The sequence below is a fragment of the Peromyscus eremicus genome, chromosome 19, assembly GCF_949786415.1.
Source record: "Peromyscus eremicus chromosome 19, PerEre_H2_v1, whole genome shotgun sequence".
Classification (NCBI taxonomy): Eukaryota; Metazoa; Chordata; class Mammalia; order Rodentia; family Cricetidae; genus Peromyscus; species Peromyscus eremicus.
In genome coordinates this window covers 40,661,404-40,773,978 of record NC_081435.1, presented here as the reverse complement: position 1 = coordinate 40,773,978, position 112,575 = coordinate 40,661,404, and the positions used below count along the sequence as shown (strand labels likewise).

The following is a 112,575-nucleotide window of genomic DNA, read 5'->3' as shown; positions in this document are numbered from 1 at the left end:
AAGTACTTAGAGATATTAGGGTAACTGTGGTACCATTCTATACTGGAATGCTCTTCATGCATGAAGCTTGAGAGTCAAAACAGCTTATAATTATGGGAAAGCACATCTCTATTGTTAGGGACAATCTAGTAACACAGTGGGAACTCAATAAACTCTGCACAGGTATACAGTATGTGTGTGTACAAGCAGGTGTGTGCATGTGTGTGTTTAAGACACACCAAGGTGTTAATTCCTATTACACATTATTGTAAGATTAAGGGATATATTATTATTAATGTTTCTTAGGGTTAGGGCTGAGGAAATAAATATGTTATACTGATAACTTGCCTCCTAGATAGCTGGGCTACATATGTGTCTTAGTTTGCTTTTAGTTACTTGAATAAAACTCTGACCAAGACTGATTTGGGAGAAAGGTGTTAGAGTCCATTACCAAGGGAAACCTGGGCATAAATCCACAGCAGGAACCTAGAGGCCGAAACTGAAGTAGAGACAGCAGAGGAATGTCACTTACCAGCTTGCACTGCCTCTTATATAACCCAAGCCCACAAGCCTAAAGATGGTACCGCCCACAGTGGGCAGGGCCCAGGGGGGTGGACCCATCAATCACCAATTAGGAAAAGCCTCACAGATGTGGCCACAGGTCAGTCTGGTGGAAGCAATGCTTCAGCTGAGGCTTCCTCTTCCCAGGTGTGTCAAGTTGACAAAACTTAACCAGCAGAGTTAGTAATCCCCAGGACTGTTCCGTCTTTGGGGGTCACTGCAAACTTCACACATAAAGATCACATTGGACCACGAGGTCCTTCATATTAATTTGTGATAGTACTGTAAAAATGAATAGCAACATCCTTCACAGATAGATATTTAAAAATAGTATTTCTAATTTGGATACATTTCTTCCAATCAAACACTCAGGCCTAAAGTGATATGAGAGCAGCTAAGATGTCGGTAACTCAATGTTGAGGCAAGAAAACCGCCTTATGTTTGGCTTTCGGCTGATTCACAGGTCTCCAGTTAACGTATTTCTCACCTTACACCAAGTGCATATGTTGGCCCTATTATGAGCGAAATGCTGTGTCTCAAGAAAGCGCACGATAAATAAGCACACACCTTTCCAAATGCACACAGATACTGAGTTCCATGGCTGGCTGGCTGGCCCAGGGGACAGAAGGACAGGAAATGTGAGGTTAGGGCACCAGGACACACCCCAAGAGCTTGCATTTCCAAGCTAAAATAGGACAAATTCTGTATCTGGACTCAACAGGCTACTCTCAGGGAACCAGGAACGACAGGCTGGAGTAGCTGTTAGCTGGGTGCTAAGGTCCCACCCTTTCCCTCTCTTTCTTCAGGGTGTGGTTACCAAGTTGCCTGGTGTGTGTGTGTGTGTGTGTGTGTGTGTGTGTGTGTGTGTGTGTGTGTGTGTGTGTTCTTGAAGCTGCTTCTGAACATGGCTAGAGGCGCCTGTGTTTTCCACCAAATTCTTGGGAATTGCTGTTTCTGCCTAAATTGAACTTCTTGGCACTTGAGATTATTTCATCTTGGCAATGCAGGCCTTCCTAGGTTACCCCCTCCCCCTCTTCTCCGCTCTCACTTGGCTTTTATAGGGGACTGAACTGCCTGTGTTTCTGGGAGGAGGGGAGGGGTAGCAAGCTCAGAGTCAGCTTGGACAGCAAGCAGCTCTTACAACACACAACCTTTTGATTATTTAAGTGTAAGCCAGGCAGAAACATATGGATTCTATTTCACATAAATCTGAGACAGTTCTGAAAAAAAAAGTTGTTTTTTTTTTTTTTTTTTAAAGCGAGGGAGAATGTGCTCGCATGATGTGTTCTGTTTGGGTGAACCCAAGACATCTGAGGAATACTTGGAGGCGGATGAATCCGAAATATTTACGCATCCCTATTTATATCACTGGGGGGAGAGGCTGTGATTTACAGAGACGGCTAAACTGCACACATGTGTTGAGTGGGCAACCAGCGAGCGAGCGCTTCAACATAAACCTGCTGCTTCTGCCCCAGCCCCAAATATTTGACCCAAGGTCTGCTCAACACTAGTGGAGAAAGCTGGGCTGCCTTGCTGTCACAGTCTGAACCGAAAGTCTAGCTAGTCACCACAGACAGTGTGATGCCTGCATATGCTTATGTCGATGTGGAGATGATGCCGGGGTCCACCCATACTCCAGATCTGACCCCTTGTGGCAAGGACCCTGCCACAAGGAATTCTGGCTCATCTCCCCCTCATAAACCACAGCTGGTGTGCCTTCCCAAGCCTTTTTCATTAAAAGAATAAATCACGATGATTTTTTTTATAGAGAATGAGAAATGCTTCCTTCTCCTTGCTGGTATTTTTTGACAATCTTCATGTGTCCTTACCGAGGAAAGCCTGGATTTTTACCCCGAAAGCTATTGATAGTTCTTTTACATTTGTTTAAATTTGGCTGTTTTCTGTGTGCAAGAACCCCCCCTCGCCCCCCCCCTCTCCCCACCCCCCACCTTCTCCATGGTTTAGAAAGATGTGAAGAGGATGTTTGTGAGATCTGGTGAAATAGTTCTGCTGGGTGCCTTGCTCTAGGCCACAAAGTTATGTTCTTCCTGTCCCCTATTCTCCTCCTCTTCCTCTTCCTCTCCCTCCTTCCCCTATCCTCCCCTTCCTCCCCTTCTTCCCCCTCCTCTTCCCTCCTTCCCTCTCACCCTCATCCTCCTCTTCCTTCTCCTCCCTCTTTCTCTTCTTCTGAGGTACACAGTCTTGCTATGCAGCCCCGAATGGCCTTGAATTCAGTTTGTAACCTAGGCTGGCCTCCAACTCTTGGCCATCCTCCAGTCTCAACCTCTCATCTGCTTCATTTTTATTTTCTAACTCATAAACAGCGAGTGCCAGCCACCTCACATCCATTATCTCAAATTCTGTAGCACTCACAAGATCTGTCTGCAGTATACTTCTTTGACAGATAAAGACACTGGGGCTCCAGGGCCATAAGGGACCTGTCACTGACTGCAAGGTTAATTCAAAGGAAATCTCTGGTGACATGCTTTTCTCCCATCTAATGATTTACCGTCCACTCTGCCTTTTGGAAGATCTTGCTGTCAGATTGCAAGTCTGACCTGAAAAGAAAAAAAAAGTTTTCAAAATAAATACACACACACACACACATACACACACACACACACACACACACACACACACACACACATCTTTTGTCACAAAATAGCCTCTGCATGGAGTTTTACAAATTACGTTGAATTTGAAAGGTTTAAATTAAAAGCATTACAAATAAATGTCCTATGATAGATTAGAAAGGGGAAAAGATCCACTTTAAACATTAAACTTCTGGGAGGAAAATAAAAGCATTTATCTGGTCGCATACAGCAGCCTGTGAGTTCCTGCTCTGGAGCAGAGCTTTGCGACTGTACTTCTGATACCACTTCACCTTTGTCGAGAATCCTCCTGACCATATTTTAGTGTTACAGATATCCTTCTCACCTGCTATGGACTGTGGTCCTTTCATGCACCACCAGCCGATGAAACAGCATTGCCTCGCACAAAGACTGTTCTTGCTGCTCCCTCGGGGAATGCATGCCAGATGACACACAGGCAAAGAGCAGACGGCAATGACCTTGCACTTAAGGTGGTGTGTGGAAAAGCGATCAAGAGACCACAGAAACTATGCTAGCCCTTTCAAAATTGCCCAGAAACAGTTCAGAACGTTTTCCTATACCTGTGTTCAAGAAAAAAAGTAGACTTACTTGAAGAGGAGAAATAAATGTACTGTATTTTCGATACTTTAATGCAGATATATAGAGAGGTGAACTCAAGCCAGAAAGGACATTTGAATAATATCTAGTCTATACATCCTGCTGTCGTTGGGCAAAAACAAAACAAAACACTATTGGTTTGGCTTTTTTAAATCAATGAGCCACCATATAAACAGGGGACTTTATGTTACTTGTTTACATAAGTGAGACCCAAGTTCAGACTCTAACAACAACAACAAAAACTGTCAAAGGATTCTCTTGCTTTATGTTTGACATAATAAAAACTTTGCCAAGGTGGATAGAAAGATTTCTCTTTTTTTTTGTTTAAGATTCAGCACTTTAATAAGTATATGGTTATTCTTTAAAAGTGTGCTTTTTTTTTTTAAGTATATGTGCTGCCAAAGGCCCTACTACAACCAGTTCTGTTCCATGGTCTGTGCTGTGGCCAGAAACCATGTGGATGCTCATGACCCACGCTCCCTTAGGCCATAAAGAGCAAATAAGCTACTTTGGCAGTGATATTGTTGACTGCAGATGCACAGTTGAAAAAGAGGGACGTGGAAGACTTCAGTGACAATCCCTACCTCCACAACCCCCTCCCCAAAAGTAGTAATGTAAGCAGGAGCCATAGAAAAGAACCCCTAAAAACTACGAAAGGATGCTGAAGTGCCACTCTCCACCATAGATGGCTTCCAGCAGGGGTGTAGGAGGGAAAGGACTTAGTTCTATTTGCGGGGGCAGGCCACTCTAAGTTCAACCATGATACAGTGAGTATATAGATATCACAAATTGAACTTGTTTTTTGTTCTTGTTGTTGTTGTGGGGAGGTCACAAGGAGGGGGTGCAAGGAAGGACTGAGAAGCGAATGTGAATAAAAATATTATGTTGAAGAAATTCTGCTTTTTATTGATTTAGTTATTTCACAGGTTCTCATATATGTTATTTATCACATATACCATATATGCACATATAACTTTGGTTGTATTAACCATGACCTTTTTCAGCCCTTTCCCATCACTGAACTCATCCCTTCTGTGTGTCTGCTCCTGAGTGTATGTCCAACTACATTTAATCAGAGTTGCTCACATGAACACGGTGGGATACTCACTTAAGCAAGGGAAACTGACCACTGGCTACATCACTCAGGAATGATTTCTCCTCTCCTAGCAATCATTAAGTGCTTAGACTTCTCCAGGGAAGGGTGCAGTCTCATGAGCCCTTCCCATCTGTGACTGAATGTTGATGGGCCCAGTTTTGTGCAGGTAACTGCTGGGAATTTTTGGGATGCAACAGCCATGTCATGTCTACAAGAAAGCGTTTCCTGGCACTCTACCCCAACCCCCAACTCTTACGCTGTCTGCCTCTTCTTCTGTGATTTCTCTGATTTTTGGAAAGGGTGAGATAGTTGTTCTGTTCAGGGCTGAGCCCTCAACAGTCTCTTAATTTTCAGCATTTCGACCAGTTGTCCACTTAAAGATGGAGAAAAAAAAATCAAGGTGGAATTGAGATGTAAGTTTCCTTCCTTCTGACTAGCTTTCATAGTGCCTAAAGGCATGATATAACTAAAATTGCCAGCCATGGCAGCAACTTCTCAGACCTGGGTTGAGAACAGCACTCGTGTGTGGGTATAATCACACACGTTTAGAAAGTATTTTGACACCATGTGCATTTAGCAAAGCAACAGTAGTGACTTCCCCTCTAGGGCCTATGGCTGCCATGGGCTTTTGAACAAGTTTCCCATAAACTACGTGAATTTCCTGCTATGGAAGGAACCTCAAATCCAGTAAGAATGTGTGTGGTTACTTCCATAACACCTATGTCACTACTGACTGCATCAAGGCACATCTTGCCTGTTGGTTGGTGTTGTAGCTCAAAGACTGATGCCTTTTCTCCTCCACCAGCCTGAATAACAGCTCTAGACACTATGGATGCTAGCCAGTAGGAAGGAAGCTTGCAGTTCCGCATCAGCTTGATTTTTCTATGACTTGCAACAAAAGTGTGTGATGTCTTCAGCAACAGGTTCCGTCTAGTTCTAGTGGATAACTAAGAGGAATGGCAATAACCTATACTGTTTTGGGAACCTCTGGGGTTCCCTGTCCCACAACTCAAAAGGAGGTAACCCATACCAAGGACTAGAAATTTCATTTAAAAACCATTTTTTTCACCTATGCAGGACACTCCCCTCCACCATCCAATTTTCCCATTCTACTTTTAAAAATATAGATCTTTATCAATTCTTTGAGAAATTTCCCACATGTATTTGATCATCTTTATCCCCACCCCCAACATCTCCAAAATCCACCCCTGTGGTCCATACCTATCTGATTTTATAGCCAAACTTTATTTTTGATATTTTCTTTGTTTCTCTTACACAATAGTAGATTTCCATATAGCTTTTTTACATATCCTTAGTTTTGGTTACCCCCCCCAACACACACACACCCTCTCTTCCCTCCCCCAACCAACTCATTCCCGTGTCCACTTAAAACTTCCTTTCACCTTATGTAGAAGAATTGGCTCTTTCTTTCTATTGGCAGGAGGATATTTCTTCAGCATTATACTTAGTATTCAGTGATAACTGTGTGCTTTGTCTATGTCGTGTTATAAAACCTACTGTTTCAAGGAACAACTCTTCCAGGTTTTCAGTGTTTGCTTTGAGTCTCGGCAGTCCTAGTTTTCCTGTCATCTTGACAATCATCTACTCAGCTCCCCCAGCTCTTTTCAGCTCCCTTAAATCACAACCAAACATAACGCTTTGTACAAATGGGTGCTTATATTTGCTCCCTCCGCCAAATGCACACTTTCTAGTACTGTTTTTAAGGGAATAATGACCAGCTGAAGATGACAGAAGAGAAAATGTTAAGGCCCAGTCAGTACTCAAATTTCCTGCTGATAGAAAATGGACTTTCTGAAATAATTTCGCCTGTCTTCAGACATTTGGCATGTCTGAAGCATCAGAGCAAGTAAACAATGAAGGTGCAAACAATGAGTTTATTGCCCAAAGATTTCACAGCTGGTTTAAATTGGTGTTCACGGCTGATGACAATGTAATATCTTGATTTTCATTGGTATATTGTGGACATTTAAGTTTCTTCTATTTTTTCTTTTCTAGTCAAGTATAGTAAGTAATAAAAAGAGGGGAAATGTGGAACAGGGGTTCAATCTGGAACTGACTGTGAACAATTGAGATAGCTCATTACCTGTGGACCAGTGGAACATTTCAGTTTCTTAATTGAAGACAGTGTTTTATTAAACATTTCCATCTTGTGTTCGTTTTCTCATCATTCTTAGAGAAAAGAATGTTTCATCTCTCTGATATTTTTTCTGACATTTATCCCCTCCTCTGTAGCACTTTCAATTTCTCTTACTCTGCAACCACCTCCTCTTCACCAGATTTGGGTGTCTTCTCTTGAAAAAAGTCTGCACTGGAGCTGCATCTCTGCTTTCAGTGGCATTGCTAGTGCTTTTAAGCATTGACTTGTAAGTGGTTTTGCTCATTCATCATCTATCATATAGTACATTAATGGCTTTAAGCTGAATCTGGGATTATAGCTTTTTAATGCTCATGCAACATAATTCTTGAATTTCAGAGATACTTGCTTTGGTGTATTACTTACTAAACATTTATTATTAACCGAAAAGTCTCTGTCATGAATGCACACTCCCAGTGTCTTCTTAAGAAAGATTGGTCTAAGCTTCTGTGTCTCTTCTTATATTTCTCTTCATTTTTATCCCCCTCTCTCTCCCATTGTATAGTTTTTATTCCTTTCTCATACTGAAACATTCTCTTAAAACCTCACGAGTGATCTCCAGTCAGTTCACTCATGAGTGTTCCCTATGTCTGCCCCACAGCAAGTTTGAGACTCTTCATATAATCACCCTTTTATCCATTAAAAAGTGTTCTCTTCCACTCCAGTGTATGGGGCTGGGATAAGTCAAAATTCCTCAGATTCAACTTAAGACTTGATAAATGTGATCCATCTGAGAAGTAAAGAATCCAAACTCTAGCTTGCAATCATAGTTCCTGGTGTCATCATTTAAGAGAGTTGAGGAGAAAGTGTCAGTGGGTTAGTAGGTCTTGTACCTGGCAGTATATGACTAGGATCTCCCTTTGTCTGCTGTGGATATCGCTCTGTATGCTTTGAATGTGTTGTTCTGATTGGTTAATAAATAAAATGCTGATTGGCCAGTAGCCAGGCAGGAAGTATAGGCGGGACAAGCAGAGAAGAGAATTCTGGGAACAGGAAGGCTGAGGTCAGGAGTCGCCAACCAGACACAGAGGAAGCAAGATTTGAAAGCAGAACTGAGAAATGGTACCAAGCCACATGGCCAAACATAAATAAGAATTATGGGTCAACTTAAATGTAAGAGATAGTCAATAGTTAGCCTGAGCTAATGGCCAAGCAGTTTTAATTAATATAAGCCTCTGTGTGTTTACCTGGGTCCAAGCTGCTGCAGGACTGGCAGGTGAGAGAGATTTGTCCTGACCATGGGCCAGGTGGGACACAGGAAACTTCAGCTACATTTGTCAGTGGTTTTCTGTCTCTCTCCACTTCCTAGTTTCCCAAATGTCTGTGATAAGATGCCAAAAACGTGTCAGTAATCACATGGGAAAGGTTTAGAAAAGGATAAGTGTGTCTGCCATATAGACACCATGTTGGACACTAACACGTTAAGTTAACTCATATGGAGGACCTGTGCTGTGTCCCTCTGAAGCCAGCTACATAATGCAGCCAGATGGGGCAGCATGTGGCTTAAAGGGATGAGGATGCTGGATAAAGCTAATGTTGTGTAAACACTCACCCTAGCTCTATTTGAGCCAAAATGAAATTTTATGGGAAAATCATCTTCAATCAGTTATGTTCAAGGGGTGGTGATTCCTCTGTGGCTGGGGACTTTAGGCAATGTCTAGACCTAGAGATATTTTGTATTGTTACATATCACACAGAGAGTGTTTCTCATAACTAGATAGTAGAGATGCTGACAAACATCTTTAAAAAAATGCACTTCTGTCCTGAACAAAAAGATTGATCTAGTCTAAAATGGCAATGGCGCCAATGTTGAGCTTTGTGCTCTGGACTGTCTGTGAAGTGGGATTTAAGCAAGCATGATTTGTTTCTACAATACGGTGAGTCAACAGGTTCTTTCCAAACACGGAGCATGTAGCTAGGGACTTCCGTTACATAGGAAGCAGCAGGCACAGAGGGTCCGCACAGATCGCTCTTGTTCTACCTCCTTCATGAGGATCCCTTTGACATATGCATGGTGGTCCTGGCAGGCTCATTTCCTGGCCAATAGTCTCTTTAACGTCGCCTGCCTCAAGCATATGAGCGAGAGACATTCAGCTGTAGGCAGGTGAGTGTATAACTGAGAGTAGAATCACTTTTCCCACACAGGGGTCAGTTAGAGAAAGTACAGGACAAGAAGTAGAAGCCAGTTGTTCCCATGGCAACTGTAAGGGGATTATTAGAGCAGGCAGCAGTGAAGGTAGGGGTTGGGTCAGCAACTTAGACTCTGAGATGTGAGGCCAAAGCCAGATTTCAGAAAAGAGGGATGATAAAAAGGTCAGCCGGGCCCGTTAAGGGTGACCATACTCAAGTCGGTCGTCATCTAGTTAAAGCAAAACAAAACAAGGATTCTTCCATGGTGATGACCCTAGCCAGGTGAGCTTCGTCTCCACCAGATTCTGTCTTAGCATATGGTCTTTTTATTACACCTGCCAGGCCTTAAATAACCCATCTCTCCTGTCTTCGACAGCTTCCACCCTACAGACTTTTCTTCTTCACCTACTGCTTCTTTTCATAACAGCCTCCCATCCAAAAATGTGGGATTTTTTTTTTTAACTTTATGGCTAGAGAGGTATGGCTGATGTCTTGTGTTGTTATCATTGATGTCCTTCTCCAACACCAGACTTCACTTAAAAGGTCTATTTCTATAATTACAGAGTTACTATTTTAGGAAATATTAGCTATTTTGCATTTTCTTCACCTTATTTTAGGAAAAAGACAACTACAATCTAGAGAGAGAAAATTAACCACCCAGTTGAAAACAGAACCAACAAAAACATGGTTTTTCGTTCCCTGTCTTGTTATTATTAATTTTCTGGAATGGATTGTCTATCTATATCTGTATACTCAGCTAGCCAGCCAGGCATACACACATTTACGTTGTAAGCTTTAAAATAAAAACTCTTAAGTATTCTTTCTCTTTTATTCACATTCACTAGCTCCTGCCCCAATCCCAGCAGCAACTTCTATTACAAGTTCTTATGTATCATTTTCAAAAAAATTATGAAATGATGGGCAAATATTCATGTGTAATTACTGTCCCATATCCTGCAGTAACCCGCCCAACCCCCCTCCCCCCCCCTATGATTACCGCAGCTTCTGTTGCTCAAGACCAGACAGGACAAAACACATGACACATTTGAGCTGTTGAAGGAACATTTGGTGACTCAGAGAGACACAAATTGTTCCATGTACCTTTCATCCTCCTTCCCAGGTACCTGTGCCAGAGCAAGTGGTGACATTCTGATTTAGCACTAGACTGAATGGGTACAATGAGAATCTTAAATTCAAACCCCAAAAGAGAAAAATAAAAAAAAGAAACCATATTGAATTGATGTTTCTCAATCAAACGTGCTTCCTGCTTTTCTGTAACTGTTAGTTTTCTTTAGTCCAATGAAGACTATCTGAAATATAAAAATAGGACTGCTTCCAAATCACCAATTAATCACCAAATCTTTACCTTTAAGATCAAACCTCACCAAATCTATGGACTCTCCAGGTAATGTCTCAGAGGAAAGGGTAGCCCAGGATTCTCATTGTTTCCGCTTTCCAGATTAGCCTGAGCCCAATCCAAGCTGTAGGTATGAAATGCACATTGGCTCACTGTGACTTTGCCATTTATAAGAACCAGTATTGAAATAAATCAGGGATACATTTCTCTTGGCTTTTAAAGAGGCCTTTAAATAGTGACTCTAGCCCTCCTAAGGTTTTGTCTGGGTTGCCTGTAAGTGGGTAATTTTCGCAAGTTTGCTTTGGCACCCCTGGCATGAGCTTTTATTGAAAGTCACAGTTGTTTTAGTGGGCACCACGGTTTGCCAGCGGATCTCGGCAGGGGCCTCCCAGCCAGTTCCATGAGAACTATGTGCACCCAAAACATGACTAGCAGTGAAGAGCGTCCTGTCCCCCGGTGTATGGTTCTCCTGCAAACGGTCACTCTATCCCGTGTTCAGCTTAGGAGCACAGGCTGTGTGTGTAAGCAGCGTTTCTGAGGTCAAACATGTTTCCATATTGAAAGGTCTTCTGATTTCTTTCCCCTGTAAATATGACAGTGTCTTTGGGTCTCCCATCTAGTCAGTAAGGCAACAGTTGGTATCCTGCCACGTTGGTAAGGCTACAATGAGGTAGGGTTACTGAGAACACGTATTTTCCAGAGAAGAAACAAAATGGAAGCCGAGTTTGATTTTCAAAATGTCCTCGAACAGCCCATAGGACTGATTACTAGGTGTATTCTAAGTAAATGTGCAGATGTGATTACGAGTCATCAGGTCATCTAAACGGATTGACTTGGGGTTTGGAAGCACATTGGCCCAAGAATAGGTACTATGCATTTCCTCCTTGCTTTATTATTTTTTCATCCCATTTACCATTCTGTTTTATTGCTTTATATGATTGGAAAACTTGTCACAATTTTACTTTATGAAACCCTCAAGACATAGTTTATTAATGGCTGACCTGTGAAACAGTGCAATTCTCATTTTCAAAGTTAGTCTAAACTCCTCTGAGACAGTTATTTCATATTTTAAAACAAACTTCTTAGTAAACATTTGCCATACATCCTTAGAACTAATGCATAGCAAAAGAAAAAAATGTACACAAGAATAAGTTTTATTAGCCATTCTGGTGGAGAAAAAAATTTCATACCAACGAGAACTAAAAAGAACCCTGTTATTTCACAATCCTCACCTTCTGTTGAATTCTGCCAGCATCAATGGTTTTCCTTTGAATTCCCCTGGGTCAGACGGCGCTCTTAAACCTCAAGATTATAAAAATGAGGAACCTTTCCAAAACCACAAGGGTAACGTCTCAACCTTCTCTTGAAAATATTGCTCCTGAAGCCAGGCTTCATTCCCCAGACACCATGAAAGCCACGGAGTCACAGCAGGCAAGATTCAAGTGCAGTGAGCGTGACGTGTGATACCACTCTGTCCATGGAAAAATACCACATCAGACTCTGGAAACAACTTACCCAACAGTCCCTCCATCTTGTGTACTTTCCCGTTTCCATTGAAGAGGCCAAGGAAGATTCCTTTGCCATTTCCTCTTGCACCCCAGGATAGGTCTGTCTCCAGTATCTAAAGTACACAGGAAAACAAATATTGTGGGCCTTTCAAAATTTACTGGGTAGAAGGACTACCTGGGGGTTTCATTAAGATGCAAAACAGGAATAGCCAACTGGGGTCAGACCCGGAACACTGCATTTTAGTAAGTTCACAGGTGAGAGTGGATTTTGAGATCTGTGAGATTACAGCTTGAGTAATGAAGTATTAAGACTCCTGGCAAGCTTGTTCCTTCTCAAACTGTAGAGAAGCTTGGAGGATAAACTGTTTCCTATTCTTCCCTCCAGCTTCTGGCTTTGGGATAGGATTGAAGGAAGATGTGAGCGTGGGGCTGTGTCAGTGTGTTAGACATGGTGGAAGCAGGTGTAATGGAACCATCAGAGAAGAGACGGTGTCTAGATCTTTGATGATGCCATTATGTCGCTGACGTCATAATCCTCAGACCTCCCATTTCTAGACTTCTTGTCTCGTTTTTTTAATGGGATCACTTTACTCTAATTCTTGTTTGAACAGAATATTAAATATTATTATTGTTTAAATCATCAATTGTCATATTATCAACAATCCTTATCTATTACAAGAGCTAAGTAAATCAGAACAAAACTAAGCTTGTCATTGATCAACCAGATAGCAAATGTTATGGACATCTTTCACTGGGCCTGAGGAATGGCAACTCCGCGTCTGTGGGCCTCCCAGGATCAGAAAACATTCATTCATATGTTTCTGGAAAAAAAATTTCTTAGGAACGTAGCAATTTGTTTTTTAACATTAGCATAAAAATGTAGAGAGAAGAATGGAAGGACATAAAAGATTTTGAAGAGTTTTTTTTTTTCTATTTTTTTATTCTCATTAAGCTATTCTGGAACATGAAAGAGTAAGTAATTTCCCATGAATGAACTTATAAAATTAGCAGACAAAATTTATTGACACCCAAAGGTATCTTTTGATATTTAATATTGAAGACATGGGTTACAGAATTGCAAATTCTGCGATACAAGTTAGCTAATACGCATTTTAAGTATAACATTGATTTATTCTAATACTGAGCAAATACTAGGGGATGCAATTTTATCAACAATACATTTAAAATCTTTTTTACCTTATCCTGAATATATTTTACCTGCAAAGAATGAATATATACTTCTGTGCAAATTGTTGGTAGTTTTAGTTAACATCTCAATTTTCTCAGTTTCGTGAGTTAGCTTACAACTTTATCATCTGCAAAATCAACTAACAGTAGCTTAAGTTAGAAATATAACTAAACTCAGTTAATAATCTGAGTGGAAATGGTTCAGGAAGGAGATGTAGTTTTATAACATTAGATACTTAAGCTTTACATCTTGCACCTTATTGCTCCACCTTCATATGGCTACCTCCTCAGGGTCGCCATAGCTACCCAAGCTCCTACCATTCTGTTATGAGCATCTCAAAAGAAAAAAACAATAGATGAAGAGAAAGGAAAAGGAAGAATGCATTGGGGACACATGAGCTCCGTCATACTCACTAGTCAGCTGCCTCTGGAAGATTCTGTAATCATGATTTTAAATAAAACTATTTTTTTTTTTAGCAACAACTGCAGGTGTTTAATTATCCCTGGGACATAATTCCTCCTCTTTCTATTGATGCTAAATTCCCAGTAGAATGTAGCTTTATAAAGAAATTCTACACCACACTGTAACTCTTTTCCCTTCTTCCAGCTCATTCCAGCTCTGATCTATTTGGTCCAGTACTTTCTTACATTCTGATCCACAAAATTCTGGTTAATCAAATGTTACTAATAATAACCCCAATAGTAATAATAAACCCTTCCAAACTTTTCCATAGTATTTTGTAGCGGAGTACCCAGCAAGCGCCTGACAAATGATCACTCCGAGAGACACATCTAGTGAAATGTTATTCTGAGACCATTCATTTTTCTGTGTGCAAGAAGCTTGAAGAGACATTTTATAGGTAAGTCATCTGAAGGGACAAAGAGTCTTCTGGATGTGTGGGTTTATTGCCCACACTGAAGCTCAGACAAAGTAACGATTATTGAGCAGAGGCCCATTTCCATCAGCCACTCTGACCTAGCCACCACAATCTCACACTTGAGCTCTGTGGAGTCGGGAGGACAATGAACAGAAAATGAATTCAAACAGAATGAAGGGGAGGGGGGTGTCTGTGAAATTACACAGCACTGCTATATGTGTGCTAAATTCTTTCATGGTGATCTAAACAGATATTCTTATTAAAGGTGACAGTATGATTTTGGTCTAGATACCATTGTCCTTGGTGTATGGTATTGCTATCTTGTCTCAGGAATAGCAAGTAGGATGGAGTGGACAACTCTAGGCTATATTACTAAAAGAGCATCTGCTTTGGTCATTATCATAGCAATAGTGATTTGGAGGAAAAAAAAGAAGATTTGTCTGCAAAAGACAGTGAGAGTTTCCCGAGAACTCTCGGGACTACTTTGGCAGAAGATGACGGTTTCTGGCTTGTCTACAAAGCAGATGGAATGCATCCAGATGAACGCTTATTTGCTATTGTCCGTTTTCCTCTGGCTGTGACTGTTAGAAGACTTTATTTTTATGTAGTCAGTAGTCCAGATGGTTCTGTATTTCCCCGTGGTTGTTGAATGAGTGTGGGTCAAAGAGAGTCCATCTCATTGCATTCTCTGATGCCGAGTGCGTCACACTTTCCTTCTCTCCTTGTCAAAAACAAGCCACAAGTTGAAGAAGGTGTAGAGTGAGCAGAAGTATGACTTCTCAGTGGAAGGAGAAGCAGGCTGTTTCCTGAGGGACAACAGCAACTACGAAACTTAATTAGCCAGCTTTAACTGTCACATGATCAGCCTGCAAATACTGGCTAACATGATGTCTAGAATCAAACAGAAATTAAATTTTCCACCTCATTTAATGCTGGCAACTACATTTGAGTACCGTCTTTTCTAACTAGAGCAGTTCCTCCTGGCCTCCTCAGGTACTGAATGTGCCTGCTAATATATGCCTAATAGCCAACAGCGTAAGGGAAATCATGGCCATGTTGGTTTACACAACAAAAATATAAAACATTTGATGTTCGGCAAAAATATTCCCTCAAAGGTATTTTGCATTTTCCTTTAGAATGACTATTTCTTGTCAGGAAAACACCTGAACATGATATTTTAAGCCATTCACCAGCTTTTTGTTAAGGCTATGTATTCTATAAGAACACGTATTTAATTTATATCTGCTTTTTGTTTTTTATATGCTTTTTATGTTAAAAATTTTCAGATAATATTTTTAACCATATTCTTTCTTTTCCCCCAACTCCTTTCAGATCTTTCCCACATCCCTATCCACCTGACTTCATGTTCTTTCTCCCTCTCTTCATGTTCTTTCTTTCTTAAAAAGAAACCGAAAGTGAAAATCAAAGCAAACAAATAAGACAAAAAATCACAAACACACTCCATTCTCCAACTTTTGTAGGCAATACCTCCTTTCTGCCTCATACTTCTGCTCCCCAGCTCTTCAAAGGCCTGACATCTATGTCTTAAGTCGTTGATTTCTAAATGGAAACCTTAATAGGAACCATTTCCATTTCAGAATTTATCATCCAAGCATCTCCAATGAGATCCATTCTTTAAGGACACAGCTTATGAACAACTGTAGAAAAATAATGTATAAAATGGTCAAGAATGAGAGATGTTTAGTATATTATCCTGCTGACTAGTAAAGTCACAGACTGCCAAGGGCTTTCTATACTCTAAGCCAAAAGAGCAACAATCGGAACTTTAGACTTTAAGAATTCTGGGAGATCTTTTTGCACAGATCTCTTGAGTGTTTTCCTTAAATTGTTGCGTATGCCCTGAAAAGTAATTATAAACATAAATATTTTCTTTTCAAATCCGTGACTATTAAAATAATTTAAATTGTATCATCTAATACTGGAAATATGTAGTTGAACCAGTCACTAATGTATTGCTGTCTGTTGAAGTGAACTGACTTTTGTTGGAAAGAAAGCTTAATATAATAAACTCAATCATTTAATAATGACTTACGGTTACTGATAAATATTAACGTACAGAAAAGATCCAAATTCCTTGTACATGATCTCCTCCCCAGCATAGTGTTCCTTTAATTCCTTGTACATGGATATGGTTCTTAGACAGGTGCTGTTTTTCTTCCCGAATCACCTTTCTCTGCCATGGCCTATGGTTTTGCTAATTCCTCCTTTTTTGGGCATTCATTAGATGTTAAATTCAGGACTTTACGAGTAGGAGGTTTCATCCCTTCGTGTTCTTTAATTTCTCCCAAATATTGATTGTTCTACAAGAAGTCGTTGTAAAGACAGGGATAGTGTCTCTTTTGGTGCTGTAGTCTGAATGTCTGTATCCTCATCCGATTCAGGTGTTGAAACCCTAAGCCAAGGAATAGAGGAGTGGGACACTTTGGGAAAGCAGAGTCCTCACACAATGTAGTCAGTGCCATTCCGAACAGGCCTAGGGCTGGAGAAAAAGCTCAGCAATTCAGAGCACTTCCTGCTCTTCTTGAGGACATGAGTTTGGATCCTAGTACCCATGTCCAGGAACTCATAACTGCTTGTAACTCCAGCTCCCAGGGGAACTGACATCCTTTTCTGCCCTCTGTGGGCACCTGCACACAAGCGCACCTACTGCACATGTACACAATAAACATACTTTCTGCTTTCCACCATGTGAAGATGTAGTGGGAAGACAGCACTCTAGAAGGGTCTTCCCTGAACTGAACCACGAATGCTGAGAACAGGAGACAGAAACTGCTCAGGCAGTTTAGAGACAGGGGCCTTGAGTTTTGCCCTTGGCTGGAGGCCAGAAATATCCTGAACTCTGTCCTGGCCAGAGGCAAGAAATACCAGAAGTGAGTTCTGGCTCCTGCTCTGGATTCTTATCTTTCTCCTTTTATGCCACCTGGATGAGCACAGATGCCTGCAAAGTGTTGTAGGAAAATATAACCAAAACAAAGAAGCTTCTGGACACTTCTGGGTGGGCTGACTGCACAGCCTGTAGCATGACCAGTCCAACACTTAGGTCTCCACCCATGAGTGCCTCAGATGGGGGTCCATCTATGGGTCCTCTTAGTTTATCTACAAGAACAGAGCAGCCTCTGGCATACCAGAGTTCCATTTGCTCACTGGGTCTTAAACTTATCTAAAAACCTATAAACTCCTTTCTAACCCTCCCCTTCCCCCAGAATTCATGAAAATACAACCTCAAATTCGTGAAATGAGAACCTGGAGCCACTGACTCGGTGGAAGTTTTGTGTAAGTGAGAGATGCTGGAGCCTAATTCTTTAACTAAGTCCACCCGAGATGAAACAGCCCCTGTCTTTCTCAAGAGGCCTACTGTAGTAGTTACTTTTCTGTTGCTGTGAGAAAACGTCATGACCAACGCAACTTAGAGGAGAAAGTTTACCTGGGCTTACAGTTCCAGAGGGATAAGAATGGGCTTACGGTTTCCAGGAGATGAATCTGTCATGGCAGGGAAGCATGGGTCGCAGGCAGCAGGCATGTCAGCTGGAAGAGGGCACCCAGACAGAGCTTATGTCCTTTGCCATTAGCACAAAGCAGAAAAAGGAATGAAAATTGCACAACACTTTGGAACCTCAAAGCCTTTCCTCAGTGAAGTCCCTCCTCCAACAAGGCAACACCCTTAGACGACTTCAAACAGCACCACGAACTGGGGACCAAGTGTTCAAACACGTGAGCCTATGAGTGACATTCTCATTCAAACCACCACTGAATCTCGTTCTTCCCAATCTCAAATTTGTCCTCTAGCTGGGAAAAATGGTAGTTACAAGAAAAGAAAGTTGTGAAAACTGTGTCACAATGTGTGAAAAAAAAATCTAATAAAAAGTCAGTTCTAAAGAAAGACCCTAACATGTGTGGATGTCATTACTATAACAGTGTGAAAACATACCCATGAAAAGAAAAGTATGATTTCATTAAAGTCATGGAGGGATGATTTTCATTGTATTTTTGTTCATATGGTTGTGCTACCCCCAAATTTAAGAATGTAATAGAAATAACTGACTTTTTGAGCTCACTACTAAGCATTCTGCATGACCAAATCAAAGCTTGCTGAAGCATTGCACAATAGAGAGTCAGCAAGATAGAGCTGTTAAGGACAGAAACCAATACAGACTGAGACTCCACTCAGTCTGAAGGATTAAAATGAAGTGAACTGCCAATCCAATAAAGAGTGTTCCTTTTGCAGAACTCTTTTTGCCCAAGAGAATTCAGATAGCAGCTTTGCCCCACAAGTGGAGGAAGACACATATGCAAGCTGAAATGTTGAGCCCAGCAAAGAATGCCTGTACATATCAACATGAAAATGAATACAAGAGTTCCATTTTCATGTAGACTATCGAAAGGACTGGGGCCAAACCCAGGAGAAATGTAAATGGAAAACAAGCAAACAGTTACACAAAGGAGTGTTTGAGAGAGGAAATATTGTGTCAGGCCTTGGCTCAAAGAAAACAGTCTTTTTGGTCAAGGGAAGTGTTCATAGCATCTATTAAATGCATTCACCACAAAAAAATAAAGCCCAGCTGTTGAAGATTAACGTTTCTAATAAACATTTGAAAGGAAGGAATGTAGAAGGTAAATATACATTGTGAAACAAAGCCTATGCTCTTAGGACAAGAAAAGTTCTGAGAGAATGGGAGCATGGGGGAACTTTCTCTCTGTACACCAGGAGACGGTGAGTAGTATGGGACCCTAATAACATAGGCGTATTCTGCTTGAGAGAAAAGCCTACCATCCCACAGATAAAAATGCCAGTTTCTGCTGAATAAAACTGACTGAAGAAAGTGTATATACCTACAATGGAGTACCCTGACACCAGTAATCACAGCTACTTTAAAAGCATGACTTAGATAAACTAAATTGTTTGACTGCTTTACAATTTGTCAGATGCTTCTACATAGAGCTGAGATTTGCTAATTTATAGCCAATACTGGCATCTAATGAATGTATAAGCATATGTTTAAAGAAATACATTTGAGAAATACAAGACTGGCAGACTTAGTTTGTATGGTAAGACTCATACACATGGACACAGAGTGTATTAGACATAAACAAGTAAGAACTCTTTTAGATGCCAGGGAAGGAAATCTGTATCTGTGATAAGCACATATTAACAGGTCAATCCAGTTGAGAATATGTTGCCTTTCAGCCAACACCATTTTTTTTTAGAAGCTATGCTATCCAGTATAGTAAGCTATTGCAATATAAAGGTAAAATAATTCAAATTAAATGTGATGCTTCATTTCAAGGGCTCCGTACTCACACATGATTAGCGGCTACAGTATTGTTCAGTGCTTTCTAAGCCATTGCTATTTTCGTGGTAAAGTCTATAGGACAGAACCGCTGTGAGGCAAGTTTGGGAGACAGAGACACTACAGGTATCTTTGATTTCAGGAGCAGCAGGACTTTAAAGTGGTAACATGACCTGAACATAGAGCCACAAGCCACAGCGTGAGGAGAAGCTGGTGTGAGGCAGGTTGGTACCAGAATGTTGAGAATGTTCTCAAACACAAACATCTCATACGCAGGAGAACTGTTTCACTCTATCCATCTCGTCTGCCACCCTGTCCGTCACACACAGCCTCGGTCTGGGACATCTAGGGTGAATATGTCAGTGTCACACTCAGTCGGTAGAAGGAAGAGTGGGGATTAGAATTTCAACAGAAGTTAGCTAGAAATAGCATCTGAGAGCCACTCTACCAGGCCCATCAACCCATCATACCCACAAAGACAAAGCACCATCAAGGTGTTTGAGACAGTTTTTATATAAAGCAATCAAAGGAGGCTTCGGTTAATCCTAACATTCTTTTAGTCTTCTAAGTGACACAGATTTCATGTATATGAAAAAGCAAAATTAACAAAAAGCCAACCGAATTCTATTCCATTGTTCTGATTACCTAAGAGAACAATATTTCTTCAGGCAGGAAGGAGGGTAAAGAGAGGACCCAGTGATACTTTCCCCTAATCATCCATCTCAGAAATGGCGTTAATTTAAGAGAGACCCAGTGATGGTTTTTATGAGGTGGGAATTTCGCGATTGCCACAGAGATAGATTGTGAAATGTCCCTTAGTAACACTTGGTCACTGCCAATTCTCTGCCACCACTGCAGCCATGTAAGCAGTAGAAGGGACCATCTGACAGTCTCAGCATTTTGAGTTAGACATTCCACTGAGAATAGGATAGAAGTGTATGTGTCAAACTTGTTGATACCGGAAAGGTCACTAAGCTGCTGGGTGGGGACGGAAATGACCTGCTTGTTCTTTATTTTTCAAAGACCAATAACATTTGCTATATTAAACAGGAATGTGATGTTTATTTGTGGATTTTAAAAAAAAAGGCTGGTCAACCTTGCAAATAATAAAAATTTCCGATGTTAATGGAATACCAAAATAGAGGTGGCATTTCCTCAGTGGGGCATAATGATTTCTTCAGAACAGATTTGCCGCATAAACTCTGAACACTCTCCTCCCTTGCAGTAACATCTGTGAACAAGTTTGCCACTTGGAAAAATGAAGAGCTAATAACTATGTCCAGTCATGGGTAGGCACAGGTGCTTCATCAACTCCACAAACACATCCCAGTTCCAATGAGTGGGATATTTCTAACTGACCCCTTGAGACTTCCAGTCACACTGTGTATTTGGCCTGGGAGAAGAGACTCGTTGGCAGAAGAGGCAGCATCACCCTCCACAGGGACTGACTTTACTGGCAGAATGCATTCCCTGAACATATTGACTCTCTAAACACAGAACGTTGGCCCACAGTTTATTAAAAGCAATTGTGTGCCTCCTCAGTCTAGCCAAACATTTGGTCGGTTACACAACTCTCCAGGACCGAGCTTCAGGCCTGCTCCTTTTAAAGCCGTTCCCTACTAGCCCAGTTCATAACAAACCTCTGATATCCCACAGTGATCCTTTTCTGGAATGTTCAATGGACACTTAATCATGCACCACCTTGTGGAAAAAAAAAAAAAAGTACGTTTGCCATTCAAAATGAGTATTTATTTAAGCTTCTTCTATCATTTACCTATAACTGTTTTTATACTTTTTGAGGGCAAATTAAGTACGTTAATTTTCAAAGCAGATTTGGAGCTTACTAGGAAAGGTTTATCATTTTAAGCAGGGCCATGGGGGAAGGGTAGGAAAAGGACAGCTGTACACACTTAAGGTTTCTCAAGAAAGTGCCATTTAAGTGTTTTAATAATAACTATATGCGCATGATTTAGATGGCTTCAAAGTTCCATTATTCAAAGGTTTTAAAAGATTAAGTAAAAATTGCCCGTGTGTGATTATCTTTACCTAGGGAAGTTTCTTCAGCGAACAAGACTGGAGGTTGGCTTATGAGGCGCATTGTGTAGACCTGCAGACTGAGAGGGCAAAACCACGGGTCAAAAAGGTCATTACGAAGTCAGAGCACCCATTTTGACCCTCACTTCCTTCATCAGATTGTGAGATTCTCCCAGAAAAGCAACTACAGTCCTTCGCAAGAGTTTTGGTCTCAGGCAGCCAGACTGTGGGGCAGGCAGGGGTGGGGGTGGGGTGAGGGGTGGACATTCTGTCCTTTTCCATATCTCCTTAAGTTTTCATGTTTCGGCTTTGTTTCTTTTCTTTTCTTTCTTTTTTTTTTTTTTTGGTGGGGGGGAGGGGCTCATTTTGTCTCTCTGAGACCTCAGTCCCTTAAGGATTGAAGATGACTGAAGTTCCTTTTTCTGAAAACCGGCTGACTAGGAGGGATGAAAGTCAAAACTTGCTTGATCTCAGGTACAGAGGAGAAAGTCTAGGTTTGGAGATGGAGGAATCAGTATTTGATAGATATCACTATGCCATGCATTATGACATTAAAAAGAAAAAAGAATATCCAGTGGACTGTTATACATAATCCTTAGATAAGAACCACAGAACAGAGTGACAATTCTTTAAACATGAGATGCCTGATAACCACAGGGCTAGCAAATCATTAAATCTTAAGATAGAATTTAGTATTGACTTAATTTGGGTATGTAGAACTTAGACAATTGAAGAGACATTCCCCAAATTCTCAAGTGTATATACTCTGTATTTCATTTTAATGCTGGCTCAGATTCCTCTGTGTGATATTGTCAAATGTCAATCATGATCTATCCAGTTTTATAGAATGGCTGAAGGACCAAATTGTTTCTTGCTTCCTTAAGAATAGTTTGTATGAAACAAGCTTTACTATATTTTTTATTAATGTTAAACTTTTAAAAATTGTATATAAAGTACTATGAAGACTACTAAGAAAGAAAAGACATCAATAGTGTTACCCAGATGTGAACCCTATGAAGGGCAATACCAGCCCAGCAGGCACGAGTGCCTACTGCTGCAATACTGTTATGGAGCAACCAACTGCTTCCAAATGGACTGGAGGTGTGCTCCAAGGGAGGGATTTCAAGCCTGGCACTATATACATGGTCAAAAATTCAAGGCAAGGGAGGCCATAAGTCTTAGCGGGGAACTTAGCGCTGTTGTTTAGCTAAATTGGCATTGCATTAAATTGCCTTCTAAACACCTACATTTGCACCCATAGACAAATGCTACTGTTGGCCTAATTAGAAAGGGTCTCTTTTCTATGAGCAGGGGGTGGATGCAGAGGCTGTTGGCTGTTGAAGGTGCTGAAAAAGGGGGACTCTTGAGTGCTCAGTCCTAAAGAACGTAGTTATACTACTTCCTTGAGGACTGAGGAATATTGCAGAAGGGGTGGGAAGGATTTGAAGATCTGAATGGTGGGGATAAGGGCTGTGAAACGTTATCTTCTCTGCTCACTAAAAACCTTGCAGTCACGGATTTACAGTAGCTCTGACTGCATGTTCTGGGCCTGTGTAGGACTGAACATAAAAACAGCCAGTCATGGACTAGGGTAGGAGCTCATGGGGTCCTAGCCCACAGTGCTGAATTAGCTACCAAAGGATTTTGAATAAGGAGGAGGGAGGAGTCATTATCTTGAGATGTGTACCCATTGAACAAACCCACCAGGCTCCACTAGAAAACCCATAACCACTGTCCTCAGAGAGACTTGACTTAACTCGGTTACAAAACAAAACAAGATATCAGCATGGGAAGAAGGTAATAATGTGAGTTTGAGGGAGATAAGACAGGTAGGGGATGAAAAAACACAAATGCAACACACACACACACACACATACACACACACGTATGTGGGAAGTTATCAAAGAATACTTATAATAAAAAATAAGCATAACTTCTAGCCTCTTATAAAATACATTTGGTAGTAAAGGACCACTTGAGTATAATTCTAGTAGTACGAAGGAAGAGAATAAGTCAGAATTTTATTTTTTTAATTTGAGGGATCAGTAGATGTGTGAGATGTGCAGGCAGAACATATCTAGGCATCAGAAATGTCAGAGAATTGGCACAGCAGCTGAAGGAAGCCTTATTAGTTAAGAACCAATGGAGTTCTTCACTACATTCCACCTTTTGTATCATCCAACTAAAAATCCAATCTTCTCCCCATCTGTTTGGAGGCCAGTTATTTTATAATAGTGATGACATTCTGGTCATTAGACACATTGTATCTGGGTTCCCCCAATACATCATATTTCAGACCTTTCTATATTAGATACATCAGCTAAAATGTATCCAATGTTTCATAAATCAGTGGCTGTTGAAGTCTACGTTTGCAAACAAACTCGTTTTCAAATAACACCTTGCACAGATGCCCTGGAAGTCTAGAAGAGGTGAATATAATCTACACATAGCTACCCAAAAGCTAAGCCTAGATCTTTGGGGTTATTTGGCCTGTCCAGTAGGCAGGAAGTTGTAGGAATTAGTTGTTCTCAGTTGTTAATAGTGACTCCTTATGCCATAATCTCAGCCCTTGGAAATGACAGCAGAAAGATCAAGAGTCAAGGTCATCTTTGACCACAAAGTGACTTTGAAGTCATACTAAGATACATGAGACCCTATCCCCCAAAACACTACCTCCTCTCCCCAAAACCAGCCCAGTGTAGAGATGCCTGCCTACAATCCCAGCACTCAGGAGGCAGAGGCAGGAGGATTGCTACAAGTTTGAGGCCAGTCTGGTCTACACTGGTGCAAGATAGCCTGGTCTATAGAGTGAGAGTGCCTCAAAAATAAGTAAATAATATAAAAACTAACTGTTCTCAATGTTGCTAAAAGGCAATTCAGATGTCTTCAGTATATATATAACAAGAGGGATTTTTTTTCCCTCCATCTTTGAAAGTGGGCAGTGCGGGTATTTTAGTAAGTAAGATGCTATTGAACATGTTTGTGTATGCAATGAAAACCACCACCATAATGAAGACTGTAAACATGCCCATCATCTCTACAAGCTTCCTTAAACTTTGCTATCCTTCCCCTTCAACCTGACCCACCAAGCTAGGTCAACCTCCATGACCCCTCACACTATAGTTTAATTTTCTAGAATTTCACAAAATTAGAACCACACAGTATTTATTTTTTTTTTGTGGCTTCTTTCACTTGGAAAAAAATAGTTTTGTTTCACCCAGATTGTTGTGTTCACAGATTGCTACTTTCCTGCTGAGTGGTGGATGCTTTGAGATGTGTTACTATACTCCCACATTGATGGGCACTTGGGTTGTTTGCAGCTTCTGGCTACCACTAATAAAGTTGCTCTGAGTATTTGCATCTTACTCTTCAAGTGGATGTAACTTTCATCTTCTGTGAATGTCTAGGAAGGATGGTTGGACCATCTGGCAAGTGTCTGCTTGTCTTTGTAAGAAATCACCAAATTGCTTTTCAAAGCAGTTGTATTATTTTATATTGTCGACAGCAGTACATGAGAGTTAGGAATCGTCTCTGCCTTTGCCAGGGACTGATATGAGTGAGTCTGGAACTCTGGTTATTCTAGTACATTGCAGTTTTCCACTGTGATTTGACTAATGATGACTAATTTTAAACGTCAGTTCAGTTGCACATCTGTTACTCTTAATAGATCCTCGGTGAGCAGATGGCTGACATCTTTTTCCCACTTCAGTAGTTTACATGCTGTTGAATCCTGAGTGTCTTTTCAAAGTTTCAGTACAGCTACTATGGTGTAGATAACTTTCAGGGGCTTTTTAAAGCCATTTTTGCTTTGTCTTCATTCTCTCCAAAAGAGCCTTTAAAATTGGACATTTTAGCCAGGCAGTGGTGGCACATGCCTTTAATCGCAGCACTTGGGAAGAAAAGGCAGGTGGATCTCTGTGAGTTCAAGGCCAGTCTGGTCTACAGAGCTAGTTCTAAGGTAATCAAGGCTACACAAAGAAACCCTGTCTTAAAAAAACCAAAACAACAGCAACAACAAAACAAAAAAATGGATGTTTTAAATTCTGATGGATTACACTGTATCTGATTTTTATGTGAGTGTGGCTTTCATATATATTGGTGAGGGAAAGTAAAGAGAGAAAAGGCAAGAGGGGAGAAAGAGTCTGCTCGAAATCAGAAGACATTAATATATTAGGAAAAAGACAATTTTCACTTTTAACCCCAGCACTTGTAAGGCTGGGGCAGAATGATCTCTAATTGGAGGCCAACCTCAGTTATATAACAAGATTTAGCCCAGCCTGTGCTACATAATGAGTCAGTCTCTGTCTCTCTCTGTCTCTCTGTCTCTCCTTTCTTTCCACTCCCTAACAAAAGCTACCAGTCCTTGTTTTATGTATAGATTCTATACCATCTAGTCAAACTGCCAAAAGGCTCTTTTGTAGATGTTGACAAGTAATTCTAAAACAAGAGTGGGAAGTTAAAGATAACACAGTGACAGTTTTGAAAAAGAGAAAGAAAAGAAACGATATTGATTTAAAGACAGACACATTAAATAGAGGATAGAAACAGATCTGCATCTATATATTTAGTTGATTTTCCACAAGATGGAAATTCAGGGCAACTCATTGGAGAACGGGTAGTCTAATTTATCCAATGGTGCAGCAGCAGATGAATATCCAAATACAAACAAGTAAATTTTAATCCTGTCTTAGAACATTGTATAAAAAAAATTCAAAATTCATTCAAATTCTAGATGTCTTTGTTTTTCTTATCTTATTAAATGACTAGACTCTCAAGTGTAGCAGTGAATAAATGTGAAGAAAGCAGACATTTACCTCTTACTCTTCATCTTCAGGGAAACAGTATTTGACCATGACCTACATGTTTGTTGTAGCTTTTAATATGAATGGATTTTGAATTTTGTGAGTATCTTTCCTGACACTATTGAGGTTGACATATGCCAGCTGTTTCATAAATATTCATTCCCCTTTTAAAGAATTGAATATTTTTATGATTCGATTTAAAGTATCCTCTTATTTGTTTGAGCTATTTTAGTGGTTTGGGGAAGGTGTATGGAATAAATGATGTTACATCATTTCTTTTTCTTTTTCTTTATTGAAAATAGATTCTTTTCTCATATGATATATCTTGTTTACAGTTTCCTTCCTTTTACTCTTTTTGGTTCCACTCCCTTTCTGTCTCTCATCAGAAAAGAACAGGCTTCTAAGAGATAACAACCAAGCACGACAAAATAAAAATATACTATACTATTTTACTAAGATAAAACAAAAAACATCAAATAAAGACTGGACCAGGCAACCAAACAGAAAGAAAAGAGTCCCAAAGGAAGTCAAAAGAATCAGAGATGCACTCATTCACAGACTCAGGAGTCCCATTGGAATACTAAGCTGAGAGCTATAATATATATATATGCAGAGGACCTGATGCAGACCCATGTCTGCCCTGAGACTGCTGCTTCAGTCTCTGTGAGTTCATATGAGCTTTGTTAAGTTGATTCAGAGGGCCTTGTTCTCCTGGTATCCTTTCTTCATCCCTTCTGGCTCTTACACTCTTTCTGCCTCCTCTTTCGTGGGATTCCCTGAACACTGAGCAGAGAGAACATCCATTTAGAGTGGTGTGTTCCAAGAACACACACACACACTCCCCCCTCCCCCTCTTTCTCTGCATAATGTCTAGCTGTGGATCACTGCATCTGTTCCCGTCCCCCGCAGGAGGAAGCTTCTCTGACGATGACTGAATAAGGCACTGATCTATGAATACAGCAAAATATAATTAAGAGTCATTTTATTGATATTTATTTTTTTGTTGTTTTGTTTTGTTTGTTTTAGACCAGTAGTATTTGGTTTTACCCTGGGTCTCTGGGCTATCTGGTCTCTGGTTCTTGGTCACACAAACAGTGTCAGGTATGGGTCCCATCTAATAGAGTGGGCCTTAAGTCAAGTCAGATATTGGTTGGTTGCTCCCACAAGTTCTGTGCCACCATTGCCCTAGCACAACTTGCAGGCAGGACAGATTGCAGGTAAAAGGTTTTGTGGCTGGGTTGGTGTTTATGTTTCTCTTTGGTGGCCTACAGAGTACCTTCCTGCAGTAAAGATACAAGAACATAAGGATGAATGTTCCATGTAGGCACCAGCTCGACATCTTCACTTTCAATGAGTTGTGTGGGTGTTGTCCTCAGCAATGGAGCCTGCTGTCAGTCTTCAGAGGGCAACCCATTGGCTTAGCAAGAACCTGGTTTGTTTGGGATAATACCATTTCCTGCAGAGATTACTTATTTCTCCCTTCTGGATTTTTAGTATCATTTTCATGCATTTTATTGTTATAAGTTATACAATACATTGCTGTTATTTTAAACAGTCATCTTTTGAAGTATTTTATTTTAATTGTTTATGTGTTTGTGTGTGTATGGATGTGTGCAGGTGTCCTCAGAGACCAGAAAAGAGTGTCAGATTTCTTGGCTGGAGTTGCAAATGGTTGTGAGCAGCCCTGTGGTTAGGAAACCAAACTCAAGTCCTCTGGAAAAGAAGCGGGCACTCCACCCCTGAGCAATCTCTCCAACCCAGTGATTGGATTTCAAGTAGCTTTAGAAAATACATTTTCATCTTTACATAAGGCAGTATTGGGCTTGGACCTTTCCTAATGCCCTGCTTTTTTAATGTCTGTTTCTGTTGCTACTACTTTCCTTTCCGGGAGGCTTCATTTACTATTTAGTGTAGTTCTGATCTGCTGATGAATTCTCTTAGCCTTTGAATATCTCAGAAAAAAATCTTTATTTTACCTTTCATATTTTTGAAAACTGATTAGGCGCAGGGTCCTAGTTGTCAGCTTTCTCCCTTTTAATTCTTCAAAAAATATTTTCCATTAGTTTATCATTTGAAGTATTTATTCGAAAAATATGATGAGAATTGTATCTGTTTGCCTTTCAGGCTCCTTTTGAAATTTTTTATTCCTATTAGAAGTTTTGCAAAATTAGGTTGTGATTAATCTTTCCATGGTGTTTCTTAAACCTAGGATTATACTTATTGAGCCTGTAAACTTTTAACTCTCAACATGTTTGGAGAGTGTGGGCCATTTTTTTTTTTAATTTCTTTCTGCCATCTTTTCTTTGAAAGACTACACTTACATATATGAAGCCATTTGACATTTTACCATAGTTCTTTCATTCTCACTTTATATATATATATTTTTTCTTCTCTGTGGACTTGAGACAGGATTTCTGTATGTAGCCCTGGCTGTCCTAGAACTTGCTCTGTAGATCAGGCTGGCCTCAAACTCAGAGTTTTGTCTACCTCTCTCTCCCAAGTGCTGGGATAAAAGGCATATTCCACAATGCCCTTCTCGGTTCTTCTGTGTCTCTAATATGCACTCTTGTTTCCTTTCCTGAAGAAACTACTTCAAGAGGGAGCACATAGTGTCTATCAGTCCTCAGAAACCCCATTTGTAAAATAAAATAGCTTTTCTTTGCTGGTGCACACTATTTGACAGTGCCTAACTTCTGTGCTACTGTTGGGAAAACCGTGTGTCCTAATTTGTTGCGATATTTCTTGTTAATATTTGGCATATTGAGCTAATGATTAAAATGACTCTCTTCACCTTTAGGCTAAAAATTAAATGTATTGTTGCCTAATTTATTAGCCCAAGAAATTCCCAAGTCCTTTATTGTCTTATATCAGCAATGTTCAATTCTCATTTAAACTCAGGTCAATACCTGTGACTACCCTTTTTATTGAATATATTAAGATCGTTGACCTATACTATAAATAAGCAGTTTTTGTATCTTTCAGAAATAAGCTAAACTATTCAGATTGTAATCATGAGTCTAGAGGCAAAAATGCCCTTGATGAGCAAGGAATGCAACCTGTGAACTTCCCTAAGGATAGATGTGAGACCATGACTTAACGTATGCTGCTTAGATAGTGCCCCTAAAGTGAGATAAACAAAAGTAATTAAATTAAGCACTCTAAGACTGATGACTAAATTCTTTTGAGGAAGTCTTCATATTCACTTGCTCTTCCTGTTAAAAGAGCCAGCTAAAATGAGAATATTTGTTCCCATGGACAGGACTGATATCAACACAGAGGAAAGGCTGGTCTTCACTCCACGAGAACCACATATATACATAATCACAACCCCTGCTGGTACCCGGTAAGAGAAAGGCTTTGAGGAAATTCTATATATTTGTGTTTCCCTGTAAGTTTTATTTACTTCTTACCCTATTTCCTACACACACACACACACACACACACACACACACAAACACACACACACACACACACACACACACACACACACACACACACACACAAATATTCAGTCTCCTTCATGTTTGAGTCACATACCCAAATATAAACTTGGAGAAAACATTCTTGCCTTATTTTAATTAGGCGACATGTTCTTTACTTTATTTTTGTGTTTGTGTGTGCACACAAGCCACAGCACATGTATGAAAGCCAGAATCCAAATAATCAAGTCTGGTTCCCTCCTTCCACCACAGGGATCGAACTCAGGTCATCAAGTTTGACGGCAAGGCCTTCATCCCCTCAGCCATCTTGCAGACCCTCAAGATGCTTATTTAACAGTGAAGATATGGCGCCAGTGGCCATAGGGTCCAGGGAGGATTCAAACCACGAAGCGATGAGCAAGAAAGCAGAAAAATACAATTATTTTTGAGACCTATGACTGTTAGTTTCAGGCACTATGTACATGGCAGTCACTCATCATCCTGTGAGTTTGTGGTTCTGTAGTTACAGGAATTCTGGTTTGCCAGTGCTCTGTCAATTCGTTCTTAGTAATAAAATGAAATAAAAATTGTTCTCCACGCTACTTTTCTTGGATTATTCTTTTACATAGGGTGGAAACATTTTTACAGTTGAAATGCCTTCGTTTCTGTCACTTGTCTGGATCTAGTGAAATTACCAGTGCCTTCTAAATTCAGTGAAACAGATTCCAAATGGGTGCTTATCTTTTCATTCAACTTTTGAAAGAGAAAATTAAAAAAAAAAATCACTGGGTCAGTATACACCCAATGAAAATAAAACCAGTCTTAAAATAATCTCTTTTTTCTTACCCCTCCAGGCATCACTTGTTATGTACCCATAGCTGTCCTCCTTATGAGGACCTGACAAGCAATGCTGGTCCCATCATCACAGAGTTAGCACAATTTCCTGTTGATTCACTTAATTCAAAATCCTGCCTCGAAAAAACATATATATACACAATATTAACTCTTAGTATTGAAACCACAGTATGGTCTAGGCTGTCTGTGTTGAATGAATTCACTCCCTTCATCTTCTTGAGGGCAATAGCTAGACATCAAGTCCCTGGTGGGCTTGAGCTATTGGATTGTTTAAAACATCAAGACGTAAACATCTGTGAAACTGTTTCTGAACTTTGATTTCTGATAAGAAACATATCGTCTGTGTGTTTACATATTCTGAGGATGCTAAATGTACTCATGTCTACAGACAGCCTATTACCAACGTGGGATAGGACATTCGTCAGCTGCTGAGGTTGGTGTAGTACCTCCCACACAGTGAAAGTAAATAGATACCTAGAGAATCCAGGGAAAACTCTAGCCCACTGGGGGTGCTATTGTCAGGTCGAGGTTTTGATTGTGTGTTACATATAAACGTGCAAGCCAGTCCATTACTGTTTCGTTGACCAAAGACAGGGACTCCTGATGACATAGACCCAGGACACTTTTGCCTGTGGCACAGGAAGCGGTCCACGGATCTGCACAGTTACACATTCGCTCTCCGTGTCACGACTCAACATGTGTTGATGGATTTGATGCAGATTTATTTGCCTCAGAGCTGTAGAACACTGGATGCAGCAAATCCAACCAATTTGTAACAGTCACCAAGCCTAGTGGTGGTGATGGCTGTTTGTTTGTTTGTTTGGTGGTTGGTTGTGTAGGAGAACACACCTATCATATCTCTCAGAACAAGTTGACACTTCATGTATATCCTCTACTAGAGATTGAACTAGGAGACATTTATAGACATGCCCACTCTAAGGGTCTATAGCTTATAAGCTAAAACCATTTTGTTCTTTCAAAGCTGCTTTCCTGAGAACCCATAATATGATCATAGCTTCTCCGTAATAGGCTTCTGGCTCTGAGTTCTACCCCATTCTTCCTGATTCCCAAAACATATGGCAAAGTGCGTAAGCCAGTAGCATTTCACATGGAACACTTGATCTCAGTGGGCACCCTCTTCCCTGGGTGTGAGAATGTTGGGGTGCATACAGCAAGCTCTCATGGGGGTGATATTGGGAAGATCTTCATTTCTGGACCTGTTCATGTTGGAGGTGGCCTTTCTGTCCCACAAGTCTGTCACTCTCTGTTATATAAACAGACCATAAATGTGCTTCCCTGGGCCGAAAGTGAAGCCAAAAAGATGGGTAAGTTCTCCAGTTCACCAAAGGCCAGCCCCGCCACAGAGGGCTAGCCAAGCACTGCTTGGTGAACAAAAGTGCTGGACTGAAGCGGGCAAATGAGTTCAACTCCAATAAATTAAATGTCCTCTACTTTCAGAAGGTGGAGCCCAGCACAGAGTACATGTGCAATTGCACGTCGTGAGCTTCATGGTAAAACGGAGTAAGCTAGCAAACATTACTCACAATGACCAGAAGAGGGCACTTGGCACAAATGAACGAGGTTATCCCCCCCAACACCAGCTTCAAAGACTCCTGGAGCACTTGCTACACTTTACTAATTAATTCATTTTCTGTGTGATTTGCAAAAGTCTTTTTGGTATAAGAATAACCTCATGACACATTACTCATGATGAGGATCCCTTGATGTTTCAGCTGCGTTCAGTGCTGATTTTCTCATATGAAATAATTGCAGAAGAATTGCTTTTGTAAAGTTTGCCAAAAAATCAACACATTAGAGGGGTCCAAATGTACTTAAATAGTTAAAACATTCTTTTAACTTTTTAAAGTAAATTTTTTATTTCTTTTGTTTATTCCATTTCTCTGCGAGTCTGGTTTGGTTTAATTTGTGATCCCATGATCAGAGAAGCCACCTTTAAGTGCCACTAAATAAGGAGAATAAAATCAGATGAGACATTGTATTTTATATTTCCCAGAAAAAAAATAAACTCAAATTCTACGTATTTCCTTGCTAGCCCAGGGTAGACATAAACAATAAACTGGCCAACTATGTTCTTCAGGCATATAATTTTCTTTCTTCCTAAAGTGGACACTCCCTGGGAAAATACAAATAACTTCTCCTTTCAAAGCCCTTCAACACAAAAAGAAAGTAGGCCACTTTGACCAGAGCAGAAAATAATCTTTTCCAAGCAGGCTGCCTGAGCACCTCATCTTCTAAAGGAAAAATACCTACCGAGAGTTTTCACTACTCAATTTTGTTTCATTTTCAAATACTTTTATAGCCATGGGTCGGGGGAACATACTGATGAATGACGTTCCAGAACCAAACATCACGTCTTTCATGTCAACCCAAAGAGGCTCCCACCCTCAGTATTTTAGAAATAATCAAACCATGGCAGAGATTGGTTGAGGCACCCTCTGGGGGACCCCAAGCCCTTTCACCCCTAGGGTCCTTGTTTCATTCCTGCTACACTAGTTTTACATGGCGGAATCAGCTTCAGACTTCTGTCTTTCTGTCCCGCTAAACAGGAAGAAATCCCCACAATCCGAGTGGATTGTGGTTTCATTGGTATCACAGTAGCTGCAGCCAGCTTCAGTCCAGGAATCTATTTTACATTCAAAGAAAATACATTTTGCTCCGGGCTGACAATTTACATTCCTTGTAATAATAACCAACACCACTATTAAGTAACGACTAGAGGCCACTATTCTCTTCAATACCTTCCAAGATGGATTTCACTGTTGCCATCCTACAGAAGAAAAGACTGAAGAGGTCTCAGAGAGGTCAAAGAAACTGTCCACAAGCACAGAGCAATACCGGACAAAGGCAAAATTCAGACCAGCTGTGACCGGTCCTAAGCCCATGCTGCGTCCACCATTACTTTAAATGTATAAATTATTTTACCATTACGAAACACACGGGGGCTGACTATGTTAACTATCCAACACAACTACTTCCCTCTTCTTCTGTTTTTCAATTTGGAACAAAAAGGGACTACAAAGAAAATGAACCTTTTAGTGCTCCTAAGAAGGATGTAAAACTAAGAATTCATAGCTGTAAACGGTAAGCCTTGATTACTAGGCAGAATATACACTATAGCATATGCTTATTATAAGGCCTTTTATTGATAAAATATTAGGATTTTTTTCCTTATTTATGAGTTTTGTTTTAAGTAACTTTGAGTCACTTCTGCCTATAATACTCGATCAAATAATCAAGTTCCTAAAACAATAATATACATGTATCTACAATAAAATACATATTACAGAAAGTTGAAGTATATTTTCTTTAAAAAAAAAATCTATGTGCTACAGTCAGATTTCTTCCCGCACAGTTTCCTAAACTCTAAGTTCAAAGTCACACAAACTATTTGAGAGCTTATTTTAAAAAAGATTAGGTAGCCCAAATCCCAGAAACGCATACAATTCTTTTTGAACATTTGCCAGTTTCCTGAGAACCCTCAGTGGCATAATACTAGACAAGGTTTTTTCCATGTGGTCCCTGGCCACCTGAGCCTTGCCAGGCAGGCTTCAAGACCAGAATAACTTTGGGGGAAACCTAGAAAATGTACAGATACAAGACAGGGTTCTGGAGCTCCGCACCAGCTCAGACCAGTCCTCCTGTATCCTTTCCTCTCTCCAGGTTGTAGCAGATAGTTCCAGCCTAATCTAGAGTCTTCACAAGTCTCAGCAGGGACAGCTGTGTGGTCAGTGGGCGGGTGTGCCAGGCAGATGCAGAGCATAGGCATTCCCTGGGTGCCTCCTCATCCCCTTGTTGACCTGGTCGAAGCCCTGATCTTCTTGCCGTGTCCTGGTTCAAGAGTGGCCCAGCTGGTGGGAATGATGAGCTCTTGCATTTCCTTTGACCAGTCTTCTTTCCACTGGTTCTCAAGTGGCCAACTTCTGTGCCTTCAGGGAGGGAACTACCGCATTTCGTTCCGTCCTACCCAACCCAGAAGTGGCGTCTAGGGACTTGGCTACGGAGAAATGTGTCCTAGGAAGATACAGCTCAGGTCACTTGACGGGCAGCGTCCCCTGTCATATTATCTTCCTTTTTTTCCAAGCGTGCTTAGCTCCCAGGTCTCAGACCTCTGACTTTCTTTTGCTCTGCTTTGGAGAACTGTCCCAGCCTGACCTCAGCATTCACTGGCTATGTGATTTCAAATCACTTCACTGCTCTAAATAAGTTGCCTTATTTACATAAGATAACAGTCTTCCTTTCTTTACTCCATGGAATATTCCGTGCGTAGCACTTAGTATGGTGCTGAGTTTTGGCCTGAACCACCTCCTAGTCTTTCCTTTTTTAATTTTTAAGATGCCCACATCTGTTCTTCCCAGCGATCACCTGTACATGCTCTTCACGTGATCGTGGATATTGGCATCATCCATATTGACTGAAGTCATCACATGAGAACCACTAAGATTTTAACCCTCAGGAGGTAGTGTTAAAGAGTTGATAAATACAGATAAACCTAATCATTTGGGTAGTTTAGAAAAATCTAGAAAATGCTTTCATAAAATAGCCTGTTTTTTATTGACTTGGTAACACTTTCCTATCTTTGTGTTTGTGTGTGCGTTTGTGCGTGTGTGCGTGTACATGTGTGCTGTGCTTGTAAACAGGGGTAAACCTCAAGTGTTATTCTTCAGGTGCTGTCCACCTTGATGTTTGAGACAGAATCTCTTCTGAATCTGGAGCTCCCAAGTAGGCCAGGCTAGCTGCCCAGTGATCCTCATTTTGGGGGGTCCACCATGTTTGCCTACATGGCACTGTGATTATGAGCTCATGGCACATGACTGGACTTAAGAAAAAAAAAAGGTTTCTGGGGATAAGAGTCGTCTGACGTGTGGTGTGGCCTTTTGATCACCTGCCTTCCCAATCCAGGACTAATTTATTCATGAGGGTAGAATTCCTGTGATCGATGCCTTCCACTTATTGTACCTTGTAAAAGTCCCATGACTTGTCACCTTCGAGCACATGACCCCTTGCATGATGTAGCCTAGCAAATGCTATTGGAGATCTGAAAAATAAGGCAGTGTGGCAGACCTCTGTTCCACACACTTAAGGGAATCAGCATCTTACACACGTGAGTAGCCCTGCTCTCTACCAGCTGAACTACAGGAGACTTGAGGAAACCGTCTGTCGGTGGCTTATCTGTATCTGCATGCTGTGCACACACCACTGTCTGTCAGTTATGAGCTATAATGAAAAAAGACACAGACCTTGCTGGGAAGAAACAGTTTGAATGGTTCTGATGAATTACTGAGTCCCAAGGGGTCCATGGCAGATGGAATGTCAGCGGGTCATCTCTGATAATCACAAGAAGACAACATCCTGTACTGTGGTGGTTTAGATAAAAATGTCCTACATAGGCTCATGCACGAGAGTGCTTGGTCCCTAGCCATTAGCACTGTTTAGGGAGGTGAAGACTTGCTCAGGGCAGTGCTAGGGCCAGGCTTTGAGGTCCTCAATTCCCATTCTCTCTCCCCCTCTCCCTCTCTCCTCTCCCCCCTCTCCTCTCTCCCCCTCTCCTCTCTCCCCCTCTCCTCTCTTCCCCTCTCCCTCTCTCTCTCCCTCTCCTCTCTCCCCCTCTCCTCTCTCCTCTCTCCTCTCTCCTCTCTCCCTCCTCTCTCCTCTCTCCTCTCTCCCTCTCTCCCTCCCCCTCTCCCTCTCTCCTCTCTCCTCTCTCCCTCTCTCCCCTCTCCTCTCTCCCCATCTCCCTCTCTCCTCTCTCCTCTCTCCTCTCTCCTTCTCTCTCTCTCCCTCTCCTCTCCTCTCTCCTCTCTCCCTCTCTCCATCCCTCTCTCCTTCTGTCCTCTCTCTCCCCCTCTCTCCGTTTCCTGTGAGGATAAAAATGTGATCAGCTCCCTGCTCCTGCCACGGCCACCCTCAGTTCCTTGCCTGTTCGCCTTGTTTATTCCACCTTTCCTGCACTCATGGACTCTACTCCTCTAGAACCTCAAGTCAAAATAAAGTCACTTTTGTTTGTGGGAGTTTATCACAGCATGAAAAAGATAACAAGAAAATATAGTCGTTAAAGGAGTTTTATAATATCGAAGGGGAAAAAAATCTCAATTTTCTTTTCATATGAAAAAGAATGCCAGATTTTTTTAGTGCAGGAAGGAAACCATAAACATACTGAAAAGAAATTATAGAAGAATTTTTTTCACTTTCAAAATAGCAATGGCTTTCTAAAGCCTGTAAGTAAAGTAAAGGATAGTTTAAAAGATAAAGTTACTCACTAAAAACAGATAAATGAAATTTAATTTCTGCCCAGAACAAAAGTACTATAAACAAACAAAAAGAAAAAGCTCTATCCACCTATCCACACAATAACACCTATAACACCTTTACTCCTTTAAATCAAATTGAAAGGACTAAATAGTTCAGGAGACAGAGGATATGAACACTTAGGAATGGGAAAACAGATCTCACACACACACACACACACACACACACACACACACACACACACACACACGCACACACGCCCACAATAAATACCCCTTTATCAGATTGATAGAAATCAAAATACCTGGGATAATAGGAGCCATCCTTCTGGAGGGTAGTTTGAAAGTAGCTAGCAAGTTTAAAATGCGCGTATCTTTTTACTAAAATGCTGTTTCTAGGAATTTATCTTTCATGTGTAAGCATGAGGCCAAAGCTATAGAAACAAGGCTACCCAGTGAGGCGTTGCCTGCAAAACGTTGTTAAGACTTGGGGCTATTCCAGTAAGGCTTGTTATATGGCTGGAACTTAACAGAGCTAGGGAACTGTAGGAGCTGACAAACACAGCAAAACTGCTTTCACTAATACATAATAATGATCAAGATTAGTCAATGGGTATGTTAGTAGAAAAGAAACATTATAATACCAATTCCTAACTGCATTTTTAGCATAACTATATATACTTTTGTGTTTTGTATATGCATATACAGAGTGATACACAAGATGTTGGTAACAGCTTTTTAGGGTTCCCTAGTACCTGAGTCTGATGGACCATGGGAAAAGGAAAGCTCTTTTCACTATATATCCCCTTTATGTTCCTTTCAATTTTACGCTATTTGCATAATGTATTTTTTTCATGAATAAGCTTTGCCGCTCCACAGTTCTGTCCCACTTCTACAATTCCAGATAGATTAATTCACCCTTCCTCTTTGTAATGAGGATGTGTACTGGTTAGTTGGGGGTTTTTTGTTGTTTGGTTGGTTGGTTAGTTGTTGGTGTTTTGTTTTTTTGTCAACTTGACACAAATTAGAGTTATTTGAAAAGAAGGAACCTCAGTTGAGAAAATGTCTCTACCAGATTGGCCTGTGGGCAAACCTGTGGGGCATTTTCCTGATTAAGGATTTATGTGGAAGGCATTGTGGGTGGTACGACCCCTGGGCAGGTGGTCCTGGGTTGTATAAGAAAGCAGGCTGAGCAAGCCATGGGGAACAAGCCAGTGAGCAGTGTTCCTCCATGGTTACTGCTTCAGTTCCTACCACTAAGTCTCTTTCTTGAGTTCCTGTCCTGACTTCTCCCAGTGAGGAAGGGAAACCTGAGAGTTGTAAGATCAAATAAACCCTCTCCTCCCCAAGCTGCTTTTGGTCAACAGCAGTAGAAACCCTAACTAAGACAGGATGATAACCTGAAAAGAAGGCATTTGCTGTTGTTAGTTAAATCTTAAATGGTGGCAATAGTTTGTGGTGAGTCTTCACACTCATGATTGCTAGGATGCTTTACAGCAAATGTTCTCAACCTGTAGGTCGCAACCCCTTTGGGGGATCAAATGACCCTTTCCCAGGGATCACATATCAGATATCCTACATATCAGGTATTTACATTACAATTCATGAAAGCAGCAAAATTACAGTTATGAAGTAGCAGCAAAAATAATTTTATGTGTGGGAGTCACCACAACATGAGGAACTGTATTACAGAGTGGAAGCCTTAGAAAGGTCGAGAAGCACTAATTTAGATGATGGTTGCCTGTATGATATGCCATTTATATTTTTGCCACTCAGTGCTCATTTTTCCTTCTTCCGGCGATCATGGTCAGAGATTTGGGGGGAACTACTGTCTTCCCAATTCTTGAGCCATACTGGCCATTCAACATGGAACCATGATTTGAGCACACAGTTTTGCATCCCATGTCACAGTGGCATATAAAGCAAGAATTCTATATGACTGTCTTCTACATAGTGACCGTGCTGAGCTCAGCTGCACACCCCTTAGCCCAGACCCGTGTATATGTATACACTGGTCACCGGTTAAAACAAGATTTCACTTCCTATTGAGGTATCAACTCACACTGTGGTGATTTGAAAGAAGCATGGCTCCCAGTCTGTGGCATTATTTAGGAAGGTCTAGGGAGTTGGGCCTAGCTGGAGAAAGTATATCCCTGGAGGCAGGCTTTGAGAGTGCAGAACAGTGGTTCTCAACCTTCCTAGTGCCGTGACCCTTTAATATAGTTCCTCATGTTGAGGTGACCCCCCCACACACACACACACCATAAAATTATTTTCATTGCTATTTTATAGCTGTAATTTTGCTATTGCTGTGAGTTGTAATGTAAATGTCTGTGTTTTCCCGATGGTCTTAGGCGACCCCTGTGAAAGGGCCATTTGACCTCCGGTTTAGAACCTCACCCCACTTCCAGTTCAGTCTGTGCTTCTTGCTTGTAGTTGAGGATGTGAACTCTCAGCTTCCTACTGTGGTCACGATGCCTGCTGGTGGCCGCTACGCTTTCCTGCCGTAACAGACCCATCTCTCTGGAAACATAAGCCACAGTCACTCCTTAGTCTATAAGTTGCTTTTGGTCATAGTGTTTTTATCAGAGCAATGGGAAAGCAAGTAATACATACTGAGCGTAGATTTGTACTAATATCATAAATGCCATTTTTAAATCTAAGTGGCATGTGATGTGATTCAGTGCTAGAGTATTTGTCTAGCTGATATAAGGCTTGGGGCTGAATCCCAGCACACACACACACACACACACACACACACACACACACACACACACACAAAAAAAAAAATAAAATAAGCCATTCCATTCTGGTAGGACATAAGATGCTTCCACAGCATGAGGCATGTGGTAACATCTATAACCTACAGATTAGATTCTCACAGGAATTTCTTTTGCTTTACAGCGTATTTCTTCACTTCTTTTTAGAAAACCTTGCAGTGTCTTGAAGGGTAAATCATCTTCTTTCCAGCTGTGGCTCTGGAAACATGACACTCTGGCATCTGGGAAGAGATTTTTGCTTACAAGTTTAGAAGAGCGCTGTGCCGGATAAAATGGAGGGAAATCAGCGCTAGATCAGCAAAAGATCACTAAGGAAAGGTGAATCTTATCCCATGGAGTGGGAAAGGTCGCATCTCCCGACATCCCACCTACGCTGTGACTCAGAAAGTCACGTGATCAGACTCTGCATTTTTGTGAAATGGGCTCACTGCGTCCTCAGACTGTGACATGACACTCTCACCCCATCTGTATTTTCCATGGGCATCCCATTCCAGGTAAATGCTAGTAATGGCTTAAATGCTTCCCCACCAGCTGGCAATGATTACTGTTACCCCATTCTTTAGTGGGAAGTAGATCTTTAGCTTCTCTACAAACTTTGCTGTCAATGTGGATTCAATTAAGATAGCAGAAAAATGAAGTCTTTTAAACAGAAAACGATTTAAATCAAAGAACAAGATTCTTCTAAGAGACACTGAAGACATGCAGGACTAGAGTCTAGCTTATACCCCACAATCATTATAGAGAGATTCTGTAATGTTGGCCCACAGAGGAAGTTGCTATTTTGACCACCGTTAGGCAGGTGTGGAATCTGAAAGCTGTCTTTAGGACTGTTGACCTTGTTCTGTGTGTTTAACTGCAGCCCAAGTCATGGAAGATACATCCTTGAGCTCCAGAGGCAATCTGCAACTGGCCTTTCTCTACTCTTTAGATGCACGAAACTACCAAATATCTCCCGAGATCACTCCTGCATTGGAAACTCCAGCTCCTCCAGTGTATCAGCAAAATCAGCAGAAACCAGCAGGCAGCCTCTGTCTTAATTCATTTGTGAATCATGTGTGCTTGAAATAATTACAGTGCCCAGTTCTTGAGTTTTTAGTGTCAGGCAAGCCCAAGAGGAATAGATCGTAGCATTCCCTTCTTGCCTGTGGTTCAGGAATGTATGCATGGGTGCCACATCAGCCCTAAAGTTCAAATAAAATTCAAACAAGCTTGAAACAAGTGATCTCATTTATCCTTGGATTTGTAATATATGTGGTTTTTGGAAACTGCCTGTTTACAAAATTTGGGCCTGATTTTAAATGCTGTAGATGTAACAAATATCTGCTTGACTAATTTTTTTTTAAAAAATAGATTTGTATGCATGATATTTTAATTTATATTAGCTGAAAAAGAAGGCATTCTGGTTTGGTACAATGATTCTCCAAAATAAGAAATACTAAAGTGTCTTAATAGGTGCAAGAAGAAAACAGAGGAATGAGATTCCAGACATATATGACCTATTCACAAATAGACCAGTATCAGTGCAAATGTCAGATCAGATCTGTCCAGCTTCCTGTGACAGCTGGTGTATATTCAGATGAGGAAAGGCACACTTTTAAATTACTTTTGCTGATGTTTTGAATTGGAAAAGAAAAAAAGAATATTGAATGGATTGTAAACAGGAGAGGAGAAACTAAATCTTTTGTGATTAGGCTTAAAATTTAATGAACATACAGTATAAAAATTTAGTTAGAGATTCTTCTTAAAAATTTCTCCTTTTCCTATTTGGGCATATGCACACTAACATTTTAGAGATAAAACAAATCATTCAAAAAAATTTTAATTAACCTTTTCAGGTGTAGAAAAATGGTTTAGTGATTAAGAGCGCCTACTGCTTTACAGAGTGCCAGAAATGAATGGTTTTGGTTCCTAGCACCCTCACATATCCACTCGCGAACACCTGTAACTTCAGCCCCAAGGGGTCAACAGCCTCTTCTGGCATCCTTCAGCACTTGTACATGCATCACACACACATACACACATACACACACACACACACACACACACACACACACACACACACACACTAATGATAATATAAATACACCTAAAATTAACTCTTGTATTTAGAATACCATACCCCCTGGAACTGATCGGTTTATATCCATATTCCACATGTCTAGGTACAGTGACATCTTAGAAAACACAGCAAGGAAATCAGTTTCAACTCAAATACCATGAAAGAGGAGTTTTGAAGCACACATCTTAATACTGTGGCTCAGAACTGTGCCTGTCCACGTTGCTTGGTTGAGCCCCGGTCCTGTAACCCTCTAGTCTCTAAACTTACCCCCATTCCTCACAGCTTTGTGGTTGTTTCCAGAAGTGCATTTTTAAGTAACTAACTCTCTTACAAACTCCTTAACATGCTCTGAGTGTGATCCTTGCATGTTAATCCTAAGATCATATTTTAGTAAGTGTTGTCACCATGATTAGAACAGGAGAGATGAAGCTAGAAAAAAATAGTTAAAAGAAAAAGAGCACAAATACCAAACACGAAGGGAATTCAGTGTAAAATTTAAACCAAACACACCCTGTGTGTTTTGGATCTGCCAAGCAGACCTATCAATAAATCTCTTGCAGCATATGGAGCTGAACTATCCCAAGTTTTCCAACAGACTAGTGCCTCCACCCAGATAATCATTCCAGAACTATAGCTATTGAGTCAAAGCCTTGGCCATTCTAAGGAAATTCCACAAGTAACAATTACGGTTCTTGGAAATAAAAAACCTGGCCATACTAAGTTGAAGCTTAGGGTTCTTTTTATTGTTGACTTAAAAATACATTTCTAATATACGTTTTAGGTTTATTGCTCCTTGAGACAGTGTGTGGTTAAATATAAAGTGAAGAAAGAGCTAAAATAAGTAAGTAAGGAAAGTGATAACCATATTAGAGATCAATATACTATGGAATTGTAATTTAAATGTGAGTGGGTGGCTGTCCCCACCTGAACTATTCCCAAATAGTAAAACCATTTGGAGCCTTGACAGGTCTCCCGGTAGGGGAAAGTGCCTGAAGACACATAGTGTACCTTGAATACAAGCCACAAGACTTAGTATTTTTTGCATACTTTTCTTATTCTTCATCTCTTTATAATAGCTAACACAGTCCTTAGGAATGATCCTTCCACAATGCCTTTATGTCTCATCCTCTTGCATCTAGACCTCTCTTCTTGCTAAGACCCACCCTTTGTGGGCTATCAAGATGGAGTAGCAACTAAGAACACAAATGCTCTTGTAGAAGACCTGAGCTCGGTTCCCATCACCCACATTTTGTGCCTCACAGCAGCCAGTAATTACAGTTCCCAGGGATCTGTCCCACTCTTCTAGACTCTGCAGACACTTCCACACATGGGCATACATTTACACAGACACGTACATACACGTAATTGTAGAAATAAATCTTTTTTAAGGGAGCTCTTACCAGCCACTCGAGCAGCTCACAGTGACTTTTCTTCTTGCATGCAGCCCTTTGTCAAGTGTATTCTACCCTATGCTTTGATTTTTACAGAAGTATTATCCCATCTTTCAAAGTCTACATGAAAAATCCAGCCAGAAAGAACTCTTTGTGGAAGGAAACAGAGGTAAGAAATATTATGGATGTTTGAAAATTAATACTCCTTCTGTTACCCTTTGTCCCCACTAGACCTTTTTATACTTTTACTAGGAATATGACACATGTCTTTGTACAACCTACATGCACTCACCACTCCTCCTCCTCCCCTCCTCCTCCCCCTTCTCTTCCTCCCCCTCCTCCTCTCCTCCTCCTCTTCTTCTCCTCCTCCCCCTTCTCTTCCTCCCCCTCCTCCTCTCCTCCTCCTCTTCTTCTCCTCCTCCCCCTTCTCTTCCTCCCCCTCCTCCTTTCCCCCTCCTCTCCCTCCTCTCCCCCTCCTCCCCCCACCTCCCCCTCCTCCCCTTCCTCTCTCTCCTCCTCCCTTCCTCCTCCTTCTCTTCCTCCTCCCCCTCCTCCAACTCCTCCTTTTTTTTTCTTCTTTTTCTTCTTCTTTGCCTTTTCCTCTTCACCCCTGTCAGGCAGGTTTCTTACCAGCTACCTGGAAAGTACACTATGCTTACAGCTGTCTCGCTTTCTCCTAGGCAAGCAGGAAAGAAAGAAACCAGCATGAGAATTTTAATCCCACCCACCCAGAATCCTTATTTCTATAGCAAGGAAGCAGGGATAATTCTCAGAGCTCTTCCTATTACATGGGGGAGGGAGTGACCACTAGTTAACCTTTCTATAGCCACTCGGCCCAGGAAGTATGGTATAATTCAAAGCACTAAAGTCTGAGGGACTTGATAGCAGCTCACAAAAATTATCCACCCATCCCAGGTACGGCAAATGCAGGGGCTGAACACTAAAAGGATGGTACTGGAGTTCAGTAGGGAGTAGGGTTGTGCAGATCTGAGGCATGGATTCCATCCAATTGCTCCTGAAGAACAGTTATTGGTCTTTTTGTCCATTGCAGCCTCCCTTACTATTACTACAGGATACTAGATAGGCTTAATGACAGTAATACAGTGGAAGCCAGCCTACTGTTTTCTTGAGTTTCAGACTGTTGCAGAATTCTTCAGGGTCAATCCCTCCCTGATTCCCGCAATTCTGAGGCTGAGTCACACTCTGTTGCCCCCTAGAGGATGACTCATTTGGGTAGTTTTTGTAGAAATACTAAGCTGTGTTAGAAACTAGACAAATGAGCCCCAGTGAGCCCATGTCTGTCTTGCCACATATTCACTCTGAAGGACTGAGGAACTACACCGTGGAAAGGAAAGAGTCATATGTCTTTTGTTCCACTAGACCTACAGAGAACATTTTTCTGTCTGCAAGTCATTCACTAACCACACCTAGAACAGCATTTCTTGGGCGCCTTCCTCATGAGGCACCTACCACAGATCGATCTCCTAGTGGCAAGAAGCCTGAATCAGAAAAAATCCAAAACTGGTTTGATTTCAAGTTTTCCACTGAGAGCTATGTTCCAAAGACATTAAGCTTTTCAATGGGGAACAAAATACTACCATGCTAGAACATAAAGTACACTGTCCTTTCTCTCAGGAGTTGTAACTGTAAATCATGGGGAAAATCAAAGACATAGCAGCCTTGTGGGTGGGTTAAAAATCAAGCACATCACTCAACATCATCAGAAACATTTTCAGAGTTTTTTGAAGGGCGGCCTCACACCATATTGTGTAAATCAAGACCTTCATGGAAGACACTCTGTTCTCAAAAATGATGTTTTGTTTTAGTGTGTCTCTACAATACTTCATTGACTCTGAGTATTGTCCCCCAAAGCATTGCCTTTGTGTTGGGCCATTTTCCCTTGAAGACTATTGTAGTAATAATCTTGACAGTATGGTGATATTTAATTCTAGACGTTATTATACTTTTGGCTCCCAAATCTCAAAAAGCAGTCCCTAGCAGGGAACTCAAATATAACTTTAAGGCTCAGATGAGACAAGTGGGATGTTCATTCAGTAAACAATTGCCAGTCATCCCAGAAGTGATTTATTAACAGAAATGATTCACTTGCCAAGGATAATATCAAAATAGAGAGCACGTACTTAGCACACAGCTACTCCTCTTTAAAAACAAACTGTGTCTAGGTTTTATCGTTGGTATCAGCTTCTAGTTAATGTGAAACAGACATTGAATGTTTAGACGAGAACTACATTTTCTTACAGTGTTATGGCCTAGCTTCTCAGAAACTAAGCTAAAGTATCACGTGGAAAAACATATCTTTCTTGAGGAAAGATGATAATATAATATATACATACATATTAACAGTATGTTTTTAGATATTTATTCTTTTTATTTTATGTGTATAGGTATTTTGCCTGAGTTTGTGTCTGTGCACCATGTGCATGCAGTACCTGTGGAGGAGAGAAGAGGGTGTCAGATCCTCTGCAACTCGAGTTAAAGACAGTTCTTAGCTACCATGTAGGTCTGGGAATTGAACCCCGGTCTTCTGGAAGAGCAACTGATGCTCTTAAGAACTGAGAGATCTCTCCAGGCCCTTAAAGTAGTATTTTATTTGATAATCCCTTAGTATCTCTAGAATATATTATTTATTTTTTGTAATCATCAACTTGGTAGTGTCAACTTTGATAATATTCACTGCTAATCAAGAAATGAGTAGATTGTGCCAGTATCTCTCTCATTATTCACTTCTTTGATTATTGATACAGAGTAATAGTAGAAATACATGAATTGACTTTTAAAATGTATTTTAGATTTATTTATTTTGTGTCTATGAGTGTTTTGCCTGCACGTATGTTTATGCACCATATGTATGCCTGGTGTTGGTAAAAGTCAGAAGACGGCCTCAGATCCCCTAGGACTAGAGTTATGGATGGTTATGAGCTACCATATGGGTGCTGGGAATTGACCCAGGTCCTCTGCAAGGGCGGAACCATCTATCCAGTACCAGTAATTGACTTTCCGTTTGTTCTTTGTTTCTACAGCTAGTGACTGGAGTTTCTTTCACTTTTTCTTTGAAATGCTTTGATGAGCACACATTGGAAAAAATGCATATTCGATTGAGGAGACAATTGTCAAAGTAAACAAAGTCTAAGGCAGTAACTTGTCGATTTCCTCTGTGATTTGCTTGAAAGATCAATAAATAACCACTCAGCATTTTACAATAAAACATTTTTTTACAAATAAAATATTTATTTTACAAATAAAAATGTCACCATGTGGACTGCAGCCGGTGTTGTTCTTAGCATGGCTCTGCTACCTTGCAGAATGAGCCCCAGAATTTTTTTAAAATATTTTTATTTTATAATTAATTTAACTTTACATATCAGCCACGGATTCCCCTGTCCTCTCTCCTCCCACCCCCCAGCCTTCCCCCACAATCCACCCCCCATTCCCACCTCATTCAAGGCAAGGTCTCCTCTGGGGAATCAACCCAGCCTGCTAGACTCAGTTGAGTCAGGTCCAGTCCCCTCCTCCCTACACCAAGGCTGAGCAAAGTGTCTCAGCATAGGCCCTAGGTTCCAAAAAGCCAGCTCATGCACCCAGGACAGGTCCTGGTCCCACTGCCTGGGGGCCTCCTAAACAGTTCAAGCTCATCAACTGTCTCACTTATCCAGAGGGCCTTATCTAGTTGGGGGCTCCTCAGCTATTGGTTCACAGTTCATGCATTTCCATGAACTGTGTTCATCTATTTGTTCCTGTGCTTTTTCCAATCATGGTCTCAATATCTCTTGCTCATAGAATCCCTCCTCTCTCTAGTCTATTGGCCTCCTGGAGCTCCACCTGGGGCCCCAGAATTTTTAAGAACCATTTCTCAGTGCTCACGAATGCCTTCTCTTTGGAGACTTTATATTTTAGTGTTAGATCACCACCAATTATCTCCTCTCATTCACAGTTCACCACACAGTCAATGCTGGTATCCCCAAACACTGTTCTAATACAGCCCATGCAGTAACCAGGGTCCTACAAATATGGAAAAACCTACTCAGTTAAAGGTTGTTTAATTCACAAATGAAATTAAAGTGATGTAGCCTGTCATCTATTTACCATAAAAACCTTTCTATAATAAGTTGCATTACCTTCTTCTTTTGAACTAAGAAACATGTAGATTTTGGAAATATGTAAATGTGAGGGCACAACTAAAACCAGATAGATCAGTGTGGTCAAACATTGGATGAGATTGCCCATTTCCCTCTGCCAAGACCTTGTCACTTTAATGTGTTGCTTGAGCCCCAGACCTCTCTGGAGTAGCCATTCACTATTCTATTCTGGTTAAATTATGCCTATTTACTCCAAAGTGATTAAATGCTGAAACAGCTGAAGGGACTTTGCATTCGGCACACTAATGCTGAGAGTGTCATACATGCTCATTGAAACCATGCTGGCCCAGAACAGATGCTTTATGATTACTGCTTATAAACCTGTATTAAGAACAGGTATTACACTTGGAGCCTAGACAATGTGTAAAAGCAACCATAGTTCTCACAGATGGAAGTAAATCACCCTGGGTGAATATATATTGATAAAGCTTTTAACTCTCATAGAAATCACACTTTTGCTGGGGAAAGTAAGACACTGAACACATGATTGCCAATGGGAAGATGAGTGACAGTGATTGAGCCTGGTGACATAGGCAAGAATAGAATCCATCAGACAGCAGTAGGGGACCCTAAATTGTCTTTAGAAAGAAAAAGACAGAGCTCCATAGCTGGACTAGACTCACCATGTAGCCCAGGTTAGCAGACTAGAAGCCGCAGAATTGAAGGGGTCATGGTGAGCAGCTGAAGCTTAGCACTGTAAGAGGCCAGGAGAGGCCATTGGTGACGATTCAGCCTCCATTGCAGTGAAGACTTGAGATTTAAGCAGTCGGAAAGAAGCTGAAGCTTTGCACCATGTAGCAGGATTAGATTCTATAAAAAGAAGCCAGTCTAGCCCAGCACAGTTTCAATGAACATATACTACACATTTATTAGTGTGCCAAATGCAAAGTCCCTACAGCTGTCTCAGTATGGAAACATAAGTATTTAATCACTTTGGAGTGAATAGACATAATTTAACCAGAATATTGGTGAAGGAGCATCCTCACTTGCAGTGGAGATCCCAGTGTGTTGGAGGCACTGGGACCATGAGACACTTATCAAGGACAGAGTTGGTAAGGAATAGAGCTGGCCTGAGCCTGTAAGACAAGCCATCTGTGCCTGCAGATGGCAGAGCCAGAAAAGTGCCATTGTTCAAGTCCTTTGGAACCCAGAAGATCTTGAATGAGTCCAAGACAGTGGATACTGAGTTGTTTACACTGTTAAGAATTTGGCTTTGCTTTGATTTGATTGTGACTGAGACTTAGTCCTTTTTTGGAGTAAGAAAGTATTTCAGTTGTTTTGATTTTACAGGACCCCACAATTAAAAGACTTTGGACTTCTAGTGGGGTATTAGATAATTTAAAGAGACTAAACTTTTAAAGTGTTTGAATTTTTAAAAAAGGATTGTGACACTTAAAGCTACACTGCACTTTATGTTATAATATTAACAAGGAGCTGGGCGGTGGTGGCGGATGCCTTTAATCCCAGCACTTGGGAGGCAGAACCAGGCGGATCTCTGTGAGTTCGAGCCAGCCTGGTCTACAGAGTGAGATCCAGGACAGGCACCAAAACTGCAGGGGAGAAACCCTGTCATGAAAAATAAATAAATAAATAAATAAATAAATAATAACAAGGAATCTTGGGAATAAATTAAAAAAAGTTATGGTTTTAATAGTGATATATTCGTGTATCAAATTGACAAGGGACCAATGGTAATGGTTAGTTTGGTGTCAACATGGTGCAAGGTAGAGTCATCTTAGAAGAGGGAACCTCAGTTGAGAAAATGCCTCTATCAGACTGACCTGTAGGTGAATATGTGGATTTTTTATTAATTAGTGACTAGTATGAGAGGGCCCAGCCTACTCTGGGCAGTGAGGAGTCATGTAGAGAAAGCTAGTAAGCAGCATTCTTCCATGGTTCTGCTTCAGTTTCTGCCTCCAGGTTCCTGTTTTGAGTTCCTGTACTGGTTTCTCTCAATGACGGACTGTGATTGGAATATGTAAAGCAAATGAACTCTTTCCTCTTCAAGTTAGTATTGGTCATGATGTATATCACATCAACAGAAAAGTAACTAAGTCCATAGCTTTTGTGCATAGAAAGTACTCAGGAATAATACTAGTAAGAAATATGTATGCATTTTATATATTAAGTACTCAAACATAACTGAGAGAAGTTTAAGACCTGAATAAATGGAATGATATGCCATGCTCATTGATTGATATATATTTATATTGCTTAGATGCAAATTTTCCAAATTGTTCCATAGATTCAAGTCAGTCTCAGTCAAAATTCTAGTTGCTTTTAAAATGAAAATCATCAGACTCTTTTGTGTGTGTGGGGTGGGGGTGGGGGTGGGGGGGGTGGGTGTGTGTATAAATACAGAGGACCTAAAACAGAACACTACTGGAAAAAAATAAAGTTGGAATATTTTCACAACATGATTTCAAGATTACAATAAGCTACAATAAGCAGGACAGTGTGGTTTTGGTATAAGAATAAGTAAACATATTTGTAAACAGAGTACAGGAACTAGAAACAGATCCACACTATAAAGCATTATCCTGTTGGTTTTATTGACAGCCCAACACAACCTGGAATCACCTGGAGAACAGAGGACCTCAAATTAAGGAATTGTGTAGATCAGATTGGCCTATGGAATGTCTGTGGGAATACTAGTTATTTTTCTATTGTTGTAAGAAAACACAGGACCAAGGTAACTTATGGAAGAAAGAATTTATTTGGGCTTACAGTTCTAGAGGATAAGAACCCATGATGGCAGCATGTAGGTGTGGAGACTGGATCAGGAAGCTGAAGGTTCTCATATCTTCAAACTATAAACATGAACTAGAGAAGGTGCTGGGAATGATTATGTGGCTTTGAAACTTCAAGATCTATAACATACTTCTTAGTGAGTCTACATCTTCTAAAACTACCTGTCTTAGTTACTGCTCTATTGCTCTGAAGAGACATGATGATCAATGTAACTTACAAAAGAAAGCATTTAATTGGGGTCTTACTTATAGTTTCAGAGGGTTAGTCCATAATCAGTGGAAAGCATGGTGGTAGACAGGCATGTATGGTGCTGGAGTGGTAGCTGAGAGCTCTGATCTACAGAAAGGATCCAGATAGATAGATAGATAGATAGATAGATAGATAGATAGATAGATAGATAGATAGACAGATAGGGACTGGTCCTAGTATGGGCTTTTGAAACCTCAAAGCCCAACCCCAGTTACACATTTCCTCCAACAAGACCACACCTCCTAATCCTTCCCAAACAACCCACTAATTAGAAACCAAACATTCAAATATATGAGCTTATGGGGACCATTCTCATTCAAATCATGACACTACTCAAACAGAGCCACCGACTGGTGACTAGGTATTCAAACAGCAGAGCCTATAGGGAAGAGTCTCATTCAAACCACGACAGTGGGAGATTGCCTTGATTGTTAATAGGAGGGCTGGGTTGTGGGCTGGCTAATCCAGAGTTATATAAGAAAGTTATCTAAGCATGAGCCTATGAGTGAAGGCGCCAGAAGGTGGGGGCAGCAAGCTGCTTTCTTCCGTGGTTTCTGCTTCAAGCTCCTGCTGTGGGTTCGTTCCCTGATTCTCCTCAAATATTGTGAACCTGACTTTGTAAGCCAAATAAATCCTTTTTTCCCTTAAGTAGTTTTTGGTCAGTGTTTTATCACAGGAGCAGAATGAAACTAGAACAGACATATCGATTTTTGACAAAATCTATCTAGCAAAAGAGTAATCTCTACAACAAAAGTGTTGGATCACCTATGTTCATGTAGGGAACCATAAGCCTTAACTCTTACCTATTGTTATATATATAAATGTTTTGAAAGGGTTATAAACCTAAACATGAAATTAAATTAGAAAATTCTCAGACAAAAAACATGAACAATAATGTTTGTGATGTTGGACTGGAATAAAATTTCTCAGAATTAAAAAAAAAAAACTAGTCACAAAAGAAAATAAAATTGACAACTAGATGTTTATCAAAATTATAGACATCTAGTTTTAAAAGAGGTCATTTAAAAAAGGAAATGGTTAATCTCCCAGATGCAATTAATACTCACAATGTATGTCTCATGAGTCTTGTAGCCAGAATCTACTTTAAAAGCCTTTCTACAATCCAAGAAAATCCATAGGATGTAATTGGCATAAAGGAAATTTGTATAGATACATCACAAACATGTAACCTAGATAAAGCAGCACATTGAAAAATACTCAAAATTATTAAGGAAATTCATTTTAAATGGCAATAACAGGTGCTGGAAAAATGGCTGAGCGAGTAAAAGCACCTGCCACAGAGCCTGATGAACCCACAAGGTAGGAGAAAACCAACCTCTGGAGGTCAGCTATCCTCTGACCCCCACATACACAATGCAACATGTGTGTGCCCACACATACACACCCACAAAATAAATAAATAAATATACGTAAAAATGACAACAAGGAAATAGAAGAATGCAACTGAATTCTGAGTGGTATGAATGAAGAATAAAAAAGGAATACTTAAAACATTTGACAGGTCCTCACATAGTTAAATATGTAAGTGCTCTAAAGATGTAGTAATTCTATTTCTAACTGTTTACCCAAAAAGGCATGAAAGGCCATGCACAGAATAATTTGTAGGTGAATACTCACAGCAGCTTTTATCCATAAACCTGGTATGAAAAAAAAAAAGAAATGATGACGCGTTTGTAGCATGAATTGATGTAAAGAAAATGAATGAGCTGCATATAGAACAATAGTATGGATGAACCTTACAGACATACTCCTGAGCAAAAGAGCAGACACAAAAGAAATCTTTGTGTGATTTCCACTTAGGAAAACTTCCGGAGTAGATAAAAACCAATATAAGCTGAAAAAAAAAAAATCAGAGCTGTGGTTTAGTGGGTTGGAATGGAGTGAGCTGGGCGCGGGGGAGTTTATGGGAATATTCAATGTCTTGGTTATAGCCCTGGATATATTGACATACATATTGCTAAAATTCACCAAGTTATATACTTGAAAATTATGCATCTTATTTTATGTGACTAATAGATCAATATAATGTTAATTCATAGTTAACATTGATTTATACCTTAATTTCTTTCAAGGTAACAAAACTCAACTGCCTTCAGAAGGCAGTTCACTTCTTTGTGTAGTGGATAGAGGTTACTGCAGAGAGTTACAACTGGTCAAAGTGATGAGAATAAGTGACATAGGTGTACTTGTCCATAAACTAGACATCTATTTATCACCTCCAAGTCTTTGAGAAGGCAGAGAGAAGGAGGCAGAAGGATGTATGAGCCGGAGGTTGGGGAGAAGGACTGTGTAACAGTGCCTTCTGGACATGACCATTACATTCATGAACTCACTGCAACTGTCATTATCCACAGACGACCTTCACAAGATGGTGCCTGTTACTGTTTCATCAACCATGAGGAAGGAGCTCACAAGGTCCCCTTACTGAGGGACTGTGGCCAGATAATGGGTCCTAGGGGAGGGGGTGTTCTTTTCTTTAGTGGTGTAGCCAATGATAACTTGCCCATGTTCTTGTAGATAATCTCACTCATGCTCATACAAGCAACTAAACTCAGTGGGACACACACACACACACACACACACACACCATCAAATAGGAGGAACACTGAGCTAGCTTGTTTGGAAAAGAAGGCTTTCAGTAGGAGAAAGAAAAGACAAATGAGAGTAATGAGAGATTGAAAATCACCAAAATTCAAAATATACATATATGAAATTGTCAAAGAACAAAAATATTTGAAAAAACAAATAATAGCTTCTTTCTCCACGTTTATAGAAAACACCTTTCAACATGATAGTTTGTGTACAGAGACTCTTTGTCTCCATTTAAATTCTACCATTCAAATACCAAGCAGTAATGCCAATTACCCTCTTGCGTGGCACCTAATAGGAGCTAGATTCTCTGCCGTGCACTTATAAACATTTCATGCTAACAACGGCCCTTCAAGATGAGTTTTATTACTTTTATTTTTGGTGGAGAAATTCAAGACTCATAATAGTTAAGTAATTTGCTCAAGGACTCACTGTTACACACTGCAGGGACTGTCTGCCTCCTTCACCCATGTTATTTCTACTCATAGTCACTTTTCAGCCATTTGCATATCAGACTGATCCCAAAGCCATAGGCATGAGGGTGATAGTCATTGCCGGCCTTGTAATTTAGTTGGCCTGGCCACAATCTCACTGCCATGTAGTCTTGAGTGAATCATTTGGCTTATTTCTTCCAGCAATTAAACAAAAAGAAATAAGATGAAAGAAGCAATTGTTTCCCTTCTTTCTATGCCCCATGGTAGAACTTAGTATTGTGGTTTTTGACAGCATAGACCTGGGTTCAGAAGCTGGTGGTGCCAATATTTAGTAAGCATGTTGCTTAACCTTTGTAAAGCTTTGGGATTGTTTTTTATCCATAAAACAAAAATATAAATAAGCATGTCACAAGATTGTAGTGAGGATAAAAATGGGTCAGTGCATTTAAAGCACATTGAATGCTGCCACAATGGTAAGAAGCAGAGATCCTCATTATTAATAGTTTCAGTATTAATTGGCCTTCTTTGAAGGACCTTCACTGGCTGAGGATTTGGCTCAGAATATGCAAAGCTCTAAGTTCAACCTGAAACTAAGAAGGCCTCATGGCTTCTCTCAAGCACAATTAGGAAATGGGTTTTCTCTTTCATAGCCACACCACATCTTCTTTCTATTCTGTCTTCACCCCAAACACACAGATCACCTTCAAATGTTCTTAGAGCATCATCGTGTAGGACAAGTTCCATGGAATTCCCATTCCAGTGTTAGTAATTTGTGATCTCATGCTCCCCTTGGGCTTCAAAGGAGAGCTGTGCACAACAGATTCATTCAAAGCAGGGAGATGCTTGTTGGGGAAATCGCAGATGAGAGAGGTGCCTGAGATAAGAACAAATGTCTTCATGATGCACCTTCCTGCATAGCAGAAGATCATGATTGGATAATGTGAGAATAAATAACTTTCAGGGTGATGGGCAGTGAGTGTGGAGGACTATAGGGAGAGTTGAGGAGCAAAGAAGCTGAGATTCAGACCTCGCTGCACAACCTTTCCTATCACTAATAGAAACAACCCTGACTGACACACCCTGTAACACCTACAACTGACCTTTTTTTTTTTTTTTTTTTGTCACTAGGCTGTCAACTAGCCCAATCAAATTACCTGGACTTCATTTAGGAATGATTTTGCCAACTGGCTGACACTTTATTTTTTTGGTCAATATAAACAAAATTACTTTGACTGACTCACTGTGTTTCAAAGGTCCTTTCTCCTCACCCTGAGGTCCTTCCTCTCTTCCCACTTTTCTGTTTTGCTAGACTAGCATTCTTTATGTAATCTCATACGGAGTTCCATTAAAGACAGCAGAATAGAATGCTTTTCTATTCCCCAGACTTCAATTCCACTTTTCCCTTCCTTAGGTGGCCCAAAGGGGCTAGGTAACCCAGCCAGATATATTTAAAATTCATTCTTTCTGGGCTATTTCTAGCCAGTTTGTTTACTTATTTTCTTTTTTTAGTTCGGTCTTGACACACAGACAAATGTGTACCAACTGTCTACTTTTATATTTGGGTGAATACCTGGAAGTGGCATGTGGCAGACAGCAAGGATGGAGAGAAAGGAGTGGAAAGTCCCTGTTAGCTTTCAAGTCCACTCACCGGTCCCCTTCTACTCCAATTAGAAAACGTCAGGGTTCTGTATCTCACTCTGTTACTTTTTCTGGTTGTCTTTTCTGATCATCAATTCCTTCCTCCCACTCTCCCGCCCACTTCTTTTACGTAAGATGGCATAATTGCTTCTTTTCTCTAACGTTTTAATGTGGACTTTCCGCTCCCTCTGCTTGCTTCCCTTCGGTGTGTTAGGACTACAGGGTTACAACGAACTTCACACAAGCCATGAACTTCACTGAAGAACAAGATTCAAATGTGCTTTCTGTGCCACATACTTTTCAATTTTATTTATTTGTGCGCGTGCGAGCGTGCAGTTGTCCACAGAGACTAGAAGAGAGCCAGATTCCCTGGAGTTGGAGTTACAGGTGGTTATGAGCAGGCTGATTGGTGCAGAAAAACCAATCTGGGGTCTTTGGAAGAGTAGGAAGGGCACTAAACCTCTGAGCCACCTCTCCAGCCCCCAAACAAAAGAATTGAGGCTCACACACTGGTTCTTTGGTTATGCAGTTATCGTTCTGGTTCTGCTTTACAGTTTTAACTTTCTGAATAATTCCATATCCTTTGAGTATAAACTTACCTAGCAAATTCTGGAGGCACAACCTTTTGACTTTTCTTTCTCTCTTCCTTTTTCACAAATAGGAACTTTTATTTGTCACTATTGGAAGTCTGGGTTTTCAACAGTTTCTTGGTTCATATCCATCAGCTCACTCACACCTGTCTCATCATCAGTAGTTTTTCCAGAACTTCCACCTTCACCACAGAGCGCCCTGAGTTTTCTCAATTCGAACTTGGGTTTCTTCTGCATTTTTATCACCTTCTTCCAGATCTGGAGGACCTGCTGGGGCTGCACATGGGATGTTTTGCATGTCTGGCTGGTGCGTTTTTTAGTGAAACCAACACAGAACAGAAGGAGCAAAGAACCATTGGTTGTCTTGACATCAACACAAGCGTCAGTCATGGTCTAGTCTGCCACTTTTTGACCATGGAACACATTTTGTCCTGGGTAAGATCCATGCCATGGAAGTTAATCAGACATTTTTTTTTTTATTTTGCCCTGAACAACTTCAGTAATTAGCTTGAATTTTCTAAACACAACTTTGTCACTCTGTAGATCAGCAAAGCTCTCTTCAAACACACGACCCTTGAGGCAATCAGATGAAATTCTGTTTCCTTGGGTCCTTGTGACTGGTGTTTTTCCAATGTTTCTAAACTGGAACATAGGTGGAGCTTTCACATCATACCAGTCTTTCTTAGAAAATGGACCAACCAGTTTCATCTTGGCTCCCTTCTTGAAGCCTTTCCTCAGGGGCTTGTTCTCACCTACTGCCGCCTTGCTGCTGCTCAGAGAGCCAAAGGGAAGAAGTACACGCGCAGCTTGGGTAAGAACTTACTTGAGTCGGATGGGACTTTTATTTCTTGGTAGAAATAGAACCTTGCTAAAAAAAAAAAAAAAAAAGCGGGGGGTGGGTTGAGATGATTCCCTCTTTTTTGATATAAATCATAGATCTGTCCACAAAAAGCTGCTCTCTTGGGATCAACCGTTCATCTTACAAGAGCTGGGGACACCTTGATGCAGCTATAGTTACTGTCATCATTATAATTGCTGCTAGTATTATTTTTTATTAGCTTCAGCTTTGAGTGGAAGAAAACTGGCTTGTCTAATTTTGAAAAGAGTGGTTTTGCCTCTAAGAAAAGAGCACAATGCATGGCTACATGGCATCACCCCATGGTGGCAAACACTTCCTATTGTCCTCAATGTGGTGGCCACATGTTTTCTTTTCTTTTTCTCCCAGATAGCTAAGTCTTAAGCAAGAGAGTTTGGAGGAAATGAAAGAGGGAGAAAATGACTTTTTTTTTTTCCCTTTTATGGCATTTAGAGTGTGTGCCAGTGGGTTACATATCCCCTACCCCTGAAGTTGTGTGTATATGTTCATATGTGTGTGATTAATAAAATAAGCAAAGTGCATTGTGATTGTTCTGGGCTGTTATTTCTGTTTTCATGAACCGGTTTTAAATCTTTTGAAGCAAACTGGGAGAAAATGATGAGCCTCATCCGCTGTGAGTGTTTAGTGATCATGTTTACAAGTCACCTATATAGCACACTATCCTGCAAAGCGTAAATGTGTGTATGAGATTCTGTAAAACAAATAAATGTGTAATGGAATTTCACTGATGGAAAATACTTAAAAAGTGAACATCATCTTCTGTAGGCTCCATCTTATACGTACACAAAAATTACCCAATATTTTAAAGTCCAATTCGAGAAATTTTTTTCAATATTAATGGCCATAATGTAATATTGCAGTGATTGAATTGAAAATAGAGTAAGTGGATATTCAAGAAAATCAGAGATTTTGAAACTTGGAAGAATACTTTGAAGAGGATTTGGATTATTTGTTAAATCTGACAAAGTGCTAAGAACCAGAAAAAATAAAACGCCTATACAGAGAAGCTTTTCCTCCCCCATCTCCCTCCCCCTCTCCTCTTTCCCCTCCCCCTCTTCCTTTTCCCCTCCCCCTCCCCCTCTTCCCTTTCCCCTCCCCCTCTTCCCTTTCCCCTCCCCCTCTTCCCTTTCCCCTCCCCCTCTCCCTTCTTCCTCTCTTTTCCTCCCCCCCCCCCCCACAACCAAGCACCAGACCTGGAAACAAAGGCATGCTAACTGAGATCCAGGACAAACTTTCTACCCTCCCAATAGGAACCACTTTACTCTAATTTGACAGCCACAGCAAAGGTCTTCCCTCAGAAACCTGTGGTCAAGTGATAACTGTCCCCAGCCATTCTGTTCTGGAGGTAACTGTTCATGGGCAGATGTAGAACCTTTTTCAGATGAAAGATAACGATACTCAGTCTCTTTCTGTTTCTCCTTATAATGTCATCTGTCCATCCAAATTATAGCACCTTTTTTTTCTTTTTTTCCCTCTATCTCTCTTACAAAGTCTAGAGAAATCCAGTAGTTAATTTTAAGCCTTCTAGCCAGCCAGTAAAATGACAACTAGTGTTATCTTAGAGATGGTTTTGTTCAGAAAAGAATTCACTGTTGACTTGTGGTGAGTGAACTTGCACTTAAAGTTTATCCTCATCATGTAGGCTGTAGATTTACCACATGTGGGCCAAACTCTGTGTCATATCCCTTGGTGACCAAGGAAGGTACGTGGTCCATCTAACTAGACTCAAAAAGCCAGATTCATTACCCTGGACTCTGAGTCATGTGATTTAACTAGCTGAAAGCCGCAGGCCAACCCCCTCTGTCAGTCAGGATTCTCCTGTGGCAGATGACAGAAACTGACTATGTTAGTCCACAAAAGATTGCACTAGAAAATCTGAAGGAAATGCTGAAGAGCCAGAACTTTTTCTAGCAGTGGGAGGAGGAATAATGTTCACCGTGTGACCAACTTGACATTTAGATTCTAGGAAGATAGTTTAATTAGAACAAACTCAGATCTTGTGACCCGTTCTTGAAGTGAAGAAGTCGCATGAATGCCTTGTCAGTCCAACCTCACTATGGGCGTCAGAGGTTCTGGGCAGAGTTTCCTGAAGAACAGAAAGAAAAAGGAAATGGGTATCAAGCAGTCAGACTAGTAGATGTCCACCAAACCACCTGGTGGGGTGATCAGTTATGAAAACACGGAGTCTAAGAGGTGAGATTGAAGTGTCTAGACAACAGCTCAGTGATGGGACCGATAAAGTGGATACTAAATTCTGGCTTGCCTAGTAGTTTAAAAGGGCCACTTAGTATCAATTTTTCTTTGAATTCAGTTCAGAGTTTCCCAGACCCTGAGTGGGATGTGAATAGTTGGTCTATTAAGCATCTCTGTCCAGTTACAGATTATCCTCCGACTCATTCTCCTGGCCAGCCACACCTACGTCTTCTCTGTAGTGAACTCAGAACTCAAAGGCTATTTCTCTTGTAACACCTTTGTTTAGACTGGAAGAGGAATTAAAAGCTGCTGAATACTTTATTGAATTTCAACCTTTAATATTGGCAATTTGATTTTAACATGTGAAGTCAAACCTCCTTATTAGACACAGGAGAGAAGGAGCAAGAAGTCAAATGAAACGTCTACTTGAAGATGTCCTTGAACACTCTCCTGCTCTTCTTCTAGCTTTCCGGTACACAGTAGGGATGAAAGAATTCTTCATCATCACTTAAAGTGCAAATTGGGCCGGTTATTTGGAGAGAGAGAGAGAGAGAGAGAGAGAGAGAGAGAGAGAGAGAGAGAGAGAGAGGGGCAGGCTTATTCACTACACTTTGTTCCCTGTAAATTTTCACTTTAGTTATTAAAATACTCACTGTAGGAAACAGATTTGTAACCCATTTCTCATATTACCTACAGCCAGAAAAACAAAATTTGATATCCTTGGGGTTTATTTGCTGAGGGCGCTTCCCATAAAAGCGGGGTGAGTGTGCGTTGGGAAATTCGTCTGGTTAACTTCTTTATGGATAAGCGTTAGTCACAGCCTCCCCCATCCCAGCACGCACACTTTGGCCCTACCGCTCTCCCCACCTCTTGACTTCCCGCCTCTCCAGGGCTGGTGACCTAATAGCATTTTTCTTCATGCATATTTTGGCTTGGGCCCATGGCCTGGCTGCCTTCGCCTGTCTGAGTCTTTTGAAATTCCTGCATGTTCGGCCCAGATTAAGTCGAGTGTGTCTCAGGATGTGTGTTCCGTTTTGTTCTTTCCCCTTAACTCTCCCTGTGCAACGTGTCTGGGGAGGAGGGGAGTGGGGCGGAGAGGGGAGGAGGGGCAGAGTGGAGGAGCTGTCCGCCTCGCACGTTTCCAATCGCATTACGTGAACAAATAGCGGAGGGGCAGCGAGCGGGGCCAGAACGGCTTGTGTAACTGCAAACTTGTCAGAAAGTTTAAAATCTCTCCCCTTCTTCCACTCCAGACACTGTGCGCTCGCCGGGACCGACCGTCGTGCGCCGCTGCTCCCCGTCGTCGTCTTCCAGGACTGGGAAAGGGGGTGCCACGTCCGACGGCGGCCTGGGCTGGGGGCAGGGTCTGCCGTCCGCCCTTGGCACGGCTCACTGCGACCCATCCCCGCGCCTCGCCCTCCTCCCGGCCCCGAAGAGGTCTCGTTCCTTCGCGGGATCTGAGCCCCGTCTTCACTCTCTCCCAGCCACGTCCTCCTCCCCGCAGAAAGGACTCGCCGGGAGAGCCATGCGTTTCGCCTGGACCGTGCTCCTGCTGGGGCCGCTGCAGCTCTGTCCCCTTCTCCGCTGCGCCCCGCAGGCCCCGCGGGAGCCACCCGCCGCCCCGGGCGCCTGGCGCCAGACAATCCAATGGGAGAACAATGGGCAGGTGTTCAGTCTGCTGAGCCTCGGGGCGCAGTACCAGCCGCAGCAGCGGCGACGCGACCCCAGCGCCGCCGCGGCCCCGGGCCCCGACGGCAACGCCGCCCCGCAGCCGCGCACGCCCATTCTGCTGCTGCGGGACAACCGCACGGCCTCTGCCCGCGCGCGGACACCGAGCCCGTCGGGGGTCGCCCCCGGCCGTCCCCGGCCCGCCGCCCGCCACTGGTTCGAAGCTGGCTTCTCGCCGTCGGGGGCCCGCGATGGTGGGACCTCCCGGCGCGCAGGGAACCGGACTGCGTCGCCACAGCCCCCGCAGCTCAGTAACCTGAGGCCTCCCAGCCACGTAGACCGCATGGTGGGCGACGACCCCTACAATCCCTACAAGTACTCCGACGACAATCCCTATTATAACTACTATGACACGTATGAGAGGCCCCGGCCTGGGAGCAGGTACCGACCCGGATACGGCACCGGTTACTTCCAGTATGGTAAGCACCCCCAGGTTCACGCGAGGCACCTGGCCACCCTGGCTGCAGGTCGGTGCTGTCTAGACTTGGCGGACTGAGCGCGACTGGTCCCCCCCATCCCGGCCGACCGGACCCCCCTAATTCCCCCTCGCCTGCCCCGCCAGCTCTGGAATCTGATGGAAACCGCGCTCCTGGCTCCAGCAGCTTCTTCTTTCCTTTCCTTCCCAGTCTTGGAGTTCCCTGTTCTTCCACACACTCAGCCCCACCCAGCGGACTTGGTGGGCAAAGGGAGACAAAAGAGGGGACCTGGGGTCAGAGGTCACCTGCTTGTCTTATTTTTAGGTCTCCCGGACCTGGTGCCGGACCCCTACTACATCCAGGCATCTACATATGTGCAGAAGATGTCTATGTACAATCTGAGATGCGCTGCGGAAGAAAACTGCCTGGCTAGGTATGGATTTCCACAGCCTGGCTCCCATTTTGATCCTGGGATCACACGGGTGCCTAGTTCTGACCGCTATTCAGTGCAGACAAGGGCCAGGAAGTGGGACAAGGGCTGGGAAGTGGGACGTGACCTCCTGGGCATGCTGACTTGGATAGAGAGTTAATTTGGAATGTTTTTATGGGTGCCGCCTCACTGGGAGGCGCAAATCGGGAGAGGGGGGCGAAAACCCTTGTTCTGGAGACTGAGTCTTAGATTCTTTTCCCAAGGTTTCTTTCTATTAGGCATTGGCGCCAACATTTTTCTATAAAACAGGAGCTCAACAACCAACCACACAGGGGGAAAAGTAGAAAAGAAGCGCTCGCTATTATTCTCGGATGGTCTGGGGTGTGTTCGCCACGGTGGCGCCCCCCATTGGTAAAGACTGCATTCCACATTTCTTTCAGGCCGTGATTAACTGGGTTGTTTTGGTATAAGACCATGAGCAAGAGTTTTGTTTTCCATCATTCCCAAAATAAAATAGCTATTCTGGACTTGGAATTCTCCGATTTTGCTGCTGGCAACCAGCAGAGGGAGCATAAGATGCTTGCGTAGTTCTGGTGGTACCTTAAGTAAAATGGGTCACCAATGGTATTCCAACCTAGACCTACAAAAATATAGAAGCATCCCAGAAGTGTTTATACGAACCTTTATTCCACGTTGGCTTTTTTACAACCGTCAGGCTAAGGGAAGAAATTCAAGCTCATTTTCATTCCCGAGTCTTGCATGATCCACACCACTGAACGCTGGAAGATAGGAGAGAGGGGTTCCCTGTCTGATGATAGTGAAGTATAAAGCTGTCAATCTAAAGCTAGCTGTCATGTTTTAGAGTGTTTCTCCACTTACTATTTTAAACCTATCAACTTATTAATAGATGTATGTGGATCTTTTTGGCGTGTGATCATTACTATAGCAATTTCATAATTTTTAGATGCAGAGTGTATCATCAATAATTTTTTTTAGTGTAAATCCTAATTTCAAGCTTTGTAGGTTTTTACTGTTGTCCTTCATTCACTCATTCACCAGGTAGTCACTATGTTTTTATTCTTCCAGAACTGGATGGGAGCTCAGGATGGTCTCTTTGAGCTGAGAGGCTAGTTGGGGAAGGGGAGGGATGCCACTACAGTGTAACAGTGAGCTGTTCCTTCTAGTTTTGTTTTTCATCGATATTCACTGGATCTAATGTTTGTTTGTTTGTTTCTAAACCCACAGCTCAGCATATAGGGCAGATGTCCGGGATTATGATCACAGGGTACTGCTACGATTTCCCCAAAGAGTGAAAAACCAAGGGACGTCTGACTTCTTACCAAGCCGCCCTCGCTATTCCTGGGAGTGGCACAGTTGTCATCAGTGAGTGGACGGGCCTCTCAGTGCTTCTGGGACGCTCTGACATCTTTCAGATGATTCTTCACGTGTCTTACCTAAAGCTAGAGATTTGCTATTATTTGTACTTAGAACTTTTACTATACGGGTTGATGGTCATCAAAGAATGTTAAACCTTAAAGACGGCCCCTTCACCACCCAATCCCATTATCTTTTGAATTGGAAACTTAAGTCAGGCTCATTAAAAAGTGTGGAGAGACATAACAATGGCTGCCATAGAATTTGCTATTAAGTAAAAGTATCTGCTATAAATAAGATCATCTATGTAAGTAGTAAATTTACAGAACTTTTATTATGTAAAAGTATCTTCTATAAATAAGATCATCTATGTAAATAGCAAATTTACATAATTTACTATTATGTACAAGTGTCTGCTATGGATAAGATCATCTACATGATCACCTGCAGCTGGTCAGCCTTAACAACCATTTAAGAAAAGCACAGCTTCTTTTACCTAAAGGATTCAGAAACCATCCTCAATGGAACACACATGAGACAGACTTGAGGAGCAGATCCACTTCCATCTTTTGAAAGGCCCATATCAGCCCCAGAGTGGTTGCTCTGCCCTTTCTAAATTTAAAGGTTTTAATTTTGAAATTACATGTGGTTATGCCATCATTTGCCTAGGTAATGTGCCCAGATATTCAGTGCCAGGAAATCCTGATGTGTGGTCTCCTACTTACAGAAATTCAAACCCTTTCCCATTGTTGCCCCTCCCCCATGTAAGATGAGGATGAGCTCAGAAGTCTTCTACTTAATGAATAGAGAAAAAGCAGACTTTAGCTGCATAATTTGCTTATTAAAGTAGAAATATTTTATTTTGAAAGTTTGTGCTATTTAAATAATAGTGGTAGAAAAACATGTCCCCCCTTGCATTTCCAAAGAGATTTTAAAATGTTGAAACTCTAGTTTCTAGACTCTCATAGCAAGCCCTCTCGAGTAAAACTCTTGTTTGAAATCAGCATCCTATCAGCAACATGGGCAGTGGCACCCAGAGAAACACACGAGAGACTCCACAGGGTACAAGCACAGATAATGAATTGTCTTTATAGCTACTCTGTGGAAAGGAACAGATACTCTGTCCTTACTACGAAGTAAAGTTAAAAGCTTGCAATTTTGATGCATTTATGTCCTTTCTGAAAAAAATAATCTAGCATGAATATCTCTTTAAGAAGATAAACTTGAGGACCAGGCATGGTGGCACATGCCTTTAGTCCCAGCACATGGGAGGCAGAGGTGGGTAGATCTCTGAATTCAAGGCCAGCATGGTCTACAGAATAACTTCCAGGATAGCTAGAGCTACACTGTGAGACCCTGTCTAAAACCAAGGGGGAGGGGGTTGGGCTGGGGAGATGGCTCAGTGTTAAGAGTACTTGCTGCTCTTGCAGAGGAGCCAGGTTTGATTTCCAGTACTCACAGGGTGGTTTGTAACCATCCATATCACATCTCCAGTTCCAAGGGATTCAAGCCCTCTTCTGACTTCCTCCGGCACCAGGCATGTACATGGTGCACATATAACTTGTAGGCAATACGTTCACACACATAAAATAAATAAATCTTTAAAAAAACAAGAAAATAAACTTGCCCTGTTTTAATTTGTGAGCAATAACACCATTTGATTCATGAGACAAGGAGGTCACTTAATGTCCTTATTGTTTCCTCTACATGCCACTGACTGCTGTGTTTTTGTTGTGTGGGACATTAGACATTACCACAGCATGGATGAATTCAGCCACTACGACCTGCTTGATGCCAACACACAGAGGAGAGTGGCTGAAGGCCACAAAGCAAGCTTCTGTCTCGAGGACACATCCTGTGACTACGGGTACCACAGGCGCTTTGCGTGCACCGCCCACACACAGGTAGGCTGGCCCTCGGACATCAGGAACCCTCAGATGTCCAGAGACTAGGAAAACAACGTCATCTGCTGTTTTCTTCCTCCCCCTCCCTTCTTCTTCTTCTTCTTCTTCTTCTTCTTCTTCTTCTTCTTCTTCTTCTTCTTTTTTTAAAATCCTTTGTTTCATTTTGAGGTTATCTTACCAACGCAGAAATTAATTGGGAAAAGGCAGATGACTGGGTGGTGCAAATTGCTTTTAAAGTGTTTCCAGCTGCCCACGCAGACCCTGCTGGTGATCACAGAAGGTCACTGTGGATCCCTGCTACATAACACAATGAAAAGTAGTTTCCTTTCTGCACACAAAGGAATGACTTGAAGCATCTGCCTTCATTCTGGGTTCTTTAATTGGCTATAAATAACTGCTGGCAACGTAGAACTGTTTTCCCACCTGCAAAACCGTTTTGTTTCCTACCTTCCTGCTTACTATGGAATAGTGCCTAGAGTTAGAACAAGGAGTTGAAGTCAGTTCCTTCAGGGTACTTTAAACAGCATCACGTCTAATAATGCAAATAAGAATAGAAAGACACATTTCTTTCTCCACACATGTACATTTAAACCTACAGCGTAATTGGTATCAGATGTTCTTCGGATGAATTTGTTTTTAATCGTGCTGAGCTAAGCACTATTGTGTGTCCTAGGATTGGAAAATGTGTGTCAGTTAAAAGCCATGCCGGTATTTCCATCCAAAACCCTCATTTGTAAAAAGACGTTATAATTTTACTCCAGCCCAGCTCTTGGCAAGTAGTCCGTGAATGTACATTACCCAGGGCACAAAGACACCAACAGCTGTCATCTTGGGGAGCAGATTCCAGGATTGTGGCCGGAAGCTTTTTAGTGACCTACATGTGTGGACCATACTTCTTTCCTCTGGGCTTAGCTCATCAAAGTGGTTAGAAAGGGAAACAGTTATACTTAGCATAGGTTGGGAGGGGCAGGACATGTGCTTTAAGTGAAGGATGTAACCCAACCACATACTAAGCATGTACCCATTCAGATATTGCATTCTCATCCTGTGATCACCCCCAGAGAAGCTGGGGCTCTTCCTTTCCCTATTCAGAAAATGACACATACTGATCATCTCATTCTAAGATGGAACACTTGGGTGGGGAGTTGTTCATGTTTCAACCCCAGAGGCTCCCCTATTTGCTGGCATAATCTCACTCTTGTTATGTTCATCCTTCTCTGTACACGTCTTAAAAATTCTTCACCAGGTTTTGCATTGTAAGTGATTTATATGTTTCTGGTTTTTTTTTCAATTGTCTCTTGAACAAAAATCACTTAAAGAAAAAAATTCACACAGACCCCTAATGTTGACTTTTGTTAGTTGTGTTATACTGGTGTTGTGTTCCTAAATGTTTATGCATATAACTAAGTATAACTTATGCATATATTATATATAAAAGCCACATGTTCTAAGACTACAAATTTACATACTAAATTCATGCACAACTAAAAATAGTCACATCATACTCATTGACCAAACGTAGCAAACCATTATGTTTTGCTGAAACCAAATAATGAATTTAGATAGTGTAGAATGAAGTTATATTTCCAATTTAGTTTTACATTTGAATTTGAATATTGAAATGTCTACTCACTTAATGGCCTGGGTAAACTTCAGGTATTTATTTGCAAGTCCAAATAAGCAAAGTTCAAAATTAACATATTTTGTGAGTGCGTGAATCATAGAGTAACAGTGTCAGCCATTAGTGCTAACACATACACATAGCGCTTTTAAGATTGTGTGACCTAGGCCGGTGTCAAATTCATGGGCTTAAATTGTTCTCCTGCCTCAGCATTCTGCACCTTTGAGATTATGGGTGGATGCCAACAGGGATAACTTCAGCATTTCTGAAACACTTATTCACTTAACAGTAGCATTACTTATGCCTATCTTCCTTGGGTATCTAATCCAGTGCACAATTTAGAGTCATATGTGAAATAGTAGTAATGGTAGTGACAGCTGTTAGTACTGCTTAGTGTGTAAGGTGCCAGAATCAGAGAATGATGTGGTAGAATCAGACCAAAAGTTCTTCCTCTTGTATTTCCTATCCAACACATAAGATGAGAATGGATCAAGGTGGGAACTCAGGCAATTATGGTCCTCATTCCTGTGACTCAAGTGATTTCGAGTTGGCTTGTCTCTACTGTCCTGTGCTGTGGACAGCAAAATTGTTCACTCTTCCCAAATCCAGATGTAGCCAAACCCACATCCCTAAAGCATGTTGAGAGGCTTTTGTTATCATTGGTGACCAAAATGACCTTAAGCATCAAAGCAAACTTGAGTGATGATCTTAAATGATACTTCTGAGTTCAAATGATTGTAACACATACTTTTAATCAACTTTGGATTATCAGAGTGAAAATACAACAGTTAAAAGTTCTCATGAGGAAATAAGAAAATAAAAAAAAAGATATCCATCTCCCCCCCCCCCCGCCCCCCCCCGTGGGAGAAAATGTCTTCAGCCTCATGAGAGCAAGGAGCATATATTCTTGGCATTTTTCTCCTGGCAGCCTTATGAGACACCTGTTGACTTGCTGGTGTGAATGTTTTAGCATGTAGACTGATGCATATTGACCAGTTTGGGCATATATCCATCCTTGTGACTCAACTAAGATTTCACTGATTATTTGATGGAGGGAATGTGGTAGTTAAGAAAAGGTACCTGTTTACATAATCTTGAAACCAACTCAGTCATTCCCTAGCTGTTTGCCCTGGAATAAGTCATTTGGCCTTAGTGTGCCTCAGCTTCCTCATCTATAAAATGGAGATAGTAATACACCTGCCTTATGTAGTTGTGAGAATTGGCTTTATATAATATGTTTAAAATGGTTCTGGCACATAATAATAACAAATGTTAGCTTCTCAAGGGTGCAACTAGACTCTACCCTTGAGGAATTTCTGTAATATGATGAGTATATAGAGCAGAAATGGATGAACGCTATAAAGCTAAACAGGACAAAAGACCATGAACATTCAGAATGTAGGAAGGTCATTGCAGGGAGGTTCACAGATAGGATATTGGAACTAATTTGCTATGAGACCTTTATTCCTGGTGTAATATCTTGAATTGTGGTGAAGGCTTATTTTGTTGATTAACTCTGTTTTCTACTGGTGACTTGTGAAATAAGACACACCACTTCATACTGCAATCCCTATAAAGCCCTAGCTATTATAAGACTGGGAAATGTGTGGTTCTCAATGGAGATGAAACAGAAGTATTTTTATGCCAAATTCTTCTAGGTACCAACTTAGGATTTAATTTACCAATAATATCATGTTTGTTTGTTTTAACTCTGTCTAGCCATATGCTATAATTTAATTTTTACAACTTTGCTGATTTCAGGGATTGAGTCCCGGATGTTATGATACCTATGCGGCAGACATAGACTGCCAGTGGATTGATATTACAGATGTACAACCTGGAAACTATATTCTAAAGGTAGGAGCTTTGAATACATGTAATTTACCATGACAATTCAATACACTCCCTTTTTCTGGTTTCAAATATTAAATAATCATGGTCTTAAAAGTAACCAAAAATGCAGGGCAGTGGTGGTGCACACCTTTAATTCCAGCACCTGGGAGGCAGAGGCAAGTGGATGTCTGAGTTTGAGGCCAGCCTGGTCTATAAAGAGAGTTCTAGGACAGCAAGGACTAAACAGAAAAACACTGTCTTGAAAAACAAAACAACAAAATTGTAATTGAACACCCTTCATAACAATTTTTAAGCAATCTAGAGTATGATGTTTTTAAAAAGAGCTCAGAGAAATTTACACAACTTCCTTTGTAATATAGACAGTGTTTAACTACATGCTTTACTTAGACTCCTTTTCTTGCTTTTATTTATTTAGCTGAGTCCCTTGTTAGCAATTTCACTGCAACACCTCTACAGAAATAGGAAGAAATAAGAGTATGCATATAAAGATGAACAGGAAGTCATTCACCATGCTATTTCTGTTGTGCAGGTCAGTGTAAACCCCAGCTACCTGGTGCCTGAATCAGACTACAGTAACAATGTTGTACGCTGTGACATTCGCTACACAGGACACCATGCCTATGCCTCAGGCTGCACAATTTCACCGTAAGTATTGTTTGGCAAGCCAAGTAATTTCTTTTATAAGGAACTTTGACTTGATACTAGCTGAAAGACTGGCAGGTGCTTACAAGTTTTGTCACCTAGATTTATACAGCACTGGCATTTGCTTTGCTTCTACTACCATACCTTCCTTGCAAATAAAGCAAAGCAAAAATTAAATATATAGCTAGGTGGTCATAGCGGATGGTGGTGGCACACGCCTTTAATCCCAGCACTCGGGAGGCAGAGGCAGGCGGATCTCTGTGAGTTTGAGGCCAACCTGGCCTACAGAGTGAGTTCCAGGAAAGGCGCAAAGCTACACGGAGAAACCCTGTCTCGAAAAACCAAAAAAAAAAATTAAATATAGGACCCATGTTATTATTTTTGACAATACTAGAGAATGAGGATGTAGTAATGTTTTACTCATGCTACAGCTTGTACAGTGTTCACCTGGGAAGATATACTGTTTACCTGACAAGTTCTGTAGCAGTCCAGTCCAACAAATTACTCATTAAGCAGTGTAAATGAGCTTGTAGGAGCCACAGTCATTGGCATTCCTCCCCTTCCCCCATGCTCCCTGATGGGAATGCAAAGAAATTCAAAGCATTTTCCAAGGTACACTTTCATTTATTGGTTGCAAAATGTGTGTGTGTGTCTTCCCTCCATAATTCCCTGAGTCCCGAAACCAGTTTGTGAGTCTTAAAAGGAATCTCAGCCCATGAATATTAAGCAGAAGTTCTTTAATGAAGAGGAAAGTACAGAAGGTTTGCCCGGTTGCTACCTGTCTTGCCTGACTCCTTTAAAGCTTTGCCTGCTTCATGTTATGCTAGTTGTTCCTTCCAAACAGTGAGAAGACCATGGGAATAACTGAGCATACATCATCTTTGCACTGACATTGCCGAGATACTGATAGCTTAAAGGCACCATATTACCTCACACAAGATCCTTTCCTTATTTTCATAAAGGAACAGAGTCAATCTGTACTTTGCAAACATTATCATAGTATTATAAATAAATGAGGCTCATGACAGTAAAGAGATAATATTGGAAAATTACATTCTTCTGAATATGTCAATAGTACAGAAAGCTTGTCTGGGTCACTGGACCACCAAGCATGGAGTTAGCCTCAGCATGGATAAAGGCTCATAATCTAAAAATAACTTATCATAAAAATTAATATGTAGTTGATTCTTTTACATTTTCTAATTTTTATTAACTCATTCTCTATTTATTTACTTACTGTCACTTTTCACTGTATATTTAAGGTCCTAACTTGGTATCAGGAAACAATAGGTATAATGGTTAAATAGGTATAATGGTTACCTTGTAGACTTACTGTAGCAATTCCCAAGTATTCCATATAAATTTCTTTAATGATTGTATCCTTCCCTACCCCCAAATGGCCAGGCTCTAATTGCTTGTTCCCACTATATATCCGTGGCCAGGGAGAGAACTGCCACCTACAGTCTTCCGCTCAACACTTCATTCATGAATTACTTTGTCTCTCAAGAAATAAAGAAGTGACTCTAGAACAGCATTTGAATTTGGCCTTGAAGGATCAGAACTACAAAACCAGTGCTGAGGAAGGGCATGTCTGAAGGAGTCAGAGTCATGGGTAACTTCCTGGCAGGAGTGGATGGCAGGCAATGTTTGCAAAGGCAAACTCCGGTTGGGTTTGTCAGCTGCGATCAGATCAAAAGGACAAATGAAGAGCAGGCTAAGGATTTGGATCTTCTCTCTGGAGGCCATGAAAAAAAAATCTGACATTTTCCAGGAGGGAGTGAAATGCACATAAAGCCCTGTGGACAGTCTGATGGCTAAGTGTGTGTGACCTCATGCTGTCATTATTGGCAGTTCTCTCCTAGCTCTAATGACATGCCACTGTTAGCTCACTGGTTGTTTCTCATGCTGGTCAGATATTTGAAACCATTCTGGTGGGATGTAAAATCCACCCAATAATTTGGTGTGTTCCATTCATGGAGCCTTTTTCTCCAACTCTTCTCAGATGACTCGGGCCCTTTTTACTTCTGCCATGCTACGTAACTGGGCTTTCTCCTCATAGAAACTGCTCTTTAGGAACTGGTGGTTTATGATTTGAACGCAAGTGCATTTTTTCCTTATATGAGGTTCCGTGATCAGCCTTTCAACACGACCATACCTAGTTCATGGTCCTTGTTCCTATCTCTACCCATTAATGCATCATTCTGCACCCAGAAGCACGCAGAGAATGACAAATGCAAGATGGCGCAGAAGCCATGACTATGCCTCTTGGTGGACGCAGTACTCTTCTTCCCTGGAATGAACTCACCTGCTTGAGCGCTGGTTCCATGAGCTCTGCTTGACTTTTCCTTCTTTTAATGTTGTTGTTTGTTTGTTTTGCCTTTTAAACATCCAGACTGTACATCAGGCATGTACTTCATGCTATTGACATATTACGTACTCTTTTCTTCCAATCACTGTTAAATCATGTTCTAATCATAATTTTACATGATGATTATTGCTGGAGGCAGGGGGCGGGGAACTTGCTCCATCGAGTTTTGAAAAGGCTGACTAAAATGTTATTGGTTGTACTCATTCATGATATTATCCTGCTAATAACTTGTCCCATGTGTTCTCTTAATATAGGTATTAGAATGCAAGCCCAGCTCCCATTGGATAAAGCAGTGCCTGGTGTTCAGAAATATGAAAAACATAGATTAGCTGCAGTAGGAAGGACTTACATATTTTAAAAGGCAAACAACAAAGGAAGTTTTGTTTGGACTCTTTCACAACAAATACCATAACTGGATTTTGAATGTTTAAACCAGCATTATTTGGGAAATTTTAAATACTTATTCATGCTGTTTTGTGAATTAATGGTGTCTTAAGTTTGTAGGTGCCTACTTGGCTCTTTCAAAGAACCCCAAATTTCTTGTCTTCTTTTGAAGTGATAGAGCAAAAGGAAAAATGGTCTTTTAATGAATGAGCCCTAATTTGAACTGATTGTTTTCTAAAATGCAAAAACCAGTAAAACAGCAATAATGGGTTTATATCTGCCTCAATATAGATTAATTTAAAATGATATTCCTACTGTGTAAACAGGAGTGGATACATTTGGTGCTGAGGAAGGGTCAAATACATAGCTATTGTTGTCACGAAATATTACTCTATAGCAGAGAGATGGCAATATATGTATTCAGATAGTTACATCCCTATATAAATTTATGTTTACATTTTTAAATTACTAGATAATTTTCTTTCTGTTAAGTGCTTAATTTCACTCTGATTCAAGTCAACTTCTGTTTTGGAATGAATTGGATAATTCCAAGTTCCTGGCTGATACTGGCTGATATTCCCCTCTCCACTTCATTCTTCTGTTGACAGATATGTCTAATGTGGCAATCTTCACATTACCATTGTGGGGATTAACAGCATAGGGAAACCATTCTGATGACATGTGTGATCAATGTAGAGCTGCTATGCCCTGCAGCATACTTTACTGTTAGCCAAAATTAAGTCACTGCTGACATAGAGATTACACGATGAATCTCTAACACTATAACCATCTTTAAAATACGGTAAAAAAGAATACTGGAAAACCTTCTGTGGATTTTTTTCAACTCTACTACACTTCTAAAATGTCCAACTATTAAGGGGAATGCTAAAAAAAATGAAATCATCCATAATAGATAACCTACTGTGTGCAACACAGGACCATCATCCTAGATTCTTCAGGAATTGGCTGTACATGTTTTTGTGTATCTACAAAAGACAGTTCCAAATTAGCAAAGCACATAGCATTGCATACTTGAGAGGTTGGAGAAAAAGAGGGAAGCAGGTGCTTTCTGCAAAAAAAAAAAAAACAAAAAAAAAAACAAGGACTGCACACCACCATGAGACTGCTGTGACCTTACTTCAAACTGTGAAACTGTGCAGCAGTAGGATTTGGAAACTCTTAAATTCAGAAGGTGCAGAAAGAATCAAGTTAGACTTTTTAAGTTCCTGGTGCTTAAGCTGAAGTTTTCCTTCATTCACCAGCGTTAAAATCTCAAGGAAGGTACCTCCTGTGCCAGAACATATCAGGTAGACCTTTCTCAGCAAGCTGGAGCCATGCCTTACGTGTCACAGAGTGGTAAGGGTCACAGTCCCTCATCATCCTACTGTACTCACTGATGCAGGAGAGAGGGGCCAGAGATGGGCAGTTGCTAGGGCTGGATAGCGCGGTACACATGATTCTTATCCGCCTGAGTACACATTTGCCCATAAGCACATGAAGATATAACTCGGATTGAGCTGGTATCTGATCCATAGGATTGCTTCTTTGATGGACCTCCTTGCCTTAGATTGCTTTTCAGTTTTAAGACTGTAGAATGATCCTTTCAAATTATAATCTTTCTGATGGAGTTATTGTAATACACGTGCTTTTAAAAACAAAACTAAAACTACTGTCAGTATTAATACTGAACCAGACTGGCATGCATAGATTTAACATCTTGTCTTATTAAGATTCTTAACTCTATAAAAGAAAGTAGGCTAATAATACGATGTTTAGATATTTAGGGTAGTAATTTCAATGAGACCTTTATCTCTTTAGTCATCGTTATTTGAGGCAAACCAAGCACTTACCTAATAGACATTGGAAAACAGAAAGACTATCCCTTACCTTGCTAGGTATGAAAATTAGGCTCACCTTATTTCATTTTTTAACTGTTAAAAATATGTCTATAGAATTTAAAATTTAAACACTGCTACTTGTCATGGCCATACTTTATTTTTCAAAACATAAGTTAAAAGTTATTAATTATATACATGTATGTATTTCTAATAATTAAAATATGTTTCAAATCCATGAAATGTCTGCCTTTTAAAAGTAATTTGGACTTTTTGGTTGATTGATTTTTCAATTAAGCATCTGTTTATTCACAAACATTTCTTTCCTTTCCACAATTTTAAAACACTTCAAAATGATTTGTAAGTAGTGACTCAAGACTTCATATATTTAACCTTTGGGCATCTGTTCTCCAAAGGACCATCAAGATCATTGATAATTAGTTGGTTTAGACTAAGGACCATCAAGATCATTGATAATTAGTTGGTTTAGACAAGTTAGTATACTAAACTCTAGATTTTTTAAAATAAGAGGTGAGAATGGCAAAAAGAACACCAAAGACTGCAAAGGAACTTGTTTTTACACTAATAAAGGCTGTGAAAAAAATAGAAAGCAACACAGTTTAGTCTACCCTTTGCCAGCAACGTAGTGTCGTGATCCTGAGACTGCAGATTCCATCTCCAGTGGGACCATGGCATATCCTGCCTAGCTGCAGAAAACCTTCACATTTTATATAAGAAGAACTGAATTTACAATTTCCATCTAATTGTTCCCTGGGCATTCTTTATAACAGTTGCGTGCTGCTCTTTAAAGTAATGTTAGGCACATGTGTGCACATCATTCTTTATGCTCAGAATTTAGAGGAAATGGAGTTCACTAAAAGTTTTCCCCTACTGACCATTAATCTTCAGTAGATTGTATGAAAATACTAAATTCTTAGTCAGGAAATATTTTAGAAATCATTTTACTCATAGTATGTTAAGTAACCCAGCTATCCCTTTTGCATATGCCTCATATTTGAATTTACATATATAACATAAAAAATCAACCATTTAAATTTCATTCCCAGAGTCCCAAAGTTCTAGGCCATTTTGAATACTGATTTTGGTTAGCTTTCAAGCTGAAATGGTGCTGAGTTATCTGAACTTGAATGTAAAATGCATTAAGTCTTAGCTCATGGGATACAGACATTTAATATCATATAATTAATATGTGCTTGCTGCACACTCGGTCACATGTCATTTGGTATTAGAATGTCTGTAATGAAGTTTTAGTTTCTCCCATTTTTTTTTTCTGGAAGTTTTATTTGTCAAAACATTTGTAACTTGTTTGAGAACTTTTATTTCAAATGCCTAGCCACAGGCTTTATATTGAATTCTCACACCTTTTTTTATTATGTGCTGTAACTGCATGATTACATATAAAAATGCCTTGAGTAAATGATTTCAAGTGTCTAAAGTGGTCATTTTGTTGCCTACAAATAAATGATCTGAATTTCATTTTTGGTTAAAACATTAAAGCCATATGTATGGTTGATATTCTTGTCTAAGTGCCTTTTCTATTTTTGAAATTATAATATCATTACATCATTTCCCCTTTCCCTTTCCACCGTCAAACCCCTTACCTTGCCCTCTCTCAAATTCATGGCCTCTTTTTAATTTCTTTAAATTGTTAGTGTTACACACACACACACACACACACACACACACACACAGATTTCTAAATACATAAATACAACCCTTTCCCTCCATATAATGTGACCTGTATGTACTAGAGCTGACCACCTGGCATTGGATAACCAGTTGGGTGGCTTTTTCCAATGGAAGACGATTTCTCCTACTCTCAGCAGTCCCCAGCAGCACATAGTTCTTTCTCTGGGATTTGGACCCCATAAGCTTTCACCTTTCCATGTTAGCATGTCCATTGGCGCCATCATTGTCAGGTCTTGTTTAGGTAGCCATATTGATGAAACTTCATGGGGGTAGCATCTCTGACGTTTCTAGGAAACACAATCTCACAGAAAACTCCCTGATCCTCTGGCTCTTACAACCTTACCACCCCTCTTCCACAATGACCCCCTGAGACTTAGACACAGGAGTTGTGTTGTATCAATTGTGACTGAACACCACGAGATCTCCTGTTCTCCGCATTTTGGTCAGTTGTGGTTTTCGGTAATTGTCTTTATCGAATGCAAAGAGAAGTTTCTTCGGTGAGGGATATGAACTACACGTAGCTGTAGGTGTAAGGATAAACATTCAGAATGTAGTTAAGAACCGTGATGGTTTGGTAAAATGATAGTTGTTGTTCTCTAACATCTATGACTTTATTAGACCCAAGTAGTTAGCTGGGTCCAGTGTCAGGAATGGTCTCCTTCTTGTTGAGTGGGACTTGCGTTCAGTTAGGGAGCCGATGGCCACTGCCAAGATATGCATGGCACTGTTGCACCCTAGGGTTACTGTGCCATGCTGGTTCTTGAGGTTTATAGTCATCATAGCTGGGTAGCACTTCTCTTCCTTGGAAGCTTGCATGGTGCCTTCTGGTTCCATAAAAGCTAGTTCGCAGACAGGAAACTTCAGGCCAATTCCAAGTCTCCAGAGAGTTGAAAAAAAAAAAACACACAGAAGGAAAGTTTGTAGCTACTAAAGGTTAGCTTATGAGGTTTAAGAGTAGACAATGTCTCTGATCACTAAGCACAAAATGGAGCAGAATCATGTATAAGCTGCAATAACCTGAGTAGACCACACAAGCTAACTGATGGAAGTGGCTAGAGTAGCAACAGATTTTACACACACACACACACACCATCTAGGACTTTAAGGGGGGGGGACTAAATGCTTGGCTTAGAAACTTCAAAGAACAGATGATACTCTTGTTACGGTTGTAATGCAACTGCTGACTTGTGATTGCAATGTTTATCTATGTTCATGGACCATTCCGAAACTCCTACTAGGTGACAGCACATCTGTTTGAAATATGACTTACTGAATATCTTAAATACCTTGTAGAGCTATTCCTGGGAAATTAAAATTCAAACAAAAATGTCACTCCCCACTGGCAACACACCTGGTCCCTCACGAGCTGTGATAATAATGTACAGTGAGGTATAGTGAGATTTTGTGCCTGTGAGCACATCACCCATTCCGCAGTTCACACATCAAGGAGAAATTTTAACTTTTCAGTCTCATTATTTAAGGAACATTTCTAAAGTTGTCACTGCTATAGATATCGAGTCATCTGATGGCCCTGTACAAAATAAAAATCTTCCGAACGTTTCACTATCCTGGATGCCATTAAGGACATTTGCAAGGAGGATGTCAAAGTAACCCTAACCTAAGGATATGGGAGGTCAAAATAACCTCAGCAGGATTTTGGAAGAAGTTTACTGCAATCTTCATGGGTGATTCCCAGGAGCTCCAGGCTTCCGTGAAAGGACAATTGCAGATGTAGAAACAGCGAGAACCAGAATCAGAAGAGGAGCCTGTAGATACAACTACATTGCAGCAATTTGATTATGAGACAGTATGGATGATCAAGGATGGTAGGCTCATTCTTAGGGTGACATTTACTGCTAGTGAAGATGCTGTGAACATTGTTGAAATGGTCACAAAGGGATAAATTCAGCTGATACAGTGCAGCAGATACAGTTCCAATTTTGTGAATGGTTCTATAGTGGGTAAGATGTGGTGAAATAGCATTACCCGTTACAAAAACATCACTCATTAACCCAAGTCAAGCAATATGCAAATATGTCACTGCTGTCTTAGTTTAAGAAATCTCTACAATTGGTTTTATCTTCAGCACTGTCCACCATGATCAGTTAGCAACTATTAACATGGACCTTCCATTAGAAAAAGTATTTCCAACTCATTAAAGGTTAAAACAATTGTTAGAATCTTCTTTTGCAATAAAGTATTTTAAAGTTATGTGTACTTTAGACATAATGCATATTTCATAGGCTGTAGCTTATGTAAGATAGTTTTTACCTGCACTGAGAAACCAAGACAGGTGACTCACCGTATTGTGGTACCTGCTCTATTGTAGTAGTCTGGAACAAAGCACATGGTCCTCTCAGGCATGCCACTAACACATAATATAGAGTGGATGCTGTGGAAATAGTAGTTACCACGCACTAGGTAGGGAACCATAACAAGAAAATTAAGTTGTCCAAATTCAGTACAGACTCATCTACTTTCCAAATATTTTCCATTTGAATTTGGTTGAGTGAGGGAATGCAGAGCATGCAAGTGTGGAAATTCCAGTTTCACAAGATACCAAACTGAAAAGAATCTCTTAACAAATCAAGTCTGGCAAATGCTATCTTTCCAGTGGAGGTTTTAGTATGTATTACTGTGTGGGAAATTCTGCAAAGCTCTGTAGAAAAGATACCATTTCAATCCTACCACCGTCTCTCAAATTTGATATTTTTTATGTTTTGTATTTTATAGCACCTACCCCACAAAACTATTTTTGTTTAGAAGATGGTTATAAGTATTCATGTTAAATAATTGTAATTGTATATACAAAATCATCTGTAAACAAATGTATAGTGGTGTCAACATCTGAGCTATGGGTATGGGTTTCTGAAGCTTACCAATTTGCAAATTGTTTTGTATCCTTAAACTGTATAGATAAGTAGGACCCCTTCAATGGGAAGGACTACATTGTTTAAACTAGCTTTTTTTCTTAAGAAATATGAATTATACCTGTTTATCAGATGACTTGACTACTTTGGTATCCCCTATTAAATTTTTTTCCTCTTTAAATCTTAGTTGTGTATAGCACACATAAGGAACCAATCATTTTCTCCATGGTTCTTTCATTTTGTACATACACTATTTTACATTGTACCCAAATGTGCAATTTGAAGTGAATTTCAAGTAAAATTTAGTAATCATTACAGGAGACAGGGAAAAGGAAGGTTGGAATGAATGACTGCGAAGGAAGGGTGTGTGTATTTATATCCATAGTTCTACTTTCTGTGGCCTCAGTTACTTGTGGTCATTCATGGTCCAAAAGTATTAGATGGGAAATTCCATAGAGAAACAATTCATATGTTTTAAATCATACACCATTCTAAGTAGCATGGTGAAATGTCATGCATTCCTGCTTCTTCCTGCCCAAGACACAAATCATGCATTCCTCCAGCACACACACTGTATATGCTATTTGCTCCTTAGTCACTTGAAAAGAGTGTTGGTCACAGAGTTTATGTTCAAGGAACCCTGATTTTAATACTGGAAGGCATTAAGTTTCCCATGGAGAGAAGCAAACAATAGTTCTAGCCAGCTGTGAGCCTATGATCCTCAACAATGACTAACATGGCAAGATATCTCTAAAAGTACAATAGTGGCACTCCTATCTTGGTGGTACCCAACAGCTACCTAATGGGAATTAAGGCAAACTCAATAGGAGGGGAATCATGCCTGATACTAGAAACAGCCAACTACCCAAGACAAGTGAGGTCATGGATTGGAGGTGAATTTACAACGGTCACTTTACTAAACGAGCATAATTCCTAACTGCATTCTAAATACTTATCCTTATACTCAGCGATGAGGGTAGTTCTCATCTCTTATCAAAGAAATTTCTCTTGGCAACAGATGGAGACCATTATAGAAAACCACAACTGATCAAATGGAGAGAATAAATGATCATGTGGTATCCAGCTCTAGCTGGAAGCTTCATTCATGATACCTCAACAATATGGCTGCCTAAACATGGACAGATATAACACCAATAGACATGACAGCATGGAAAGTGGGAGAAGTCTCATGAGGTTCCAACACTAGTCAAAACTATAGGCAACCAATGAATGCTGAGAATGGGAGGAATAGTCTTCCTCGGGGGTGAATCCCCTAATTGGTTATCCAATACCAATTAGTCAGCCATGAAATCATATACACACAAGTAACACTAAACGGAATAAACAAACGGTATTTGTATATTATGCACATATATATAACAATTTTAAAAAAAAGAAAATAAATAGAGCCATGTAACCTTGGTGCCTGAAGGTCTTGGTCGTCACCACCCAGCTTGGTAGCCAGAAAGAAAATGCCAATCATCTGTGGCTTCAGCTCAAACAGTCTAGGGAATGCATTTAGTAGATTTGGTCTGTCTCATGGAAACTGCTGACATAATATGTGTGGATTCTGTGACTGGCCCACACTGAGTCAAGTGATCGAGCTTCTGTCACCACTGAAGCAAAACATGTGGGGTGAAGCAGCAAAGTGATCGTTTCCCCCTGAATCACACTGCTGTAAGAGAAAGTGGGGGAGAGCACAATGGTCACCCAGAAGGGGGTAAACAAGAAGATTCTTGGGTGTCAGCAACCACTTTGGCTATGTTTAGCAAAAAGATCAATAAAACGCACAGTTTATAAACCAGCTCAAAAGGTTTTCCCTCTAATCTGCTCCATCAGATGGGATTTTGTTAAGAGAAAACCCATGTTCTCAGATCTCAGATACTGTATCTTTCATCTGCCATCCTTTCCTCTTCTCCATTAAGTTCTCCTACTGGCAGGTCTAAAGAGTGTCATTATTCCCATCTCATCTTTCATGTGTCCCGGAAGCTTACTAGAGCATCTCAGGAAGGAAGTCCACCTTACACATTCGAGAAGTTCTTCAGCTCCTTCTCATGCAACCGCTCACACTGGAGTTCCAAAAATGACAGTCCATCAGAGAGAAGAGGAAGAAGATGGAGGAAGAAGAGATTCTTTTAAGCTTTTCACCCTTCTGATAGCTCACTGTCCCCACTGACCCCCCCCATCATCTCTTTCCTATGGTTTATCTGAAGGGATGCATTCATCTATGTCTTACTTCTACTAATCACAATGCATTCAACCTAGTCATAGACTTGTGGAGGGGCTGTAGTCCAATTGTACCATAAGGAAGGAAAGGGATAGTTGGAGACCATCAAAGAAAGATGGCAGTGTTTTGATGAAACTTGTAGGGCAACAATAAACTTGAGTGGGAGAAGCAGGTAGTCAGTCATATCTGCCCCCTCCCCCCCCCGCCCCCCTGCACATTGCTCTCTGTAGCATTCTTAACATCCCTTTAAATTTTAGGTGCAGGGAATCTTACTTGTTTCTGAGCCGAGGCAGGAGTTATACAAGGTTTACCCATGTACCCTGAATGTTTCTGAAACTGAGTCCACCAGAATTAGTATCTGCATTAAACATGCCTTGCAGTCCACAGTTGGGTGGGGGGTAGCCATAAGGATAAAATGCAAAGCACATATGGTGTGGCTTCTTAACCAATTTAGGCAGCTTGCTCTCCCAAGGATGGCAAACTAGCTAAGGTATATCAAGGGCCCAAGCTGGCCAGAGATGCCTTTTAGTCCACAGAGAGTTACTGTTATTCTTTGGATTTTGAGAAGGCTTGCCTTACTCCCTTACTCTGTCCAACTCCCTCACAGTTTCCTCAGAGGAATACTTCTAAGGGAGGCATGGAAAAAGTACACATTCTCCTTTTCTCTCTCCTCACATACGGAGTTGCACAATGTAGCCACAGGAAATCCCATGGGCCTTTCTTTCTCAATGTCCTGGCAGCTACTGTCCAGTGGGAGTGCTTTGACCTCAAGCACTCCTGTCGTTTGAACTTGCTTTTAAAAAAATCCAAGACTTAGATTTGTCCCATGAGAATATTCTGGATCTTCATTCAAAATCAATACTTTCATCTTGGCTCTACTGAAATCATTTTAGATGGTTATGGTCAACAAATAACTCCTCCTTCACTGGAATAGCCATTCTGCCTAAGTGCCTCATAGTCTCTTCGCTGGATTACACATCACTATTCTGAGGTAATTCTAAAAAATGAAGTCATGTGCCCTTCTAGCATAAGAAGCCTGCTTTTGTTAAATAAAGTCTCACATAAGAGAGCAAAGCCTAACATTTTGAGTAGCTAGCTAAAGGGAAGTGTATTACATTCATGACAGATCATATGTACAGTAAATATTAAATATCTAAGTGTCTTTACCACAGTATATACAGAGGGTTTTTTTAAATAATTTATTTGCATTGGTGTTTTGCTGCATGTACATAGACTGTGTGAGGGTGTCAGATCTTGGAGTTACAGACAGTTGTGAGCTGCCATGTGGGTGCTGGGACTTGAACCCAGGTCCTCTGGAAGAACAGTCAGTGCTCTTAACCACTGAACCATCTCTCTAGTCCCTATACAGAGGTTTATTCACTGTATTATTGTCTTCTTACAACTACGCAGAGGAAATTAATTAGGAAATTTCTGATTACTGCTCAGGTTCCAAAAATAGCACAAGATAAATACATAAGTTAATATACATCCAATGGGTTAACTAGACACAAGATCCAAAATACTTTGCTATGCTCATAAATTCCAGTTAGGAACTGTAACTAGTCTTTGCAGAAGGATATATATATATATACACACACACACATATATATACATATATATGTATGTATATATGAATAATCTTGGAACAGGGTACATCTGAAGAAAGTTCAAATTATTTGCTGAATAAAGAAACATACTTTATATGAATTAATTAATACTAGTTAATTTATATGAAGACTGAGCAGTACACATAGTTATTTAAATAACATTACCTTTTAATGTAATCAAGGAAGTGAGAGTAACATAATACATTTAAAGAAACTTAAATGTTCTTGTGCATGAATTATACTTGAGCGGGGGAATTATACTCTGTGACCGCCAAAGCCAGCAGAGTGTTGATCTGTGAGAGATAAGAAGGCAGTTCTGTTCAACACAATTCAGTAGCCAGGGTTGGTTCAAACTTTAAGAGTCTGATATCAAGTTGTTTATTTTAGTCATATTTAAACACAGCACAATTTGGAAAAATCTTTCTGGTGATAATTAACTCAACCCAACAAACAAACAATCCAACAACAACAAAGACGTGATTCCATCAAAACTTTTGTTAAGTACAAGTGACATCTATAAAGATAGGTTCTATAGATTAACTTTGGAAACAGGCTCAAAGTAAACAAGCTCATGATAAGGGTCTAGAGGAGAATCACTCTATAGATTGACTGAGACAAACAAGTTCAAGATAAAGGTCTGGGAGAGCCAGTGTGGCCTGGATGCACAGGTAGCACAAAGATCACCAGGCTATTAGCCATATCCATTCCCAGCCTGAGTGGAAAACATGTTATACACCTCACCCTTTGAAGAGACAACCCTGTGTGCTGACATTCCTGTGCTTGAGGAGTGCATATAATAATCAAATTTAAAAGCAAAGACTTATGAAGTGTTAGCAGAGAAATTTAAACATTAGACAGAATCCATGTAAACAATTGTAACTTTCTAATGTTACTATAACCCAAATTATGGAGCTTCCTTTATAGATTCTACTTTAAATGTGATCTACTCAGAAAATGACATTTGATGATGCAAAGATAGCAAAACCCTAAATTTTGGGTTGAAAATACCTTGAAAATGCTTAATGCATTTGCCTTGAATGAGACTCCACTATAATGTAATAAAGCTCCAGTAGTGCTTTACTGTGGCATCTTGGAAAAATAAAAGTTGTATATTGCCCTTTAAAACTTTCTTCCATGTTCTAGATTAACCCCAGCAACAGCTTGCATTACTTTCTATCTGAGTATTTCAAATATAAAAGAAACAAGAAGGAACAATGTAGTAAGTCTCCATCAGCACTCTAGTCATCTTTAGCAGATGTTCATCAGATCACAGAGTTCCTACTAGTCCTTATTTCTCAAATCTCTTACTCATTCTATTATTTTAAAATAATTCCATAATTGTATCCAATTCTTCAGTGCATGGTTTTCCATGGCTAGGGAGCTTTAAAAACACCACATTATCATCTCACCTAAAAAAAAAAATTAACACTTACCTAATACTATCAAATAGCTAGTATATGCACACACACACACACACACACACACACACACACACACATAATTTCTTTCCTTGTCCTTTAAAACTATTACTTTAACATGTAAAGACATTTTGCTTGAATTGGAATTAAACTATGTCCACATATCAAAATTGTATATTACACAATTACGTATATTCTCCATTTCTTATTTTTTCTTGCTAATAGTACCCAGGGAGATGGATAATGTTGTCTTATAGAATTCTCTGTTATATATTTTGATAATCTCATCCCGCGGTGCTCTTGAATGCTACTTTACTTCTTTATAGTTGCTTTGAAAGAGAGATCTAGAGGCTTCAACAGAGGAAAGATTTGAGCTAAGAGTAGGAAGACTTGGTTAAGGACCCCCTTCTCTTCAGAACTGTATCATACAAAGACATTGTATCTGATTATTTCTCTGATGTTTGGACAACTTGGTTAGGGACCCCCTCCTCTTCAGAACTGTATCATCTAAAGATGCCTGATATATCTAGCTCTTTCTGTGATGTGAGGACTAGTGGGTCCATTGAAATAAGTCTGATCCTTCTGTTATAAAATTCCATATCAGGTTTTCACCTACTCATTTGGCTAGTTATTAACAACCACTGTTATATTCATTATCATAATTAGTGCTGTTTGAAAGGGCTAAAAGTGTTTCATAATGGCATATTTGCTTTTTTAATGTGAACGGAACTATTTATTTCTTTGATTAGCGTAATTCATTAAATGAAATAACATTTAAAATGTAAACCTGATAATAAACTACTTTTTCCTTTGAGTAATTTGAGAGCATTTTGGAAGCTCATGAAAGACCTTCAAGGTGCTGTGTTCCTTCCTAAGAAAAGCAAAAACATTGTTTTTGGAGCTGTTTTTCTCCTGGGTATGTGTATTTTTCCCCCACGACAGTCAACTGTAATTTTAACCTTCCACAAATGATCTGTTGATTTCAAATATCATGGGAAGATTTTGACCTAGAACATTTTAAGATTGGTTACTGGAAAGGCAGGAAGGATGAAGACGTTTGGCAGGATGGTTGTCTTACATGCTTTACATAGCATTCGTCTTCCTCAAATCTTTTACTTTAAATTTGGTTTCTCAGTTTCCTGGGAACTAATTTTCAAGCATCTTGAATACTGTCCAATGTCTTCTTTCATCTAGCCACACCCGCCCACTTCACTGGGCTTTCACTCATGCTCTCGATCAGCCAAAGTAGACAAGTGCCTCCTTCTCTTGGACCTGTTACCTCCTCAGGAATAGAGCACCTGCCTCTTAGAGGAGCACCCCCCCCCATCTCTAAGAGCTTGTTTCTTTTGTACACATCCCATGTACATGACTTTTCTTAGATTTACAGCTGATTTCCTGCTTAATACCTTGTCTCTCTAGTTTTTAAAATAAATGAACATTTTAATCTTCTTTTGGGATATATATATAATATATATATATTATATATATATATATATTATACATATAAATGCATCCCCACATAGAACTAAAACATATTTTACTAATTATTTTCATGCAATATATTTTGACCCAACTCTTCCCAGATCCTTCAACCCAACTTTATGGCCTCTCTCTCTCTCTCTTAAAAAAAAAGAAAGAAAGAAAAAAGAAACAGGAAAAACAACAATAACAGAACAACAACTAAACCCCACAAAAAAACAAATGGAAAATCAAAACAGACAAACTACAAAAAAGATCAATAAGACAAAAAAAAAAAAAACCCACCAAAACAAAACCAAAAGCACAGCCATAAAGATGGGAGCCCATTTTGTGCTGGGCATTGAGTCTGCCCTGGAGACCCACAGAGGTGAATAGAAGTGAAGATGATTAAAGAGCAGACAAGTGAATTTCTTCAGAATTCACAGTGCTGTATGTGGAATTCTGTTTGCAGTGGTGTCAGGGCCAGGTCCTAGGACTTGCTTTTGTTTTCTGGGTATCTTACATCATTTTTCTCCATTGTTCATACTGAACTCAGCATTTTTCCACCTTCAAATGATAATAATTCAAGAACACAGATTCAGAGGCTGGAGAGATATTTCAGCACATTCGTGCACTTCCAGAGGATCAGAGTTCTATTCCCAGCACCCATAATCAGGAGGTTCACAACTGCCAGGGACTTCAGCTCTAGGGGATCTGATCCCTCTTCTGGCTCCATGGGCACCCACACATATGTGACATATAGTCATGTAGTACACACAGTACATGTGATGTATAGTACACATAATCGAAAATCAAAATAAAATTTTAAAAAGGACTGTGAATAAAAGAAGAAGATCTTTGAAAATCCTTATTCCTTAAGTGGTCAAAGAAGTTACTGTAATCACACTTTGGGCTTTTCTCTTTTCCCTTTACTACCTTCAAAAGGACAAACAGAATTAGATCTTGGAGGAAAGGAAGAGAGAAGTAGAGACAGAGAGAAGGGAAGAGAGAAAAAGAGGAGAGCATAAGGGAGAAGGAAAGAGGAAAGAAACACGAAGAGGTAGAGGTAGAGGTAGAAAGAGAAATGAAGGGAGGGAGGCAGGGACGAAGGGGGGGTAGCCTATCAGTCAACAGTCCTGAGGCGGGTTAAAGGGACAAGGGCAGCTTGTATGATGACAAGGACATAAATCAAAGTGGAATTAAACCAGTGCAAATCCTCCTACCAGTAATATGTGGAGTGTGGTAGACTTCATGGTAATGTTAGTTCCTCCTTTCTAGCTTTCTATCATTACCATATTTCTTCTAACTGTACTGGCTTGAACTTTCTGAACATTGAAGTTAATGGAAAACGGTAATGATAGCTATCGTAGGTATATTTTGAACTTCTAATATTAAGTACAGTAATAGATGGTACCTTAAGATACTTATTTTTATTTTAGGAAATCATTCCTTTCCTATAGTTTTAGATGCTTTGTTCAGAAGCTGACTTTAATGTCTCACATTTTTATTTTGACCAGAAAAGATTTGATTTGGTCAAAAATTTGATTTTCAACTAATTTTTCGCAAGTGTGTCTGTAAAAAATGGCATATACTGCATTTGTCATTTTCTTATTGTAACAGGGCCCCAGACCTTAGTAGACCTCCAGACCTTAGCACAACTGACTCCATGATGAAAGTACCATTTAAGACCATAAAACTCAGCATATAGACAGCACTATCTGCCAAAACAAAACTAAAGACCAAATCCACCAATGTCCAGAGTTCTGGGAAAGTCTCTAAATGTACTAACCTTGCTTTTTAGCTTCTGTAGTTCCGCTTCTGGTTAACTGTTCTTATTAACTGAAGTATGTCAACCAGGATATGTTTTTTTTGTGCCTAAAGCTCATCTTGAGAAAGTTTTCGGGCTACACTGGGGTCCCAAACACCCAATGTGGTTGCAGGCTGGCTAATAAAGACTTTCTATTGGCTTAAATCTGTGTCTGAGCAGTCTTCTGTGGTGGATATTCATCAACATTATGGATATTTCTAAATGATTTGACTCTTCTCACAATCTTTGTTAATCTATTTTGTCAAAGTTATTGTGGATTTGGAAAAACAGAACTACTATGGTCTAAATGTATAGTCCCAGCACCTCTCATCCATTCATACACTAGAATCCTAGCTTCCAATGTTGTCCAAGAGGTGAGGGTATGGGGATGTGATTAGATTATGGGGGCAGAACCCTTACAATGGGATTAGAGCACTTTTAGAGAACAAAGGTAGATTGTCTCCCCCACCATGTAAAAACTTCACAAGGAGGCATTGCACATACCCCCAGCCTCCAGACTTTGAATCTTCTGTGCATCTTGACTTTGGAGTTCCCAGCTTTCCAATGCTGTAAGAAAATATCTTATTATTTATATGCCATATGATACATTTTGTCATGGTAACTTACACAAAATTAGACAACAATAGCAAAATATGGTTATTAGTAACACAGGCTAGCCAAAGTCACATCTTAGCTTCATCACTTACAGGGTATGCTTTCTTCAGTAACCATACCAAAGACTCAGATGACAGAACAGAATATAAAGTCTTTGAGCCTGCATAGGGCTGAAATGTCACATGAAAGGTAGGAAAAGTTGATTTTGCTATTTCTTTATAGTTCATTGCTGGAGTCAAATGCATAATTCAAGGCACGTAAGTATACTGATTATGTTGGCTACTCTTACGTTAACTTAACACAAGCTAGAGTTACCTGAAAGGTTGGTATTTCAGTTGAGAAAATAAGATCTGTTGCAAGAGATTTTTGGCCCAGCCCACTGTGGATGGTGCCAATCATCAGCTGGTGGTCCTGAGTTCTACAAGAAAGCAGGCTGAGCAAGCCACGATGATCAAGCCAATAAGCAGCACTCCTCCATGGCCTCTGCATCAGCATCAGCCTCCAGGTTACTGCCCTGTTTGAGTTCCTGGCTTGACTTTCTTCACCTATGGACATCAATGTGGAAGTATAAGCTGAATAAACCCTTTCCTCCCCAATTTGTTTTTAGTCATAGTAATAGTAAACCTAACTACAACACCAGTGTACTGATACCTAGATTAATCAATATCAAGACAAAAACTCTAGGAGAATAGTATTGATTGACAAATTGTTATGGAAGAAAGGGATTGAAGAGGAAGAAAAACTATATTAATTTCATCATTATTTAGCAAAGGCACTAAGGAGATACTGTTTAGAGAAGACCTTGATAGACATGAGCTAAAGACAAAGTCAGGCCTTCCCCTGCTTCTGTGACAGTGATGGAAACTCATCACACTCACACCTCTATGTATTGTCTCTGCCACTTTTGTGCTGTAATGCAGCATTGAGCAACTCCCACAGAGACCTTCTTGTAGCAGGAAAGTTTCTTGGGTCCAGCCTGGCCCCCACAGACCCACAGCCACTTATAAAATAATCACTCAGAAGCTTATATTAATTATAACTGCTTGGCCATTAGCTCAGGCTTATTACTGATTATCTCTTACACTTCAATTAATCTATAATCCTTATCTATGTTTAGCCACGTGGCTTGGTACCTTTTCTCAGTTCTGCCTTGACATCTTGCTTCCTCTGTGTCCGGCTGGTGACTCCTGACTTTGCCCTTCCTCTTCCCAGAATTCTCCTTGTCTGCTCACCCCGCCATACTTCCTGCCTAGCTACTGGCCAATAAGTGTTTTATTAAACCAGTATACAAAAGCATTATCCCATAGCACCCCCTCTTTTGAAATGGCTAGAACACTTACAGTCTCATTTCTCAAAGAAAGTCTGATGATCTTTATTCTCAAGCGACTGAGTATTAGCATAGCATGTAAAATCACAATTATAAATATAGTCTCTGTTAAGTGGCAAAATTACTTAATATTATGAGAAAATCACTTGGAGATGCAAAGGTTCCTAGTAGAAAGAATTACAATGCAATTGATGGAATATTTCTCAATGGAAAGAAAGGAAATCAGGGAAAAAGGCATTTTCATAGTGATGAATAAGAATATTGTATGCAATATTAAAATATTGGCTATATTCTGAGAGATCAAAATAAAAGGACTTAACACTTATAGTTTCTCATTATGTTTAAAGCCTGAGCAATAGGGAAACTATAGAATAACAGTTGGAGACAAAGAAAAATTGATGGAAATTTAGCAGCTATGTGAGTCTATAGTAATATCAACTGCATAAAGCAATAATGATAGTCTAATCTGCAGATAAAAATTTTAAAAATAGGGCTGGTGAGATGGCTCAGAGGTTAAGAGCACTGACTGCTCTTCCAGAGGTCCTGAGTTCAATTCCCAGCAACCACATGGTGCCTCACAACCATCTATAATGAGATCTGGTGCCCTCTTCTGGTGTACAGGGATACATGTGGGCAGAGCATTGTATACATAATAAAGAAATAAATCTTTAAAAAAAAATTTTTGCCGGGCGGTGGTGGCGCACGCCTTTAATCCCAGCACTCGGGAGGCAGAGCCAGGCGGATCTCTGTGAGTTCGAGGCCAGCCTGGGCTACCAAGTGAGTTTCAGGAAAGGCGCAAAGCTACACAGAGAAACCCTGTCTCGAAAAACCAAAAAAAAAATAAATAAATAAAATAAAAAAATAAAAAAAAAATTTTAAAAATATTGCACATAGGAGAAAATGTGGTGAGAGATTTCTGAGGCAAATGTATCGATGGGTAGGTATGCAGACTTATTGAGCTAAATTTGGATTTTAAGATAATGCATATGTTAAAACTTAAAGACTGATCTCCAAAAGCAATTATGATGTAGAAGCAAAGGAACACAGAAAGACATGTAAAAAACAATTATAAAAAGAGTATGAAGTACTAGCTTAATATATAGGTATATAAGTATACAGTACTAGCTTAGAAATCACAATGAATCACAACTTATGATATATAGCTAAAAGGGTCTACAAAGAGAAGAATGAATATCTCACTTCAGAAAACTGTTGAATAATTAATCTAGAAAAAATGTACAGGATACAGATGAAAAATAAGAATCAAGAACTTGAGACAAGATGGGCCATAGGCACAGAGAAAAAGCTACTATTATTAGTCTCCTAAAGGAACATAGCAACAAGGTGATGCCTAGTGACATATTGCTGTAACCATAGATCAAAGCATCACTCAACCCTCACCCGAGAAGCTGTTTCTTGCAGTAAAACAGAGACTCACTACTGAACAACTTCCAAAGAGTGAGAGACTTTGGATCACTCAGCCCTAAACTGGATGTCTTCATCATATTCCTCCCTTCAGATCTCAAGAATCTGTTCAGAAGAGAAGGCTGAAGAAATTTAAGAGCCATAGATAATGAACGACTCCCAGGAAACAGCATCTTCCAGACACAACAGGGCTGACACACACTGGAATGCACAGACTGCTGACAGCATGCACAAGACCTACCCAGGTTCACACCAGACGAAATCCCAGGCCTGGGAAGGGGAGGTGGACACAAAGCTCCACCTTAACCAAGAAGATATTTGAAACTGATATTTCCTGGGAAAGGGAAAATCAGTTTTCTTCAATGGAGTGTCACTTGGTATATCAACCACACTCCGAGCAGGCCTCAGGCCCAGGAGAAACTGACCTCTATAAAATGAACTCCATGTATTTTGGGTGTCTTTTATTTAGTTTGGGTGTTGTTTTGTTTATTTGTTAGTTTGTTTTGATTTTTTTTTTGAGAGAGAGAAAGAACATGAAGTTGATAGGTAGGGAGATGGGGAGGGCTTCGAGGAAAGGGAAAGATTATGATGAAAATACATTGTACAAACATTTTTTATAGTCAACAAGTACAAAAACTGTGTTTGAAAACAAATAAGAAATAAGTTAAGAAATTGTATAGATTAAATTTTTCATTGCTTACATTTAGATAAGAAATAAAATACACACAATTGAAGAAGTCGTTATATTTTAAGAAAAACAAAAATTGATTATATATAAAAGTTTAAACATAATAGAGAAAAATATACAGTGGTCCAAATGTAAAGAAAATTAGATTTTTTCAGTCTTCCTACAAAATCTTAAAAATTATATGTATTTATAGATAATTATATATTTAATAAAACTTGGATCAGGCAATGGAAAGCATTTCTAATTTAAAATTAGAAAGAATCTTGTAAGATTATTAGTATTTTAGATCTTAAAAAATAATAGTAATAGCTTAGTAAATATTAAAATCAGAGTTGTTAAGGTAGGTGGGACAACTATCCATTTACAGAAGTTCATAGCTTTTATGTACATCAACCAGTACAAAACTAAAAAATTAAAATTCATTTATAACATAACAAAATCAATTTTTTGAGAAAAAAAAAAAGACCTCAGGAGTCAACAGTGATTCATGGTAAGCAAAGGGTTACTTCTTTCACCATAAAAATTCCTACAGACTGACTAACAACAGAAAAGATCAAGATCACAAAATAAATAACTAAAACCACACAGTGTAGAGAAATGAGGACAAATGGTCACCCTGACTGCTTTCATTTGATTGACAGCACACTTCAAATGGTTTCAGGATGTGGGTCAGCCATCATGCTACCTTCTTTCTGTTATTGTACCGTGTGCTCCCTACAGGACTAAACTTTCCCCCTGTAATCCCTCACGTCATCACTTTCTCATTTCTATTTCCCACTGCTGTTATCTAGATCTAGATCCAATCCGCCTTCTCTCTCAGCTGGTTATTTTAACATAGCTACATATAATTCATAGCTATAGCTATTCAATCCCAACTGACTGATAGAATAAAAACACTTGTCAAAAAAACAAAAACAAAAACAAAAACAAGTGTTTAACTGAGTACCTATCACACATACCAAACTCTGTTGAAAGGCAGGATATAGCAAAAAAGGAAACATATTCCTGGTACTCACAAAGTTTCTGCTCTGGAGGGAAGTGTTGGAAATCCTATAAACTTACACAAGCAGGTGATGAGTGGCACAGGAATAACCAATGAACAGTTGAACAGAGAGGCCTGGAAGCCTGAGGGAGCCATAGCTACCAAGTGCAGAACATAACTCCATCACTGAAGAAAGTAAATTCTAGGCATATTGATCACGAGATGACAGTGCTTAAGGTTTTAAAAGTTAACGGGCTTGTGCTCGCTAGTTTTCTGTCAGATTGACACAGGCTAGAGTCTTTTGGGAGAGGAAACCTCAATTGAGAATATAACCTTACCAGATTGGCCTGTGGGCAAGCCTGTGGTGTGTTTTCTTGATTGATGATTGATGATTGATGTGGGAGGGCACAGCTCACTGTGGGCAGTGCTGCCCCCAAACAGGGGGTCTAGGAAGCAATGAGCAAGGCATGGGGTACAAGCCAGCGAGCAGCATTCCTCCATTGCTTTCACTTCAGTTCTTGGCTCCAGGTTCTTGCCTTGACTTCTCTGGATGATGGTCTGCAAGCTGTATGATGAAATATACCACATCCCAAGCCCAACTTGTTTGGCCATGGTATTTTATCACAACAATAGAAAGCCCAAGACAGGACTCGACTACCTTTATTATAGGTGGCATCTATGAAAAAATAAAAACAAACAAAAAATATCAGCTGTACCTCCTTTACCTCACTCACACTTTGGAGGTGACCTAAGTTGGTTGTTTGCTAGCATTCGTGAGGACTGTGAACTTCCGTCCATGACAGAGGGAGCTAAATTCGCTGTGAAATATTCATACCATGTTTGGTTTAAAAATAAACACAAATAACCTGCATCCCTTCATTGACCCTCTAAGTTTTGGCTGTCTTCACTGAAAAACATCCTTTTAATTTTATTCTGAAAACAACATGGAGAACGACTTTCTTTCAAAACAAGTTTACTCATGAAGAGAAACACATGTTCTAAGGACAAACAACATTCCAGTGTCCAGCTTAAGGCTACTTGATTTCTGCAGAATGACATCATATTTCAGCTACTGAACGTGTCTTCACACATATTTTTTCTTCTTCAATTCTATAATTTTTCAAAGAAGGCTTAGTTTTTATGCAATTAATTAGAGAACATATTTGAAATGCAGTTACTCCCCAGGTCATTAATAATGTGTAAGAATAACTAAGAGTTATATGCCAGTGTAATTTTTAAAATAAAACTTGACAAGTAGATTTTAAAATTTACTCATAAAAGGCATCACTACATAAAAAAATGTGCATGTACAAAGACTTAGGTATGGCAGTTTAATTTTCTTTGCAAACTTGAATGGAAAATCCCTATGAGAGCACATATGACTGTGTCTAGGAGGGTATTTCCAGAGAGCTGTAAATGGGGAGGGAAGACCCACCCTGAATGTGGGCAGCTCTGCCCGGGGATGCAGCTGTGAATGAAATCAAAAGAGCGAAGTCAACGGAGGGCTGTGGACCACCCTCTCCTGTCTGCAGACTGCAATGCCATCAGCACCTCAGCTCCTGCTTCCATGACTCCCCCTCCATGATGGATTGTTCCTTCAGTCCATGCACCACAATAAACCCTTCCTTCTTGAAGGTGCCTTCCTCAGACATTGCATCACAGCGACGAGTAACTAATATAATGGGTAAGTCTGGATACAGGCTTTCTAAGTAAAACAAAACTGTGATTACTTCAGTGTCATATTTCATGGGATAAAGAGATGATATCATGTGTGTAGACACACACACACACACACACACACACACACACACACAGAGACCAACTTGGAATATTACCACATATGTGATGATACTTCAGATTAGTAATGAAAGAATGACCCAGTTGAACAATAGCATTAAAACAACATTCACATTTGAAACAAGTTCTAACTCACAATGAACATGTGTTAGACTGTAACTACAGTGACAGATATTCCCAGTGACCCACCACCCACTTCTTTCTTGCTTATGTGAATGAAGTTCAATAGGCAGCTGGATATGGCTAGATATGGTCAGGGGGACCTTTTCCATGTCACCATTGAGAGACCTTGGCAAATAGAACTTCACCACCTTTAAACTCTGTTTTGCAAGATTGCCCATGATAGCAGTATCTAATGGATACAGGGAAGACTTCCTCTAATGTTCTGTGAGACAGGTAAATGAGACATAATCCTTTTTACCCATATTCCATTGGAATTCCATAATCCTTCAAGGAAGCTGGTAGGGAAATGCAATTTAACCAGGTGCCAAAATGGGGTGAAAAGTCAATGAACATTTAATCAATGGACATTCATATTCTATTATATTATCTCTTGTTATTAAATACCCTACCATACCTTGAAATATAATGAATCCTTCCTTCCTCATGGGAGCCAATTCCAAATCCCACCCTGTTACTGCACTTGCTCTAAGTGGGAGCTCTGTGAGTCATGAGTGATTCTACCAGCCCTGGAGATGGTTCCTTGAGGTACAGTGACCCTTGCCCAAAGAACACCACTTACAGAAACCTCTCTACTGCCACTAGCCCTACCATACCACAGTGACCACAGAGAGGGGTTTTAAAAAGCAGGAACTGCGGTCTAGTAAAGATAGTAAGGGAGATGGAGAAGGCTCACATCTGAGGTAATTGTACCCCTTGAATGGGCATTTTGAAGTTCTCTGCTCTGAAACGAGGGCGTTTCCTTGACTTCAGTTTGCTTTTTAGAAAAGAACTACCTCTCTGTTGCTCTTCATAGTCCTCTGGGGCTACTTTTGGCTATGCCATGCTGTTAGGGGTTCTTCTTTGTTCATTACCATCATAGGTTACACTTGAAATCTATGATGAGGACTGTACCCTTCCTTGGGGACTACACAATCTTTGGTCACATACTTCTTCCTTAAACAACTACAGTGGTTCGGACATACTCATCACAACAATTCAAAAGCTGCTAAAGTTGACTCTTACAATGTTTCTGGAATTACAAACAATTTAGTACAAAAATAGGTGTTTGATTATCTCTCCAAGTAGTGTCTTCCCAAGGCTCTTTCCTAATTCCAGCTCTGCAGTCTGCTATTTCCCCCTTTGTTTCCATATTTCAAGGCTGACTTATTTAGGAGGTAATACTATACCTTTCCTTATGTCTATACTGGAGAACGAAGTCTCAACTTAACTTACTGTTTGGAACTAAAACCATTGAGTTTCCCTTCTTTTTTGTGCCTGTTTTATCTGCAAACTAGCAAACTGTTAATATAGCTCAGTTCTGTCTCTTTTAAAATACATTGCTTTGATAAAAAACAAACAAAACAACATTCACTAAACATCCTATGTTCCTACCTTCACCCTAAGACTAGTGGTTAGTAGCCATGCAGTCCAATGTCCAAGTAATCACAAATGACCTCTTTAATAATTGTCATATAGCACGATTCACACCTGAATAGTAAATCTCATCTTGACTGTGCTATGTATTTGGAAGTCCCCCCATCCTCCTCACATGAATACCCTACTTCCAGCACTAAATTCTGCACCAGAATAGCCTACATGCACTATCTTTTAATTGAATTTCTCTTTAGCTTAACACAATAGTATTTGAACACTCAAGTCTGGGTGACTTACTTAGAGAAAAGCCCTTCACAGTTCTTTCAGAGGACAGTTGCTTCTTAAAGATGGTGGTGGGGGGAAGATCCAACCATGGGATCAAAGAAAATAAAGAAGTTTTGTGGGCAAGAACTGAAGGTATTGACATGATTTTTTTCCTCAGTCTGCTTATGACATATAATTCTTAAGTTACATGACTCAAACTTAATTTAAGAGAGGTTAGTTAGCAGCAAGGAGGCTGAGGCAGGTGAACTGCTATGCTTTTGAGGATAGTTTGGACTTCAGAGACCCAGTCTCAAACAAAATGAAACAAAACAAACACAACCCAATATAAACAAATGAAATTCTATCTCCTCCCCCCCCCACATACACACACATGCGCAACACAGGAATGCACACACACACAGAGAATGAACTAAGAAATGTAGATTAGTTGAGTACTATTATAATTGGTTTGATTAAGTAGCTTGCTAACCTTCCAGAATGCAGAGGGATAAATTCCAGATGGATTAGGAATACACATTTCAACATGAAGCTATTAAAGTACTAGAGGAATAGCAGGGTTATTTGGGGATATCATAAACTTTACATGGCATGAGAATTTTCATGACTGAGTGGAGGAATGAGATGCTGGATCAGAACCAAGTAATTTTTATTACTCACAGTAAAAACAAGACACTCAGCATGAATATGATGCCTATGCCAGCTCCCCAGGGGATTTCAGTCCTCCAGTACCCCAAGTCTCAATGTTTCACTAGAAAGACTCGAAGGACTCAGGAAAAGCTGTTGTACCTGTTGAATGTTTTGTGATTTACCATCATCATCATCATCATCATCATCATCACAATGATAGGATACGGACTAAAATTAGCACAGAGAAAAGGGGCATGGCTTGACATTCCAAGAAGACAGGTGCAGGTTCTAGGCATCTTTTCTCAGTGGAGCCATGGCCACACATTCTGTGTAATGACATCACAAGTATGAAATGTTAGTCTGAGAAGTTCATCTGATCCCAGTGACTAGGGCTTTCTTTTCTCCTTCTTTCTTCCTTTCTCTTTTTTTCATTCTTTCCTCTCCTCTCCCCTCCCCTCCTCCTCCTCTTCTCCTCCCTCCCTCTCTCTCTCTCTCTCTCTCTCTCTCTCTCTCTCTCTCTCTCTCTCTCTCTCTCTCTCTCTCTCTCTCTCCATTCTTGCTCTCTCCTTCCCTCCTCTCTAAATAGGGATTCTGTCATATAGGTGCACACTGCCAGTCTGACTAACCTCAGCAATTCATGCTTCAGCCTTCTAGAGAAAAACATAAATCATTTTTTCTAGCAGTAACTCATTGATCACATTGTCAATTTGTAATACAAATTAATCTCCTAGGAAGCAGACAAGAAAGAGGTCCTAAATAGAGGTTTTTCTCAGGTTGTGCTTCCTTCTCCGTACAATGACAGACAACGCAAGCATGCTCTCCTGACCCTTGGTGTCTTAGGTTTTTATTGGGTCAGTTTTACACGCTCCCTGCCTCCCCCCCTTCCTCAGATATTTTCATGACTGACCTTTGCTACTTAGCCTGTTTCTCCAGGGTACACAGATACTCGTAAATCACTTTGCTAAACACACTATCTGATCAAGTAAGTATTCCATGGCCCAAGTTCTTACATATACAAACAATTCTTTTCAGGCAGCAATGTTAGTTCAGAGCTTGCTTCCCAAAAGAACCAGTCTGGAAGATAGGCAAATCTTGGGAATGTGCAAAGTTTGGGTAACCCAAGCCTAATGGTGACCTTTCCTATGCGCCTATATTGTCAAAAGTCCTGCAGAGGAAACACAATGAACCATTGTAGACTCTTGTACATGCAGTGGATTGTACTAGAGGATGGGAACATTTTGTGCTAGGGAGATATTGTCCATCCCTCATGATTGGTTAGCATAACTACAGCTTGAGAAATGAACATGGTTAAAAGCTAACTGGTCCTGGCATTCTTAGTACGCTAAACAAGCTGGCGGGGATGCTCAAGGCTTATGACAGATTTTTTTTTTTCATACTGGGTGGGTTCTCTTAAGCAAGGCTTAAAGCAGACAGGAAGGTTGTAGTGACTTAGGAACTTGATTATATATAACAAGTTATGTCTATAACATAAATGAGGTGGTAGCAATGAAACTGGGACATAGAACATAGGAAGCTGAGATTAGAAAAATATGAATGGATACATTAAAAAATGAACTTTCCTTGACTCCATCAGAGAAGTGAGGTAAGTGGTGGGAGAAACAGATCTAGTGAAGCACAGCCATCTCCTAGGAGCCACAGGCTATGGTCTGGCTTGCTTCTAACAGATGTAGAAGATGGGGTTGCTCTAGAGCAGTGATAACCTGTGGGTCACGACCCCCTGGCAAACCTCTATCTCCAAAAATATTTACGTTATGATTCATACCACTAGCAAAATTAGTTATGAAGTAACAGAAGAGATAAGAAACAATCTCCAGATTGAATTTCAATTGAACAAATTTGTTCATGGATACTTACTCTACAATTAAAGCACCGTATTGGTTGACAGGAAAAAGTTTCAACATGGGCAATGAAATTGACTTGGTAATACTTCTTTCCAAATTATGCGAAACTTCGTCTAGATGAAGAGTCCTACATGATCAACTCCTCATGGTCTGGCGTTTTGTCTTATGACCTGGTGTTTTGACTAAGTAGGCCAAGAGGCGACAAAAAATGGAAACTGGAGTATTTTGTGGCTAACCCAAGCATGTTGAAAACCAAGGAGGCTGGATGAACTATGCATCGCAAAACTGGTACCAAATGGTGGGTAGACTAGCTGCCCATCATTTCCAAATAGCCAAGACTGTTTGGTGGTTATTATCTACTACACCAAAGCACAGAATGTGACATACGGGGACAGATAACTGATCCAACAGGTTTTATTCAGTTAGCATGTTCTCACGGTTCAACCAAGATATGGTAACAATACCTCATTTTTCTTTATGGCTGATTAATATCTCACTGCATGTGAGGATCACCTTTTGTTTGTTTAGGTATTTTGGTTGTGTAGCTATTATTTGCACTATGAATGTTCATGTTGAAGTTTTGATGTGGATGTTTTCCTAGTCTTTGGGAAATACAGCTGACTGTGAACTCTGGTTACATAAAAATCCCATTTTTTTGCTTTTTAATGTATATATAAAGCATGAATGTGTGAATGAGATTGTGTGTGCCCAGTGAGATCAGAAGTGGGCGTCAGACCCCTTGGAGCTGGAGTTACAGGACTTTGGCAGGATGCCAAGCTTCTCTTGGTTGCTGGGTTTCTGGTTCCCATAACCACACAGCAAGTGCTCTTAACCTTTGAGCCATCTCTCAAGCCCCTCAGTCTTTTATTTCCTATTCTTCAAACTGCGTAATCTCAATTGACATAGGAACCCTTCTCAACTTGACTTGGTAATTGCACTTCCTAACTTCAGAATTTTCTTTGAGTTAACTTAACCTCATTTTCAGTCTTCCTACTTCAGTCCTGAGTGCTACAACACAGGCCATGTACAGAATACCTTTCTCTGTAATTCCTAATTCATTATCTGTAGCTTTAGGCTAGACTATGCTTTCTCTTGTCTTTTTAAAGTGTCCTATAGGTAGGAGTATATTTAATTTAGCTTACTCAGGGTCTTTGTTAAGTTCAATATCTGCCCTTCCTCAATTTCTACTTATTGCCACTTCCTGCCTCCTTGTGTACTGGGCCACACCTTATGTATATCTCACTTTGTACAATCAGTCCCCTATGCCTGTTTAAGGCTGGTGATAGTTTCTGAATTCTTCTTGTGGAGTTGAGTTCTTCTGCTGTGTAAGGCCACTGCAATCTGCTTCATGTAGCTTAGTGCTGTGCTAACTTGATATATTCCCTTAAATGCCTGAAGCAATACTTATCAGCATCTACCCAGACATGCTTTCATCACTTACCCACTGGGGTGTGATCTCCCCCGGTGAGAGTTGAGAGTGGTCCAGCTTGGTCCTGAGCAGGCACTCACAGCCTACACTTGTGCATTATCTGATTGTTAGAAAATGTCAGAAACTTTTAAAGCCTCAACGAGCAGACATTACCTTCTTCAGATTTCCCTCTAGGCTTTGGTTAGTGTACTATTTACCTTAATAGATTTCTACTCTCTAAGGCAGCCTTAATGTCAAACTACCTGTGTTTCTGAAGAGCTAGCTTAGGGGATAATGTTATCAAGCTAAGCAAGCTCTCACTTCCACCAAACAAAGGCAAGTAGGTGACTTCCTGAATAACCATCCAGTTAGGTAATTCTTAGGAATGTCCCTGTCGATGTGCAAGCTCATTTCCAGTGGCTGCCAGGCTGGTATTCACCGTGATAATGGGTTCTGTCAAGGCTACCATGGGTCTACAGTAGGGGATGGGCAAATTAAGTTGTGACAACCATCACTGTTTTATCAAGAATTGGTGGTTTCTGACACAAACGTCCCCAGATTACCGCAAGCCCGATTAATTCCCGAGTTCAGAGAAAGTTGGTTGCAGGAGTTTGGACAGGAGCTTTAAGTTTAAGACTACATGCCTGCACGTTAGAGAACAAGAGCCACACCAGCACTAAGTGGCTGACTTTGCTATCTGCAGAGGGGCCAGCTAACACCGAGACCACTCTTGGGCCAAGATATTACAGAATATAGGTATGTCTCCCCACTGAACAGTCCGAGGTATGATAATGTCAAGAGAACTTGTGAGGCTAAACATTGATGAGGAAGGATCTACAAAGATCTGCAGATGGGTTCCCTCAAGGATCTGGTAGGTCAGTCTATGCAATGTGTAGGAGCTCACACAAGCCCAGGCAGTTTGTGATCCTAACAGGAAGACTTGAAATCAGGTTGTGGTACTAGAACAATATTACAGTAAGGTGTTAAGAGCCATTAACCAGGGTTTTTCAACTTCTGAATCATAACATTTTAGGCTCAAAGAACAGAATTTTTACTGCTAGAGTTCAGCACTATGTCTAGATTATACCCGATAGCTGTAGTACCTTTCATGTAATAACCTCAACATCTCCAGATAGTAAGAGCAGTCATCAGTAACTGAGAAGTCCTACCCTACACCAGCAGCTGGTCTATCTGGAGTCACTGCAGCAAAGCAGGAGGAAACCAGGGTCTAAGATAAGTTCACTGCCATTGTAAAGTCTCCATGTAACAAACTAGCAGTAGATGTAGAAGTTGGCTTCTAACTCTTAGGTGGACCATCTCTGACTCCTAGCTGGAGAAACACTCTTAGGCAGACTTGCAAATCTGTTAAGAGCACTTCCAACTTTAGTTTGGTTAAGTCTGAGGTACACACAAACATTTTGCTTTCAGTGTGTGTGCACATGCGCACAGGCACACACACACATCGAATGATGTACAGACTGAAGAAAAAAAAAAAACCCATATCTACACCACAATCTGAATTCCATTGTTCTAGCTACTCATATTCCTAAGCTTGTAAAATAGAACCTGGACTTGGTAGCTCGTGCTTATAGGCTAAGTGGAAGGCCTTACCTTCTTCTAATAGCACTAACATGAAGGCAACATGGAATTCAGTAAGCATTCTTTAACTAACCAATGACCTTTCATGTCTTCCACAGTAGTAATAGGGCAAATGATTAAAGACCTTACAAAAAGTCCTCTTCCTTTAGAGTACTGTATGAAGTAGACAGGCGGATTTTTAGGAGTCACAGCTCCTCTACTCAGCCAGTTCAATCCCACCTTCTAGAATTTGTCCTTCAAGTTAACCATTGAGGACTCTTTACAAACATTTCAATGCAAGGTGTGGTGGAACACCTGCCTTCCCAGCATTGGGAAAGTAAAATCCAAGGCTAGCCTGAGCCACACAGCAAGCTCCTCAGTGAGAGCGCATGCAGAAGACCTAGGATGCACAGGTTCAATTCCCAGTACTGTGCCCCCCAAAAGCAATATATGGCTAAAATAAGTAGACATCATGCATTTCTTTCCTTTATCACCAACATTTTGTATCCAGTACTTGCTCCTTGTTAACACAAAGTGGACAGAAGAAACTAGGATTCTAGATAACCATTCTTCTTCATTTAACGGAAATACTTATTGCAGGGGTATACAGAACTCATTCATTTTTTTGGTTACTATACATAAACAAGTTGCTTAAACACTAAAAAGATAAGATCATAAGTAACTACAAGTTTGAAAAATTAGTATTTAATTCATATTATCGCTATAACCACAATGAAAATTACCATGTTTTGCTTATAAAAATAACTTCCAACAAATGTATCTATTTTTGAGTAGTCATGATTCATTTTTCCACTATTATTTTAAATATCTTTACATTTTTTGACATTATTGTGTGAGTGTGTGTATACACAAGCATGTGACACACTGTACACATGCAGAGAACAGTTTTTGTGAGTTGGTTCTGTCATTCCAATACGGGAAACTCAGGGGTCAAAATCAGGTCATGAGGCTTTGCAGGAAGTGAACCATCTCATCAGCCCTGTTTTTGCCTTATTTTCAAGGCAACAGGCAAAGTTGAACTAGTGAAATATATTTCATAATCATGGATGACAATCTCTAAATTATCTCATATAAGAAATAATTCGGGGTAAGCACTCTTATGAAACAAATTCAGAGATCTGTAAAAGATTATATAAACATATCCCAAATTCACAAAAAAAAAAAGGAAAAACACGCAATATATTTTATAACTCTTCCAAAGAGACTTATTTAAATAATAGGTTAGTTAAAAAATAAAAATAACAGCCGGGCGGTGGTGGCGCACGCCTTTAATCCCAGCACTCGGGAGGCAGAGCCAGGAGGATCTCTGTGAGTTCGAGGCCATCCTGGTCTACCAAGTGAGTTCCAGGAAAGGCGCAAAGCTACACAGAGAAACCCTGTCTCGAAAAAACCAAAAAAAAAAAAAAAAATAACAAAACTTTTGACAGAAAGCTCAGAAAAGCAGTAAGCAATCAATCATCAAATGTGATTTTCTTCCCCTGAAAGACAGTGATTTTGGACTGCTGCTCTTTCCGCCTCCTGCTCGCTTCCCAGGAAGGATGCAGAGGAGCGGGCTCCTGCTGCTTCCTACTCTCAAACCGTCTCCCTGCACTCTTTGTAAACTGACTCCTGATTGGAGGTTCATCTTCTGGAAAATCTGGAAAGAGAAAGCAAAAATTAGAACTACATATCCCCGAACTGGACAGATCTCATCTCTTTACACCAATTACTAAAGAAGAATCTCATTTTACTTAGACAAAATATGTCATAATTTAAAGCTGATACCCAACAGAAAACAGCTTCACGGTAAAAACTTCCACGAGGAGTTATTATGGAGCTAATGTTGAAAGCAGATTGTTACTGAGTGAGTCTATCTTTCTAACAGTAACATCAAGAGAGTAAGCAGTTTTACTAACAACGGGAGACAAAACAAGCCAAAAGGAACCCATTAAGAAAATGGATTACTATAATTTAACCACTTTAAAAAAAAAAAGAAAGAAATGATCTTGAAAATGATACAGCACTGCATTTCCATGGTGTGGACACAATTCAGTAATACTATTAGAAGATGACAATTTCCATCCTCTCACTGTGGCAAAGTATTGTTTGTCAGTCTGAGCAGTCATTAGTACACACCTGGAGCTTTATTCTTTGGGGCCTGTTCTCTGGAATCCCTAAAAAACAAAAAAAGAAAGAAAAAGACAACAGCATTAGGAGCTACAAGGCAAACAAAATCTTCTGTTGATGGAATAGATGATAAAGCATCCATTTGCTCACTCCACCAACAGACAAACACACACACACACACACCCCTATGTATCTAGAGTTTTCCGGCCTGGCCCACAGTCAGGACAAATCTCTGTCACCCGCCAGTCCCACAGACGCTCAGACCCAACCAAGTAAACACAGAGACTTATATTGCTTACAAACTGTATGGCCGTGGCAGGCTTCTTGCTAACTGTTCTTATATCTTAAATTATTCCATTTCTATAAATCTATACCTTGCCATGTGGCTTGTGGCTTACTGGCATCTTCACATGCTGCTTGTCATGGCGGCGGCTGGCAGTATCTCCCTCCACCTTCCTGTTCTCTCAATTCTCCTCTCTGTTAGTCCCGCCTATACTTCCTGTCTGGCTACTGGCCAATCAGTGTTTTATTTATTGACCAATCAGAGCAACACATTTGACATACAGACCATCCCACAGCACACCTACCTTTCCACTCACACAGGGACTTCTTCTAAAATGGAAATCAATCCATTTTCACTGTCTTGCTCTTGGATACTGTCTACATAAAAAACTTCAAACATTTTCTCAAGGGGAGAATGATTTATACATAATGAAAATTAATGCCTACATTTTTGGTGCAGAAACACGAAAAATCTAGAAACCTTTTGGGTACGACTGAGTTAGATAGGTAAATATTTTAATTACTCTCAAGGTTTTAAAGTTGTTTGAAGTTCTTTTCTATGCCAGGTTTAGAAAAAATATTTACATTGTATTATTTTATTAAAGAGTACCTCTGACCAATAAATACACAGAAAAAAAGGGTCAATAAATACACAGAAAAAAAGGGTCATTATTGATAGTCACAGCCTCTACATAAAAATGCATCAGTATTCTCTATCAGATAAAAATGATAAATGAAATGAAACTTTATAGCAGACCAGCTGTGAAAAGTGGCTATCAGCAGAGACGAAGAGCAGTATCCCAAAATAAATCAGTCTGGAGAAAAGCAGCCTCATGCACTGAAACATGGAAGGAGCCATGTTTGGAATGGTAGTAGGTTATCATACATGTATCAGAAAACCTTGTTTATCAAGACAGACGTGAAACTTTTTAAAGCTTTTCATAAATATGATCTAAATTTTGGAACCCTGATAATGAAAGAACCAAACCTAAATTACCCAGCTGTGTCACCTGGCTCGAATGACTTCTTCTCGTGAAGCTGGGCAGTGTGTTACTACTGTGTGTGTATGTCTACATGTTCCCCATCATGAAGACGGAGAGAGAGCACCAGGCAAAACCCAGCAGGGCTGACACAAAGCAGGTGTATGAGGAGTTTCTCTCATACTGTGAAGATATGCAACCACTTCAGACAGTAAACAAATAAACTAAATCAGTTCAGAATAAAAACATGCCCTTACCTTCTGGAGCTTTTAGGTCCAGATAAAGAGTGAAAAAACACGGATTCTAACTTCCTGGCTTCTGGAATCAGCTTGTGTTGACCATTTCTTACACCCCAATTGGTTTCAAGTGTATTTGTTTTAGGTGACATCTTTGGGAGGGGCTTCTGGTCCTTAGCCGAGGACCGCAAACTACAATCCTTCTTTCGTGTCCGTTTCACTTTTCCAATGAAGAAGTCATCACCACTGTCGCTGTCCTCGGACACGGAAGACTGTTTGTAGAACCTCTCTTCCGTGCTGTCGTCGAAGTACTCCTTTTCCTCCTCACTTAACTCTTCCTCACTGCCACTGTTCCCGCCAGGGGTGCTCTCACTCTCTCTCTCCGTGCTTATGGTTGAGGCTTTCTGGTTTGCGTCAGCAGGTGCCTTCTGGTGTGCAGAGGTAACCACAGCATCCTTTCCTGAAGGCATCCCTGGAGAACATGGAGTGGCCACTGCTTTGGGTCCATCTTCTATCTTGGCCATTTTTTCTTTTAAATCACTTACTGCTTTCTTTGCTGCTGTTTTGGCATCTTTTCCTCTCTGCTCACTGACAACAGTTCTCTCCTGAGGCTGTAACTGCCTTGCATCATCCTTTGAGCCCAGAGTATCCTTGCACTGGCTTTCTTCTGAAGTATTCTTTGATGACCCAGCCTGAGGAGCATTGTGCCTTGCATCTTTGAAGGCTTGTACAGCAGCTGCAAGGAAGACAGTGCAAGACTTGTTTCAGCATTGGCACATACAAAGTGTCATTGTCCCCACACAGTGCTGCTTCAGCTATGGGCAAACAGTTAAGAGGACAACTGGAATCTACAGTATGTATGGAACAGGAGTCTGAGGTCACAAAGAAATCTTTTCATTACTTAAACACCAAATTAATAAGGCACATTAGGAGACAGCCATCTTAAACGGCAAAATGAAAAGAAAATTACTTCCTTCATATCTCTGAAATACGAAGAATAATAAAAATATCATTGAAAACAATAAAATGACAACATTAACTTTTGTGTTAGTGCCACCGAATTAGTTTTCAGGAATAAAAGTAAGTGGTATTTAGTCTTTGACAAAGTACTTAATTTCATAAATATATTTTATAAAAGATATATAAAAATTATGTGACACAGTATGAGCTGTATCAATATTTAAAACATCAAATATTCAACATAATTTTGTATATATTTTATATAATTTTTATATATAATACATATTAAAATTTATATAAAATACAGATTTAATCTTTTTATATCAAACATCTTTCATACTTGCAGACATATGTCCACAGTTATATACATTAAAGATATTTAAAATAAATGAATCATCTATCAAAAATCATACACCTAAATGCATTTAGCATACTGACTTGTTATTTAACTCATACCTTTTAGCACATCTATTTTTTTCTTCAGAAGAGGGTGAACTGCTAACCTGGCAATTGCTCTTTCAGTTGCGGTTGAATCTGGCTGAAAATTGAAAGCAATAAACATAGAGCATCAATATTAACCTAGCACTACTGGAAACGATTAAACTGAAATCTATCAATCTTTTGTATGTATTAGTTAGGTCACAAAATTTGCAAATATTCTCTCTAGATAGGTTACTTATGTAATCCAAAGACAAAGATCACACTGATAAAAACATAACTGATCTTGAGTAATTAAAATAATGTTACAATTTAAGTCTATAAAAACTTAGAATTGTGCTAGATATCATGGGTTATAAATTTAAAAAAAAGAATCATAGCTTTTACTATCAAAGAGCTTAAATGTCTAAGAAAATGAAGTTAATAAGAAAGACTCAATTACTGTATTAGTGTTAAGCTAAGTTATGATGACAGCAATGTTTGAAGTCTCATTTAATGAAGATCTGGAATAATGTTCTCTCTTATTTTGAATGTCTTCTATCCTTGGTGTATGCTCAGAATGCAACAAGTACCTAGCTCATTCCCAACACTTCACAAATATTTGAGGACTAGATAGAAACATAGAATTCTGCAGCACTTCCTGTGTTTACAAATGAAGACATTCACAACACATGCTACTTTTTTGCACACCCATGGGGCCAACCTCCTCCACACCCCGGCTCTAAGCTCCACCTGGGATCCGACTGATCTGCACCGGCATGTCTAACAGAGACTTGAGAGTGCCTCTCAAGCCTGTTTTCTCCTACAGCCATTTCCATGTCCACAGTCTAGTTTCCTTCTAGGAGCTCAAAGATTCTGCAGCTTTTCTTCCATCACACACTACAGAACACCTTACAGTTTAATTTGAATAAAAATAGTGCCAGGACAGATTATTCCTAAGAAGGTAAAATTTAACAATTCAAACATTTCTTTAATTTTATTGCCAAGAAAGCAAACTTAACATCTCAAACTTCTAAAACATTTATTAAGAATTTCCTTAGACAATGCTTCACTTAAATTTTAAAATTCAAATTCAAATATTAACAAAAGACTATAGGCCAAGAGCTTTTTTTCTACAATCTACACTCGATTTCAAGATCATTTAATTTAGCTATGTAGGAACAAACTGGAACTCAAACTGAATTTGGTCTACTATGTCCCCACAAGTTTTCCTCTAATTCACATATCATTTTTGACTTAACTGCAAATAATTTTTGCACTAAATTGTTTGAAGTCTACTTTAAATCTTTTTAGAAAGAAAATAAATAAAAACATTAGTGAAACAACCAAATCCAAGCCAAAGGCTTGTGAGCAGCAGCAGCAGCAGCGGGCACAGGCTTATTCTCTTGGCTGCTCTGTGTAGCAGGACACAATACGCCACAGCTCGGTCTTTCCTACCGGCATGTGTTCAGTGCAGGAACTCAAAGGAACAAATACCCCTGCAGGCCCGCCCTCCTCTCTACTGCCTCTATACATTTACTGACTAACTGTTGCAACTCTAGTTTACAAATGACTAATCCAAAGCAGAAGTGATAAACTTCATCTGAGAGACAATGTCACAGGGACACAAAAGGAGCAGACCCTGTGATGCATCCACTGTGCAGTGATTCAGGGTTTTGCAGTCTCTGAAGTGCTGATAGCTGCATGCAAAGCCTTCCCAGGGTTAGGCTGGATGACGGAAACCACAGCTTTCCTTATTTAAAACTGACACAATGTTTGCCATGGAAAATTCTCAGGAAACTGTGGTTTTTCACACACCTCCAGTTTCTTCCATTTCAAATAAATTAAACAAAAAGTGGAAAACACCCCCATCTTTTAACGGAACAATTTTATTTTGGCATTTGGGTATTTATTATCAACACAAAGGCATTTGTTATTCAATTTTGAAAAGAATTCTTCAAATATACTCTGGATGAAAATAAGTGTCTAAAAGAGAAAGCTTCCTTATGTACAGAACAACTTCTTTGAAATGTTATTTAAACAAGTCATAAACCCACTTGGAGAGCAAGAATATGAGTATTAACACTTGTAACAATAAATTGGGCTTAAGTTGAACTCTAAATGTTATCTAAAGAAATAAATCAACAAGTTACTAATGTCAATGCACAGCTCCCACCTTAAAGAGAGTAAGAGAGTTTATTCTCGATTTAACTGACCATGGCCCAAGAACACTGATTTAGGTTATCCCAAATTCCATATTCCAACATGGAAGCAGCTTCATGACATTTTATAGTTTTACAGAACAAAGAAATTCATAAATCAAGGCAAGTTTAAAACACAATGGTGGGCACATCAGAAATGTGGTCACAGCAAGAGGGGAAGCTTTCCTATAGGCCTAAGAAGCGATCCATTCACATTCTCAGCTTTTGGTTTGTGGACATTAGCAGTGAGCTAAGTTAATGGGTTCCAATGGTTTGTATCTGTTAGTCCCAGGATGTTAGTTCTGACACAGAGAAGGGTAAGCAATTATTCAGGGGGCTATGGAGCTCACTGAGATAAGGTAATTAGTCTCTGGGTCTGTGACATTCCAAGCTCTCCAAAACACTCTAGTTTTATTCCATCACTCTCTGAAGACACAGCTTATTTCCAGGAATTCTCCTTTAAATTAACGTAAAACTTTAAGGAAGATTATGCAAAAGAGTTCATTTGGCTGATCAAATGACCTGTGGTAAAACTCTACATGATAACTGGGAGATAACAAAACATTTTAAAGTATCCGAAATAGTTTTTTGGCTGATGAAATGAATTGTGGTAAAACCCTGAACAATACTTTGGATATTAACAAAACATTTTAAGTATCAATTATATTACATCTGAACACAACTAAGATTGTTAATTTAAATCCTGAAAATAGACAAATGAAGTGTTTCCACTGGAGAGAAAAATAACAGAATTAATTTTATACACTTTGGGTGTATATAAAGAATTGTGTAGAAATGAAATAAGGGCCAGGCGGTGGTGGCGCACGCCTTTAATCCCAGCACTCGGGAGGCAGAGCCAGGCGGACCTCTGTGAGTTCAAGGCCAGCCTGGTCTACAGAGTGAGATCCAGGACAGGCACCAAAACTACAGAGAAACCCTGTCTCGAGAAAACAAAACAAAACAAAACCAACCAAACAAACAAAAAGTGAAATGAGGCTTACCATGAACTACTTGACAGCACAGGTAAATGTGACAGATGGCTAGGCATTACACGGTAATTTTAACCACTCATGCTACTCTTCAAAAATTGTTAAAAGTAGTTTAGTTTTTAGCTAGGGACATTTTTTTCTCCTTGAAAGGGAAGAGCTCATCAATACTCAACCTATTAGATCTGCACTGAGGGGCTATCTTCAGTTTATCTTCAGTGTTTATCTTCAGTTAGCTAACATTAAATCCCAGTTATATCTTCCTTAGGTCCTAATTTCAGAAGTGGACCAATCTCTAAATTTACTAGATTATGTTATATCTCGAATATGAAATTTCTTCCACTATCAGGTGCTTGCTTGGTCCCTGTTAGTAGCTGTTTCAGGAGGCTAAGGATCCTTTGGGAAATAAGGCCTATTGGCACCATCAAGTGAGGGCTTGGAGTTATAGTTCTGCCTGTATCCACATTGTCTCTGCTTCTGCATCCATCAGAACGTAACTAAGCCTCACAAGAAGCCATTGTCATAGATGGAGCAACCCTAGCTACCATGCCTTCTACATCATGATGGACAGATATTATAACGTAATGCTGGAGTCTGGCAGCAGCAGCACCCTTTTCCCTTTTAGATACTTAAAATGCTACTGAGGTACTGTGTGAGACCCTGGCTAACAGACTCCTATGTACAGATCTCTTAACAGCAGAATGTGTATCAAAGGAGGTGTTAGTAACCAGAGAGCTAGCTCCTCCACCTACCCCTGATTCTGGCCTGGGAAACATCTAAGTACCTCCTGACATGTGTGTTCTGAATTCTCATAAGAGACCCTGCCATGCTATCTCTATCTGATGCAGGGTCTGCACTCTCCTCAGAGACTGCATCATGCTGTTGTATATCAGGCTATCTATGCTATTATACTCTCATTATAAACTCCAACACCCCATCTCAGTGTACAATAGCGCCTTAATTTCTGAGCCAAAATACATTCTCTGATTCTGTAAGTATGTTCTTTAATAGAGATGAGAAAAGAAATAGACACATTCCAAACACAGAATGTTTTTATGTCCTTAGTGAACATACAATATAGCATATGAAAAACAATCATAAAAAAATAAATGGAGGGGCTGGAGAGATGGCTCAGCAGTTAAGAACACTGGCTGTTCTTCCAGAGTACCTGGGTTCAATTCCCAGCACCCACATGGCAGCTCACAACTGTTTGTGATTCTAATTCCGGGGACATGCAGGCAAAAGCAATAAAGCACATAAAATAAAAGTAAATAAAAAAGTCTCTTAAAAATAAATAAATGGAAAGACAAGAAGTAGAAATTGATGTTTAACATTAGATACTTGACATGCATTTTAAGTAGGCAGAGGAGAAGACAAGTCTTTCAACAAAAGAAGACCAACAACAAAATACTCCTTTTAACACTGCAAAGCTACTGGGCATTAATGACAGGAAGAGATGAATTCTGGGTTACCCCGAGTACCAAGAAGTAAGAGAAAAAGAAAAAAAAAAACCACTAAACTTTTAGTCGTGATGTAAGTTAGTTTATTAAAATACTTTCCACTATTTCATGTATTTAGCTATTAAAATTTGGTAGTGGGGATGGGAAAGAGGGAGTAGGCCAAAAGACTTTGGAGGTGAATGCCAGGAGATAACTACAGAGTATTAAGAGGCAAGATAAGGTGTTCCACATTGGTACCTCATCTCTACCACAGATATACCTTTTTGCAAGTTTTTTCAAAGTTGATATCATCATCAAGAGCGGATTTAGTTATGACATCAGGTTTCAATTCCTGTAAAAGAAAACATCAATTCTAGTTAATCTATGAGCATTGTGATTTAAATTCCTTGTGTGTCTTGATTTAAGAAACTTGATATTTAAAATGTTAACTTCTAGACAAGAAGAAATATCTACCACAGTTAAGAAATTACCATACACTAGAAAAGCTACAACCAATGCCTTTAAGTGTCGTGTCCATTCCCCTTACAGCAACACACAATACCAGTTTAGTACATTTTCAAGGACTATAATCTGTAACCCAAAGATTCACATGTAGTCAGAAAGTCTTTAAATAGCAAGTCTACAAAAGTAAATACAATAAAAAAGAAACAGTTTTGAACTTGCAGAAATCCAAGGAATACTGTATATGTGACCTGCTGTAGAAGGGTATTCTAATAGATGAACTTCAGCCTGGGAGATTTAACTTTACTACTATTACTTGTGAGTAAGTATGAATTTGCAGTTAAGAATAACTGCAGGGATACAGAAGTAAAGCAAAGCAGATAAACCTTATTATTTTGACTACAAAGAAAAATTGCAACTAGGAAAAGAGAGGGAAGTTGTAGAGATCATTATTTTATACCTAAGGTAAAGCAGCAGAAGCCCTAAGAATGCCATTAAAATGGATAGACTATAAAAAGCGAGATTATCCAGAAGACCTAGGTTCAATTTCCAGCATCCCATGGCAGCTCACAATCATCTGTTATTCCAGTTCCAGGGACACAGTGCCCTCTTCTGTCCTTCAAAGGTACCAGGACAGAAGTGCACACACACATTTGCATCCCAAACACTCATATTCATCCCAAACACTCATATTCATCGGAGATGGCTTAGTGGTTAAGAGCACATATTCTTTTCCCTGAAGACCAGAGTTTGATTCCCAGCACCCCTATCAGATCTGCCTGTACCTCCAGCTCCAGGGGGATCTGACTGATATCTCTGGCCTCTTCAAAAAACCGAACTCACATGCACATACCACCCCGTGACTTAATGAATAATCCATGAGGCAGGATCAGAGTCCCCAAGGAGACCAGCAGAGGCTACTGGTCAAAGTGCAGCCCAGTTGCAGCAGAAGACCCTAGCAATGTAGCGACACCAGTGTCATGGGACAATTGCTAAGAATAGCAGCACGAACCTGGTGCCCCAGGTTCCTGCCTTTGAAATAAGAAAGTATTTATACTTATTTTTGATTTTACAGGAGCCCACAGAGACTGGAATTTTAGAGATAGAATTTTAGAGAGACTTTGGGTGTTTTAAAGAGACTTTTGAAGACCATGGGACTTTATAAGTTATTTGAGTTTTATATCAACTTTATATTTATCTTAGGGATAAATGAGAAAGAAAAGGTTCTACTTAAATAGTGATGTGTTTGTGTGTGAAGATGACAGGGGCCAACTGTACTGGCTAGTTTTATGTCAACTTCACACAGCTAGCATCATTTCAAAGGAATAATCTCAATAGATAAAATGCTCCCAGAGTGGCCTGTGGGCAGTACCATACTTGGGCTGGTGGTCCTAGGTGCAATGAGAAGGCAGTCTGAACAATCCACAGGAACACGCCGGTAAGCAATGGTCCTCTATGGCCTCTTCATCAGTTCCTTCCTATCTCCAGGCTCCTGCCCTGACTTCCTCTGATGATAGACTGTGATGTGTCAGGGAAATAACCTTTCTTCCAAAGATGCTTTTCGTCATGGTGTTTTACCACAGCAACAGAAACCTTACTAAGCTGGTAGATACCTGAAGCAGTCATGGACCATACATGGAAAAACAAGGCTTAATAAATAACTGCTTTACATAGGCACAATAGATCCATTAACCACTGTCTCTTTACACAGTATTAATCCAATCTACTCTCTTCTAGCCAGTCACTCCTCTACTCTGCTTTCAGTCCCATCATTTTAAAAAACACAATTGCTCAAAAAAACTTCGATGTGTTTATATTTTTAAAAAAGGCTTTAAAATGGAACGCCACCTGCAATTTTAGTCACTACTTAGATCTTTACATCTCCATTCATTCCAGATCCAGCAATGAGACACTTTACCAGAGACACATTAACCGTCTGCGCTATGCTACAATCAAGGAACTGAGATGGAAACTAAACACTGAGACACAATGACAACATCAATTCTGAAGGAAACCAAGACAAGCCAATAATAAAAACGGTGATCGCACAGTGCGGTGTACAGTGCACCAGAACCACAGTGCTAAAAAGCCCATGCCCACCACGCGTTTATTGTCCGTGTGCTTGGTCTGCAGTGCGTTCCACTCACCACTGCACGAATTTCTAGTAGTTCACATTTATTTTTCCAGTTCTAAGTTAGCGTGGTATCTTCACTCTGTGGCATCTTCC

At 40.1% G+C, this 112,575-nt stretch overlaps 2 protein-coding genes, 1 long non-coding RNA gene and 1 pseudogene across 5 annotated transcripts in view; 2 read left to right on the top strand and 2 right to left on the bottom strand.

Annotated features, from left to right (window-relative positions):
- Positions 1-9,213: 9,213 nt before the first annotated feature.
- Positions 9,214-46,202, top strand: LOC131895808 (uncharacterized). Of its 3 annotated transcripts, XR_009375281.1 has the most exons (5): positions 9,214-9,412; positions 13,918-14,043; positions 39,651-40,020; positions 43,073-43,145; positions 46,018-46,202. It is a non-coding gene; the product is annotated as an uncharacterized LOC131895808 (long non-coding RNA). The 3 variants fall into 3 exon arrangements; XR_009375282.1 differs by lacking the exon at positions 39,651-40,020; XR_009375280.1 differs by lacking the exons at positions 39,651-40,020; positions 43,073-43,145; positions 46,018-46,202 and adding exons at positions 29,466-29,549; positions 29,899-30,213.
- A 9,290-nt stretch (positions 46,203-55,492) lies between these two features.
- LOC131895617 (uncharacterized) lies at positions 55,493-59,878 on the bottom strand (annotated as a pseudogene).
- Positions 59,595-68,451, top strand: Lox (lysyl oxidase). The gene is made up of 6 exons (XM_059246607.1): positions 59,595-60,622; positions 60,944-61,052; positions 62,295-62,432; positions 64,171-64,327; positions 67,710-67,805; positions 68,332-68,451. Exons 1-6 carry the CDS (start codon positions 60,001-60,003, stop codon positions 68,449-68,451), a joined length of 1,242 nt encoding a protein of 413 aa, XP_059102590.1. The 5' UTR covers positions 59,595-60,000.
- Positions 68,452-101,682: 33,231 nt separating this feature from the next.
- The window catches only part of Srfbp1 (serum response factor binding protein 1), a 25,718-nt gene continuing 14,825 nt past the window's right edge, over positions 101,683-112,575 (bottom strand). The window contains exons 4-8 of the mRNA XM_059246439.1: positions 110,167-110,238; positions 105,300-105,381; positions 103,905-104,619; positions 102,395-102,432; positions 101,683-101,915 (exon numbers count right to left, since the gene is read on the bottom strand). Coding sequence (XP_059102422.1) covers positions 101,731-101,915; positions 102,395-102,432; positions 103,905-104,619; positions 105,300-105,381; positions 110,167-110,238 — 1,092 coding nt within the window. The 3' untranslated portion in view covers positions 101,683-101,730. The remainder of the gene's footprint in view (positions 101,916-102,394; positions 102,433-103,904; positions 104,620-105,299; positions 105,382-110,166; positions 110,239-112,575) is intronic.

Coding starts and splice junctions, on each gene's coding strand:
- Lox (XM_059246607.1), top strand. CDS start 60,001: ATGCGTTTCGCCTGGACCGTGCTCCTGCTGGGGCCGCTGCAGCTCTGT. Junction 60,623..60,943: donor CACCGGTTACTTCCAGTATG/GTAAGCACCCCC, acceptor TCTTATTTTTAG/GTCTCCCGGACCTGGTGCCG. Junction 62,433..64,170: donor GAGTGGCACAGTTGTCATCA/GTGAGTGGACGG, acceptor GTGGGACATTAG/ACATTACCACAGCATGGATG.